The sequence below is a fragment of the Pithys albifrons genome, chromosome 15 (assembly GCF_047495875.1).
Source record: "Pithys albifrons albifrons isolate INPA30051 chromosome 15, PitAlb_v1, whole genome shotgun sequence".
Classification (NCBI taxonomy): domain Eukaryota; kingdom Metazoa; phylum Chordata; class Aves; order Passeriformes; family Thamnophilidae; genus Pithys; species Pithys albifrons.
In genome coordinates this window covers 17763227-17905400 of record NC_092472.1, presented here as the reverse complement: position 1 = coordinate 17905400, position 142174 = coordinate 17763227, and the positions used below count along the sequence as shown (strand labels likewise).

General features: G+C 49.5%; 2 protein-coding genes across 9 annotated transcripts; one reads left to right on the top strand and one right to left on the bottom strand.

The window, feature by feature from the left end:
* Positions 1-46018: 46018 nt before the first annotated feature.
* On the top strand, positions 46019-121485 carry TCF7 (transcription factor 7). 6 transcript variants are annotated; one of them, XM_071570655.1, is made up of 12 exons: positions 46020-46871; positions 46966-47032; positions 47426-47532; positions 97903-98035; positions 101106-101196; positions 105565-105651; positions 107282-107392; positions 107689-107851; positions 108089-108196; positions 110776-110824; positions 112817-112889; positions 117015-121485. In XM_071570655.1, the coding sequence occupies exons 1-12, from the start codon at positions 46674-46676 to the stop codon at positions 117367-117369; spliced, it is 1542 nt and encodes a 513-aa protein (XP_071426756.1). In that variant the 5' UTR covers positions 46020-46673; the 3' UTR covers positions 117370-121485. The 6 variants fall into 6 exon arrangements, with proteins under 6 accessions (XP_071426758.1, XP_071426756.1, XP_071426754.1 ...); XM_071570653.1 differs by having other exon boundaries at positions 47423-47532; XM_071570657.1 differs by lacking the exon at positions 105565-105651 and having other exon boundaries at positions 46019-46871.
* A 2195-nt stretch (positions 121486-123680) lies between these two features.
* On the bottom strand, positions 123681-134106 carry SKP1 (S-phase kinase associated protein 1). Of its 3 annotated transcripts, XM_071570395.1 has the most exons (7): positions 133998-134106; positions 129968-130064; positions 127915-127988; positions 126383-126526; positions 125664-125804; positions 124877-124938; positions 123681-124017 (listed from the first exon to the last, which is right to left on the bottom strand). In XM_071570395.1, exons 2-6 carry the CDS (start codon positions 130062-130064, stop codon positions 124903-124905), a joined length of 492 nt encoding a protein of 163 aa, XP_071426496.1. In that variant the 5' UTR covers positions 133998-134106; the 3' UTR covers positions 123681-124017; positions 124877-124902. The 3 variants fall into 3 exon arrangements, with proteins under 3 accessions (XP_071426496.1, XP_071426494.1, XP_071426495.1); XM_071570393.1 differs by having other exon boundaries at positions 123681-124938; XM_071570394.1 differs by lacking the exon at positions 133998-134106 and adding an exon at positions 133641-133722 and having other exon boundaries at positions 123681-124938.
* Positions 134107-142174: the final 8068 nt, after the last annotated feature.

The following is a 142174-nucleotide window of genomic DNA, read 5'->3' as shown; positions in this document are numbered from 1 at the left end:
TGGGCCAACTCCAGTCCCTTTACCAGATCATGGCACTCAGTGCCACGGCCAATCTGTGTTTAAAAACCTCCAGGGATGGGGAATCCACCCCCTCTCTGGGCAGCCCATTCCAATGCCTGAGCACTCTCTCTGCAAAGAATTTTTTTCTGATATCCAACTTAAATTTCCCCTGGCAGAGCTTAAGCCTGTGCCCCCTTGTCCTATTGTCCTATGTCATCGGGGTCGTGGTCAAGAGCACCAGGAGGTGTTGGGTTAGTGATAAACAGAAAAGGGAGAGAATTCACCTGTTTGGTGTCAGTGTGAAATGGGGGTTTGGTACATCATCATCAGAAGTGGATAAACTCTTTATCCTCCTTTCCCCCTGCCTGTTCCCTGCACCTCCAGTACCCCCAGGCTGGGATTAAGTGCAGTCTGGGCTGAGGGACTCACCTGTCACTCCCAATGGGCTGATCAGCTTCCATGGGGTGACTTCAGTGCCTTTGCCCCTTGTCCTGGCCCAGGAGGAGCCCAAGTGTAAGAGCTGCTGGTCACCTCCCTGGGCACTGCCCTGGTGCTGCTTTTCCAATGCATGTTCCTGTTCCAAGGTCTGGGTTTACAGCACATTCAAAGCAACAGCTTTCCAGTCCACTAAATAATCTTGAATTTGGCAAGAATGACTCATTACAGATAATCCATAAAATCTCTAAGTGCTGATAAGCAAGAGTTGGATTGTACCTGGTTGTCTTGGATTGTTTCCCGTGCAAACACTTGTGTAAGGGATGTTTTATGCCCCAAAATGATCCTCCACCACTTTCCTGAACTCAGAGTTGTGTGAGAATGAACAGGTTCACCCATTTCATCTACAAGTGTGACACATCATGAGATACTGGGTTTGTCTGCCCTTTTCTATTAATCCCCTAAATGATGCATTCAGGAAAACGTAATTCAATAAATGGGTGGCAGAGCAGAAACATTTTCCTGGCATTTAATTATCTTTGTCATCTCTGATGAAATGAAATCAAGAGCTCTTTTACATTTGGTTGGTTATCTTGTTACTGTAGCACTCTCATCCAAAACATCAGCTAAAACATGAGAAAGAGCCCAATGTGGAAAATCCTACAATATCCAGATTCTTAGAAAATTCATGTGCATGTTGTGACCTGCTGTTTGTTAGGCCTGGGCTGGCTCTGGACTTACTACAGAGCAGCACTGAGCAAAGCTAAACTGACCCCAGAGCAGACAACAAATTCACTGGCTTTCCTTCTGTTAAATAAATCCACAGCATGATGGGAAGAGAGGGATGTCTGAAAATAATGGAGAACTTCCAGAAAGAGTGACGAGATTTGCAAAATTATGGGGAAAATAATGTTTTTTTTCAAAGATGGAAGATAAAAAAACACACTGTGGGTAATTCTGGAAAACGAGGGCTATTGATATGTAATTAATTTCTGACTCTGGGCTTTGTTTAGCTCCTTGTTAATCTGGCAAAAAATGTTCTCCTCTGTCCCAAAGGGCTCTGCACTCCCAGAGGCAGGAGGGAATGTGGTGAGATGTGTTGAGGAAGGCTGGACATTGGTGCAAAGCAGAGCAAATCCCATCATTCAGACCATGGATATAACCCACACCCCTGTGCCCCTGGCAGAATGGGATGCAAAGGAAGCACAGCCAGCATTCCCACAGCAAGGGAGTGTGCCCAGAATCCCAGGATTGGGTAGGCTCAAAAGCCCTCTAAGATCATGGAGTCCAACCATTAACCCAGCACTGCCACATCTACCACTAAACCACATCCACAAGTACCAAATCTACACATCTTTTCAATCCCTGCAGGAATGGTGACTCCCCCACTGCCCTGGGCAGCTGTGCCAGGGCTGCACAACCCTTCCAGTGAAGGCATTTCCCCCAAGATCCAATTTAAATCTTCCCTTCACACAATTTGAGGCATTTCCTCTGGTCCTGTCACTTGTTCCCTGGGAGAAGAGACCAATCCCCACCTGGCTCCAACCTCCCTTCAGAGAGTTGTACAAACCAAGAAGGTCCCCCCTGAGCCTCCTTTTCTCCAGGCTGAGCCCCCTGAGCTGCTTCTCATCAGACTTGTGCTCCAGACCCTTCCCAAACTCTGTTGCCCCTCACTGGACAACCCAAATGTTGAACTTGATGATCTTAAAGGTCTTTTCCAACCTCAACAATTCTCTGATTCTTTGAATGTCTTTCTTGTAACGAGGGACCCGAGTACCACAAGAAAAAAACAGAAAAAAAAAACCATTTACAAAACTGCAATTTAAATGTGTAGAAAAAGAAAATACATCTTCTCTGACTTGGCAAACAGCTGGCAGGTGTGTGTGCAGAGCACCTGCACCATCCCTCCAGGAGTGATGCTCCAACAGCACAGCCCAGCCCTGACTGTGTTTTGTCAAGGCTCACATGGGAACATTCACATGTATGTCACAGCACAAACTGAGATATTCCCATTGCAAATCCCCTTTGCTTAATGGCAGGATCAATTTTACTCATTTATAAACAAAGCCTCCCCTCTTTATTCAAAAATCACTCATTTCTAAATGGAAAAAAAAAGGAGAGAAAAAAAGGCTAGTGAATTTTTTAAATCAGGTTTCAATTTTACAGTGAATGTGAAATACCCAGTCCTGACAGTTTTCACTTTTATGAGACTTTGCATTTATTTGCACAGCTCTTCCCTTAACTCAGCCCAGTCAGGGAGTGGAAAATCAAAGTTTCAGCTCTTCCAAGGCCATACAACCCCTGAGAGAAGACACACCAGTGTCCCAGTTTAGCACTGGGTTCCCTCCCTGGAATGAGGTGGATGCCCTGAACTCTCCCAAGGGGACACCTGACACAGGTGGATCCCTGTGCAGGGACAGAGGGTGGTCCAGGGGAGTCCCTGAGGATGGAGGATTTCCTCAGCTGCCAAGAGCTCCTCTGGTGGAACCACAGACAGGGCTGGGACAGGATGGCTATAGAAAAAACACTGTTTTAGAAGGCGCAAATAAAAAGTCTTCCTTCTCAAAGCAATGCTCTGGCTTTTTCCCAGCTGTTACAGGCATTTTGGGGAAAATCAGAGAGCAAAGGTCCACTCATGTATGGAGCCACCTTGGAACCAAAGACATTCAGACAGAAATAGGAATTGCTTTCTGTTCCCATCACGGGGCCTTGGTGGGAGAGGTGGGGGGTTCCCTGCTATGATATTTCTCTTTGGTGCCAGCCAGAGTGCCACAGGCTTGGAGCTGAGAGCCAACGTGATCCCAGACCATGGGATTCTCCAAATCACCCCTGATTCTTGCTGTGCTTCTTTTAGAACCCTGAGATAGCTCAGTTGGTTAAAACTTGGTTGTAATGCTGCCAAGGTCTTGGGTTCAATCCCCTGTGTGGGCCATTGACTTAAGGGTTGGACTCGATGATCCTTGTGGGTCCTTCCAACTCAGGACAGTCTGTGATTCTGTGTGATTCTGCAGCTCACAGACCTCAACAAAGCACCTGAGTGCTGGAGGTGACACCCAAGTTTGTCCCCTGTCACAGCAAACATGGCAGTGGTTTTAAAACCTGACGGGAAAATATCATTAGTACTAATTTACAGGTAGGAAGGAGCTGGTGTGCCCAGGAAAGGCAGCCAGGCTTGGGGCCAAGCAAACACCTCATGGAGGCAACCAGAGATTTGGGAAAAACACCCTGAGTCTTTCAAGACTAAAGGCAGGGTGTCAGCAAGAGCAAACACTCCAAAACTGCTCCAGGACCACCTTGGTGCTGAGCAGCTGCAGGAGGAGCCTTGTCCCCACATCAGGGAGTGCAAACACATCTCTGTTTTGGAGACAACTGCTCTCCACAGCTGCCCAAGCTCACCCATGACAACAAGAAAGGCTTCAGTACTGCAACCAGTGCCACTGAGATGACAAGACTTTTCCAGACTTATAAAAACCAAAAATTATTCAAATATTGCATCATATAAACAACCTGATTCGAAAGCGTGGGCTCATTTCTTCCATCCCAGACCAGATGTGTGGTGGGAGATGACAAAGCAAAGGAAAGAGACCACCAAACAAATGTTTTCTCCAGGCAGAGTCTATCTGGCCTTCATTGAAATAATCAGCTGCATCCCAGCAGCAAATGCTGCAAACTGGCAACGATTTCCATGTTTCCCCGACTTTCTGGCATGCATATGGAAACATGTTGCTGTAAAATATAATCAAGAATTTCAGACTAATTAAAGGGATTTTATCTGGTTAAAATCATATCTTTTTTTTTTTTAACAGACACCTCCTTTCCTGTGTGTTCTAAATAGCATCTTAGATTATTAAAGTTCTGCAGAGCTAATTTACATCAGGCTGGTTATTTTTGCATGTCTCCCCGTACAGTCTAGTCAGCCCTCCCTTTCTTCCCCAGCACCAGAAAGTGCAAATCAATGGCATTTTGAGACTCTCTCGCCCCAAAGCAGCAGACAGGACGGATCAGTGGGTAGGGCATTAGCCAGAAATGCGACTCCCCGCTGCCAACATCCCGTGGGATCGGGACAAGGCGCTCGCCCTCCCTTTGTCTCTGTAAAACACCCCATTTTCCCGGCTCGCAGGGCTGTCCCAAAGCACTCAGCGTTTCATTTGGGGCAGGTCGGGAGGTGCAGACATCGCTCGCAGCCGCCTCTGTGCCCGCCACCGCTTATCAAAAAAAAAAAAATAAACCCAGCTACAAAACACCTGATGGGAGCTGCCTGCTGTAATTGTAGGCAGGAATGAAGCTGTAGGTGAAACACATCTGACTTTGAAGAAAGGAGATACATGAAAGTGTGCAGTCCCCGGGGTGGAATGTAAATGCAGCTTTCCCGGCAAACACCCTGCTCCGAAATTGGAGGAACTTGATTCAGGCGTAAATGCCGTGCTTTAAATAGCACAGCAGCGCCTTATCTGCCTATCAAGGAGCCCTTTGTTTTTCAGCAGGCTGGCACTGGCCTGAGTGATGAGCTTGTGACTGCCTGGTGGGTATCAGCTGGACAGGGTTTGGCACAGCCCCCAGAGGTGCCAGTTTGTCCCGGGTGAAACCCTCGCACTCTGCAGATGGCCCGTCCAGGTGCAGCACATGCTCATCTCCAGTGAGGTGAACCACTGGTTTGCTAAAAGTTGTGCAGTGATCAGGTCTCTTATTTGTAACAGAGCCCTTAAAAAGCACCCAGTTACCAGTTTTCTCCCAGATACACAGGTTGGTAACGATGGTCCATCATTCCATCTCTAGGAAGATTTCATGGCCATAAAAACACACACACTGTGCACACGTTGGGAACAGAAATGCCTCCAATTACTGGGGAAAGCCCAGTTTGCCCTAAAACAGTAGCTGGCTGTAATTACTTCTATTTGCCTAATTGCAGCTCATCACTGCCCTGACTAAGCTGGGATCAGCAGCACTTTCATGAAGATCCCTCTGAACACGGAGGTGCACACGGAGCATTGAGGTGCCTTTGGGGAATGTGAGCTCTGAGAACCATCCACCGAGGCTGGAGCTGCCAGGGGTGAGCCCCTCTGTGCCACCCTGCAGCCAGGGAAGCCCAGCCAGCCATGTCTGCAGAGCCACCCTCATGCCCAGCACCCCCAGCCACGGCTCAGCCCCGGGGAAGCCCAGGCAGGAGGTGCAGAGCCCATGGGAGATGTGGGGCATCAGCCAGGGGGACACATACAGGTAGTTTGTGAAAGCAAATAATTAATGCTCTTAATACTCCTTTCTGACAGGAGCTGCTGATTTGAACCACAGGTGCTTATTTATTCAGCAGGATGTTTGTTACTGCATGAACTTGACCTTAGCCATGTACCTGTGGACTTGCTGCTTCTCTGAATCAGCCTTCTAAGTAGGCAATACCATTTTTGCTCTGAAGTTTCATGAAATATTAAGAGTTAGAAAGAAAATTAGAAAGCAAATATTTCCTTTACGGGATGCAAACTATTCCTTTCTTCTCCCCACTGGTCTACAAGCATTTAAGGCAGAGGTGGGTTGAGGGAGCAGGAGGTGAAGGTCTTTCCAGGCCTGAAGCTGCTCAGTGGGAGCACACACAGCATCAAATTGCACAAACAGGGTGACAGTGCCATTCTATACAGCAGATTTTATATGAAGAGCTTTGGCTCCCAAAACAGCTCCAGGAAACAAACACATGGAATCAAACTAATTCAGTCATTTGGGCAGAAATCCTACTAGAAATGCAGAAGAGCAAATAAAGCAAATTACTGGAGTGCTCTGTGTGAGTTCAAGGGTGGCTGGTGGTTCCCAAGGGCTGTTTTACCTGGTGTTCTGTAGGGGAACTCAGAGGTTCCCCCTGTCACACACTCACTGCCCCAGCTCATCACCAAGATATTCCATGACACCTCATTCCTCTTCACCTTGTCAGCCTGTAACCAGTTACTTGCCAGTCATACTATTACCAGCTGTTTGGTTTGGGGGGGTTGTTTTTTATAAAAAAAGAAGAGAACTACCATATTTAGCTCTATGGGCACTTCACCATAACAAGACTTTTCCAGATGTTTCCCCCTTGATGATGCAAGCCACAAGAGCATGTTTTATCATGACATAAATACAAAGCAAGATGAAAGTCCTGGAAATGCCTGTGTGTTCTTTTCTTAACACAGCTGCATTTGAGATGGGTTTGCATCTGTCAAGCATAAATCAAACAGGGGAAAACAATCCTAAGAAGTCAGGCAGAGTCAGTGTCTTCTGTCACAAGCATCAGTCTGTGTCAAGAATTGTTCTCCATTATAAACCTCCACATCCCACATTCACAGGGAGAAAGGAGTGAAATCAAGTGAAATAAGTTAAGGGAAATGGTATTAAAGGGAAATTAAAGCATTTTAGGGTTAAAGCAAATTAAAGGGTATTAAAGCATTTCCAGCCCTGGACTGCAAAGTTGTGAAAGTTGCTGCAGTTATTGATCAGCATTATGAAAGAGAATTAATAAAGGCCACTTAAGGGGGACTTATGCTAACTATAATTCCTAATTTCTACTCTCAGCTGTGCCAAAACAGTCAACAACAACTTTGCAACAGCCAAATCTCTGACCTGAGCATGAGGCTTTTTTCATGCTCTTTGCAGACATGATAAAATTAACAGTTGAGATGTTCGGATGAAAATTCCTTATCAGTAAATACGAATATTTCTTCGGTTCAAACTTTCCCCATGACATCACTGGGGCAGTGGCAGGCAGGATATCATAGAAATGACAAACAGGCTGAAGTGATAAAAAGTGCTACTGTGTAAGCACAAAATTTAGCAGCACCAGGAGAAAGAGCACCCAGGTTTTTCTGACGTCTGCCAGGCAGAGCACGGCTCGTGGCGAGCCCTCCCCTCCCTCCTGCATGAATGAATCCCTCTCTTGTGTGGTTGCTCAAAGCCAACGTGGCCGTTTCTACAGAAGCACCCACAGGATCACCGAAAACCACACACTCAGTTCTTGTTAATGTCACCAATGACGTCCCAGGGCAGGGACTTGTTTGTCCTGTAGAAATGCAGGACTTCCACCGCCCGAGTCGAACCTGCCGCCGAACGCCCGTTCAGAGGGAGAGAAAAAAGAAGAAAAGAAGTTGTTGACATGAGAGGAAAAACCAGGTTTCCTGTTTGAACTCTGCCAGGTACTGGAAGATATGAGTAACATCAAATCTTGGTCTGCTCTAAAGGCAGTCTGTGGTCAGGGGGTTCTCACATTTGTTTGTGTGGAACAGCTTTGAATTGTTTGCAGATACCGCGCACGAGAAACGCGGAGATCCTTATCGGGGCCAGGGCCTGTTATGAAATGTGTGCGTTTGTCAGAGGGTTACAGGAGATCAAAACGGCTCCAGATGATGCCTCTCATGCTGTAAGTGTGGTAGATGCTCCCAAGATACCTCTGAAAATTTCACATGTGGCTGTGTTGTCGAGTACAGGCAGTGGCCACGCTTATTTCCAACCCTCACTGAGGGCAAGTGAAAGGAGTTTGGGGGAGATTTTTTTTTCCAGATCATTCTTCCTTTTTTGATTGTTGAAATTAAAACCTTTTCTCAGTTATGATTTTCACTAACAGAAATAGCCAGTGATTTCTGTAGGGGAAACCTGCAGCCAGGGGAGCAGGAGGGGTCCTGTGTGAGCAGAGCAGAGTGTTCTGCAGGAGGAAGGGAAGGAACAGACTTGGATGGGGATGATGCAGCAGAGCCCTTGGTCAGTCAGTGGGACAGGACTGAGAGAGGCTGGGGAGAGTTGTACCATTTCTAAGAGACTCCCCAAAGTGCCCTGCCAGAGACATCAATCAAAATTGCAGCCAACCCCCCATGTCCTTCCCAGCACAGCCAAGGGCACGGTGCTTCCTCCCATCTCAAAGATCAACCCCTAAAATCCCTCTTTCTTCACATAAAGTCTAACCAGTTAAACCAAACCCTTTGCCAGGAGCTCAGCCACCCCTGGACCAGCAGCCTGCCCTCCAGCCCAGGTCTCCAGGTGTGAAGAGCTCCAAGGCTCTGTTTGATCCCATCCTTGAGACAGGCAGCTCTCCAAGGCCAGCACCCACCTCTGCACTCTGCTTGTGGTGCCTCCTCCTTCTGACCACCCCAAACACCACAGCACGGTGCCTTTGGACACAGAAAACTAAGCCTCGACCTCCCTTACATTCTGATGCAAAACATTCCTTTAGAAACTCTGCTAAAAGGCCTCCCAGAGCCCTGCTAAGCCCAGGTCCTGTCAGGGCATCCAACTCCATGTCACAGTTTAATGAGAACTTAGAGCTGCTTCAGCTCTTTCATCGAGGCAAAACTCTTCTCAAACTGTGGATCACAAATTCATGGCATCAGAGCTCTTACAGCCCAGACTGAGCCCACACAAGGAGCTTCCACCTCCACCAGAGGCAGTTCTACACTCCCAGTGAAGGGAACACCTTCCTCCAGGACTCCTCCTTGGAGAACATCAGCACCTTGATCCACTACCAGGAACCCACCATGTCCCTTCCAACCCAAACCACGCTGTGATTCTGTGATTTATATTTTAATTTTCCCAACACATGTGTGCCCACAGAAAGCAAGTTTTCATTTTGCAGACTGTACCACACAGGGAAGTAAATTGAGAATTAAAACCATTGGATCAAGGATGGAACAATTCCCTAGAACAGCACCAGCCAACTGCAGCTAAAGAGAAGCTGGGATTTTACATAAATTCACTCAGCTTGCAGAAGCCTCTCCTGAGCTACTTGTAGCAACCAGTAAGGTTGAAGGAGACAAAAAGCTGTGAGTTCCTGAGCCCCCTGATGCCCCACTCAGCCCCTCAGAGCTGGAGCCTCAGAAGCTCAGCAATAATTACCCCTAAACCACTGAGTAGTGTGTTTATCCTCATCTCCAGGCTAGAACTCGTTCAGATAAATTCATTATTTCCTATGGCAATTTTTGCAAACTCCCTGAAGTGGGTTTTCCCCCTGGATGGATTTTGCCAGTTGGGTTTTCACTCCTTGTTCTGGTGCAGGAGACACAAGAACAATATTAGCAATAAGTTCCCAATGGCCTCATGCTGAAATCCCCCTGAAATCTCAGTGGTAAACTCAATTAAGAGCTTTCATGAATCACAGCCACAAAATCATTGGTACCAAAATCCTTGACCATTCTCTATTTGTTTGAGGATATCAGGATTAAGCCATTCAGGTTTTTGCACTAATTCACACCAGTGTTATCCCAAATGGACTGAGATAATTAAAAAGTTCATAAGAGAAAACACAACAGTATCAAGAATAAAAAAGTTCCAGTGGAATCATAACAATAATAGTGAATTAATCAATATTACATGACAGTGAAAAAATATTCAGAAATAGGAACCCTGTTTGCACATCCACAGCCCTCCAGCTTTGTGAGTTTAGAAGAGTGAAGAGCTTGTTTTAAATGAATGCTGATCTATGGCAATTCTTTTAATGACTTTTGGAAGTGAGACTGTTTAAAATAACACATTAGGGATCTAAATTGCTTGGAGTCTCCACGTCCTGATGTGAATTGCTACATCCAAAGTGCTGTTCCCATCCACTCAGTCTTGTTTTAGCAAATTATAAGGCCAGGTGTGCTCATGATCTTTGTGTGATTTGAATATTACTGGGCAATCAGGAAGATAATCAAATTTTCCCAAGAGAGAAGATTAATTCAATTGTTAAATATTATTTCTGTTCATTATGTTCAGTTTCAATGAGGAATTTTCCCTTTTATTTAACTCTTTATGCTTAAGTGCTGCTACCATGTGTGTTCTTATTTGAATAAAATAATTACAAGAGTCCTCTTAATCTCATTTAAATTTCTTCTTTTCAACTTCTCATTTTAGTTTGGATTTTGAGACAGTGGATAAGATGCAAGAGGACTCTGTGCTCTGAGCAGAAGCTTTATTTGTTATATCCAGACTTTCTGGTAACAGACACAACCCAGCCCTGCTCTGGAAATCCCACGTGTCACTCAAACCCCAGCCATGAAGTGCCACACACTGTTCACTTTTGCAGCTCTAAATTAACATTCATTAGCAACTGTATCTGATTTTATGGTACAAATACAACACCCTGAGAAACGAAAAAGTTTGTTGGCTTCTTAAAACCTTAAAAAACAAAAAGCAAAAAGCGCATTTTTAACAAAGCAACTCTTCCAAAGCGCCGAAATCTTTTTGTCTTTTTTTCTCTGTTTTTTTTTTTTCTTTTTAAATTCTCCACTTTCAGAATATCTAACCACAAACATTTGAGCAAACTAGAGAAAAGAAACTGTTGGTAATGTTCTGTATGTTTCAAAAGGCAGCAGGATATACACACAGTTTATGTTTCTATCTATAGAGACCTGCAGGCAAAGGCTCAGTGGAACAAGATAGACAGTGAGATATATTTGTACCTGCCTCTCTGTGCCTGCATGGAGAGAGATCCTTCAAGAGATAAGCAAACAATGGAAACTTTTAAAATTCAGACTTTGAGTGTGCCCAGCTCTGTGTTTCTCTCCTTTCTCCTCAATAATAAATTTTTATGTTTTTTTCTGTGAGTTACAGCTGATCCAAACCTTGCTGGGACTGCCCTGGGGCTGGTTTGACCAGCACCAAAGCACAACCAAACACAGAACAGTGATATCATTTTATCACTATTATTATTTAGCACACAACTTTATTTTCTTTTAGCGGAAAAATAATTTCTGGAGCCCTGAGTGAGGCAATTGAACTGTGAAAGAGCAGAAGCAGAACTCCCTCAGAGCCCTCACACTGCACTGCTTGTCCCCATCCTCTGGGACCCCCTGTCCCCATTCCCTCCGGGACCCCCTGTCCCCGTCCCCTCCGGGACCCCCTGCCCCCGGTCCCCTCCGGGACCCCCTGCCCCCGGTCCCCTCCGGGACCCCCTGCCCCCGGTCCCCTCCGGGACCCCCTGCCCCCATCCACACAGCTCTGGGGACCCCCTGCCCCCATCCACACAGCTCTGGGGACCCCCTGCCCCCATCCACACAGCTCTGGGGACCCCCTGCCCCCGTTCCCTCCGGGACCCCCTGCCCCCGTTCCCTCCGGGACCCCCTGCCCCCGTTCCCTCCGGGACCCCCTACCCCCGTTCCCTCCGGGCCCCCCTGTCCCCGTTCCCTCCGGGCCCCCCTGTCCCCGTCCCCTCCGGGACCCCCTGTCCCCGTCCCCTCCGGGACCCCCTGTCCCCGTCCCCTCCGGGACCCCCTGTCCCCGTCCCCTCCGGGACCCCCTGTCCCCGTCCCCTCCGGGACCCCCTGTCCCCGTCCCCTCCGGGACCCCCTGTCCCCATCCTTTGGCTCTGTGTCCCACTCTGCCCAGGGACCAAACCCAGAGCCCAGGCTGAATCTGCTCCTCCAACACACCTGATGCCTCAGTATATAAAAAGCTGGGCACACATTTGGGGGAAAAGAGCCTCTGTCATCAGGCAGTGGGATCAGAAAAGCCCTGAGGCTCAGCAGGGCTGGGACAGATCCCACCAGATCCACAATCAGTGAGATCCACAGGCAGCTTTCCCAGCACTGCTGCTGGAGCCATTCAAATGTCCTCAAAAATCAACCCCTTCTAGCAAACTAAGAGCCATTTGCTTGGTTTGTTATCAAGGTTTTCTCTCCCCTTTACTGGCAAGGCTTTAAGGAAGCAAAAATACATGTAAAAAATAGAAATATTTAAGAGAACACACATGAATTTGTAATAGCTGTGACATTGTGCTCTTCAAAACCCCATCTCTGGGAATCCTGTGTTAAAAATTCATCCCAATATTTCAGCAGGTCCAAAGAGAACACACATTTCTTTGCAAACAACTTTAACAGTTAATGAAGTTAAATAAATAAATCCAATAAAATCCAGGTGATGACTCTGACTTTGCTTTCTTAAAGAAATCCAGTGACCTCAAGAGCCTCCTGCTTTCCTCAGGATTAACAGAGTTCAGTTGGACGCTGATGGTTTTCTTGGTCTTTGTAACAAATTACCCTTTCTGGGACATCTGAAACAGCCTCTGAGTCCAGGACTAAATCTAACAGGCAAGTAAAAATAGCAGAATTTTTAGTATAACAAATAGTTGTGCTTCATTTTACACAAAATCCATATTTTGAGGGTTCCCCAGAAGTGCAAGTTGACAGTTGGATGAGCCCAGCTCAGCATCCCCCATTTTATGTCTTGATTCAAACTTCACAGGAGCCATAAAAACTCAGAGACTTTGTGCAAATCCCTCACTTTGTTCCAAGAGAGAGGGACAATATAAAGCAAGAAGAAGGAAAATAAAGGTATGATTAATTTAAAAAACCCCTTGCTCTTAAAAACAAAATGTCACTTTCAGGTTGCAAATGTCATTTTTCAGTTGATGAATTTCTCATTCCTACTAAACATTTCTGTGATTGTTTTTCACTTTCAGGGTCTGTGTTGCGTAAATGTTTTATTTTTGGCCACACCAGTGACTGCTCAGAACTCTTTGCTGTGATCCTGAGGCTCCTTTTGATGCCCTTTCAGGATTCTCTAACCCATTTCTTGCTAATTTTCCCACTATCAGTTCTATCCAGCCTGTGTGTGGCACATAAATCTGAAATTACTGGGAAATAACCACGGGATTTACTTCCAGATTTCCACATCAGCTCTGGAAATCCAGCCCAAAAGCAACAATTCTGCCCCTGCAATACCACATAAATCTGTAAGTGGTTGTCAGCACCACTATTCTCAGCCAGGGCAAAGCTTCTGTTTCCCCAAAGCAAAAAGAAAGGGCATAAACTCCCAAGAATCGTTTGCAGAGTGGGAAACTCCTCCAAGTGTGTGTGTGCTCTCAGAGCTGTGCCAGGAGGATTCCAGCTTTGGGGTTAAAATCCACACCACCTTCACACTCCAGGGAGCTGCAGCCTCACTTTTTTAGCTCTCTGGTCATGATGCAGCTCCTGGCTGTGCTTCTTTCCTGGGATACAGATGTGGAATTTCTGCTTTCCATCCCAGCTCTCACCTGACCACAACCAAGTGCTCAAACCCAAACCTTACCCAAAAATTGTTCTCTCCAGCACAGCATTTCCCAGACAGAAACGGGCACGTGTATCAGGAAAAAAAAAAACCAACCTCCTCTGAACACAAACTTTCCTAAACACTTTGATGACAGCAATAGAAAGTGGGACTGCGAGTGCTGATGTGACTGACGCTCCTTCCTTGCGTTTCTCATGAGTGCAACGAGCAGTTCCAGGCTCTGCAAACCCAGCAGGGACTTCTCCAGTTGCTGCTGATAAAACGTTACGGCACAGACGAATTCTGCCCTCAGACTTTATACAAACACACAGACACACAATTGCAGGCTCAAAAAAGGCACCGACAGCACCGCTTTTAACGGCAATTAGAAGGACGAGGCAAAAGGCAGAGTAATTATCTGTCTGGGGGAAATGCCGCATCCAACCGGCAGCGTCACAGCGGCTTTCATTGATGTGAGCACAGGGGAACGGCAGGGACTGGCACGGCAATGGTCCCAAAGCCACCCAGAGCCCACGGGTCCATCATTCCCAGCTCCTGGAGCTGGTGCCCCTGCTCTGCAGGCAGCTGGGCAGCTTTCCCTGTGGCACCTGGGATGGGCTCAGCACCCAGACAGGAGAAAGTCGATTTGCCAAACAGAAACCCTGGAGGGTGGGCAGGGTGGCACACACCACCCGGGGTTTCACAAAGTGAGCAGCTTGGTTGGTTTGATTTTTTGAAATTTGCTGTATTTCTGGTTTGGTTTTATTCTGTTCCACCTCCTCTCTCTCTCAAGTCCTGTGTTATCATTGTTATTTAACTGGAAAGAGCTTTGTCTAAGTATTTCCAGGCAGCCTTTGGAAGGCTCACTTTGTACAGCCCTCAAAGTTTCTACAGAAATGCATTTTCCTCTCCTATCTTAACAATCTTTTTGCTTTAACAGAGCAGTTTTTCTCTCTGTGCTCCCCTTTACCAGCCCTCCCCATGGCCATGAGCCACACTCAGAGAGTTTCCATTGCCTTCACCCAGCTGGGGCTCACAGTGTGTTTGAAAGTTTTCTGCCCCTTCTTATCTCCAGCTCCCTTTACCACAAAGCTTCCCACCCACACAGAGGCTGGTGGGGACCAGCTGGAAATCTCCTGATCCTGTGGCTCTCAGGCTGCTCCCAGTTCCACGAGAAGGTGATGCTTTAGCCCTCAGGAGGGTTCAGAATTCCCCACCTGAATTGTCCACAAACAAAACTTTTCAGCCATAAAAAAGCTTCAGATTCAGTCCTAGTGAGATAAAACAGATGGGGGCACTTGACCACTTTTAACCCGATAAAGTTTGGGTGATTTTTCAGCTTGGTTGGCAAATCTGCTCCCCCCATTCCCAGGTCCCTGAAGATCCAGACACAGAGTCCACCAGCAGCTCATTTTCACTCTGATTCACCAAAGATCTGCAGGGAACTCTCAGATCCAGTTCTGTCCAATGTTTTCCCTAAAATACGGGGTGATACAACAGAAAGGGCACATTTAGATGTGCAGATGATGGGAACGTGGAAACCTTTGCAAACACATCAGAGAACAAGATGAAGTTCAAAGTGATCTTTGCAATAGAAATACAAATGGATGAATTCCAAGATGGACAAGTATCATAAATGAACCAAGTGAGTGCTAATCCACACCTACAGATACACCTTGTGAAAGTGCTACAGCAAAATAAATAATGAAATAAAGGAATATGCAGGATTTCCTCCAGGATACCCAACAAAATGCAACAGTGTGGTCTCAGCTGTCCCACCAAGCCATGTGGGGGATTCACCTTCAAGAAAGATCTGGAGCAGCTGGAGAGAGTGCAAGAGTACAAAAGTGAATAAAGATCAGACAACCTGAAGAGATGGCCCATAGGAAAGGACCAAAAAATTGAGGTTGCTGAGCTCAATGAATGGGCCACCAGTAAGTGAATGATGTGATCACAGTCCCTAAAAGGCATCCAGTCAAGAAAAAAGTTTGACACATCCACAGATGATTTAGTGAGGAGGACAGATGAACTTGGGTCAGGAAGATCCTGGTTGGACATCAAGGAAACCCTCCAGTGAGAGGAAAGCACTGGGCCAGGCTGGCTGGAGAGGCCATGGGGCTCCACATGGGAAGTTGTTAAGAGCAGATTAAAGAGATTTTCACTGAATGACAAAGGCAGTTTCTCCCGTAGAGGTGCAGGGGATGGGTGGAAAGACTGGAGAAGTCCTTTCCTTGCTCGTTAACCACTGGCTCTGGTTGGATTCTCTGGGCAGATCAAAGCACACCCTGAACCAGCACAACCAACTGCAGGTTCATGGATGTTGTAACGGTACAATTTGGTGGATTTTTAAACCCTCAACAACACTTAGTGGCCAACGTTGCCCAGAAGGTCCACAGAGATGATGCAACTCCACTTTGCTGAGAGAGACCTGTGGTGGGAACAGGAAAGAATTCACCTCAATTGCTTTTCACTTCCAGACCAACTGAGTTTTGCAGGAACAGGCTTGGCTTGAGTGAGGAGGAAGGAGCTCCAGCACCTGCCACAGAGGGAACTCCATGGCACACTTGGGCTTACATTTCCTTTGGTAGTCTTGGTCTAACAACAACAACACCATTATCAGAGTTCTCAGATCTTATCTCATCCTGTTCCCACTCTCACCCACCACCTTCTGAGCTTCTCCATCAATGTGGCAGCTCAGCATTGACAAGGACATCAGGGCTTTGCTAGAGAGGTCATTCCTGAGATCAGCCTTTCCAAACACTGGGAAACAAGTAGAAATTAAGGAGCAAAAAGATGAACAACAACCAGGCAGCAGAACTGGACATTATTGGAGCAAAGTCCCTGCTGTCCCAGGAGCTCCTCCCTCCCAGCCATATCCCTCCCTTATTTTCAGCACTGGTGAAGGCAAAAGTAAACACTCAACAGAACATCCTGCACTTCAACCAGGAGCAGGACATTGCAATCATAAACCCTGGGCCAAATCCACACATTACACTGATGATTTATCCCAAGGGAAGGTCATAGAATCATAGAATGGATTGGGTTGGAAAAGACCTCTAAGATCATCGAGTCCAACCCTTGGTCCAACTCCAGTCCCTTTACCAGATCATGGCACTCAGTGCCACAGCCAATCTGCATTTAAAAACCTCCAGGGATGGGGAATCCACCCCCTCTCTGGGCAGCCCATTCCAATGCCTGAGCACTCTCTCTGCAAAGAATTTTTTTCTGCTCTCCAACTTCAATTTCCCCTGGCACAGCTTGAGCCCATCGTGCCCCCTTGTCCTATTGCTGAGTGCCTGGGAGAAGAGACCAACCCCCACCTGGCCACAACTTCCCTTCAGGCAGTTCCAGACAGTGCTGAGGTCACCTCTGAGCCTCCTCTTCTCCAGGCTAAACACCCCCAGCTCCCTCAGCCTCTCCCCACAGCACTTGTGCTCCAGTCCCTTCTCCAGCCTCGTTGCTCTTCTCTTCTCAGTTGGGTTGGAAGAGACCTCTGAGATCACCAACCTTTGATCCAACCCCACTGTGATCACCAGCCCAGGGCACTCTGTGCCCTGGGCTGGTGATCACAGTGGGGTTGGATCAAGACATGGTGGATTCTGTGTCCCTGGAGGTGTTTCAGAGGACACTCAGAGCCACATCCAGTCCCTTCTCCAGCCTCGTTGCTCTTCTCTGGCCCCGCTCCAGCCCCTCAATCTCTTTCCTGACCTGAGGGGCCCAGAACTGAACACAACACTCAAGGTGTGGCCTCCCCAAGGCAGAGTCCAGGGGAAGGGTCACTGCCCTGGGCCTGCTGGCCACCCATTTCAGCCACAGCCTGACTTATTGTTCACACACACTGTGTGCACAAGGTTGATATTTACTTACACAATTATTTCATGCAGACTCACTGTTCAAGCCTTTCCTTTTGTTCTTGTAAAGATTAACTTCCTAGAAAGATGTTCAGTTGACAGAACACTTCAATATATAATTCTCTGGGGTCTATTTTCAGAACTGAAATACTTGGTGGTCTCTGTATTTTACTACCAGCATTTAGTGGTCTGAAACTTGATTTTTGTTCTACATACCAGCATAGTTTATTATAGAAAGACTCCTAAACAGATATTTCTCCAAACTTCCTTGCCCATTACAGAATGAAACTTGGCTGTTATACCAAAGAGGCAAGGCTGGGTCAAGTCTCAAAATGTTTGTGCCCAAAACCAGTTTCATTTGCAGACCCTGCTTATTTTCCAGGTAAGTCCTCAAAACAACAGCCCAGGCACGTGTGTCACACCCAGTCAGAAATCAGACTCATGGAAGAGTTTGGATGGGAAGGGACCTTGAAATCCATCCAGTGCCACCCCTGCCATGGGCAGAGACACCTCCCACTGTCCCAGGTTGCTCCAAGTTTATCCAACCTGGCCTTGGACACTCCCAGGGCTGGGGCAGCCACAGCTTCTCTGGGCACCTGTGCCAGGGCCTGCCCACCCTCACAGGGAAGGATTCCTTCCTAATATCCAATCTAAACCTACTTTCTTTCAGCTGGAAATCATTCCCCTTGTTCTGTCACTACATACTCTTGTAAAATGTCTCCCTCCAGCCCTGCATTCCATTTTTGTCACAAGGAATCCCATGATGGCAGGAACACCATCATGCAGGAGACACACACACTGCATGTACAGACTCTGGTCTTCTGCACTCAGCAGATGCTACTGATGGAAAATAAATAGTGATTTAAAAAGTTACATGACCTGTAGCTGTGTCTCAGTGACTGTCCTGCCTGCAAAAACACCCAGACAAGCCAAGATCTCAGACACCAGAGGAGTCCTCAGAAAATGAGTTTTAAGTCATCAGAAATAAAAGTCCTCTTCCCTCATCAGTCGAGCTTGTCATTAATGTTTTATTCTGGGTGGACATTTAACTGCAAGGATGTGCCACACTCCTGTTTACAGAGTACATGATTACATGTTGGGGCAGGGGATTCCCTGGCTGTGAAATCTTCCTCAGCTGAGAGTGGGGTCAGCCAGGTGTGTACCCAAACCACAACCTGGGTGGGTTGTGTGGACATGGGCAGGGGAGAAAATGATGGCAGGGTGAGCAGTTCCTGACCCATCATCACATAATATTGCTAAATGGGAAGCAGTTCAGAGCAGGGCTGGGGAGATAATGAAGAGCCTGAGGGAATGGATGGTAAAGGGAAGATTAGAGGAATTGCAAATGTATATCTTGGACCAAAGGAAACGGTCCAGGGATGTCTGACAGGGACCCAGTTCTCTGAGGGGAGGGCAGTGGTGGGGTGGGAGAGGATGGATACCAGGCAGCAATTACAGCAAACTGAAATTGGGGGGAAAAGGAATTTAGGCACAAGATGAGGAAAGAAAATCAAAGAAGAAAATTAGAATATGAAATAGTTTGGGGGTAAAAGGGTCATTTGTAGAAAGTTTTGCATGAAGATTTCAAAAGCCAGCACAATAAAACCTTAATAATTATTCTGCAGGGAGACTCATCCTGTGTGAAGGAGGGAAACTGTGTAGGTGACCCCCTAATGCTTTGCCAGCTCTAACCCCAGTGCTCTATTAACACCTGACCACATCATGGGATGCAGTGAGGTAAAGTCCAACACACCCCCTTTCCTTGATCTCTCTGCTTCCACACGAGCAGTGTTTGAGCAGCTCCTCAGACTGGAGCTTTTGTTGTGCTCCAGGACACTCAACCACTGCCAGCAGTGCCAGCAGGAGCCAAGGGTTACCCTGAGTGGCACCCAAAGGGCAGGGAGAGATGCCAGAGGCTGCCCCCTCCCTGGAAGGGAAAAACTCTGGAGCAATTCATGCCATGAGGTTGTTCTCCCTGTGCCAGAGTTCACATCTATGATACAAACAATAGTCTCAGCCTGACATTTATTTCAATACACACTGGGAGAGCTCCCAAAAGCCTCTCGTGGGCAGTTATGAAAACCAACCACTGAGCCATTACATAAATGATCTTCCAGGCTTTCATTATTACTGTTATTGTTAGAAAATAACAAGACTTTGAGGGGCTTCCACAATAGCAGAGTCTTGTTTGTGATCCCAGAGGCTTCTGGCTCCATCCCCTCTATTCAAGCACACCAGAACTAGTCTAAACTCTGACTGAATTGAGACAGTGTGGGGTTAAAACCAAACATTGCATCAAGATTAAATACATCTGTTATGAAAACCTCCTCTGCTTTGCATACATGATTCAATAAAGACTCTTAGAAGCATAATTGTTTTGCACAGGTTATTAAATAGAATTAATTTTTTTCTTTTTTTTATTACTCCTCAGAATAATGTTTAAGGTAAGCAACTCCTAATTGTGCAAGAATTGTGTTAAATGGAATGATCTACCCTGAGTGTCCATTCCTGGATATTCAATTACCAAAAGTCATCCTTGTATTGGGAGGTTAATTTTATATTTCAGTGAACTAAAGCTGACAGTGCATCCATGAAAAATAAAACAAAAAAATTTGAAATTAAGTTCACAGAATGCCAGAATATGCTGAGCTGGAAGGGACCCACAAGGATCATCCAAACCAACCCTCAGCCCTGCCCAGGAGTCACTCCCTGTGCCCCAGAGCATCAACCAAACCCTCCTGGAGCTCTGGCAGCCTTGAGGCTGTGCCCACTGCCCTGGGGAGCCTGGTCAGTGCCCACCACCCTCTGGGGGAAGAACCTTGTCCTGAGATCCAACCTGTCCCTGCCCTGGCACAGCACCAGCCATTCCCTGGGGGCTGTCCCTGCCCTGGCACAGCTCCAGCCATTCCCTGGGGGCTGTCCCTGCCCTGGCACAGCTCCAGCCATTCCCTGGGGGCTGTCCCTGCCCTGGCACAGCCCCAGCCATTCCCTGGGGGCTGTCCCTGCCCTGGCACGGCTCCAGCCCTTCCCTGGGGGCTGTCCCTGCCCTGGCACGGCTCCAGCCCTTCCCTGGGGGCTGTCCCTGCCCTGGCACGGCTCCAGCCCTTCCCTGGGGGCTGTCCCTGCCCTGGCACAGCTCCAGCCATTCCCTGGGGGCTGTCCCTGCCCTGGCACAGCTCCAGCCATTCCCTGGGGGCTGTCCCTGCCCTGGCACAGCTCCAGCCATTCCCTGGGGGCTGTCCCTGCCCTGGCACAGCTCCAGCCATTCCCTGGGGGCTGTCCCTGCCCTGAACACTAACAGCGGGAGACGGGCCGCGACAAGCGGCAGGATCGCTGCGAACGGAATCCCCGAGCAGCTTCATCCCCATCCCCATCCTCCTCATCCCGGCGGGACCGAGCGGCGCAGGCAGCGCCGCCACCGCCAGAGGGCCCCGGTGCCACCTACGGGGACACCGACCGACAAAGGGCTGCGCAGAAGCCCTGCTCCCTCCGGGTGCTTCTGCCCCGTAGGGAACATCCCCTGCTCCCTCCTGGTGCTTCTGCCCCGTAGGGAACATCCCCTGCTCCCTCCTGGTGCTTCTGCCCCGTAGGGAACATCCCCTGCTCCCTCCTGGTGAATCTGCCCCGTAGGGAACATCCCCTGCTCCCTCTTGGTGTCTCTGCCCCGTAGGGAACATCCCCTGCTCCCTCCTGGTGTCTCTGCCCTGTAGGGAACATCTCCTGATGGTTCATCCCTGAACGAAACATCTCCTGCTCCCTCCTAGTGTTTCTCCCCTGTATGGAACACCTCCTGCTCCCTCCTGCTGTTTCTTTTCTGTACAGAACACCTCCTGCTCCCTCCTGGTGCTTCTGCCCCTTTGCTGCTCCTTTCCTGATGGTTCTCCCCTGTATGGAACATTTCCTGCTCCTTTCCTGATGGTTCTCCCCTGTATGGAACATTTCCTGCTCCTTTCCTGATGGTTCTCCCCTGTATGGAACATTTCCTGCTCCTTTCCTGATGGTTCTCTCCTGTATGGAACATTTCCTGCTCCTTTCCTGATGGTTCTCCCCTGTATGGAACATTTCCTGCTCCTTTCCTGATGGTTCTCCCCTGTATGGAACATTTCCTGCTCCTTTCCTGATGGTTCTCCCCTGTATGGAACATTTCCTGCTCCTTTCCTGATGGTTTTCTCCACTATGGAACATTTCCTGCTCCTTTCCTGATGGTTTTCTCCACTATGGAACATTTCCTGCTCCTTTCCTGATGGTTTTCTCCACTATGGAACATTTCCTGCTCCTTTCCTGATGGTTTTCTCCACTATGGAACATTTCCTGCTCCTTTCCTGATGGTTTTCTCCACTATGGAACATTTCCTGCTCCTTTCCTGATGGTTTTCTCCACTATGGAACATTTCCTGCTCCTTTCCTGATGGTTCTCCCCTGTATGGAACATTTCCTGCTCCTTTCCTGATGGTTTTCTCCACTATGGAACATTTCCTGCTCCTTTCCTGATGGTTTTCTCCACTATGGAACATTTCCTGCTCCTTTCCTGATGGTTTTCTCCACTATGGAACATTTCCTGCTCCTTTCCTGATGGTTTTCTCCACTATGGAACATTTCCTGCTCCTTTCCTGATGGTTTTCTCCACTATGGAACATTTCCTGCTCCTTTCCTGATGGTTTTCTCCACTATGGAACATTTCCTGCTCCTTTCCTGATGGTTTTCTCCACTATGGAACATTTCCTGCTCCTTTCCTGATAGTTCTCCCCTGTATGGAACATTTCCTGCTCCTTTCCTGATGGTTCTCCCCTGTATGGAACATTTCCTGCTCCTTTCCTGATGGTTTTCTCCACTATGGAACATTTCCTGCTCCTTTCCTGATGGTTTTCTCCACTATGGAACATTTCCTGCTCCTTTCCTGATGGTTTTCTCCACTATGGAACATTTCCTGCTCCTTTCCTGATGGTTTTCTCCACTATGGAACATTTCCAGCCTGATTGGGCTGGAGAAAGGGAACAAACCTGGGATAAGACTCTTTCTTACTCCTGTTTATTCCTCTTGGAACTTTAGACAGAGAATAGTTGGGAGGTGATTTAACCTCTGAACGACTCTGAGCCCGAGGGCTCCAGGACCCTTCCCTGTGTGTAGGGAAAACTGCAATTCTGCATAAAGCCCAAGCGTTGCTGGAGAAGTCCTACGAGTTTCAGCCCTTCCACACAGCCAGGCAGAGCTTTGCCTACTCTGCAAATCCAGCCAGGGCAGAGGTGTTAAATAACCACCTTAAAAACCCCAATGTCGCAACACTCCGGTCCTTGCTCAACTGTCACCCGACCTTAGAGACTCCTGCAGCCTGCTGGTGCCTTTTTGCCAAATTTAGCCTGTGCCACAAGTTGTGTGACTAAAGGAAGTGTCGTGCAGTGCTCTCCAGAGTCCCATTTCTGCCTTTGGAGGGTCATTGTTTGAGTGGCCATAAGGGATGGATGAGGCAGATAACTGGGAATGCCAGTGGGAGCTCAGAGTGACCACCAGTCAGCATTCGACAGAAAACACGTCGGTTTCTGCTATGTGGACAAACAGGTTGGACTAATTACCACATATAATCATTATTATTTATGCTCTACAGACATCAGAGTTTTGCCTTTAAATGAATTTATAGAGGGGGGAAAAAAAAAAGAAATCACAAAGCTGAATAATCCCTATAATTATATGCTTAAAAATCCTGAATGGAAGAAATTAGGAGACACAAAGGAACAAACATAAACTAATTATTCCTTGTTTTGCAGCTAACATATTTCTATGGGAACCACTGTGGTCTTCGAAGAAATGCAAAGATTTTTTTTTTTAAATCAGTTCATCAGAAAAGTCACCCAGTAAAGCCACAAAACAAAACTCTCTCAAATAAGTCTAAAGATGAAGGAGGAAAGCATCTACTTCCCCAGCTGTTGATTATTAGAGCTACGAAACTGCATTTTTATTCAAACCACCAAGGAGATTCTGCCTGATGTGCTGTGTGGGGAGCTTGGTGGGGATGAGCACGGGCACACATGTGTGGGTACAGAAGGGAGGAGAGAACTTTCATGTCTCCTGTACACTATGGCCAGGGGAATAGAACACAAGAATGTTTTGGAATAGCTGCATTTTCTGATCACATCCAGGTTTTTCTGACATTGAAAGCTTCGACTCTCATCCTTACAGAACCTCAGTTTCCTCCACAACTTTTTACTAAGTATTAATTAAATGTGGAGTGTCCCAGCTCTGTCTCTCCCATACATGGATTAAAAAGGTGTACAACTTTGGTGATCCCCAACACGTGGAAAGCAGTGCAGTATTCAGCAAAGACCAAGTTTACACATTTCTGCTCTTGAAATGTAGCAAATTAATCAAAACCATGCACTTTAAACCTAAACCAGCCTGTCACCAGCTTTACATTATAAACTTCAGCTCAGGGGGTGCATTGCCAGAGGAATAATTCATGCAGAATGGCACACGAAGCAGCAGGCTCAGGCTCTGTGGGAGGTTCACTCCTTCAGGCTGTGCAGAGCCTGGAGCCAAGAACGATGCACACACATCTCACTCTTCTTCTGACCACACCACCAAACCCAGTGCCTTCCCCTATCACATCTGTGGCCATGCTGGCAGCTACAGATAAAGGAGTGAGCTGAGCAGGCTCCTGTGAAGGGATCCTCAGCCTTCAGTTAAGAGGAAAGTCCCTGCACTTGAAGCTGCAGAAAAGAGTTCAAGCTTTTTCACAGAATTCGGAATTCTTTTTTCATCCCTTTCAGCTTTGCTTGGCACTTTTAGTGTCACCTCTCAGATCCCTCCCTTCCCTCACTGCTGTGAGCAAAACAGGGACTTTACTGCAGAAAACTACACTGAAGGCTGTACAAAACCTGCCTCTGTCTGCTGGATAAGGTCTCACAAATAGAAGAAATACCAGGAAACTTCAGTGTCTCAGGCACCAAAAGGCTGCCCAGTTCCCTGCTGTGTCCCTTCCTATGGAACAGTCAGCAGCAGCTTCACCTTTTCTCTGGGAGGGTTTTTGCCACAGCTTTGCAAGGATGTAAAGACATGGCACAGATCCCAGGCAGAGTCCAGCAAGAGATTCATCCCTGCCTTTGGTTAACAGATTATTACTGTTCTTAATAACAGCAGTAACAGTTCCTATTAAAACATCCTGCTGGCTTCAGAGAACAGGTTTCTATTTTCCTCAGGTTCTAATTTTAGAAGCTTCTGGGGACTATATAAACATGTGAGCTGGAAAGAAACAAAAGAACCATAGAGATTATTTGCTGAAAGCTTGGGGTGGGTGGGCAGAGCCAAATTTCCCACTGTACTGGGGTCACTGCCCTGGATTTTACAGGAGTCCAGCACAGGAGGATCGTGGGTCTGGCTGAGAAGAGGAGCCTTCCCTTCTGCTTCCCTGGGAAATGGCAAATTTGGGACAGAGAGAGATACACTGAGAGCAACCAACACTGGGCAAACACACTGAGAGCAACCAACACTGGGCAAACACACTGAGAGCAACCAACACTGGGCAAACACTCTCAGGAGCGGAGAAAGGCAAAGAGAATATTCACAGCCCTGTCTGGAAGCTCATCCCAGCAAGAGAAACCCAACCTTTTTTTGAGCAAAGCTCCTCAGCTCTCTGTGCTGAGCTGGTTGCAGCCCATTCTGCATCTGCTCTGCCAAAGCTCTGTGCCCACTGCTGTGTTCAGAAAAACTGTAGTGGTGAAATTGTAGTAACAGTTCTTTTCAAAGTATAAAGCAGCATCTCATACACAAGTGAATCTCTAAATTCAAGCTTGTCCACATCCCATTCTTCTTTTTCATTACTCCAGAGGAAAAAAAAATCAAAAATAAACTACATGACAACTTGCATCACACTTCCAACAGAAAGAAAGGAGTGGAAAAATCTTCACAATTTAGGGGGGGTTTGGCTCTTGATTTTACAAAGCTCTTCAGCAGGAGCTTAACTGACTGTGTGTAAGTAGTATGTGGCTCCAGTGGGACTGTGTATCTGATTAGAGAATAAAAGTAATTGTCTCTGCAGATCAATGCCATAATTTATTCCTCATTGAGTATCAGATGCATCCTTATGGTTTCTTTGATAGACTCATGCAGTGCAAAACACTGAGTGTTGCAGCTTATGAAACCAAGCACACACTACTGGAAATCTATACCCAGATACATATTACCAATATTGTTTAAGTATTTAATTTCTATTACATTTCCTAGTTAAGTTCTTGCTTTTTTCAGAACTCTCTATAAAAAGCTCAAAAAAATCAAGCCCCCACCTTGTTCAACGATGTCTTAAATTTAAAACCAGAAAGAAACAATTAACAAAAATCCCCACTAATTGGATCAGACCCTACAACACTAACTGGGTCAGACCCTACAACACTAACTGGGTCAGAACCTACAACACTAACTGGGTCAGACCCTACAACACTAAGTGGATCAGACCCTACAACACTAAGTGGATCAGACCCTACAACACTAACTGGATCAGAACCTACAAGAGTTTTCAGGACCCCATAAAATAGTTTAAGTTATTTAAAAGAACACAAGAATTTCCTAAGCCAGCCATAGGGCATAAAATCAGATACTGGAGCTGATTCTGTTGGTGGCTGGTGCTTTGGACACGTGTTTCCTTCTCTGCACTGGAGGGACCCTCATTCCCTGACTCCCACATCCATCAGAGGGAGGATTTAACGCCTTCACAGCCACCCGTGCCCCTGCAGGAAGAAGCAATGAGTGTGTGTTGGTAGCTGAAGGCGAAGGCATGTTTTGCACACATGATGTCACTCTTGCAGCTCAGGAAGAACTAATTGCTCTGCTTGTTGTAAAGCCTCCTGCTCGTTGGGCTGCCTTGCAAATTATAGTTGTCTGGGGAGCTCGGGCATGTCATCAGCACCCAACAATGTTGTCTGAAGCGTAATTAATATCTGCCTTTCTTTTCAAGTTCCTTATTTACCCTCTTTCCCCCATGACAAATATGTTAATGGCCTCTCCAAAACCCACAAGTTGTCATTTTCAAAGAGCCCCCGTCTTTCTGCCTTGAGCTGAACCCTCGAGATTAAATCACGGGAGCCGGTTCTGGCCCCCATTAAAGCTGTTGAGGGTTTTGTCGGGGACTCCAGTGTAAGCAAACTCTCACAGTCTGCAGCAGCAGCAGGACCACAGACCTATTTTGCTTTGCACCTTCAGCTAGAGGAAAAAAAAAACCCCAACCAACAGGGCAAACAAACAAAAGGCTGGGATTGCCTCACAATTTTGCAGGATTTAGAGGGGAATCGTGTGCCCAGAGCAACAGAAGGAGCATCAGAGCAACCAGTCCCAAGGGTGGGAAGTGTCTGTTGGGTTGCAGGGTCCTAAAAGGCCACTTGTTCTGCCTTTCATGCTGATTTTGTGTCTCTGAGGTTGCTTTCAGCAATGTTATCTCCTGCCTGATTCTCTTCAAGGACTTACCTGCAAAGGGTAAAATGGTGCCCAGAGTTTAATACAGTTGCACATGAAAATAAATATACAGCAAAAAATGTGCTGGTGGCCCAGACCATCCCTGAGGAGATAACAGCTTATGAAGGGCTGCTCACACTCATACAGGACTTGGATAATCTGAATGTCTGCCCATTTTTGGTGTGTCTTTACAAATGGGTCAGGTTTGCAAATAAATGCATTTACACTAAAACCAGTAATAGGATCTCCTGGACTTAATTACCCACATCTGTATTCTACTTTTTTATTAAAAAAATGTATTAAATCATCCACCATGCAGCAGAAAACAACACAAAAAAAGGCCTATTTCCACTACTCCATAGCTGTTTGTTTCAGATGTGAATAAAGCATTTCCCTTTCCAAGATTTAAACCCATGGCAAGTCCCCATTCTGCATTTATCAAGTATTCACATGTTTCTATCCTTCCACAATTAGCAAGGTGGAACTTCTGGAATTCTTACTGTGTTACTAATATGAAGATATTCCAAGGTAGGAACTACAAGATGAGTTATAAATTTCTTCTTTTGCACACAGAGATGGAAAGTAGAGGTTTGGACACCCTTTTTTTTTTCAAAAACACCCAGATGTCTTCTAAGTATAAATACCCACAGAGCCCCTTATTCCTCAGGCTGTGATACAGTCTCAGTCCTGCTGACCAGAGGAGAGAAGCCCATGGCCTGTGAGCACTAAAACACAATATTTTACAAGCCTTCTGCCACTTAGATTTAAAAGAAAAATGACTTACATTTCATAGGTAGAGCAGCATGAAGGGATCACAGCATATAAACGTTGCTGAGTGACAGGCACAATCTGTTTCAGCAGAATTTTTTAATGACCTCTATTGATCCCCCATTCCATCATGGTTTAATGTGTTTCTCCAGCATTATGTTAAAACCCTCCTACATCCATCATTTAATAACGATAACCCCACGGCATTTAAAGGCCTGCATGAGTTTGTAGAGTCTGCCAGACAAGCCCAGTGGATTTTAATGATCTCCTCTCGGAGCAATAAATGGCCAGCTCGTAGAACAGGGGCTGTGATTCAGGATTCTTGGGTTCTGTCCTCATTTTGCAATAGCATTGCTGCCAAACTCCACTTGCCACCCTTGTGCCTCAGCTTGCCTCGTTCCTAAACAGCCCCAGCAACACCTGTCACATGGTGTTAAAGGGCTGAGTTAATTGCTGCTCATAAATCACACTGAGAGCCTGGAAACAGAGAAATACATATATATGCAAAGCAGGTGGGATGTTGTAATGGAATTGCATTGCTTTCAGATACACTGTTTGAAATTAAATTCTTGGAGATTCAGAGCTCTGGTATCGTTGGGCTCCCCATTAGCATCAGGAATTGCTTCCAGGACATCCCAAACCTGCCTACAGCATTTGTGCAATTCAAGCCAACGCTGTGACACTCACAGGGGAAGACACTGGAACAGGAACAACTTTCCCTACCCATCCCCTATGGAAGAGGAGCAAGTTATGGATTCATTTCAAGGGCTGTGGGACCCAAACCTGTTCACCATTTCCAATCAGCCTGGAAAAGCAACACTGCTGCTTCATAAGACACAAACCCTGCATTTAATATCTCTGCCACAAACAAATGCTTCTCCCTCCCCTTAACAAGCACACGGGGTTGGCTGAAGGGTTTAAAATTAGGCCCCCTCACTTTGGGAAGTGTTTTCCAACTGCCAAGTACAAAGTAGAGTGTTAAGATTACCACTTTCACTTTGGGAGGTTTTTTTCCCCTCTCCATGAATTACTTGCTACCAACTCCAGCTGCTTTGTGGCCAAGAAGCAGATCAGGGGGTTGGGAATGAGCACTGCAGCTCTCAGGGTGCCACACACAGAAATGGGGGTTGGAGCAGCAGAAATAGGATCAAGCTCTGAAATTCAGGTTAGATGAGAAATTCCCTATTTAGCCTTCAATGATTTTCAAAGCATCAGTTTTCCTTCTTCCCATTGGAAAGACAAGGGAACATCACAAACTTCCAATCCATGTCCAGAACCCTATGGAATCCAGTAGAGTTGTCTTTGCTTGGGTTTTTGGGTCAACAGCTCTGAGATAGAGCCAAAGTCAACAATTTCCGAGCCTTTTCCATGTTGCAGTGAAGTGGCACAAAGAGCAATAAAGGTTGAGGGATGGAGGTGCCCATGGGAACATGACTGCACTCCCACACACCCCTCCCACTGCTCCCATGGGATGAACACTCCCTGTGCCCCAGGCAGTGCTGTGACCACAAGTGGACCTTGGGAGGAGAGAGGACTTGAATCCCTGCTGAGCTGTTCCATCCTGGGCCGATTTCTAACCACACAACTATGACAAAACCCCAGACGATGAGACCTTGGAGACTCATCCCTCACCCCAGCTCAGGCCACCAGGGATCTCCAGCTCCACCCCCAGAGCAGCTCCTTCCCTCTGTCCTACAGGACACACATCCAGCAAGCAGGTTACAGATTAGTATTTTATTTAACCCTTTCCAATTGAACTGTTTCTAGTTCTTTCTTGCTTGACCAAGGAAATATGAGGTTTGTTGTGGTGTCCCAGCCCATGGCAGGGGGTTGGAAAAAAATGATCTTTAAGGTCCCTTCCAACCTAATCTGTGATTTTATGATTTTTTTTTCTTAAACCTTACATGTGAGAAAACAAAAAAAAAATCACTGACAAGCTGGAAATACTTAGTGTGCTTCCCAAAATGAACCTGATGTCTTGGTGCTAGTGTGGCATCTTGCCTCTGGTACTAAATTGCAGTTTAACAGAAAAATGCCAGTGAGAGCATCTGAACATTTTAGGAGCCACCCACCACCACATGAACAAATCAAGCTGCAAGAACTCACTGTGATTTATTTCTTGCTTGAAGTCAACAGGAGGGGCAGTTACTGGATTGCCCAAATTCTGACCCAAATCTGAAGCAACCAAATTCTACAAGAAGGGGCCTGAATGCTGGAAAAAGCCAGTAATGAGCTAGAGAATGTCAAGAGGGAGACAGGTAACATAAATAATCCCTGACTGGAGGATTCAGCCCTCGTTTGGGGGCAGAACACTGGAACTGTAATTGTTCTTGCAATGAATAGCTGATGAATGAAAACAATTAGTCATTTTATTTAAGCTGTTGTTAGTTCTGCCAACAGAAGTTTACAAAAGTCATTAGAGAGACTGTGCATAGAGAAATAGAGATTTGATTTTAAAAAAATCATGAGCTTAAAAAAATGCCCCTAACTGATAAAGATGTTCAGGCATTCTCTTCCTCTCTGGGTAAGACAACAGGGACCTTTTTTCCAAGATGAAAAATGGAATTTTTAGTATGATTTTTTAATGAGATCGAGAGCAAGCCAAGACTTGGGACTGCAGGAGCAAGGACCTTATGGACTCTCACAAGGATGGGGAGAAAATTTAGGATGTAGGAGCAGTGCAGGCCTGGGCAGAAGCTGCTGGGGAGCAAAGCACAACCCCTGCCAGGGCATGGCCACATGGAAATTGAGTGGCTGGCTGAGTGTGGAAGGAGGCCAAGCAGAGCACCACAGGGGCAGGAGGAGGAGAAGGGCCAGCTCAGCTCCCCCTGCAGCAGGACAGAGGGCAGGGCTGCCCCTGAGCCTCCTCTGCCAGCCCTGCAGGGACAGGTGGCTCCTCGGTGAGTGCCCACGGTCCTGCCAACCCCACAGCACCAAAACCACCTTGTTTCTGTGCATTTAACCATCTCAGGCCCTGGCAAGAATTCCCTCATCCACTAAGACACAGGTGCCAACTGCAAAGGCAAACAGACATTTTATGCCCCAAACGCTCAGTGGCTGAGAAGAGGAGAAGGAGTGGGGAGAAGGGCAAGGGCACAGGACAGGACTTGGCATTGCCTCCCCATTGCAAGAGGCTTTTGGCATCAGGGATGACAATCAGGTCAAGCAAACTTTGGGCTTCCTGATGTCTTTAAACAAAAAATATTTGTAAGACTTCTCCTGGGGAATTAAAGCAACAGTTCCAGGTTCACCTCACAACTGCTTGTGGCATCAGCAGCATCCTGGTGACATGGGACAGATGCAACAGGAACACCAGCTGGAGATCACCTGCCTCTTGCTTTGCAGTCTGTGATGCAGCATCAGTACTGAAGGAGAGGCTAAAAAGTTTAGTTTCTGCCTTTGTACAAGAAATATCTAAACTTCACTTTTCCAACATGTTAAATGAAAGTACTCACAGACCTTCCCTGGAAGCACCTGAAGAGCTGTGGGTGCAAAGATGTGGATGTGCAACCGAGGGAAAACCCCCAGGACTCAAACTGAAGCCTTACACACCACCTTGGCACCTGGGGAGGGTCATGTAGTTCATTATAAGAGGCAAAAACCCTGGGATCCAGTTGTTCATTCAGCAAATAAACTGCTGCTGAGGAAGAGGCATTTCTGCACAGCCATTTCAAATTAGCACCTGGATAGTCTGCATTTAATACACCATGAGATGTTCCTGAGCTCCTTGACCCCCATGTACACCTTCTCTTTGTGTTTCTGCTCAATGTGCCTCACACTCTCATAACATCCATATTTTTAATTCTTTTTAAGCAACAGTTATAGTTGAAGAGAGATTATTAGCATGAAAAGTTTGTGTTTAATGGTTGCAAAGAGAAGTCTTTGACTGTCTAAGGACTAATTAATAGATAAATGCAAGTCAAGGGTCTTTGCTTCAGCTAAAGCACCTCAGATACCACAACAAATACCTTCTTAAAGGTGCTTCACATTGTTCCACCACTTCCAAATGGTGTGCACTGCTCAGGAAAGTCACTCCACAGGTTATTCCCCTGTGCTTAGAAGCATAAAGGAGCATTTCTGCCATCCTGTTTGAGTAAATCCCTGTGAATCTCTTTTGTCTGCTTGGATTGCCAGGAAGAAGCGTTGAAGCTCCTCAGCAGTGTTTTAATTGGCACTGTGAGAACATGCTCTCATCACTCCCCTTCATTTTCTAAACTATCTTTCCAAAATCATAATGCCTCTTTCTCTAATTACTTTATTTGGCAGCCTGAAAATAAGGGTAATTAGACTGTTCACTATTAGCTTGTAAGGAGGACAGAGGAGTAAATCGTTGGGAGGAAGGAAAAATCAGACCAGTAGGTCCTGCTTAGACTCAGTGAGGGATCTCCAGAGGAAACGTGTGGTTGTCCATGAAGTGTTGCTGGCAGCTCTGAGAGCAATTTTCCTTTGAGCCAATACTGAACCAATACTCCAACATGACAAAGAGGCACAGAGACAATGCCATATTCCCAAAGGAGATGTTGAACAAGTGTCTTTGCCACGTGTGGTCATTAAAGATCAGATGTCAAGATGAAAGGTGTTAACCTTGGACACCCAGCCAGACTCCAGCAGGAGTAATTACATTCTGCCTCCCTCAGTTCTCTGGGGTTTCAGGTGGACATTTCAGATCTTGAACCGTTATGTAGCTTTGCCCTGAGTGGCTCAAGAAAAGAGCTGTGACAACTGAACAATATTCTGTGTCAACACTCACACCCTGGAGCTGCAAACCTGAAAGCAGCAACAAATCAAGGCACAGAAAAGCTGTCCAGGTTACTGTGCAAAACTACAACCCTTTTACACTCAAGGAGTCCCAGGAATGCTGTGAAACCTACTGTGGAGACAACTCTTGTGGGATGGACCTGTGGAAAAGCAGAAAAGGAAATGTTTCACCCTCACTCACAGTGTCTGCTGTAGAAGAGGCTCTTAGGTACAGAATAGGGTTGCTGTTCTACTGAAATTAACTGCTAAGGTTTGCATGGTGTCCCAGTTTCTCTTGGAAGCAGCCCTGCTTGGGGCTGTGAGTTATGGGAGAATTCTGCACCACTGTCAGGGGTGAGTGTGGCATCTGCAGCCTGGCCACTGGGTGGACCAGCACATGAAGTGCTGCAGCACCCAGAGCTGCTCTGCAAGCAGAGCATTTACACCACCAGACACTTTCATGGAGAGTTCCCTGCAGGAGGAATTTTCATGGCTGGGCTGATGCTCCCTGCAATCCCTGTCCCTGGGTACACACCTGTGCCTGCTCTGTCTCCAGTTCAGGAGGGACCTGCCTGCACAGCTCACCCCACAGGCACCAGTGCCCTCTGGAAGGATGCCAGGGCATGCCCGGGGGTGGGAGCTGAGCTGCACCCTGAGAGGTGCCCAGTGGGCTCAGCCTGGAAGCAGAGCAGTGACGAACAGGGAGCCACTGACAGCACCACTGCACTCAGAGGGGAAGCAGAAAGCAGCACTGAGGGGGTTGCACAGGTTTCCCCAGCATTAACAAGATGCTGTTATTGCCATCCTGGTTAATACCAGATGCAGCTTTTCCTTACAAAAGGGAATCATTTTAGCTCAAGCAGACATGATTCCTGAAAGATCCACCCCAAAAAACAGGCTCCATGCAAGATCCTGATCCAGAGACTCACCAGTCTTTTGCAGACTGACTGAAAAGCAAGTGACTTCAAGGACTGCAAACTCAGACATACCACAGGAAATTGTTGTAAAAGGGAAATTATTGACCATCTTACAAATGCAAGAGTAGAAATAAATCCTTAATTATGTAAAAAACCCTCAGCCTGTCTGATCTCATATTGATTGCCATTCCAGCTTAGATTCATTTCATGAGACCTTTAATAAAACTGTGCAAGAACCAGAGCCAGGGATGATGATCCTTTCAATGTTGAGTTTCTGACACCGCAAAGAACAACGTGGATCATATTCTGAGATTTTCCCAGTGCTCAACATGCCACTTATCAAATTCCCTTCAAGCATTCATCACACCCATGCAAATAATTTATTCTTCCCCACAGAAGCTTTGTGTTTGATCACAATGACAACTCGCTCTGTATCACACACGTTGTGGAGCTCCAACCCCCAGAGCAGGAGCCAAATCCCATCAAGGAGACCATTGGGGACCATCCTGCAGCCCTGGCCACAACCACACCTCGTGAACTCACAAAGACACAGTTATGTCAACAAGGGCTGCAGAACCTCGACCAGGCTTTTGAGAGATGAGTTGTTAATCCTGCAAAGGATTAACACGTTGGGAGATAAGCAAATGCCTCGCTCCAGATTATTATTACAAGCAAAGCACTTTGATTATAAACTACATTTTTATCATTTAGGAATCACCTGTCCTGCAAATACACACACACACTAATAATTTGTCTACAAAATCACTGGGAAACCACAAACAGGTTTTAGAATCTGCTGATCAGGGTAAGTAGCCTGTCAGAATAGCTTTAGCAAATAAAAGAAATGCAAAACACCGAACTGTACCTAGAGGAGAGAGTCTCCTGGCTGAGCAGGATTGCAGGCTGAGCCCCAAATAGGGGGTAATTTGGGCTGGAGCAGCTCTACAAATCAATCAGTACAGAAAGCCGACATCACACAAGCTATGCATTTACCAGGCAGTGTTTGACAGCAAGAAACAAGCTACAGCACAGAAAATTTCGGTGTATTTTAAGCCTCCATCCCAAACCGACTCCCCATACAATTCATCTGCAGGCTGTAATTTACTAAATCCATCTGTTGTTCCTACAGCTTTGCTCTCTGGAAATGCTGCATTTCAAGGGTCTGCTTGTTAGAGAAGGTCAAAGAGTAAAGCAGGCCCTTTCATTTTAAGTGACTTGAAAGAAAAGGGAAGGAAATTTATATTTAGAAATAGCAATGATTAACTAGGGGAAATATATTACAGTATTAAAATAAACGATGTAGAATAGCTCTTACTTCCAATTAGGCTGACTTTACTTCAAGAAAAATATTTATATACAAATATAAAAAGCTGGGGAATGCTAACCTATACTAAGATGAAAGCACCTCATAACATAATTCATGTTTAGCCATTAAAATGGGTGATCACATTTTTACATACTTTTTCTTCTTATCCTTCTAAAGTCTCTGCTTCTGTGCTTTCTTCTCTAATCACCAAAACTTTTCACAGCACCTCTTTGTCTGTTCCCAGACTGCCTATGGCAACTGCACCCCTTCCACATCTCCATAGCCTTCAGAAAGGCATCTGCTGCTGCATCATTCCGGATCAGAATGGATTCACCTCAGAATTAAGGACATGAATTCCCATACAGTTCAAACCTGAGGCTCTCAGGAGCTGAAGTCTGGACCAGAGTCTACCAAGGTGTGCCCTGGACTCCTGAGTGCATTCAGGGCTTCTGGTGTCAGCCCACAGATTGGACAAGACAAAACACCAAAACCACTTAAGAAGGAGAGAGGAGAGCTGTGTGTAACCCCTGAGTGTCCCCCACGGGCAGGGAGGTGCTGGTGGGACAGTGCAGAGCCACACAAGGCAGCCCCAGTCACCCCAAGGTGCATCTCCAGCCCCTGTGGACACAGACAGCATTGTTTAAACAAAAGAACTCACATACCACCGGTGCTGCAGCCATCCTGGAGGAAAAGGAGAGAGCTCTGAGCCCTGTGCTTAAATACTGCACAGCTGATGGAGCTGCCCAGGTGCTCACCTTCAACTGATGAGTTAAAGGTTCAGCACAATCAGCTCCAGAGACACTTCAGGGCTGTGCTATGGACAGTGGCCACAGCCTTAAAGAGGCAATAATTAACACCATACAAAGTGGATACAGGTGGAAAACACAATTAATACAACTGGACTTCAACCAGGAGACTAAAATCACCACCTGTGGGAGTTCAGGAGTCTGCAGGACCCTCACTGGGGTGAGCAGTCAGGCTATCAGTCTGAAACACATCCTAAGCTCAGGAGTGCTAATGTCAGGTGAGAGCAGTGGTTCAGTCCTGACTCTGAAGAACCCCTGTCACCTACTGAGTCACCCAAAGCATCCCTTGTAGGGTGGGTTTCCTTGGAATCCCCTTTGTAAGCCCTGCTCGGGCCTGACCCTGTTTTGCCCGTAAGATTCAACACGATGGGAGTCCAAAGCCATGTGATGCAATGAGCTGCAGTTTGTTTGTTTTCTTAGGGGCTCTTCCTCCCTCCCTCTGACTGCAACCCTACCAAAAGGCCTTTGTCTGAGGGGTAGAATGAGAAGCATAACACAGTGTTTGCAGTCATTTATGGAAGAGCTACCCCAGCAACTCTGAAGTCAGATCCAGAACAGTTACTTGGCCTAAGTTCATCCAAACTAAATGGGCTGACTTGGTTCAAACGTGTTGCACAACCAAATGATAAAACTGGAGGGGGGGAATGCCTGGTGATGACACATGTATTTAACACTGCTTGTCTCCTCTTTCCAGATTAGGAGGAGCTGGCAAGCTCCAGGCTGTCCACATGCCAGCAGCGGATGTCGGCACATATACAACACTTTTCAGAACAACATACTGTTGAAACATGTAGTTCAACTCCAAGGCACCCCTTCTGTTCAGCCAGCCCCAAACAGCTATTCCATTTGTCCTGCTTAATATGGTGGGATTTGTAATGCAGCTTTTAATGCAGCTTTAATCTGGTTTCTTTATAGCCACTTCAGAAGCACAGAGCAGTAGGAGCAGCCCTGCTGTGCTTTGCAGTTCCATCTGAACTGGGGGAAGGGATGAAACTGTTGGCAAGAGGGAAGCAGCAAGGATAGAGGGGATGGCATAAATGACACAGGAATACAATCCTCCCTTCCCCTTTTCATGCCCTCACTTTCCTTTCATTTTCCAGTCTGAAGCACAGAGGAGCAGGATGCTGACAAGCTCACCCTGCCTTCTTGTCAGTGTGTCTCAAGAAAGTCATCAGCAAAGATCTGAAAGAAATAATGTCTGCAAAATAAATCAAAATATATTCTGAGTAGCAAAGGAAGTGTTCTGCATTCATTAGCAGAAAGCCCTGCCTTGATGAATTCAGATTTTTATATAAGTTCTGTTCTCACCTCCTTTTTCTTTCAATAGTTTTAGTGTGAACAATTATAAATTCAGCATCCCCCCTCCAAACCCATATTCTTTCCTGAGCTTCATTTTCCCCCTCATTCCTTCAATCACTTTATTCTTTCTCACAACAGATAACAATCATTACAAAAAGACCCCAAAACAAGGCAGGAAGAACATCCCAAGTAAAAACTGCAGAGAAAAGTACCTTTTGAAAGGGTCTGCAGTGATGTTGGATGTATCAGGAATGATCAACACCCTCCACGTTACATGGGTGGCTTTCAGACATTGGAATCATTTTCCTTTGGCTTCTCTCTGGCCAGTCCATCCCACCACCACTATCCTGATAATTCCCCTTTAGTCTCACCTCCTACCAGTTGTTTGCATTTCATCCTCCCTTTCTCCCTGGATGGCTCAGGCACTGGGAAGGAGTTGATCCAACTGCAAAGAGTTGGGAAGGGTTTTCTGCCATGGACTCAGCTGGGTGTTGACGTGAGGCAGGAGCTGCCAAACCCCCCAGCTCTGCTCTGCAGGAGTTTGAGGTGCCATGTGGGGACCACAGAGAGAGATGCAGCCAAGGTTGTCTCTTCCCTTTCTCTCAGCACCACCAGTCCCTGCAGGTACCTCTCAGGGAAGCAGCCTCTGGTTTGGGTCTTGCTCCTTTCACTGCCCTCTCAAGCACCCAGGGACAGCAGTTCTGCATTCAGATGTCCCAGGACACCACAACTAAAAGCAATTCCACTTTCTTGACACTGTTCTCAGCAGTTTGTTGCTGCCACCCAGCCCCATTGGCAGCAGTGATCCACATTCCAATCTACATAACCCAGATTTTTCAAAATGAGTCTTAGAATCATAGAAACACAGAGTTTTCAAGGTTGGAAAAGACTTCCAAGATCATCAAGTACAACCTTCAACTGAGTGTCCCCATGCCCAGTAAATCCTATCACAACGTGCCACATTAACCTGGTTTTCTTTACACTTCCAGCAATGGCAACTCCACCACCTCCCTCCACCATCTTCTGGTTAATTCCCTTTTAACATGAGTGCTGTCCTTTGCAAACAAGCTCATTCAGACAGAGCAGGTTGTGTGAATTCTGCTGCCCTGTGTGATGGAACACGGACACCCTCAGTGGGAGACACACAAGGGAAGAGGCAGCTGGAGGCTGGGTCTGGGTCACCACCTCAACCCCAGGCTCAGCTGCAGGCTGGACAGCAGGTCTGAGCAGAGCCTGAGCTGAAAAGAACAATATTTGGATTTCTCCTGTACTTTGCTCCATCCAGTGTTCAAACAGGAATCCCAGGACAAAGTGTACTTTATGTGAATTGTACCAAATGCGCAGCAAGTGGCACTTCCATGGACTTGTAAGGATTTGGTTGAAACATAAAGGACACTGTCAGAGGGAAAAGGAACCCTGTGCTTTGGTTTGGTAAAAAATAAAGTTTTATAGACCTGAAAATCAACGTACTTTTCCCTATAGTTTATGTAAAAAACGTTTTTTGGGAGAAATGACTGTGATTCTTCAAATCCATCTTCAAGGACCCTTTTCATTCAGAGACCTGAGTCATCAGAGCAGGGACTCCTTGGGTGATTGTGGGACCACAGGATGCAGCCCTGGAAAAGTGTTCTTGTCAACAAATAAACATGCTCCTTCCTGTTTGAAACTCAGATCTTTCAGGGTTGGGAAAGTTCCTGAGAGCCTGACAGTGAGAGTAACAAGAAATATTAAATGTGATGCCAGTTGCTTGGCCCAGTTCCAACAGCAAGAGATGAACAAAACAGAGTGAAAAACATGTTAGGCTTTTAATGTCCTTTAAGAATCTGAAGTGTTATTGGTATCAGGAACAAAGAAAAGACTTGTTAGGTGAACATTGCCTGGAGAGATGGTCTTACAACCTGACAAAACCAAAACAGAGGGTAAAGAAACCCAGAACTGGGAGATTTGATGATGGCTCGTGCCACGTTGTGCTGCACACGCAGGGAGAGATCCCAAGATCACAGAGTCCAAATGGATTTCACACCATGGCTTTTGACATCTGATGGAGTCTTTTGAGAGACATTCTCCTGGTTTCCTGGAGGCAGCAGGATGCTGGTCCCAGCCAGCCAACAGCAGTGCTTTTGCTACTTGACTCCCCAAGGGGAAAAAAGGAGTCTCCAGTCCCAACAGCTGGAAACATTTCCAGAAAAACACGTAGATATTCGAAAGCAACCGAAATATTGCAATGTCAGGGAGTTGATTTTCTGCTGGTAGTTTAAAAGGAAACTTCTGGCAGCTGTCAGGGGATCCTCTAAGTACATTTAGATCAATGCATGAAGTCAAACAAACACTTAAAATCCTACAAGATTAAGACGGGCAGAGAGAACCCAGTCTGGAAATGGCTGAGGGGCTGCTCGACCCTTTTTCTGTTGCAGACTGACAAAAGTGGAGGATGCTCCAACCCAACCCAAAGTCCTGCTGCACCTGGACACACCCCAGGGAAGGAAAGGTGACCTGGAAAGGGGAACACGAGGCTTTGTCCCTGCCTTAGCCGGGCTGAGATGTTTCAGTTGCAAACGATAGTTCTATTTTACGTATTAGAGCTTGTCTAGACTAAGGAAATGTTCCTGCTATGACTGTGCTGAGGTAATTACACCAGTGTAAAGCCCTTTGGGCAAAACAGAGCTTTCAGTGGCCTGATTTACGCTGGTCACTTGCCAGGATTAGTTCAGCTGGTACCAGCCTGTCCTCCAGGAGCTCCTGCTCCCAGCAGGAATCCCGCACAGGAGGTTTCATCCATCTCATCTCAAACGTTGGCACTGCCAGTCTATCAATCAAACCATCCTTCTGGGAGGGTTCTGCAAATGTTTTTCTCCAAAAGAATGGCAGATATTTAGAAGACTCCTCTGTTAGTAGATAATTGATTAATGGGCAACAAAACCAGGCTGAAATAAATCTGGGTTTAACTGACAGCATATTTGGGGTTGTATCAGGGATATCAGGGAAATATATTTGCTGCAAATACAATGAAATAGGAAGGCTGATGTGGGATGTTCAGCCTGCCAGGGATAGACATGTCCCTTACCCACATTAAATGAACTTGTATGAGAGGAGAAAATATGTCCAGAGAGAGTAAACTGGGAGTTGCTCCAAATGGATTAATTCAAATGAACAAAAAAAAAAAACAGAGGAGAAAAACCTCAATTAAACAACTCCAAGGAAGCTGCTGTTAAAGCACAGGAGGTGGAACACTAGTCCAGGAGAAGTCAGTGGCAACATTTACACTGAATTTAAAGGAGATGCTCCACTTACAATAAGGTGTAAAGCCACAGAATGCTGCTGTGCAGAGCACGGTACAAAATACATGTGCTGAGTTTCACACCAGGCATTCAGGAACATGTTGATAAATGCAGGATGAGGTATGGGCTGACTAACAGGCAGACTGGGTTATATTTTAATCTGGTTTACTGTTACCTGCAGGTGTCACAGTTAAAATGTTCTAAAAAGTTACTATACACCTTTAGTTCTAAATAGTTACTGGAAGGGCAGCTAGAAACTCTAATAGCAAAGCAAACAGGCTTCTTTAAATGTTTCCTTATTAAAAAAAAAAAGAAAATTAAAAAGGAGGAGGGGGGGAAAGTGTGTCTGAAGCACAAAGATGACATCAGAAAAGCTCCTCAACTCACAGATGGCTGTACCTTTCAAAAAAAATTAAAACAGGAACCCGAGATTGATTTAATCACCCATACAAGCGAAAAAACGTAATGAAGATATTTAGTGCCAAATTGGTTTCTTGGGACCTTTTCCATGTAAATAATACAAATCAAACCTTGAAGTTCAGTGCAGATATGATCTGACAAGCAAGCCAGGCTTGTTGTTTTCCTTTGATCCAGCTCCAGAAATATTTTATCCAAGGTAAAGTTGTTTTTAAGTGTTTTCCATTTCAGTTTTTAATTTTGGATATTCATCATATAGGAAACTTGCTTATAATGCTTCAAACCTCAGTCTGGCTGCACTGACTCATGGCACCAAACATAAAGATTTCCTTGTATTTGCTCCTAAGAGTGGGAACATCAAGAGTTCCCAACGTGCCACGGGATCGATTTCCATTGCTGGGTTATTTTTAATGGTGCACAAGCACAACCCCAGCTGAATATTTGCAGACATCCAGACAACCCAGCTCCACTTCTCATAGGTGTGTTGGGGAATAATACTTTTGAAAATAAAAAGATAGATAGGCCTTTGCTCTCTAAGTGATTCCCCAAATTCCCCACACTATTCCATTCCCTTGGGATGCCCTCTGGGACAACAGTGCCTTCCCTTGGAAGAAAATCTCCAGGTTAGGATTACTTTGATGTTTTTAGTATTTTATTTTTTAAATTCTGTTAAAAATAAAATTTAATTTAAAAAAAAAATCTTTTCCTACTCCACTCTAAAACCAGGATGTAGATTCTGAAGTTCAGAAAAACCACATATATAAATATATAAATATATTAAAAAATATATATATATACACATATATATATACACACACACACACACACACACACACACATATATATATATAGTTGACTTTGTTAACAATTTTTATATTGTGTCTCTAAATACAGATTTAGGCACCTTGCTGTAGGCACCCAGTTTTCAAAAAATCCAGCTCTTGTGAATAATGTAAAATCCTCTGCATTCTCTTCCTTCCACAAATTGGTATGTAGTATATTTAGAATTAACAGGGCCCGTTTTCTCTTCTGACTTGGTGCAAGGTTAATGAAAATAAGATGGATCTTTTATTTTGGGTCTTAAATATAATATTATTAAATGTGCCCACCAGAAATGTAGGATAAAATATTTGCTCTGCTTGAAGATTATGTGATATTTGTATTCTAAGCCTCACCACAGTGGGTTTCTTTAAATAGAAGCTATACTTTACTCCTAAATTGCTTAAGGCAAAGGAAGCAGAGATGATGTTTTTATGAATGTTTAAATGCAAATGGCACTGAGAGTGAATGCTATGCTTGCTAACATCAAAGGCTCACCAAAGTCTCTGCATTAATGAGGCTCTTTGTTTCCTGGATCACAGATTACAACAGGTTTCCAACTCATTGCCAAGGCTTTATCTCCATTTGGGAGGGCTGTAAATCTCAGACGATTTTTTTCACATGCAAAACAAGAGGATCATCTGAAAGAAGAAGGGGGAAAAAAAAAATCTTAAAGTAGCAAATATTTCATTCAAATGATTATTCCTCAAAGTGGCTGCTTCTTGTTTTATTTTTGGGATGTTTAAAAGAATGGAAATTTGCAGACGGAGTTTCCTATGGGGCAGCTCATTCATTTGGAGGGGAAAACCGAGCAGGAAAACAGCGAAGAGCATCCTTCCCTCTCATCTCCTTCAGCGCTGCGCCAACCGTGCCCCCGAAATCAGAACAATAATTCTATGTCATGCAAAATCAGCAATTAGCAGAAAGACGGATTTTGCTTCATTTAAATATATTCGAGTACTTTTCAAAGTGGCTCCAACTAGTTCTTCTCCTCCCCCAAAAGTAATGAGATTATATCCCTGGTAATAATACCCTAATTAACAAGAAAAATAGGGACCGAGATTTTTAGCTTCCTATTCAAGGGCTGAATGTGACAATATGTTGTATATTGGGTCATAAAAAACAATTTACATGGCGTCATTACAGTCTGTAGCAAAGTCTCCAGGACCCAGGGCTATCTTATGCAATCTTAATTAAGGAAAATAAATATCGGTGTGTTGTTTTAAGCTACCGGAGACATGCACAGGACCTGTCGTATGTGATCAGAAGAGATGGGGAGTTTCCTTTTCCATGGGAACTGCTTAAAAACCCTCGGACGCCGACACACAAGTGTCTAGTGCCTTGGAAATTGGCTGCGAAGATGGTAATTTCGTGTTTCCTGACCCTCGGGGCCAGGCAGGAAAACTAATCATTTTCTGCAACCCCACGTCACGTCTGTGCTGCGGAGGGGCCGAGGGCGCGATGGACGGAGCGTCGTGTGTGATCTGTGTGTGTCTGTGTGTACCTGTGTGTGTGTCTGTGTGTGTGTCTGTGTGTGTGTCTGTGTGTCTGGGGGTACCTGTGTGTGTCTGTGTGTACCTGTGTGTGTCTGTGTGTCTGTGTGTCTGTGTGTACTTGTGTGTGTGTCTGTGTGTGTCTGTGTGATCTCTGTGTGTGTCTGTGTGTGTGTCTGTGTGTCTGTGTGATCTCTGTGTGTGATCTGTGTGTGTCTGTGTGTACCTGTGTGTACCTGTGTGTGTGTCTGTGTGTGTAGCTGTGTGTGTGTCTGTGTGTGTGTCTGTGTGTCTGTGTGTAGCTGTGTGTGTGTATGTGTGTCTGTGTGATCTCTGTGTGTGATCTGTGTGTGTCTGTGTGTACCTGTGTGTACCTGCGTGTGTGTCTGTGTGTGTAGCTGTGTGTGTGTCTGTGTGTCTGGGGGTACCTGTGTGTGTCTGTGTGTGTCTGTGTGTACCCGTGTGTCTCTGTGTGATCTCTGTGTGTGCGTGTGCGTGTCTGTGTGTGTCTGTGTGTCTGTGTGCATGTGTGTCTGTGTGTCTGCATGTCTGTGTCTGCACCCACAGCCTGGAAAGGACAGCTGTTGTGTGCACACGTGTGTGTGTGTCTGTGTCATACCTGCACATCCTGGTGCATCTCAGCGTGTGCACACACGTCCTGATGTCACAGTGCATGCACATATGTGCTCATGTGTGTCTATCTGGGCACACATACGTGTCCTGATGTCTCGGTGTGTGGGTGGGTGCATGCCCTGATGTGTCTCAGTGAACATACATACACACTGATGTGTGTCTGTGTGTGCAAAAGTACATGTGCTGGTGTAATAGCGTGCACACACATACATAATGTTGTGTCTGCGTGCACACATACATGAAGTTGTGTGTGTGTGCACACATACATGATGTGTCTGTGTGAACACATACATGAAGTTGTGTGTCTGCGTGCACACATACATGATGTTGTGTGTCTGCATGCACACATACATGATGTGTCTGTGTGCACACATACATGATGTTGTGTGTCTGTGTGAACACATACATGATGTTGTGTGTCTGTGCACACATACATGATGTTGTGTGTCTGTGTGCAAACATACATGATGTTGTGTGTCTGTGTGCACACATACGTGATGTTGTGTGTCTGTGCACACATACATGATGTTGTGTCTGTGTGAACACATACATGAAGTTGTGTGTCTGCGTGCACACATACATGATGTTGTGTGTCTGTGTGCACACATACATGATGTTGTGTGTCTGTGTGCACACATACGTGATGTTGTGTGTCTGCGTGCACACATACATGATGTTGTGTGTCTGCGTGCACACATACATGATGTTGTGTGTCTGTGCACACATACACATCCTGACGTGTGTCTGTGTATGCAAACATATATGATGAAGTGTGCCTGTGTGTGCACAACGATGTTAATGTGTGCATGTATGCACACATACAGGTGTTCACCTGTGTCTGTGTGCACATGTACATGTGTGTCTTACTGTGTACATATGTAACGTGTTCATATATGTATATCTGTACACACATACACATCCTGATGTCTCAGTGTGTGAACATGTACATGCCCTGTTGTGTCTGTGCACACACATGTTGGTATGTTCTTGTGTTTGCATACATGTATGTGCTGATGTGTGTCTGCACCTCCATGTATGGCCCTCTGTGCTTAGCTGTGTGCTGCTGATCTGTGCTTGTAGATTCCCAGGCAAACGTGAGGATGCAGATGTGTTTGTGTGTGCAGATGTGCGTGTGCCAGATGTGCAGCTGTGCATCCTGATGTGTACAGTTGTGTGCCCCTTTGTGCTGATGTGTTTGGGGCTGTGTGTGGATGCCACTGCTGGGTACACAAGTGTGTGAGTGCTCGTGTGTGCCAGATGTGGAGCTGTGCGTGCTGATGTGTGCACACAGACACCTGCAGAGACACGTGTGGGGCTGTACAGACTGACACCTGTGCAGGCTATGCACACATGGACGTGTGTACACAGACACGGGCGTGGATGTGTGTGAAGATGTGTGGGCACAGGTGCATGTACAGATCTGTGTACACAGAAGTTTGTGTGCAGGCTCGTGTGTTCAGGCACGTCTGTGTGCACAGATGTGAGCTCAGGCATGCTTGTGTGCAGATTTGTGTGCACGCACGTGCCTGTGCACAGATGTGTGAGCAGGCGTGTGTGTGCAGACTTGTGTGTACACAGTAGGCACAGGCATGTGTGCAGATGTGTGTGCACACCTGTGTGTGTAACAGATGTGCACACACACCCTCGGGCTGCACCAGGCCCGCAGTGCTGCCCACCTTGGGTCATCCTGCACCTCCAAACCCCCTCACTGGGGAGAGGTCACAGAGCCATAGCATCCCTTTAAGGCAGAGACTTGGCATTGGAGTGTGTGTGCGGTGTGTGCATGTGTGTGTGCCTGTGTATTTGTGTGTGTGTGTGTGTGTGTGTGTGTGTGTGTGTGTGTGTGCCCATGTCTGTATGTCTGTGTGTCTGTGTGTGTCCCCGTGTGTGTGACCATGTCCCTCTGTGAGTGCCGATGTGTGTGACCCCTTCTGTGTGTGTCCATGTCTGTATATCTGTGTGTCCCTATGTGTCCCCTTGTCTGTGTGTCCCTGTGTGTGTCTGTGTCTGTGTGTCTGTGTGTCCTCGAGTCTGTGTGTCCGTGTGTCCCCGCGTGTGTCTGTGTGTCCCCGCGTGTGTGTCTGTGTGTCCCCGCGTGTGTCTATGTGTCCCCATGAGTGTGTCTGTGTGTCCCGGTGTGTGTCTGTGTGTCCCGATGTGTGTGTCTGTGTGTCCCCGCGTGTGTGTCTGTGTGTCCCCGCGTGTGTCTGTGTGTCCCCGCGTGTGTCTGTGTGTCCCGGTGTGTGTGTCTGTGTGTCCCCGCGTGTGTCTGTGTGTCCCCGCGTGTGTCTGTGTGTCCCGGTGTGTGTCTGTGTGTCCCGGTGTGTGTGTCTGTGTGTCCTCGCGTGTGTCTGTGTGTCCCAGTGTGTGTCTGTGTGTCCCGGTGTGTGTCTGTGTGTCCCGGTGTGTGTGTCTGTGTGTCCCGGTGTGTGTCTGTGTGTCCCGGTGTGTGTCTGTGTGTCCCCATGAGTGTGTCTGTGTGTCCCCGCGTGTGTCTGTGTGTCCCGGTGTGTGTCTGTGTGTCCCGGTGTGTGTGTCTGTGTGTCCTCGCGTGTGTCTGTGTGTCCCAGTGTGTGTCTGTGTGTCCCGGTGTGTGTGTCTGTGTGTCCCCGCGTGTGTCTGTGTGTCCCGGTGTGTGTCTGTGTGTCCCCATGAGTGTGTCTGTGTGTCCCCATGAGTGTGTCTGTGTGTCCCGGTGTGTGTGTCTATGTGTCCCCGCGTGTGTGTCTGTGTGTCCCCGCGTGTGTCTGTGTGTCCCGGTGTGTGTCTGTGTGTCCCCGCGTGTGTCTGTGTGTCCTGGTGTGTGTGTCTGTGTGTCCCCATGAGTGTGTCTGTGTGTCCCAGTGTGTGTCTGTGTGTCCCGGTGTGTGTCTGTGTGTCCCGGTGTGTGTGTCTGTGTGTCCCGGTGTGTGTCTGTGTGTCCCGGTGTGTGTGTCTGTGTGTCCCCAGTGTGCCCGCCCCCGGCCCCTCCCCGGCGCTGCCAATCAGGCGGCGGCCGCTTTGATGTCGCAGCCTCTCCCTCCGCGCCGCCGCTCTCGCAGTCGGACCGGGCGCTCGGAGCTCCGCCAGCCGCCGGCGCCCGCTGCTCCAGCCGAACTTGCCGGGGCTGGGAGGGCGGGGGGCGGCGGCGGCACGGGGGGCCCCGGACCCGCATCCCGCGACGCCCGCCCGCCCGCAGCCTGCCGAGCCCCCGCGAGCCGCCGAGCGGGGAGGGAGCCAAACATCGGAGGGGGGGAAACCAATTCTAATTGTTTGTTGTTTGGGGTTTTTTTCCTAAAGAAAGGGTTTCGAGGGAATTCGGAAAAGGGGGAGCAAAATCAAAGGGAAAAGTTTAAAAGTTAAAAGGAAAGGAGGAAAAAACTTTTAAAAGAAAAAAGTCAAGAGGGAGCGATTTTTTAATTTTTTTTTTAAGAGGAGGAAAAAATAACTAAGAGGGGTTAAAAAAAATTAATAATTGCGAAGGGCTTGATCCGGGAGAACAATACTCGCCGGGAAAGTTGCTGCGCGGCGGGGCGGGAGCGGCGGGAGGAAAATGCCGCAGCTGGGCAGCGGCGGCGGGGACGACCTGGGCGCCACGGATGAGATGCTGGCCTTCAAGGACGAGGGCGAGCAGGAGGAGAAGATCCCCGAGAACGCCTTCACCGAGCGCGACCTGGCCGACCTCAAGTCCTCGCTGGTGAACGAGTCCGAGGGCAGCGGCAGCCCGGCCGCCGCCGCCGCCGACCCCGAGGTGAGAGCGCCCGGCCCGGCCCGCGCCCCCCGCCCGGCCCCGCACTGCCCTCCGCGCCGCCCCCGCACTGCCCCTCTCTCTCCTCCCCATGCAGGCCCTCCGGCGAGTGCAGGATCCGCAGAGAGTTTACCAGGAGAAGCTCCCGGACCACATGGATGATGGTTAGTCACGGCAATCCCCGCGTGTTTCCGTCGGTGCCCCTCTCCCCATTCCCGGTTCCTGCTGGTCTTCCCCAGTGCGCCCCGTCCAGTGCTCGCCCTCCCCAGGGTGGTGACCCCCCAGCCCATCACCCTGTGCCCCCCGGGAGTAAGGGATGTCAACCTGGCCACCGCAGCCCCCATGGGAAAGCTACTCCCGTCAGCACCGAGAATTCCCAGTGTTTCTACCGTGTGATCCGCACCCGTGGGGGACCCTGGCACACCCCAACACCTCCTCCGAGGAGCACAGGACAGCAAGACTCCCACAACACTCTGTAACCCCTCTGAGAACCCCCGCCAGGCAGGGGAACCACCTGTCGTAAGGTGAATTTTGACAGGGAACGTTGATTTCAGCAGGTATGAAACATCAGGACCCAGCGATGTATAAAGGATCTGCATATTCCGGCTACCCTTTCCTGATGCTCTCAGATCCGTATCTGCCAAATGGATCTATGTCACCTCTGGTGAGTTCTCCTCTCCTCATGGAGAAGTTTCCTGGCCTCCCTCACTGCTGAAGCCTGTTGTGGGTATTGTGCAGGCACCTCCGTGTGTATTTTTCCTGACAAATTGGAGCCGGTTTCTGCAATCCCTGGGCGCTGTTCTGTCCGAGCCCGAGGGAGAAGCCGTGGGAAGGGGGAGAGATGCTCGGCAGGAAGTGCCTGCTTTGCTCCACTCCGAATTGTGTGCTGGACAAGCTGCTTTCCCAGTCTCCTCATCCTCTAGATTGGCCTTTATTCTTCCAGCAATCAAACCCTAATATCTAATGGAAGAATGTCCTTTCGTTTTTCTGGGTCAGGAGCTTTGGAGGGAGCAGCTCCTGGTGTTTGTGTTCAGGGATATGTCCCACAGCTGAAGTTGAGCTTGATGTGTCTGCCTGTAAAACAGCCACGTTCTGGTGTGCTGTGGGTTAGGGCTCTGTTGTGGATGATGGCCCAGAAAGTGGATTTGTGCTTCCAAAATGGCAATAGAGGTTTTTAGAAAAGTCTTCATGCTGCTGGAGGACTATTCCCAGCTTCTTCCTGTGAAGTTTTTCCCTCTTGGTTTAAATCAGCTTTAGAAAATCTGTATGTTGTTATATTTCTAAGTTTGGCTTTGTGAATGATTGAACTAAAGGCTTCTCTACAAAAGCTGTCTTTTCCAATCACCATCCCTATCAGAACTTCAGAAAGTAATGCCCTGACCCTGCAGCAGCCTGTTGGTGCTCCTGGGGCTCCTGGGGAGCCGACACTGCTGAGTTTGTTTTAGACATTATTTTGCATCAGCCGTCAGCAAATGAGGACACAACATCATTTGCTTTATTTCAGGTTTAATTTTTAACCTTTAAAGGGATGAGGTTTAAAAAATAGATATAAAACCGTCCTTAATTCCAGTTATTTGTTGTCCAGAAGGGCAGGATGTTAAACTGGTGTTATGAAAAACTGATGGGTTGTGGGGTATAAAACTCGGTGTTATTTGTGGGCACCAGGGCTGTGCCCTCACGCCCGATCCAGCTGCCCTGGGCAGCAGGAGACAGGTCCCTGCCAGCCCTTCGTGTGCCCTGCACAGCTCTTCCCAGGGAATTCTCTTTCCCTGGCTGCACACTGCTGTGACTTTGCCAAAGTTTGTAAATATTGAGGGTTTGTCCCTAAATTCTGAAGTCTCCCTTCAGTTTACAACAAGCAAAGATGTGTTTACAAAGCAGGGCCACTGTTTGTTGTTGTAACCCAAACAAACATTTCTTCTGGTGCTTCCCACCTTGTGTCCCTTCATCCAGGTATTGGGTATCCCCCACCAGCCCCTAAAATACTTAGCTATTCACTTCCTGATAAATTTTAAATGGTACTAGATTGGTCTGATTTAAAACACATTTCATTTGCTCCCTGGGATAGAATGTGGGTAAGTTCAGAGTTATTTCGGTGACTATTTGCTGTACTGGAATATTTCTTTTAATCTTAAACTCTTCCTAGATGGGCAGCAAAGTGCAACAGCCTCTTTATTAGCAGTTAGGCTGAAAAGTAAATTGTGGTTTGGGAATTGCCTTTCCCCTTGATAATGGAATAAACTCCAAGTGGTTACTGTCAGAGCAGCAGACAGGAGTGAACAGACTGTGCAGAACTCAAAGAGGAGAAAACTTAAGTAGCAGAGAAAGAATGATCCCGTCCCCTTGAGAGCCACAGGAATCATCCAGTGCCTCAGTCAGCTTCCCTCAGGCCTGCTCAGATCCTGCCTGGCTGATGCTGTGACTTAAGAGCCGATTTGATGTTTTCAGCTAAAAATCTCTTACCTAACAGGCAGGGGAAGATTCCTTCCTCAGATGAAGGCTGCTATTGTGGTTTTTCAATTTATTGCAGTAGCTATTTCAGTGTATCATTCTGGGCAATTTTGTCTTGTATTTCTCTTGACTGTGCAAAGGTTATCAGGGTAAATTATGGATTGTTCTCATATGGATTTATTGCTGCTGTGTACATTCTATGAAGTGTGGGCTATAATCTGGTGGCTGCTTCCAATAATTGAGGAGGTCAGATCTGTGACCGAAGATTGCAGATACTTAACCATCCATAAAAGTATGTTTAATTAACACTTTAGCCCAAGTAGAGTTGGGGAGGAAGGTTGTGTGAGTGAATGGGATTGCATATCAAAGTCATGTGTGCACTTGATAGTGGAGATTGTATTTTGGTTAATGAGGCTTCCTGGAAATGATTGTCTGCAGCTAGGATTAACTTTAGAATCTTCAGGAAAAAAAATTAACAAATGAACCCAGGAGTACTTTGGCAAACTGTCAGGGCTTTATATTGGAGATAGTAATTTACCTGATTGAAAATAGAGTATAACTCCCTGAAGGATGAAGGGTGGCTGGCACCAAGGTTGGGGCTGAGCCCCTGCCCTGGAATGCTCTGGGAAACCACCCCTTCCTCGTGGGCTCCCTGTGAGCCCCACCAGGGCTCTGAGAGCGGTGCTGGACCAGCCCCAGTGCCTGCCTGGCTGGGTGTGCTGCTTTCCTTTCTGATTTTCTCAGCAGCATCACTTCTGCTTTGTTTCCCTCCAGGTGGTTGTAGCCACTAACAGGCTGCTCACCCCAGCATCCTGCTGGGCTCCCCACATCTCCCAGCCCAAATTGCCTCTTTTTACCAAAACACACCCACTCGTGTTATTTACTGCTCTGATGCTGCTCCAGAGTGGTGCTCTGAAGGTGTCTGGGTACCTGCCCTGGGCAGCAGGGCCCAGCCCAGCTGATGGTCCCTGGAGGGCCAGAGGCAGCAGGACATGCAGGAGGTCCCTGCTGCAGGGTGGCCCAGCTGGGCTGCAGGGGGCAAATGCCATGTAGGACAATTCAACTGGAGTGATGCTGGTTTGAGCAGGCACATGTTTCCTGGCCAAGCTGTTGCAGGGGTGTTTCTGGAACTGAGGACCAGGCAGTGGGTTGAACCCGTGTTTTTGGAGTGAGCTGGGAACCCCCATCAGCTGCCAGGCTGGGGAGGGCACACTCTCAGCCAGGGGTGTGCAGAGCCCCTTGGCATAGCCTGGGTGCCTCTGAAATCCAGACATTCTGCAGGGCCCCAGGAAAGCCTCTCCCCTGGCTCTCAGGTGCTCTGTTCGTGGTGGTTCACAGCTTTGCTTTCCCTCTCCTGTCTCATGCAAAGTCCATTTTTTCCTGGAGTGAAATATACGGGTTAAAAATCTGCAAGAAACTTCCAAAGAATATGAACAAGCTGAGGAACTGTTTTTTCTAAATTAAATATAAAATCATAAAACTATATCCTTTTTTAAATAGTACAAATGACTTTAAATCAAATTAAGGTACATCCTTAGTAAGAACATCAGCCTTTTAGGTGGTTACAAACATTAGAGGTCAGACATGGTCAAACATGTTAACACTTTGATCAGATTAAAATACTTTTCTTGCTACAGTTGTATAATTGAGTTTAGACCTGAGGGGGTTTTCTGAACATTGTTATATCTTGTACCATGTGGTAGTTAAATGGTAGAAGGAGCACTTATAAGTTCCTTTAAGTTCCTTTTGTAAATGGGTTTATAAAATAGGAGAATGAGCCATGCTGTCCTGTATGTGGGGCACAAGCTCTCCCCACTCCCACTGATGGGAGAGAGCCCAGGGGTGCTCCTCACACCTCCTGTGCACCCCATGTGTGTGTGGTGAGCATGGGAGGTGTGAGGAGCCCAGGGGTGCTCCTCACACCTCCTGTGCACCCCATGTGTGTGTGGTGAGCATGGGAGGTGTGTGAAGGCAGGATTAAAATGTTCTGGGTGTAAAGCTGAGGTGCTGGACTTGCTGTCTGGACGAGAAACAGAAATCCGAGAGCCTCTGTTTCTTTGGAAAACAGACACTACCTCATTTTCTTAATTATTAAGTTGTCTAACCAGAGCTTACGTGGGGGCAGAAGGGTGGGGGTACCTCCCCAAGCCCTGCACAGCTGAAGTCCCCAGTTTAGACATGAGGACTCACAAATAATGCTGCTGTTCAGAGCCTGGTCCCCGTGGTCTGCCGGGCTCCTTGAGCTTGTTCAGAGGGTTTGAAATGTCCCCTTGGGCAGGGCAAGATGAAAGTGCAGTTACTGCTGGCCTGGGGCCGCGGGGCCCAAATGTCTAACACGAGGTCAGAAAGCACAGAGCTGCAGTCTGGGACTGCTCTTTGCTGGACAGAAGCTGAAGCAGCAGCCCCCGAGCCCCAGGACACGGCGGCTCCCGCTGCATCCCCTTCCCCAGGGCTGCTCCATCCCTGCGCACGAGGAGACTGTGGCGGAAGGAAATCTGCAGCTCAGCTGCTTCTCTGTGAGGTCTGTCTGTCCTGACTTGCACTGCCAGGGCAATAGTTTAGTATTGCTTTTTCCTGTGTCGAGTTCTGATCTTGTTGAAACCAGTGGGAAAACTCCCTGGAGCCACCGTGTGACGGGGATTTGTGTCCCTCTCCAGATGCTGTGAGTGCAGGGAGGGAGGGAAGGCAGCTGGAAGCCCACAGTAGCTCCCTGTTCCCAGCAGTGCCTGTTGCTGTGGGAGAGCAGCAGCCCAGCCAGCTTCCCTGGCAGCAGGGTTGGCACTGCAGGACCTCACCGGGATGGGGCTCTGTCCCCATAAATTGTTCTATTCCCGGCAGAAAACTTTAGGAGTGCAGTGGCTGCTGATGGCCCTCCTGGCAGAGAGACAGATAAGTAATTTGTTCCCTCCTGACCAAAGCATATCCACTTCTTTCAGCTCCTCTACCTAGCTTGAAATAAGATAATGGTGAAAATAATTTTTTATGTTAAAGCATAATGTTGGATAGGTGGAGGTACCAAGGCACGGGGCTTCCAAGGTCATTTATTGCATGTCTGATTCAGTCTTGGTTCCCCCCAAGGAAAATTCTTGTGTTAATTTCTGAGTTCATATCACACCCTCAATTTTGAAGCAGAACTTCCCTTTGAAATAAATTAGAGAGTTCTGCTTAAGAAGCAGTGACATGATGCAGCACTGCCTGTGTGTGGTCTCATATAACCTTATTTTTAAAATTGTTTGGAATGAAAAAAAGAGAAAGAAAAATGTCACTGGGAAACAAAAGAAAGTTTTATGTAAATCTGTGTATGTGAATAAGTGTGCACGTGATTCAGACAGTTAAACAATATCTGCTCTCCCACTGGGATTCCTTCACAGGCTACCCTGGAACTGGCTTCCCAGGCACGGGATGCTTTGTTGGGGAGGAGTTGCTATGAGATATGTATGGTAAAGGCACCATTCCTCCAAACTTCCAACTGTTGCTGTTCATGAAATGTTATGCACTCAATCGGTTGAGAATTTGGAGAAAAAAGCAAAACCTTAACATGAACTGAAGTTCCCAAAGCTCATCTACGTTAATGATGAGTATTTTTGAAATTTTAAATGTGAAGAGCAAAGTGACTGGGTTTGAATGTCCACGATGAAAGTGCAGAGTTGGTCTAGTATCCAAAACAGAGAAGGGGAGCAGGAGGAGCTCTGCAATGCACCCACGTGTTGCAGAGTTCCTGCCATGGCTCTGCAGGCTCCACTGAATTCTGTGTTGGGGTGACACCCCGATCAATCCATAGAGTGGGGTGGGATGGCATTTGCTGTCTTGAGATACCCAGCAAAGTAACCTGTGTGTGTTTCTGTGTCTGAACAGACACTGCTGGCTCCATAGGGATGACTCTCCCACCTGCTGCCAAAGATCATCTGCAAAGGGCCAGATCCTAATCACAGGCTGAACCCTCTCTATCCATAGCGTGATCTGCAAGGGCAGCAGGATTTGGGGATATGGGTGGTGTGAGCTGCACACCTCAGATGGCAATCTGGTGTGGAGTGTGAGTGTCTGTGTGTGCATGGCATGGTGGTTGTTGGGAGAGCAAAGTCTAGTGCTGAGAAACATCAACAGTTGTGAGGAAGCATCTACAGCCTGCCATTAATTCCATGCCCACTCTTCTTTATCTGCCTTTTGGCTGTGATTCATCAAGACCAAATTTAGTCTTTGTTTCGTACGAGTTGGCCTTTGAGCCCCCTCAGCAGTTCATGGAGAGGGTGGGGAAGGACCCAAGCACCTGTGAGCATTGTGTCCACTCCCAGGGAGGCTGTGCTGGACAGGGTGGGGTTGGGTGGCTGGCAGTCAGGCACATGCTGCTCTTCAGCTACTAAAATCTCCTGCACCTTGTGTGAGTCACAAGAAAATCTCCTCAACAAATCCTTGAGGGTTGTCTTCTCCTGTCTGTTCTATTGATTTGAAGAAGGACTAGTTGGCAGACATCCCCACCATTGCCTTCTTGAAGGCATTGGCACTGTGGGAGTTTCCCTTCATCCCACCCCTCCAAGGTTTTGGGCTGGCCACAGCCACTGCAGCTCCCTTTCCTTTCATTTGCTGCTCAGTTCATAGAACCACAGACTGGGTTGGGTTGGAAGAGACCTTAAAGCTCACCCTGTTCCAACGCCCTGCCATGGGCAGGGATGCCACCCACTAGACCAGGTTGCTCAGGGCCCTTGGTTTCCCATGCCTTTGCCACTCCACCTCACTGCTCTGGGAGTCAGGGGATAGCTGAAGTCAGCATCTCTCCCAGCCTGATGTACACATGCTCTTACCTCATCATTTACCAATGGTGGGTGGAGGGCACAGCAATAGGAGAGGAGGTACAAGTTGCTTCCTGAACACTTTGCAGAGCCACTGTGGCAGGGAAAGCTTCTCAGCCTGATCAAATCCCAGGTTGGTGCTGAGCTGGGACATGTGAGTCCCCCCTCCAGGCCCTTTTATGTGCTATTCTTTAAGTTCCTCTTTGAGAAATAGGCTATAACACGATACTTGCTCATTAAACTCTGTCTGGAGGATGAAACAAAGGTTTGGTAGGAGGAGGGGTGACTCAGAGGGTTGGTAACAGGATGCAGAGCTGCTGCCTTCCTAGTTTCCAGTTTGAATCCAGCTGAATCAGTGAAGAGCGAGCGCCTGTTCCTCCTGCTGGCGTGTCCAGTGCCCTGTCCAGGAGGGCACAGCTCCCTCCAGCCCCAGGCACTGTGGGTGTCTCATGGTGTGAACAATGAGGTGTCCTAAGAACCTGCAAAGTCTGGGCCAAACCCTCTGTGAATGCCACCAGGGTCCTGTTCTCTCCCTGAGACTGCTGGTTCAGCACGAGCTGGTGCCTCACAAACCCACCGACTTGGCTTCTTAAAGGAGGGATGGCAACCTCATGCACCTCTGGGGCTTGATTACAGCAGGAACTTCATCTTGATTAATGATCTTGGACAAAGAGCTCTTACCTTCACCTCCTTATGGAGTAACTTAGCACTGCTGTCACTGGCTTTTGCCTTTGGGTCTGTAAGATTTAGGATCATAGAATCATTTGTACTGGAAAAGCCCTCTCAGCTCATTGAGTCCAGCCCTTAACCCAGCACTGCTAAGCCCACTACTGAGCCACGTCCCCAAGTGCCACATCTACATGTCTTTTGAATCCCTCCAGGGATAGTGACTTCTCAGGACAGCCTGTGCCAGGCTTGTCAACTTTTTCAGGGAAAAAAATTTCCCTGATATCCAATCTAAGCCTCTTCTGGTGCCATATGAGGCCATGTCCTCTTATCCTATAACCTGTTACTTCAGAGCAGAGCCCAATCCCCACAAGTCAGGGAGTTGTAGAGAGCAAGAAGGTCCCCCCTGAGCCTCCTGTTCTCCAGGCTGAGCCCCTCCAGCTTTCTCAGCTGCTCCTCCTCAGACTTGTGCTCCAGACCCTTCCCCTGCTTCATTGACCTTCTCTGGACATGCTATTTTTGACCATTCCCAAAGTTATAAAGGACTATTCCACCACCACTGCCTCTGCAAAGGGATTCCATGGAGAAGGTGGGACATGTGCCCAGTACTGAGGATGATGAGGGTGAGCCAAACCTGGCCAAATCAGCTGTCCCCATGCAGAGCATCCTGCTGGCTGGAAGTGCTGGGTAAGAGGTCACCAGAGTGGCTTTAACCACTGCTCCTGTCCCTTCCACCTCCTCTGTGCTAAACTCAGCTCAGCTGCCACGAAAAGAATCTGCTTCATTGTGTTCCACGGGGTCCCTAAATTAGTATTTTGTTAGAGAAAACAATAAACTCAACAATGCTGTGGTAAGTTTTTGAAACCAAAGTAAAACTGGATACTGGAATCTAGAGCCCTTTTCCCCTCTGGTTATAAAAACTTTGCATTTGATTAAACGATAGGCAGAAAACCCTCTCACAGAATCTCCTTTGTTACATTGAAGAATCTGCGACTGTAATACACAAAGTAAACGTCTGCCTCGAAGAGCTACACAGTAATCATGGACTGACCAAAAAAAGATTTTTTTTTTATTTTTTTTAGTGATTCAACTTGTCTGCTCTGTGTTGTTTTCTGCTGTGGTTTGCTCCGAGGAGTAGAGTACAGAGTAAACTGAGGTTCTGCTCTGGTGGGACTCACACAAAAGTAAAATGTGAAAGCTCAAGGTTATAAAGTGTGTTTGAATGGGCTCAAGGGGGGTGTGATGATAAAGGCACTTGTGGAAGAAGTGCTGGGGAGAGACACTTTGCAGCAAAACCCTCAGAAAGGATCAGAATCGTGGAATTTTTGTTCTGACACTGAGGAGGTGGCACTGCAGAGGTTGCTTTCATGTTTAGGAAATAAACCATCATGAGATCTACCACATGAAAATTTGTTGTTCTTAGCATGGGGAGGCTGATGAGGTTGCTCTCGTTATGTGCTGGTGCCCTGGAATTACTGGGGCAGGAGTGGAGATGATGAAGAGGAGTCTTTGGATTCTGATGTAGGAGACAGAGCACAGCCCTGACCCCACCATATCCCAGAGCTTTGACTTCCTCCTCTAACCTCCAGAGTGTGGCAGTGCCAGTTTTGGAATCTCACCATCCAAAGGGATATGAGGATTCAGAAACCCAAGTGATGTTTTGCAAGATCACATCATGCTATGCTGAGTATTCCTTGGGAGTGCTTGGATAAATTAAACAAATGATAAATTAAAATACACATATTAACCCCAAATCAAAACTAGAAGCAGTAATATAAAATAAGAAATAAAATTTAAAAAAATATAAATAAACACCCAAACCTTTTTGCTGGACTTTCTCTGATATAAAGCAATTTCTCCAGGACTGTGCACCATATGAAACACATTATAAATGCTCTTGTAAAATCCACATCATTGTACCACATGAAAGGCAGGGTCCTAAAAATAGCCATTGAGAGAGGATGCAGGGTAGTAGCAATTTCGGTGATCATGAAATAGTTGTGTTGACATCTCTATGCATGCACACCCACAGAAAGCTTTGACTTTTGAATATTCTTAGCAACATTTGTGCTTTATGGAATTTTCCATGTTCTTGTCCCATGAATAGCCCTGTACCCAATGGCATTCCTGTCTGATCTTCTCCCCAAGTTTCTAACCCTGGTTTTATTGAAAAAAATGCACAAATTACTTTTTTTTAAAAAACTTTTGCATGAAACTCTTTCCTTGCTATCAGTTTGGCAGTGATTGGCAGTATCAGTTGTATTTCCCTGTCTGCTAGCAGGGGAATATTTTCTTTTTTCTTCCCTAGGCACACACATCCCTGGTGTTGTGGGGAAATGTGAACCTGGGGCATTAGATGATAACACAAGAAGCTGCCACATCTACCCAGCCTTTGTATGTGCCGTGGTATTCAAAAGAAAGTAAATGAAATCTGCAGTAATTACACATGAATGTATCCACAACAAAAAAATGTCTTCCTCATCCCAGCCATCAGAACTTGGATTTTGTTTTGGAATATGAAAGGCTGCAGCCTCCTGGCTTCGGTGTGTTCTCAGCAAAGCCCTGGCTGGGCTCAGCTGCCGTAGCTCTGGGACAGACAACACAGCCCTGCCAGCTGATATCGCTGGGGATCTGTTTGAAGAGCTCATCAGATTTGATGGGATTGCTGTTGTGTTTCGGGTTTAGCTTGGTATTTGTTTGAAAGCATTACTTATAGGGATGGTTTTCTGGAAAACCTTGGGATCTTCGGTGCTGATCTCTTGTCTGCGTTTTTCTTGTGTAAGCAGCAAGGAGGATGATGATGATGATGGAGCTGTGCACCTTCATGTGAGGGTGGCTGAAGGCTGTGGTGTGGTTCAAGCCTCTCCTCGATTTTAAGTGTGTGGCCCTTCTAAAACCAGTTGGAAACAGTCTAAATCCTCAAAATAAATTTGCTTTTGGAACTGGAGCAAAATCTGCGGAGATGGCGAGAGAAATAACAGGGTGTTGAAGAAAATGGTACTGCTGCTTGAACAGCTGGCATGAAATTCATGAAGGCTGAGGTTTCATTCAAATCAGATGTAGCTCTCGTTGTGGGGCAGGACACAAACTCACCAGGGGAGACTCACAGTTGTTCCAGGTGGTTTTAACTTCAGGGCAGCTCTTTTTGCTTGTCCAGGTCTGGAGTCCTGTTCCAATTCAAATGGGCCCTCCAGTTTTTAGCTCAGTCAGTTGATTTCTTGCAGGCTGTTGGCAACTCTGAAGAACCAAATGCTGTAAAGTGACATCACAGAAGTGGGTTTGCTGCTGCTAATTTAGCTCCCTAGAACAGCCTGGACTGGGGGACATGGGGACACCTTGACAAGGCAGTAGTTTTATAGAGTAAGTGCATTAATCTCCACATTGTCAGTAATTTGAGGATTGATTTCCAACTAAGTGCTAAGACATTTTGCCTCCTATTGGCATCCTGCTCTGTGTGATGCAAGACAGTGGTGTTTAGAAGAAGCTAAAAAGTTTTTAATGCTTCTGGATTGAAAGTTGACATTGTGTCTGAGCCCTTTTCTCTTTTCCATAATTAATTTGGTGGCTGAACCTGGCAAGTTAAGTTTTTTACTGCTCTGGTGAAGGGGATTCCTGACACCACTAGGATTCAGGTAAAAGCAGCAAATGTCCCTGACTGGGGCTTCTGACAGCACTTGAATACAAGAGATGTTGTAGAGAAAATTTAATTTCTTGACTCAAGAGGACAGAAAATTACCTGGTATGTCAGTGCCAGCTGTTTGGTTAATGACATTTGCAGTATGTCACTACAAGCATATACTCAAACTTCACAAAATAAAATGTTTTCCAATTATAACATACCTTTTGTACTGAGATTAGCTCAGTTGGTTGGAGCATCATGCTGGTAATGCCAAGGTGATGAGTTTGGTCCCTGTACAGGCCATTCAGTTAAGAGTTGGACTCAATGATCCTTCTGGGTCCCTCCCAACTCAGAGTACTCTGTGATTCCTGATCCAGCACATGGATCTGCCTATAAATGTGTAGTGATGGATGAGGCAGGCTGCAAGATCAGTTCCCATATCACAAAGCACCACTACTCATCCAGATTTCCTTCTAACAGCAGAGGTAGATGCCTGGCTGCGGGAGGGCGCGTTGCTGTGCCCGTGGGTGGGAGCTGCCCCTCTCCTGCCTGCGCCCAGCAGTTCCTTTGATACGGGATCCTCCTCCCAGGGAGCACCAGGTGCTGTGGCAGACAGGGTAAACAGCCAGAGACACAGCCAGGAGTAGCACCAGTTGTTTATGTGTTAACACAGGATGTTCTCAAAATCAGGTAAGAAGTGAGGCTTGTTACCAAGTTTTATAGCAGAGGAACCGGATAGTCTTGTAACTGCAGTGCAGGGCAGAGGAAGCGCCGTGTTATCCCAGCTCTGCTCCCAGTCCCGCAGCAGCTGCTTCTTCCCTGACTCAGTTTCCTCCAGGACCACTGTGGAGCTTTATCCTTTCGTGTGTAAGGAATGCCTGGACAGCACTGCAGGGAATGCCACTGAAAAAACCATGAAATCCCACACCGGGGACAGTGAGAGGGGATGTTTTGGAAGTGATCAGAGAAGAACAAGCCAAAAATAGTTAAGCTGTGCTGCTTATTAGACCATTTACTTCAAGATATGAAACAAATTGCAACTTCATAATCTTTTAGGAAGTTGCAGGTGGCCCTAAGGCCACAACTCCTTCAAGGCAATTGGCATCTTTTCTTGCTTTAAAAACAAGTCACCTTTTCAACCTCAACAGTAATTTCATAGAGTGGCATTAGCTGGATGGGAGCAATGCTGGGGTGGTCCAACATGTTGTGTGAAATACACATGCTGCAAAAATCCTCCTTATTAAACCAGGGACAAAATGTCATTTATTCACCCCCTTGTAATATGGTGATGAGAACAACCTGCAGGATCACACGGCATAGCTTTTGGACACATGTACCAAACCTCTGGATGCATAATTCACATTCCTTGTCGTGAAGAATGAGTCTATTTATCTTGGAACCTTTTTTACTTAAACAGTAATCTCTAGGAAATCATTTGTTAACAGTAGTTCCCTGCCAGTTTGTCAGTTAATGGCTTGAGGCGAAGTCTGAAGTGGATGAAATCTTTTCCAGGGAGATGCTGCTGTCGCATGGGGTGCAGAAAGGTTTATAGCACAAAGCAACAGTGGAGGAGGCCAGATGAGTTCAGCCCAGCCTTTAGAATCCTGAGGAAACTTGGCACGATGGGGGAAAGATGAGTGTTCTACTAGTGCATCCTTTGTAAAATATTAAAGCCATCAACTGTGCTTGTGTCAACTTCCAAGCCTAAATTTTTCTTACTGGAGGCTCCAGGTGTGAGTGTGTAGAGGCCAAAACCACCCATGTTTGTGGTGGCTGAGGTTCTGCCTGCACTCCGTGCATCTCTGCATCCCAAGCATCTCTGCATCCCAGGCATTTCTGCATCTCTGTGTCCTGGACATCTCTGTACCCCAGGCATCTCCCCATCCTGGGCATCTCTTTCTCTGCATCCTGGCACCTCCCCATCCTGGGCATCTCCCTCTCTGCATCCTGGCATCTCCCCATCCTGGCCATCTCCCTTTCTGCTCTCCAGGCATCTCCCCATCCTGGACATCTCTTTCTCTGCATCCCGGCATCTCCCTGTCCTGGGCATCTCCCTCTCTGTACCCCAGGCATCTCCCCATCCTGGGCATCTCCCTCTCTGCATCCTGGCATCTCCCCATCCTGGGCATTCGTTTCTCTACATCCCAGACATCTCCCCATCCAGGGCATCTCTGCATCCCAGGAATCTCTGCATCTCTGTCCTGGACATCTCTGCATCCCAGCATCTCCATGTCCTGGGTATCTCCCTCTCTCCGTCCTGGCGTCTCCCCATCCCGAGGCTCTCCCCCTCCCAGGTGTGGAGGCAGCGAGGCAGTGGGGTGGGAGAGCCGGGGTGCAGCCCCCCCAGCTCAGCTGGGGTGCCGTAGGGTGTCTGCCAGGGCAGCAGAGTCCTCCTGCTCTCAGATGTTATCTCTTGTCTCCAGAAGTCTAGCAGCGAGTTTCAGTTAGGTAATGAGTTATCTGATTTCCCTTTAATCTGGGCAGCATCGCTGCAGCACGACAGCCTCGCATCGCTGTTTATCTCACACTCAGGGCTGCAGGGGGAAAACTGGCAAGAATGGGTGAAAATTCACTGGAAAAGGAGCTGAGGAAAAGTCACCCTGATCTGCAGCAAATCCCTCCTTTTGTGCAGCAGGAGCGGGTGAGAAAGAACTGCCCCGAGCCGAAACTCTCCCAAAAAGGCCACAAAATCCAGCTGAAGTAAATACCACTTCCCTGCAGCATTATCTCCCACTCGGTGCCGTCTGCCCACAGAGGATGGTAGGGTGTAGGAACTGGCAGGGGATTAATGGCAGCCTGGTTCATGAAAAAACTCCGCTGCCAGAAGGACGTGGGACCCAGACAGAAGTAAAGAGGGGCTGGTTCTCTCTGCAGATGCCCCCAAGTGCTATTTGTCTGAGAGCAGATTTTCCCACAGATCTTTGGCCTTCATATTATTTGAAGAACCCCCTCTGCAGCTGCAATCCTTCCCTCCCCCGAGGGAAAAACAGGGTGGTAACTTTGTGAACTGAATGGTGTGGAGGTTTAGGAGTACTGCCATGGGAGGGGAAGATTTGGCTCATTAGCGTGGAACATTGTGTTGCCAGGAACAGAGTTTTGGGGCAGAACTAATAACATGGAAGCAGATGCAGTCAGCTTTTATTAAACTGGTTTGTAGATGACTTTAAATAGGCAACAGTTGTATCTGGGGCTTTCCTTGAGAAAGGTAGACTGGCAGACCCCAGCAGCAGCAGAGCCTGGCTCAGATGCTGGATAAAGAGTGAAGAGAAGTGATCCAAATCCCTGGATGTAAGGAAAAAATTCTCCCAAATGTATTAAAAAACAAACAAACAAAAAAATAAAAACACAGAGAAGACTTTGTGGTATAGTCTTCAGAGTCCACAGCTCTCACTTTGAGCAAGGAGCAGCTGTAGAGCCATGGAATTCATAGTCTGAAGGACCCAACTTTGTATCATCTGTGCTTTATCATGGGGCATCATCTCCTCCAGGCCATGGACTCCTCAGTTTCACTCAGTTACCCCAATAGCTGGACATACATGAACTGCTTGACAGTGCATCACAGGTAGGGATGGATGAATTAATTTCCAAGCCAAGTTTTGAAGCATTTCTCCCTTGAACCACCCTTTCTGTAGCACCAATTAACTCCGTGGTGCTTATCAGCATCAGCGATGGTCGGGTGCCATTTCCTGACACATGGCATTCCACAGCCACCAGTAATGATGGGCTGAACTGGCTCTGTAATTGCCTTACCCAAGTACACAGGTTGGAATGACCACCAGCCACATACAAATTGCCCATCTCAGCCACCTCCCAGAGCTGAGGCCGTTGATACCTCCGAGGAGTCATCACAAAGACCATCCATCCTCTGCCAGATCCAGCAATATCTGATGCTCTGTGTCCTTGCAGTGTCCTGCTGGTCCTTCACCACCTCCAAACAGCCTGGTCTAACTGTGGCTTACATGAGAGTGTCAGGAATGGTCAGTCCCCATCAACACAGCCGAGCCTGCAAATCCTTGCAGAGATGCCCATTGGATTCCTGACATCTCTGTAGATGTCCAATAGCTGCCACCTCCTTCCATGCCAGCTCCAGCCAGCATTTCATAGAGCAGAGTGAACCATCCAGAAATCCTCTCCCTGCTCCACACATCCAAGAGCAGCCTGGCATACACACTGTGTGCTGTTCCTTGCTGTTCTCCTCACAGCCTCATCATCCCGGTCTGGCTGAACAAGGCAGGAAGAATCCCGTTCGGATGCTGAACTCCATCCTGCCTCGGTTGTGCAATACTTTTTTTTTCTCAGGCAGTTTCTAATCTGGAGATTTTCTGGGATCTGTGCATGGCATGAAGGGAAGTCTCCTCATCACCTCAGGTTCTGTCTTTCGGTACCAAGTGTTTAAGACATAATTCCAGGCGTCCAGGGCTTGCTTTCTCTTTGTGTCTCCTTTGCTGTTGCTTTCAGTTGCTAACATGTTGAACTTCAAAGTCTATTCTTTCTCCTTCCTAATTTTTATGGAAAAAAATGGTCTGAACCCCATTTGCATTTCCTCCCTGAGGATACTGGCAATCCTTAATCCTATATATTAAAGAATCTCAGTTTTCCCAGCAGCCTTTTATTCTGGGACTACTCTTCCACTCTGTTTTCTCCTTGAAATCCTCTCCTGTGGTTCAAAATTGCTCTTCACGGTGCCCCTGACCACTGTCACTTGCTGTTATGAACTATTTGCATGGATGTTTGATCACTTTTTAAGCCCTTTTCCCTTCCCAGCCTGTCCCTCGCAGGTAATTTGTGAAGGTTTCACGCCTGTGGCAGTAGGTGCCTGTTTGCCCTCGGAGGTTGCAGTGTGGGGCCATGTGCTGTGCAACAGCAACCTCCAGGACCTGCTGGGATAACTATTTATAGAGCCCAGAGATAGCAGGATGAAAGGGTGAATAACTGGGTGCTGTTTTATTCAGGGTGATTTTAATTTCACAGCGATGGTCTCCCTACTCCAGTCGAGGCTCCCAGTGCCCGCTGGCATTTCCCTGCTGGAGAGGCGATGGCCATCCATCCTTCCCCAGCTGCCAAGTGGGATGGCACAGGGACGCCTCTGCCTGTCAGTCCCTTGTCCCTCTTCCTGCCTGCACACAGGGACGTGGTGATTCCCTGTGCTCGCCAGCCCGTGGGAGCTGTGGGAAGCAGGAGGATGCCGCCTGGGCTGGCCGTGCGGATCCAGGGATTTAGCGCACGCAGAGCCAGAGTTCTCTCCTACAAGCCATTCTCAGCGATGTGCTCGGGTAATTAGCATGTGCATAAACACTTCGTAATCTTGTGATCATGGCTTGCAGATTAGCTCTTTTGCCAGCTTTGCGATTTCTTTGCCAGTTTTAGTTTTAATTGCAAATCCATTACTGCCAGCTCCCTTGCATATTGTAGCAATAGGCAAATTAAAACACTTGGACACAGTTGGGCGGGTTTCAGTTAAGAAATTAATTGTTACTGCCAACCAGTGCTTTTTAATGTGAGGGTGGCATTTGAGTTTGTTTTTGAGGGCATAATCTCCAAGACTTGCCGTTTTCCCTTCTCCTCCCCCTCCCCAGACTGCGTTGCCCTGTCGAGCAGCTCCCCAGATGGCACGAAGCAAATGCTGGGCTCTTTGATCTCCTAGTCAAGAAATTTGGAAGGCATTCTGAATTTATGAGAATCCTGTCTGAAATAAATCTGTCTGTGCACAGGGCCACACTGAGGCAACCCAGAGCTGCAGGCAGGGCTCACCTGAACCTCCCGGGGAAGCTCAGGATTCCATCCCACAGGAGCATCGTGTGATGCTGTAGCGATAAAGAGAAACTTCATGCATATTGTTGAACATGAAAAAGTCTAGACAATCTACAATTTACCAGTCGGGGTAATTGGCTAAAGGCTTAATCCGCCCTGATAATCCAGTAATGGTATTGTTGGCAGGACATTGATGTAAATATCACTCAGCAGCGCTGGCAGCCGCTGTCTCCTGTGATTGCTGCCGTTCCCAATTCCTTTTCCACAGTCGTTAGGGAATTTTCAGAGGTCTGCAAACTTCTTGTCTTTGGTCTTTTTCAAAAACTGTCTGTGCTCAGTGTTTGTTCTGCACTCCATTTGCTGATTAAGTAACACTTTTCACCAGGTCAGAATTTTCACAAAGCCATTCATCAAGAATATCTTTTTTCCCTTGATGTGCTTTTTTCCCCTGGTGTACTTTTCACATGCCCCCTCCAGCCTCCTGATGCTGCTGCTGCACAGTTTGCCCTCACCCTTTAATACAAACCACATCTGGTTCTGCAGCAGACCCGTGCCAGGCCTGTGAGGCACCTGCCACCTGTGTGTCCCACCAAAGCTGGTGGCATTCACTGAGACTTTGGTGGCATCACTTGGCTCAAGTCCAAGCCCTGACGTGCCAACCAGCTTGGCTGGGACTGGAAACATTGGTGGGGCACTTTGGAGGTCGATGAGCTGAGCAGGGGTTTAAAAGTGCATCAGCTTCCCCAGTTTGCAGGGGTGTGTTTAATGCATGTCCGTGTGCCCTGTGGGACAAAGGAGGGGTTTGTGACACCACACGGAATAATCTTCCCTCCGGACATGAGTCTCCCACCACTGCAGTGCTTGTCCCCACGTGCTGCCTGCCCTGGCCTGTTGATGTGTTAGAGCATGGCTGGGCTTAAAGAACACACTGAAATCACTGTCTGATTGTGCATGTTCCATTCTTGTTACTTTATTCTCTTCAACTCCCCTTCATTCTCATCATTCCCCTCACTTTGCCTTGGTAGACAGGGTTGTTTTCAGCTGCCCTTACAGCTGAAGGGCTCTGCTCCTGAAGTCTGCACAGCACCAGGCACGAGTGGATCCTGCTGGGTACTGGAGTCATTGAGTCTCAGAAATCACAGCATGGTTGGGGTCAGAAGGGACCTTGAAGACCACCTTGTTCCATCCTCTCTGCCAGGGACAGGGGTGCCACCCACTAGATCAAGTTGCTCAGGGCAGAACCCAACCTGGCCTTGAGTCCACAGGATTTAATTTGTAATAGAGTCATATTTGTTAGCTGAAAAGCTGCTTGATTGTTTCTGGGCACTGACCTTGCTTGTTCAGTCCAGGGACTAAAGCCAAGTTAGCTTTTTTCTTTCTGTGCATCACCACCAAATCACACCCTGAGTATTCTCTGTACAACTCCCCTGCCTCCAGAGAGGTTATGGATGTGCAATGGATTGGAGTTCAACACAAGATTTCCCTGATGACAGAAGCAGAACCACCCTGGGAATTCCTTCTCTTCAGCAGGGTTGACTCTGTGCTGCCAGACAAAGTATTAAAAACCTTATACTTAACAATATATAACCTTATTTTGGTCACTAAACCCAGCTGAGGTGGCTGTGAATCCTTGACAACATTTCTGAGGCTGCCTGCAATGGTTTTTTTGAAAACATTGCCCTTTTTTTCTGCTCAGAAAACAATAGAAGCAGCCCAGTTCCGCTGCAAACAAAACCTGAACATGCTCTGACTTACATGTGAAATATCAAAGAGCTCTCACTCAGTACACATCTCCGCCCTTCCGTTTCACAGCAAACACCTTGTCACGGCCCAGAGACTTTGGGAAAACTACATGTGGTGTATCTGGGCGAATGTCACCCTGCTAATTACCCCAGAGCTCTGGCTCCATGGTGTTGTGGCTAACAAATCCAGCTTTAATTGTTCGGGATCTCTATCGGAGCACACATCGGGTTTGAGTTCAGTCCGTACAGAGTGAGGAGAAATAAACACAAACCTACAGTAAGATCAAAGCAGCAGAGAGGTGCACATGTGCTAATAATAATAATGGCTTATGAAAGCTCATATTTTCCTTCAACAACATCCTGTCATTTGTGTATCAGCTTTGAAAAGGGTAAAAAAAATAAAAAAATTCAGTGTCATTTACTTCAGCAAAAAATGAGATAAGGCAGATATTTGATTGCAGCAGCTCGAGTGTGGTTTGCTGCCAGGGCTGTACATGCAGCGTGTCCTCCAGTGCATGTGCGAGGGGAGGCTGCAGAGCCTGAGCTGGCTGTGACCGAAGTACCACCGTTATCTGATCTTTTATACCCAGCTGGTGACACCGTGATGCAGGAGGGAGGATGAGGTAAACAGTCTCGAAGTCGGTAACCGCATCCACACCTGGTGCGCCTCGATACGATGTGTGTAAACAGTCTGCACGGCGGGTGAGGTTACGGCGAGGCTCAGGACGTCTAACGGCTCCCGGAGACGCGGGGAGAGGCACACGGAGGTTTGGGGATGCTGTTTTGGTCGGGGTGGAATTGCCCAGGGGATTAAGGCTGGGATTTTGCCCTGCCGTGGCCGCAGGCAGCTCCGCAGGTCGGCGTTCCCGGTGTCTGGTCGGGGTGACCGTGCCCGGAGGTTCCGTCGAGCGGGGTCAGCCAGCCGTGATTTCCCCTCCCCACGCTGCGACCTACTTAGGAAGGGCAGCCCTCAAAACTGGGCGCAGTGCTGACCATTTCCTCTGTCCTCTTACATCAAATTCTTGCTATCAGCGTTTTAATCTAGCACAGCGGTTTAAACTTCCGTCGGGGTTTTGCCCTGCCCGGCACCGGGATGCCCGGGGGGCACCGGGACCTGCGGGAGCAGCGCCGTGACGGGGGTGCTGCCACCGGGAAGGGGACAGCGCTGTTCGAATCCGTGTTTCACCTTGCTGTGGTTGTTGACTGTGCCTGCAGTTCTCTCTGCGAGCAGGAAAGAGTTTGGGGTTGTGGTGAAGGGGGGAAGGTTTGTGGGGGTGACAGTGTGTGTGTGGATCTCTTAAGGTCTGAGGTGATTGAATGCATCCTTAAGAGATCCACACACACACTGTCACCCCCACAAAGGCTGACAATAAGAGGTGACCAAGTGGCCCACTGAGTGCTGAAGAAGGGCTGGCTGAGGAGGGAGAAGGCTGTTTAGAAAGAAAACCGAGGAGAAGAGGACAAAGAGCAGCAGGTACAGGAACAGTCACACTTTCTGCTCTTTGTGCTCAGGGATCAGGTCTTTGGGTACCGCTGGCTCCTCGGGCAGGGGGTGACAGTGGCCGTGGGGGACAGTGACAGAGATCAGTCCCTGCTGGGAAGGTGTTTCTCAGGGCTGTGAGGCTGAGAGTCTATCCAGAGTCTGCAGCGGCTGAATCGCAGCAAACAGGGACTCGTTAAGAAAGTGGAGCAAATAATAATGATCCATATGTTTAATGCAGCTGAAAGGCGTACTTCAAAGATAGTGTTATCCTAAAAAAGCCCAAGTATAGAGGGGAATAGACTTGATCACAGCTTCCAAGTTTTGATGGTAGCGTTGTAAGTAGGTCAGCAAACGGTAATATTTAAATTAACTCCTCTTTCTGGTAACTAGATGGGAATGTAGGTCTGGAAATGGGTAGATGTAGATTCTCTTCCCAGCTCTGCCACTCTGACAAGTCACTTCATCTCCTCGTGCCTAAGGGAAAAATACACCTTTGGGCTCTGCCCAGTAATCATCAGCCAAATGCTTCCCCACCTATCTAAAGGGTTTTAGAATATGTGATTGAAAAGTGCAAAGTGTTATTAACATTGAATTAATGTCTGCCATTACAATATGTAATGGAGTATTTCTGCACACACCCCACTTCCTCCTGCTCCAGTGTTTTGTCAGACGAGTCCAAGTGTTTACTGGCTTTATAGCTGGCCTAGAAAGAGCCAGTGAGAGCTGGAGCTGCTGGTCACTGGTGGGGCTGCTGGTCACTGGTGCAGCTGCTGGTCATTGGTAGGGCTACTGGTCATTGGTAGGGCTGCTGGTCACTGATGGGGCTGCTGGGGCTGCTGGTCACTGGTGGGGCTGCTGGTCACTGGTTGGGCTCCTGGTCACTGATGGGGCTGCTGGTCATTGGTAGGGCTGCTGGTCACTGATAGGGCTGCTGGTCACTGGTGGAGCTGCTGGTCACTGATAGGGCTGCTGGTCACTGGTGGGGCTGCTGGTCACTGATGGGGCTGCTGGTCACTGGTGGAGCTGCTGGTCACTGATGGGGCTGCTGGTGACTGGTGGAGCTGCTGGTCACTGGTGGGGCTGCTGGTGGCTGGTGGAGCTGCTGGTCACTGATGGGGCTGCTGGTCACTGATGGGGCTGCTGGTCACTGGTGGAGCTGCTGGTCACTGGTGGGGCTGCTGGTCACTGGTGGAGCTGCTGGTCACTGGTGGAGCTGCTGGTCACTGGTGGGGCTGCTGGTCACTGGTGAGGCTGCTGGTCACTGGTGGGTCTGCTGGGATTGTTTGATGGAAGGACGATTGGAGTGCAGGAAGTGGCAGCAGACCTGAGCTGTCAGCACACAGCTGTGGCCCCAGATTTTGGCAGCAGGGTTGGGGTGGCCGGGGTGCCCCATCAGCAGCCACCCCAGAGCCATGGGCACTGTTCCTGTGAATCCTGCATGCCCATGGCACCATATGAAAGGCAAGGTGCCCTCTCCAGGGAGTTCACAGGGGGGTGCAGATGTGCCACACTTCCTGCCAGGGGTGCAAAGGGCCAGACTGGTCTGAAAGCAGTGGGAATGTGCTGCTGGAGCACCTCCCTTCTCTTGTTTTCTGGGAGCTGAGAGTCACAGCCTTCCCACTGCCTGCACCTCATGGACTGATGGCAGCATTCACACTCACCCAGGCAGCACTGATGGCTTCAACTTCTGCCTTCTCTGAATACATTGATTTTCTCTGTGCAAGTAACAGCTGCTTGTTTCTTGACCCAGAGCTGTATTTAAGGATTCCCATCCCTGGAAATGTCCAAGGATGAGGAACCTGGGACAGGGGAAGCTTTGAGGAACCTGAGACAGAGGAAGCTTTGAGAAACCTGGGACAGTGGAAGCTTTGAGGAACCTGGGACAGGGGAAGCTTTGAGGAACTTGGGACAGTGGAAGGTGTCCCTGTCCATAGCAGGGGGTGGGACTGGATGAGCTTTAAGTTCCCTTCCAACCCAAACCATTGTGTGATTCTGTGATATCAACCCAGACTTTTCAAAGCAGCATTCCTCCTTTTTGGTCATCTGCTCAACCCATCAGACAGAGCTTCCCTGCCTGCCTTGGGCTCACCCACCAGCACACACAACCCTGCCTTCTTTCTCACTATCACACCCTCCACAGACATTTGTCTTCTTTTCTAAAATATCCCAGCACATGGTGTGGGTTACTGTCTAGACTGCATCACTTGAACCAAATGTATTCACTAATATGATGTATTATTAGAACTCCCTAAGAGTAACTAACAAAGTACATTTCTTTGTTCACTCTTTAATTGTTTGTTCATTAGCTCGCTTGCTGATTCATAAAATATGAAAACCTCCAATAGTGTATCTAGTCACTAGTACAAATTAGATAGTTTCTAATGTACATAAATAAATTATAACCCTGCATTTACAGTTTGCCTTTGCTATAAGGGCTGTGCAGAAGTGCTTTATCTCTGCACACAACATGACAAGGGCAGAAGCTGGGAGTGCTGTATCCTACACTTGCAGAACGTGCTGGTGGCAAAAATTATCTGTTTGCTGGTGGTAATTTGCTTTCTTTAGCTCTGAAGGTGAATATGACATCCTTGGGTAGCTGCTTCTGTAGCTGGGGCTGGTGTGAGTTGGCAGGGGCATTCTCTGTGTGCTGTCAGCAGCTGGCAAAGCCCTGGAGCTTTTGTTATCCTGGGGTTCTGTGCTTTCCTTGGGTTTGTCTGATCCGCTGCTGGGCTCTCTCCAGCAGCAGCTGTTCCACGTTTTGGCTATTCTTGTTGATTGTGAATTATTCCAAGAGCATAACTATAGCCTCAGATTCCTAAGAAACTTCCTTCCAGGTAGGATCTGTCCATGCTCAAGGCTCCCAGAGGGTCTCAGATCACCTTTTTATGGTGTTTTTTCCTAGCCTACAGATTTGTGTGGCAAGGACTGTAATTCTCTAATAGAATTCAGAGATAGAATTCTTGATGCCTTTCCACACCATGGTCAACATGCTCATGACAAAGAAATCTCTAAAAGTTGTGTGGGTTTTTACATAAAACTGCAGGCAGCTGTTTCATGACTGCACATTATGTTGGTTTAATCCCTTTGCAGTTCTGTAATTCTCTTCAGTAATGAATCCAGGCTATCAGGGTCCCAAAGTCACAGAATCACAGAATGGTTTGAGTTGGAAAGGACCTTAAAGGTCATCCCATCCCACCCCCTTCCATGGGCAGGGCACCTCCCACCAGCCCAGGTTGCTCCAAGCCCTGTCCAACCTGGAATTGAACACTCCAGGGATGGGGCAGTCACAGTTTCTCTGCCCAACCTGTGCCAGGGCCAAGTCCAAGCAGCACAGCCAATGTATTAACTATTAAAAACTTGGATTTCATTGGATTTTTCTGGGCACCAAAGATAATGCCTCGTGTTGCCAAATTGGTGGTTCCTGCCTCTTCCATGGGCAGCATTCCCAGAGTGTTCCCTGGGTGTAGGGCTTGGACCTGCAGATGCTCACGTAGGGAAATGATTTCACATATTTGGATGGTCCTGTCGAAACCAGCCTCACAATTGGTGCATAAAATTATTTGTATGTATTTGTATTTGCAAGGGTTGGATTTACACAGGCAAGATCAAGGACTTGACTTGTAAATTATTTTGGTTTGCTGCATAAAAGCTTTGCTGACTGGGTACCCAGAGGTCTCTGCTGCTTAAGTTCTGTTGAATTTCAGTAACAACCACCCTTGTGCCTTTCTTGAGCAGACAGAGATATTCATAAAATTTTAGAATTTTTGATAAACTGAAGATATTCCAGCAGGTCAGTTCCCTGTAGGATGTAACATTTCCAATGATGTGTTGCAGCAGTCAGGACCCAAAAATGTCTGGTTTTGTCAGAATGAAATAGACCCTTTTTTTTCTCAGCCTCTTTCAGTGGCATTGATTAAACGGAGATTAGTGGATGTGGGATTTGTATCTTCAGTTATTTTACCTCAGTACTGTGCCAGTGCTTTAACTGACTTTACCACAAAGCCTCTCAAACTTCCTTTTCTTTGCTAAATGAGCTTGTGAATTCTCCACTTCCTCACAAGCCCAACACCTCCATCTCTGAAGAGGTGGGAAAAGCCTTTTATCATTGCATGTCCACAACATGTCCCGGCAGTGCCCCTGGTGCAGCCCATCACTGTGACAGGCCATGGCTTTTCCAGACACTGCAGCTTGGGAGGGGACCTCAGCCACAGACAGAGTGGTGAGAGCTGAATCCCAGTCCCAAGGACATTTCAGGACCTTTGTGGTATCAGAAGGGATGATTTGTCCTGCATGTTTTGAATTTGAGAATCCTAAGGCATGATTCATGTGGTCTGGGAGCTGGCAGGGCTTGTGGTGAGTTCTCCAGATGCACCAGGAGGCTGCAGTGAGCTGTGCCCCCAGTGTGGGCAGCTGGGGCATCACTCCATGGAATCTTGCTTTGGAAGCTCAGGGACACCTTTGCCCCCCCAGTTTGAGTCTGTGTGCCTTTCACACGAGGTTTTTCCTGCTTGATCAGTCACAGATTTCTGTCATTTTGTCAGTATTGAGCTTCAACAATGAAAGAGAATTAGTTCTACTTAATTAACCCACAAGTGTATAATCTCCAGTTTATGAAGGGAAAATACAGAAGTGGTAAAATCTCATGTCCTGCTGTTGGAGCCAACCAGGCCATGATGGTGTGAAGGCTGCAAGCAACTCCAAACAGCATCATTAGGAAATTCTCTTTCATCTTCCTCTCATTCTGCCTGAATTTCTTCATTTACTTGTTGGAATCATTGGCTGCACTTCTTGCATTTTTGGTTTGCCATGTGTGTGATGCTACCCAGGTCTCTTTGCAGATGACCAGATTAGGTGAAAGAAAATGAATTATGCTTATTTCTGTGCTTAGGTGTTTTTTTCATGTGCACTGCCCTATGCAAAACAAGGAATATGATTCTTTAATGTTTTCTTTAGATCCTGACTCTAATCCAGCCTCTCCAGCTCTACCTGAGTTCCATGTGAACGTTGCTTTCTTTGCTGTGCATTTTTTTTTTTACATTGTTGAAGCTAAAGGTTTTTGCTAAAGTAGAGAGCTCTAGATCAACATCTTTTTTGGGGCTGAAAACAGCAATACTTTTTCTGCCCATTCAGTTCTCTGCCTTCCCCTTGGTGTGAGGAGCAACTGTGGTGCTGAGATTTTCTGAGTCTCTTTGACCATCAGCATTTTATTCCAAAGGCCACCACACACTTCCTTGAAGAAGAGAATTTTCAGTCTCTGCTGGTCCTGTCTGGCTACAGGACAACAATTGTCAGGGAGAACATTTTACTGCAGATACTGGGAGTTTTAAGGTCCTGAAGCAAACGTGCATTTAAAAGGAAGAGTTGCTAAATTCAACGTGCATAATTGACGTATAATTTGAAGTAATAGCTCTGCAGGAGTGTCTGCATAGTCTGACCTATATATTCCTTAGAATTGGTGACCATGTGGAGGAAGGAGAGAGCTTGACCCAGCTTGACATTCAGATCCCAGAGAAGGGTTGCATGACTAACACTGGAAAAAACAGCCTTGGGATTGCATCATGAAATCACAGGCTGACAACCTTGGAACCCAAAATGGGCATTTTCCGGAGTCATTTCCTGATGCTCATCCACCTGAATTAAGACAAAATAGTTAATTACTTTCTTTTGGAAAGCAGCTGTAAATTCATCTCCTTTTAAGCACTTTGCTGTGTTAAGAGCTGCTCTTCTGCCATCGAGGAGGATTTCAGGTGTATCTTTGGCTCATGCTGCTGCCAGGTGGTGGTGATCCAGCCTTTTCAAAATGCCTCTACATAAAATTATCCCAATCCCACAAACCACTCGGTATTATTTCATTGATGTTCTGCTGGCAAAGAGGCCTCTAAGGCTTTGCAGACTTGAATGGAGGCAGGTGCCTTTTTTATCCTCCAGCCTTCCCAAAAAATCTAGTGATTCTGTGGGATTTCCCCAGTCCTCAAAGGAATTCCCTCCTCGGGGGAAGACAGAGGTTAGAGTGGCAGTGGGGGGATTACTGGCATCTTCCTGGGGCAGAGGACTGTGTGTCCAGTGCATCCTTCTCCTGAATGCCTGTGCCAGCTGGTGCTGAGCCCTCCCTCCCTGGGTCATCCCTGTGCCAGCTGGTGCTGAGCCCTCCCTCCCTGGGTCACCCCTGTGCCAGCTGGTGCTGAGCTCTCCCTCCCTGGGTCACCCCTGTGCCAGTTGGTGCTGAGCCCTCCCTCCCTGGGTCACCCCTGTGCCAGTTGGTGCTGAGCCCTCACTCCCTGGGTCACCCCTGTGCCACGTGGTGCTGAGCCCTCACTCCCTGGGTCACCCCTGTGCCAGTTGGTGCTGAGCCCTCACTCCCTGGGTCACCCCTGTGCCAGCTGGTGCTGAGCCCTCCCTCCCTGGGTTATCCCTGTGCCAGCTGGTGCTGAGCCCTCCCTCCCTGGGTCATCCCTGTGCCAGCTGGTGCTGAACCCTCCCTGGGTTATCCCTGTGCCAGCTGGTGCTGAGCCCTCCCTCCCTGGGTCACCCCTGTGCCAGTTGGTGCTGAGCCCTCCCTCCCTGGGTCACCCCTGTGCCAGCTGGTGCTGAGCTCTCCCTCCCTGGGTCACCCCTGTGCCAGCTGGTGCTGAGCCCTCACTCCCTGGGTCACCCCTGTGCCACGTGGTGCTGAGCCCTCACTCCCTGGGTCACCCCTGTGCCAGTTGGTGCTGAGCCCTCCCTCCCTGGGTCACCCCTGTGCCAGCTGGTGCTGAGCCCTCCCTCCCTGGGTCACCCCTGTGCCAGCTGGTGCTGAGCTCTCCCTCCCTGGGTCACCCCTGTGCCAGCTGGTGCTGAGCCCTCACTCCCTGGGTCACCCCTGTGCCACGTGGTGCTGAGCCCTCACTCCCTGGGTCACCCCTGTGCCAGCTGGTGCTGAGCCCTCCCTCCCTGGGTTATCCCGGTGCCAGCTGGTGCTGAGCCCTCCCTGGGCCACCCCTGTGCCAGCTGGTGCTGAGCCCGCCCTCCCTGGGCCACCCCTGTGCCAGCTGGTGCTGAGCCCTCCCTGGGCCACTCCTGTGCCAGCTGGTGCTGAGCCCTCCCTGGGCCACCCACCCCTGTGCCACTCTGCCCTCTCCATGTTCCCACCCTGTTGCTCTGACCGCAGACGGATCCCACATGAAGGAGGAGGTGCCGCAGCACAGGAGTGCCCGTGAAACAGGGAATTGGTCCGGTGGCACCGGTGTCGCAGGTGCCAAAGTGCCAGCTGGGGCTGGAGCCCGAGCGCAGCAGCATCCCTGGGTACCGCCCTGCGGTCCCGTTATTCCCGCAGCACCGCCCGCTGGGGCACAGCATTTTCTCGATCACCTTTATGGAAAGGACTGTTTGGTATCACCTGTGTCGATCTCTGTGTTTCACACGTGAGGAATGTCCCGACTGCCACACGCAGCACAAATCGCTGCCGGGTTTGTCACTGGGGCTGGAGGACAAAGGTGCTGTTTAGGGGGGGGGTGATTCACTGCGGTGCTTCGCGCTGCCCCCGGGGCGTTTGGTTCAGACACAGCACGTTCTGTGAGCTTTGGATCAGGAGAGCAGAACGGGAGCAGTGTTGCTACTCTGATACATTTTTTTTAAACTCAGCTTCTTAAATTATAAGCAGAGCGTGCTGAAAGCTGGAGTGCTGGTCTCTACTTTCCCTTAGCAGCAGGTTCCCAGAGATTTGGATTTTCCCTTGCAAAGAGGATGGGTGGGATCAGCTGAAAAGGAGGGAGTTGAATCTGCTGCCTGATGGAGACAGTGTGGGTGAAATGTTCTCCACCAGCTGTGGAGGTCCAAGCAGGTGCTGGGTCACCCAAAAAAGAACCCCAGAGAGAGGGAGAGGAGAAGCTTGAGCTGCTGTAATCACAGGTAGGAGTGGAAATACCTGGAAATGGTCCATCAGTGAGCACTCCTTGGAAACTCTGGGACTGAGTCCTGTGCCCTCCCAGCAAATGTGTGCTAACCTGGCCTCGCACAGTACTTTCCTTTTCAGTCTGGCTGATATTCTCAGCAGCACATTTAGACAGATATTTATATAAAAATCTCGCTTTATGTTTCATTTCCAAGCCACCACACACGGATTTACTGGTGAGTAATGGATGAGTCGACAGGGCATAATGCTGGTTACTCACCGGGAGCACGCAGGGAGGTGCTTGGAGCGGTGGTGAGGGCCGGGTGTATCCCAAATTCACCCTGTCCCCAAATGTGGGCATTGTTGCCTGGAGCTGCCACGCTGCTGATGCTGCAGGAGCTGGGACAAGGAATTCAGCTCATTTTTTCCCCATTTTTTAGTTCACTTCTGTCAGGGTAACGAAGCCTGTGCCGTGTCATAGAGTGCCAGCCAAGTGTAAAGTCTTAATTTCTGCTGTTTGTGGAAGGGAGGTAACAAGCGATGTTGGATGGCCACGGCTCTCTTTTAAATGAGGATTACATTACCTACAAAGAATGTAGGCAAGCCAGATTCAGTGGCGCAACTTTCTGAAGAAAAGCCTGTCAGCCAGTGCTAATGAGAGTATCTGGTCATTCACAACTAGATTAATCTTCTTTTCCCTCACTCAAATGTTTCTGTGTAAAGCACCTGCTAAAAAGGGAGGGATATAATGAAGTGTCTGGGTGGTAAAAAGTGTTTTTAGAGCCCTGGGTTTGCTTCCCATTCTTCAGGCAATGTATAGAGCAAAGAAAAGGCTCCCATAGCCTGGGAAGTCGGGAGCAGAAATGGGGAATTAGGATCTGGAGAGCCTGAAATACCCAGCCTGCCAAATCTCATGCTGCGGGCTGGGTGGAAAAGAAGAGCAGTAATTGAAGCAGAGAGACTGAATTTAGGAGCAGAGCAGAACAAATTAGTGTGTGGTCCTGGAGGGTGATTATTCCTGCTGCTGTGCCTGAGAACGCCTGGGCTCATCCCCTATCACAGGGATGCACAGGGGGAGGAGGTGAAGGATTAGCTTCTCCTTCTCTTCAGAATATAGTCTAGACCAACCCTAGCCAGACCAGAAAGACAACATGGCATGGAAATCAAAACACAGGCTCCTATTTCTCTAATGCTACACAGGATACAGTGGGGCCAGTGTGAAGTTTTTTTGCTTGTGGTCGAGAATTTAACTTTCTTTTTTCAACGTCAGACACTTTGGGGCTGAGGGTTTCAAACGAAACACGGTTGGGCACATGCAGAAGTTGCATGTTTGCAAATACAGTGATGTGAGTTTAAACCCTGTGTGGTTTACCATGGAAAATACAGACATGGTGTTTTTCACCTGAACTTGGCTACACGCAGACCAAAGGCAGAGGAGAGCCTGTGGCTCGAGCAGTGAAGAAGTTCAGACATGAAACTAAAATGAACTTCCTCGGTGTGTGCAGAGGCAAATACAGATAAACACCCACCCACCCAGGCTGCTGTGGGGTGATGGCCTCACACCATTCTGCTTTGCAGAGCTGTTGGGTTGTAGTGAGCAGCAGTTTGTGTCCACCCTGGAGCAAAGGGTGAGCAGAGCTCTGGCGCCCTGAGCTGTGAGAGGAGGTTCTACGTGGCAGCAGCCATGGTGGGAGGGACTCAGCACTCATGGAGGTGAACTCATTCCATACATACCTGGACACACTTTAACCTCTGTTAACCCCAGGGGGGCTCAGGCACTGCCACAGGTTGCCCAGAGAAGCTGTGGCTGCTCCATCTCTGGAAGTGTCCAAGACCAGGCTGGATGGAGCTTGAAGCAACCTGGGCTGGTGGGAGGTGTCCCTGCCCACGGCAGGGGGGTTGGAACAAGATGAGGATTAAGGTCCCTTCCAACCCAAAACATTCTGGGATCCTACAAATCCTCCAAGTCTTTCTAAGTTTTTAATTTGTAAGTGCATGAACATATTCCATGCTTTTGTTCTTCCAAGACCTATTCAGTTCAGCATCCCACATGGATGACACTATTTCAGCTTGGAGGGGACAGGGTATGGCCCTTCTGCAGGAGCTGAGGGGAGCAGGAGGAATTACTTGTGCACAGGAGTCATTTAAGCTGCCTCTGCTCTGCTTCCAAACACGCTGAGGATTGAGATCCAGGGAGTAACACCCAAAAATGCAACGAGGGTCAAGGATCCTTTCGTGCCTTGTCCTTTACCAGCACAGTTACAGTTGTGCCTGTGAAAAAAAGGCCAGGATGTGAATCTGAGTGGTGGTTTTATTTGTTTGTTACTCAAAAAGTCAGGGGTAAAAGTATGGTTGACCACATTTATGATACATCATCTGAAATGGAAAGTTTCCCCCTTGGGACTGGGGAGAAAAAGAGACCTCTCAGTACAGATCTGTGCAAAGGACACTTGTGTTTCTCATCATGCATTAATGGGGTGGGTGAAGGAGCTGCTTTCCCTCATAAGTGTTTTACTTTTGATTCCTGCTGCAGTGCTGAAGGTTCACAGTCTGTAACACAACACGTGTGGGTTTCACAGGTCACTCAGCCTGCCCCGGAGGAAACAGGTTCCCTGTGTAGTTTCTCACTCTCATTTACTCCTCATATTCTTCATTAGCACAAAGACCCACAATGAGCTGCCTACAGAACATCAGCTGGGAGAGCCAAGACATGACCACCTTTCACAGGGCAATAATTTTGTGAGGATTTGGCTTGAATGTACAATTTAGCAAAAAAATGAAACCTGGGTTTTTTTGAGTTAGGATAAGATGTGTTAGATAAAGGTTTAGCTGGTAGAGACCTAAAGCTGGAAGGGAGCTTGGGAACCAGGACAGAGCAATGACCTGTTGGGGATATGGACTGCTGGGAGATGCTGGATAGGAGGAGAAAATTTAAGGATTAAGATTTGGCTGAGAAAAGCCATGAGACAATGCAGGTGCTTCTGGATTCCCATGATACACTATTCAATTGGCACTTTCTCTCTGAGCTTTACCTGCTGCCTTGAGCCTTGGCCACCAGGGCCTCTCTGACTGTAGTTGGAAGGGTGGCCCAGGGGCACTCAGCAGCTCTCAGGGTGCTTTAGTGTTGCCTGTAGTACAATCTCTGTGGTTTCTTCTGATTCAAGCCCTAATCCTACACTCAGTGGCAGCCCTGGAAACCTCTCCCAGTTCCCAGAGATGGCTCCAGATGTGGCAGCACATTCAGAGTCCACCATGTAATCTGCTGGATTCAGACTCTAACCCTGACCTCAACCTCAACCTGTGCACTCCTCCAGTGACTCCTGGTGACCCCAGATTTCAAAGGAGTCACAGATTGACTCAGCATCAGCTTTCAATTTTGATGCTGTCTCCCCCAAATCTCTTTATTATCCCAGCCCATCATATCTTCTGGATCTTTCCAAACTCATGCAGCCACCACCAGTTCCAGAGGAAAATTATCTCAAAGAGCTCCATGTCCTCTCCTCATACTTTGCTCATCCTCCACTGAACCTTCTTCTAACCCAGTTTCATCTGTTCTTCCTGGCCTGGATTATCATCCTAACAACCTATTCCAGCCTCAACACAATTGCTTTCCCCTTGCCAAATACTAATCCTGACCAAAACTCTCAGCTTAGCCATAAAGGTGGAAGTTGTACACAGCCTGCCTCAAATCCTGGTGAATCCCAGGGGATCTGCTAGAATGCTTTATTTGGGTAGAAAACTGCACTAAGATCCACAGTGCCATGAGCTGGGGCTGGGGCTGGGGCTGGGGTTCATATCGTTCTCCAAATTAAGTTGAGGATTTAGTTTAGGCTTGTTTCACAGGAGCCCCAAGCCAGTCAGGAGTGGGGAGGTGCTGACAGAATGGCCCATCTCTGGTCACCAGTGCTGGTTTCCCAATGAGTGGGTTGTGAGTGTCCTGTCCCAGATTTCCCTGCCAGCTCTCACAGGGATGAAGTAAACCTTGGTACTGTAAGTGCACAGTCTGACAAAAGTCTTCCTTGGAAAAAACAGGCTTCAAGGAAGTATCTGATGTCATCTCTGTGAGATGACTGGGCTAGAACAGTTTCCTTAATTAACCTGTAAATAAGGTGTTTGATGGACTGCAGCTCTGCAGGGGTGCAAGGATCTATTTCTGAGGAAATTCTTCTGAATTCCAGAAGAGATAAAGATGCTTTCACTAAGAAGAGGCTGCATCCAATAATAGCTCTCAGGTTTGCAAATAAGTCTTTGATCTCTTCTGTTTCATGACTCCACATCGGTTTTGAAAGACAGCTGAGTCTTCAACCCCCACAGAAAATTTCAGCTTTTTTTTTGTTTCATCTGCTTGCAACAAACACAGGCAGGTGTCGGGTCCTGGTGGTGCAAAGAGTGTGAGGGAATGACCTTCCCTTCCCTGCAGCTCAGTGACAAATGCTCAAGAAATAGAAATAAGAAATAGGAATAGAAACAGGAATAGGAATGGAATACGAATTAGGAATAGGAATAGGAATAGGAATAGGAATAGGAATAGGAATAGGAATAGGAATAGGAATAGGAATAGGAATAGGAATAGGAATAGGAGTAGGAGTAGGGGTAGGGGTAGGGATAGGAATAGGAATAGGAATAGGAATAGGAATAGGAATAGGAATAGGAATAGGAATAGGAATAGGAATAGGAGTAGGAGTAGGGATAGGGATAGGAATAGGAATAGGAATAGGAATAGGAATAGGAATAGGAATAGGAATAGGAATAGGAATAGGAATAAGAATGGGAATGGGAATAGGAATTGAATAGAATAGAATGGAGTGGATGGAATAGGATAGGCATAGGAAGGGAATGGAATGGAATGGAATGGAATGGAATAGAATAGAATAGAATAGAATAGAATAGAATAGAATAGAATAGAATAGAATAGACTATTTCAGTTGGAAGGCATATGACAGCTACTTCTGTTTTACATATAAAAAGAGGGTTTGGGATTTATGTAACCAACAGTTCAAAAACTATCAGAAGAAGAGAAGCTCCAGGCTGTTTGCATGCTTGTTCCCAACTGCATGCAAAGCACCTTGAGGCCAAGATCCATCCCAAATGCACCCCATGTGCTGCAGAGCAGCCCCAGGAAAGCTGTGAGAGTCTGCAGTGATGGCAGTCACAGGCCATCTGCACACCTCTCCAGGGAGGAGCACACAGCTGTGAGCACATCCCTTCTCATTTGATGCCTCACATGTGAGAGGAGGAGGCTGCTGGTCCAACCTGGCCCTGCTGTGCCCGTGGCCATACCCAAGAGTTAGTTCAGCGAAGCGGTCACAGGTTTTTCCACTGATTTCCATTCAGGCTTCCAAAGGTACTTTTTCTGTTCTCTGTGTTTTATGAAGCGCTGCATACACCTCCTTTCAGCTATAAATAAGAAATAATCATGTGCATTTAACACTTATTAAAATTCTTTTTAAATTTGTATGCAAACGAGGAGCAGCCACAGGCTCCTGGCAGGGGGCCGGTGCAGCCCTTTGTTCTGCAAAGATTCTACACCACTGATGAGGCAGATAAATTTGTCTTCAGTGCCATAGCCTTGTCTTTGCTCTGAATCTTTCTTATAACTACTGGAAGGTGTAGGTTGAGAAATGCTGGTTTGATTAGCTGGGCTTGTGGTTGGTCCCTTTTCATGCCAAAATCATTTAAGTGTTCCAGACATGGCATCCACCCATGGAATCTACAAATATATCTCTCCCCAGTGCGTCATAATTCCTGGGGTAGTAAGTGATGAATCATCAGGATCTAATGTGAAGATAAGCTAATTAGCATTAATCAGAGCTCCTGCCCGAGGTGGGAAAATGCTAGGTGAGCAGTCTGTTGGGTGCCACCTGACTTATTTCATTATTTTATTTTCATTTCTGTCCATTTTCCAAATCGGGCTCTTCAAAGCCTCCAAGCTCACAGACTGGCAGTCTTCTGTGCCGTGGAAAATCTAACAATTTTGTCGTGTCCCTCACTCTCCATCCTGCCCTGCTCTCACTTCTTACATCACCTGGAAGTCCACAGACTGTGGTTGGGTCACGCTGTGGTGTGGGATGGCTGCTGGGCTTAGAGGTTTCTTCCTGCAAGGAATTTGCCTGCAGCCCCCTCCTGTTGAAAACGTGAAGTGATTATCTCCAGAACTTAAATTAACTCTTAACCTCACTGCAATGGGACAGAATTGAGAGGTCCCATCACCTGTAGTAGGGGGTGATGAGAATATTTCCTTATGTGGAGTAGTTGTGTTGCCAGGCTGTGCTCCCTTCTTTGTACTCTGTAGCTCTTTGAGAAATATTTAAAATTATATTACAGCTTTTTTTTCTTCTAGTAACATCCCTTCTGGCAAAACCTCCCATCAGCAGGGATGACTCTGTAAATGCTTCTTGCATGTCCTTAGCCTGGTTGGGGCAGGGCTGTTGCAATCAGCGTTCATGGTTCATGTCTGTGGAGCAGGAGCAAAGAAATTCAGTCTCAGCAGAAAAATGCCACCAAGCTCCACCTCCTGTGAGTGCTGGCCCGTTTAGAATCATAGAATGGATTGGGTTGGAAAAGACCTCCAAGATCATCAAGTCCAACCCTTGGTCCAACTCCAGTCCCTTTACCAGATCATGGCACTCAGTGCCACGGCCAAGCTCAGTTGAAAAACCTCCAGGGATGGAGAATCCACCCCCTCTCTGGGCAGCCCATTCCAATCCCTGAGCACTCTCTCTGCAAAGAATTTCTTTCTGCTCTCCAACTTCAATTTCCCCTGGCAGAGCTTGAGCCCATCGTGCCCCCTTGTCCTATTGCTGAGTGCCTGGGAGAAGAGACCAACCCTCACCTGTCCAGAACTTCCCTTCAGGCAGTTCCAGACAGTGCTGAGGTCACCTCTGAGCCTCCTCTTCTCCAGGCTGAACACCCCCAGCTCCCTCAGCCTCTCCCCACAGCACTTGTGCTCCAGTCCCTTCTCCAGCCTCGTTGCTCTTCTCTTCTCAGTTGGGTTGGAAGAGACCTCTGAGATCATCAACCCTTGATCCAACCCTACTGTGATCACCAGCCCAGGGCACTCTGTGCCCTGGGCTGGTGATCACAGTGGGGTTGGATCAAGACATGGTGGATTCTCTGTCCCTGGAGGTGTTTCAGAGGACACTCAGAGCCACATCCAGTCCCTTCTCCAGCCTCGTTGCTCTTCTCTGGCCCCGCTCCAGCCCCTCAATCTCTTGCCTCAACTGAGGGGCCCAGAACTGAACACAACACTCAAGGTGTGGCCTCCCCAAGGCAGAGTCCAGGGGAAGGGTCACTGCCCTGGGCCTGCTGGTCACGCTATTTTTTGGAGGATTGTTTGTCACAAATTCCTTTCCATATTGGCACCTGCAGCACAGCTCTGGATTTTGGACTGCCCTGACTTTGGTGGTGTGTCTCCTCACACCTCGGGTTTGGTGGTGGGAATCGCGGTACAAAGAGCACCAGGATTCACTCAGCCTTTAGCAAAAAGATAATTAGCTGCAGTGAGACCCAGATACTATGAGGAAATCTTTTTGTGGCTCCTCAGGGAAATGGGGACTGTCCTGTGGCACCACAGCCCTGGCAGCACATGGCCCATCCCAGTCATCAAATCACAGAATGATTTGGGTTGGAAGAGACCTTAAGGATCATCTTGTTCCAACCCCCTGCCATGGACAGGGACACCTTCTGCTGTCCCAGGGTGCCCCAAGCCCTGTCCAGCCTGGCCTTGGCACAGCCTCTCCCCATGGAACAGCTGGTGGGCTCTGCAGGAGCAGCCCCCAGCACAGTGGCAGCCTTGCTGGAAGGTGGGGAATGTGTGTCAGCAGATCCCCAGGGCAATAAGAAGGAAGATGTTTGCCAGTCTGTGGGCTCAGAGTCCTGCAGGACTCCAGCCCGTGTGGTCCTTTGCTGTGGTGTCCAACACGTGTCTGTGCCACCCAGACAGAACTGAGGTTATCTTTCCTTGAAGCTGCTGGAGATCTGCCACGGGAAATGCCTTCCTTTGCTCTGGATTTTGCCATGATCCTGTAACTTATAATTACATGAGCTCTTCCTTTCTGGTGAAACCCACCCCTTCCTTTTTTACCCATGGGATTTTTGGAGAAACCACGGAGACTGTTCAGAGCAACGTTATGCTCCATGAACTGCTGGGGTGGCTCGGGCAGTTTCACCTCCTGAGCTTGTTCAGATGTAGCAGAATTATTCCTTTTCACATAAATGCTGTTCCATAGCTCTGGATGGAGTTGGAGGGGAAAATACCACAACAAAACCAGAACTGCAGGAGCGCAGAGCTGTCTCTTTTATTAGGGTGAATAAAATCCCCTGGGCCAGCTGAGAAGCTGTGCAGCCACCAGCAGATGTCATTGCAGCCAGCACAGTGCAGTACAAGTCAGGTGAGAGCAGAGGCACTGCAGGTGTTCAGATAATACCCAGTGGAGAATGAAAATAAATAAATCATGTAATCGCTGATTGCCAGGTAGCTCATTCTTAGATCACTGGTAGCTCATTTGTAGTAGATAGAGTAGATATGAGGGATTAAATTCCACACTACAATTTGTTTTGTGCTGAATAATTAAGATTTATTAGTCCCAAGCACAAATTATAGTAATTTAAAATATTAATATTTTTTTACAAAAGGAACATACAAGTGGATTTTGTTTTGGGTCCTGATGGCCTAATTAACCCCAGGACTAATGAGGGGGGCTGGTGAGAGGCTCCCCCTCTGCTTTGCAGTGACTTTGGGCATAGTTTTGGGGTGCAGTGGGGTGAGTGCTGGGGGGTGCAGGGCACCTTTTGCTCCCTCCCTGCTGGGAGCTCTGAGATGTGATTCCATGATTCCTTGTTCCTGTGTGCCTGATACACTCCATGCTCCAGTGCTCCCTCCCACGCTGGGCCCTCTGGGATGGAGGCCAGTGGCACAGGGCCTGGGGGCAGTGCCAGGGCACGGGGTTGGTAGAGAAGTGACTCAGTGCCTGGTCTCTTGGCTTCCCTCCCGTTTGCTCTGCCGTGTCTCTGGGACCTGGTGGTTTCTGCACATTCCATGCTGTGTGATCTGGTGGGAGGCATCCCTGCCCATGGAATGGAGGTGGAACTGGATGAGCTCTGAGGTCCCTTCCTCAAACCACTCCATGCTCCTGATTCCATGACTCCTTGGTGCAGGAGGAGAGCCTTGACGTGCCTGTTTGTGCAGGCATTTGCCTTGGTGTTCGTGTGTGTGCACGTTTTTGTGCTCTTGGTAACCGGTTTCTAATCCTCACAGACTTTTATCCCAGTGGCTCTGGAGTGGCAGGGAACATTCCTCTTGGAATCAGTGGCAAAATTTACTGTCATAATGACAAACCAAGGAAAAATGCTCATTGGCCTTTGTTCTTGGGTAATCTCCCCACTGTTCTTATTTTTGTGGGGTCAGCAAGCAAACAGAGAGATGTCTCTGAGCTGCCTGTGAGACCTTGCTCAGTAACTGGTGGTTATTATTACACTGCTGTACCAAATGTGTAGAAATTTTCACATCAGATCTCCTGTTACAAGCCATATTTACTGTTTGCTTAGTGAGGATCACAGGCAGAAGTGAGTCTGCTGAGCTCCCTGTTGCTCAGATGCAGGAGATAACAAGTCTCCGCCCTAAAAACACACTTTACAGTTAAGAATTGCAATTTCTGTTAAACTCGTGGTTTGAATAGAGCCCCATACGCCTGAAAAACAGTCACACTGAGGCAGAGAGATGTGGTGATAAGGGGATGGACTAAAGGCAGTGCTTTACAGCCAGTCTCCCTGTGACACAACAAACAAGAGTTTCTCTGGTGGGAAACTGGCTCTGCAGTCACTGGTGAGGCTGCACCTCCAGGTCTGTGTGGAGTTTTGGGGCCCTCGCTCCAAGGAAGACAATGAGGTGCTGGAGCTTGTCCAGCAGAACTGGGGAAGAGTCTGGAGCACAAGAATCACAGAATCACAGGCTATTCTGAGTTGTAAGTTTGAGGAGAAGTGGCTGAGGGAGCCAGGCAGGCTCAGCCTGGAGGTCTAGAGGAGGCTCAGGGGGGACCTTGTCACTCCACAACTCCCTGACAGGAGGTTGTAGCCAGGTGGGTGTCATCCTCTTCCCAGGTAACAAGTGATGGTACAAGAGGGAACAGCCTCAAGCTGCACCAGGGGAGGTTTAGATTTAATATTAGGAAAAAACCTCCTCATCAGAAGGGTTTTCAAGCCCTGGCTTGACAGTGCAGTGGTGGAGTCACATGTGGCACTTGGGGACATGGGTTAGTGGTGGCCTGGGCAGTGCTGCATTAATGGTTGGACTTGATGACCTTTGAGGCTTTTCCAACCCAAATGATTCTGTGATTCATGACCTGAATGAACACAGAGCAGTGCTGGAAATAGTGGCATGTCCTTGGCCTTAGATGAGATGAATCAGTGGGAAAACTTTCCCTGACTTTGGCATGAGTTGTGTCTTATTTTCAGTTCTGTGCATCTCAGTTGTTACTTTCCTGCTAAAAGGGTTTGAAGATGCCCCAAACACTTCATGGAGTCACCTGCTCTGAGATGGGGTTTCCTTCTCAATCCCTTAGGTTTGGTTTTGGCTGAGTTTGGGGATTTATTTCTTCAGAAAGTCCCAGGTTGCTTTATGTCCTGAAATAGTGGAGAGAGCCAGCCAAAAAACGAAAGGGAATGTGTTTCAAGGAGAAATTGTTGTCTCTGTGTAGCACCTCACTTAAAACCCAAAGGTGTAAAAAAGGCATAATCCTTTGTAATCTGTATGGTTTTTACCTTTTGCATTCTAAGGAGCTTAGATGATGGCCAGAAGATAGCTGGGTTTATTTTTTAATTGCAAACTTCACTGGGAAGGATGTAAATCCTAACCCAATGGCAACAGTGTCTTGATTGGATTTTTCAGCAAATGTACAATCCATAGGTAATGAAGAGAACTTTTATTATAAAAAAAAGTTCTAATGTAGGATTTAGTCATGAAGCAAAGTTCTGAAAAAGGAATTTTTCTTTTTTTTGCCTGTGGATCATTGTCCTGGTGGCAAGATAAGTTTTTCATTCCCAGTTTTTCATGGGGCATGTGGACTTCCAGCTCAGGCCCTAAATAATACCTGAGCTAAAAATGCTGCTGTAGGCATGTGGAGGTTCTGTGTCTGCCTACAGGTGTGGTGGATGTCTGGGGGCTTTTTTAGTATAATCCATGTTCTGTGTAACCTCAGTTTCCTCATTCATACAGCTGGCAGTTATTGGGGTAGATCAGAGGCCATGGCAAGGAAGCTAAAAAAGAAAGAGTCTGTGCTAGAGTTAAATACCTGATCCCTGGTGGTGGGCTGAGGTAGGGAATTATCTGGTTAGGAAAAAATCTATGCCAGAAGCTTCATATTGTCATTTGTTCTTCTTTCTACTTAATTTTTTTCCCTTCTTTTCATCTAAGTGGGTGTAAATGCTGGGGCAGTTGTTGTGAATCAGTTTTTATTTCATGGGAGCAGCTGGCACAGAACAGGCCCCAAATCAGTGAGTTCCTCAAACTCCTCCATGAAAACCCCGAGTTTTTCTTGGGTCAGAGAGGGATGAAGCTCCCAAGCTCTCCTGCAATGACCCAGGAGCTGAGAAACCCCTTCCACTTCACAGCAAATCCCCCAGAATGAGCTGCCTGAAGGAGAAGAGTCTCCTGCCTCGGGGGCAGTGCTGGTGACACCGGTGCCCTACACGGTGGCATCACTGGGGACTCCTGGCATGGGCACATCTGGCAGAGGCTCCTGTGCCCCAGTGACGTGCTGGGATGTGCTGCTTGCACCTCAGCCACCCTGATCCTGCCTCCCATGGCACCAACTCCACACACACCCTTCTGTTTGCTCAGTTCTGCTTTGCTGAGCTTTTCTGGAGAACCTTTTCCATGCTGACCGCGGGGCAGGGCGAGCTCCCAGGGCAAGTTGGTTTGGAAAACAAGGCTGGCCTCAGCCAGAAAAGTTGGTATTTTAATATTTTCCCTTTCACTCCCTATGTAAAATGGTGATGTCTCAGCCTTGGGCTGATGGGAACAGCCAAGTGCCTCCAACCACCACGCTGGGGCTGCTGTCCCCAGTTGGGGTCTGGCCACTGGGACAGCCCAGCAGGAGATTGCTCTTGCAATTCTCATCAGAAATCAGCATCAGAGCATGAAAATACACAGAAAGGTTCAGGATGAATGTGGTTCATATCTGGCTCCTCAGCCTCCTGGGGAGGTGAGCACATCAACCAGGAGGTGGCTCAAACCACTGTCTGGGACCTGAACATCTCCCAGCAAAACTGTGGTGAAGTTTGATGCACCCTGTGAAGAGTTGTGGCTTCCATGACTTGTTTTTTCTGACAAAAATAAATAATGGTGCTTCAAATTCCTGACCCTGTGCAGTCCTGGGCCAGGTCATGAATCCCCCAGTAAGAACCAGACCATTAGAACTGTACCAAGATTTCATCCCTCGTGGGTTTGCCCCTGTTGCTTCTTGTATTCCGATGAACCCCAAACTCAAAGCAAAACCAAGTTGAATGAGCAAAGTTTCATCAATTATTTTTCTCATCAAAACCATATGAAATTGTGACTTTCTCATTTTTTCAGTGTGAAGCCTTTGATCAGTCCTGCCTTGTGAACTTTTGATTAGCCTGGGTTAAAACGAAATCCAAGACTGGGCACATTTTGTGTGTTCCCTGGTTTCGAGGTGAAAGGTTTTTGTATCTGTCCCAACCAGGTTGTTCCCAGACTCTTGTTCACAGTTACTTTCATAAAGCCACAGCCAAAAACTGATGGGAGCTCTTGGTAAAAACATGCTGAGAATGCAATTTAGCCATAGCAGGATTCATTTATTATTTAAGAGTTTGCTGCATTCATTACTAGGGCAAGGTATAATCCCCCGTTATGGCACCTCCTGGAACTGTGGAAAATGAGACTTTCATCCAGGCTCTGAAGTTTGGAAACCAGCTCTCTCCATCCTGCTTTCCATACTGAGACACAGAGATGAAAATAATCTCATGACCATCCACTCCCGTAGTAAAATCTTACGCAATTAAATCTATGAATCTCAGCACCTGAAAAACAGGATTTGATGACACATGACAAGAGCTGAGTTAAAATATGTATGACTTAATACCTGCACGGTGGGTAATCTTTATCATCAGGAGTGTGGAGGAGATGGGATCGAGGCATGGGGTGGGGATGCACAGCACTGGAGTTACCTTGGCTGTTCCTCCCTCTTTCCTGGAGTCCCGTGCTGGACATGAGCCCCTGAAGTATTGCTAGATAGAGAATATTGGACAAAAGCATGGAAAATGAGCTGGAAAGATGCTTTGTATGGAGTCAGGGGTTGCTGTGGCACTTGGTGCAGCCCATCTCTCCTGGTTTGCTGTCTCATCACCTGGTGCATCAGGAGCAATTAGGAGGCTGAGGCAGCAGAGCTGTGTTGCCCTTCAGTCCAAGTCCAGTTCACAGGATCAGACCTCTCCATCCTAAATCTCATCCAGGAGCCTTCACCCTGTGCTGCTGAGGCCACCAGGATGAGCTGCCGAGCCTTTAAACTGCTCCTTGTTTTACATCTCATAGGAGGTAACATTTAAGGAACTTCTAGAAGTCAAGTGGCAGGACAAGATTAATTAGGATTCCTTTCTAATCCTAATTACAATGATATTTGCTTCCCACGATAGGAGTTGTTCATTATCATATGTATAAGTTTGTTTCTTTAGTCTGTCTGCTTCCCTCCCCTCAACAAAATAAAAAGGTTAAATAATATTTAATACATTTTTACAGTCATTAAAAAAATCGACTCTTTTTAATCTGGTAAAAACATCAGATGGGCAGAGGAGAAACCCATTCAATTCCCTATTAATTTCCCTTGCTCTCTAATTATATGCAAATCCACCAAGCCCAGGTTTTAATTCAGCTGCTGGCATTAAGAGATCAGAGGAAGATTCAGAATGGGAAAGCAGAGAGTTTGACGTGTCGTTGGGGGCTCACAGAATCCGACTGCAAGATAAATTCCACATTTTAATTAAAATGTTTATTCCGCTCTGCACAATGATGCTTGCTTGCTTTCAGAGGGAAAAAAAGGGTATTAAGCATTAAAGGAACTAATTCCTCCTATCGAGAAAATTAGGATTTCTCCCAGGCAGACACAGGGTATCATCCAGGATTAGCAGCTGTAGCATTCTTTGTAAACATGTCACCCTTGAAAGTGAGCCCCAAGGAAAGCTGCTGTTGCCTGAGTGCTGTGGGGTATGCAGAGAGCACCCCTGGGCTCCCCAGGGAGCAGCCTCCCCTCCCTGGCCCCCAGGGAGCCACTTATCCTGGAAACTGGGAAATAAATGGGAGCCATGTTGGGATACCGAGGGGCTGGAGGTGGGCAGCTTGTCCCTCTCCATCCCAGGGGCCCCAGAGGGGTTTGGGTGTCCCCGTGGAGGGGATGCCCCTCACCACAGCCCTGATTGGTGGGCAAAGCCAGTGCCAGGGTGGGAGTGACATCTGCCCCCAGCCTGGACCTGCAGTGATGCTGGGGAGGCTCTGGGAGAGGCCCAGGGAAGGTTTGGAGCAGCCATGGATCATTCCTTCCTGCCCATCCACGTGGGAAGCACACCTGGTGTCTTTACAAATACCAGAGGATTTCACCATAGTAGGGCAATGTGTGCCCAGGGAGGACAGCAATGGTACAGATTATCAGCCCTGCTTGGTTTGGCTCATCTGTTACTGAGCTGGGGCAGGTACCTGGGCACAGCCACCCCCCGTGGGGTACAACACCCTGTCTGGGTGGCATCTGTGCCCTCAGCCATCAGATGCCTCTGGACAAGTCAGCAGCATTAGAGTATTGTTATTGTTATTATTACTGTTATTGCTATTATTTTTTCACAGCACAGTCACTGAGTTGGGGATTTACTTTCAGGTGGGGTGAGGTACTTGGGTTTGTTGTTTGCTTCTTTCAGCCAGTGATGTTGTCAGATAGTGGGATGTCCCATGAAGCTGAGCTTTGAGAGAATAGGATAGGATAGGATAGGATAGGATAGGATAGAATAGAATAGAATAGAATAGAATAGAATAGAATAGAATAGAATAAGATGAAAAGGAAAAAAGAAAAGGAAAGAAAAAAGAAAACAAAAGAGAGGAGAGGAGAGGAGAGGAGAGGAGAGGAGAGGAGAGGAGAGGAGAGGAGAGGAGAGGAGAGGAGAGGAGAGGAGAGGAGAGGAGAGGAGAGGAGAGGAGAGGAGAGGAGAGGAGAGGAGAGGAGAGGAGAGGAGAGGAGAGGAGAGGAGAGGAGAGGAGAGGAGAGGAGAGGAGAGGAGAGGAGAGGAGAGGAGAGGAGAGGAGGAGAGAAAAAAAAAGAGAAAAAAAGAGAAAAAAGAATTAAAGGAATTAAAAGAAAAATAGGCAGTAAAATGCCTACTAGAAGGGGCTGGCAACTGTCCCGCCCCAAGCTTAGAGACAGACAAAGGTCCTGTGATGGGTCTCATGGCCAGGGCCAGGTGTGACAGGGGTGACACCAGCAGGATGGTGCCACCCACAGTGGCCCTGCACTCTGGCACCACTGTGTTGTTTCACCCCCTCTGATGTTTGGTGAATCGAAACACCTTCAATCACACCGAAGTTTTTGGGGGGTTGTGTTTTGTAAACTCCCCCACGCTCTTTCAAGTGCATGGGCTGGTTTTGTTTTTGTTTTAAATGGAAAGAAAAAGCTCAGCCTGCAGCCTGGAACCCTCCCCTCTGCCCAGGGGTTCTGTAAGCAAACATTTGCCTCCAGAAAGCTGCACAACCCTGGCACCTGCAGGGTTCCTGCTGGGCTGATTGGCTGGCAGATGGACCCAGACATCTCACAGGTTTTTCCATCTGCTGCTGCAGCCCCTCCTGGGAGAGGAGGGATCTCAGAATCACCGAAGCGTTTGGGTTGGGAGGGGCCTTAAAGACTCTTTCATTCCAACCCCCTGCCATGGGCAGGGACACCTTCCACCAGACCAGGTTTCTCCATGCCCTGTCCCACATGGCCTGCAACACTTCCAGGTTGGGGCATCCACAATTTCTCTGTGCCTCACCACCCTTAGAGGGAAGAATTTCTTCCTAGTGCCTAAGCATGTGACAACCAGATGCCAAAGCCACCTCAGTTCAGATCCAGGGCCCAGCTAGGGCTGGAGTTTGCAAATGGCTTCTCAAAATGGGTGAAAATCCCCCAAACCAGCAGTGCCTGGGACCAGGAGATGGCTCTCAGTGCAGACCCTCAGCCTCTGCACCCTGAGGTTTGTCTGGTCCTGGCACGGGGCACACAAAGCAGAATGCCCCTGGTCCTTCAGCAAACCTTGTCTCCAGCCTGACCATGGGGCAAGCCTTGCCACTGTGACATACTTTTATTTTCCTTTCCTCCTTGCCCTCTTGGGCATGTTCCTGATTGATTCTGGGTATTGGTGCCTTTGAGAAGTGGAGTGAATTGAAGGAGATCAGATGCTGTCGGGCTCTGCAGGTCAGGTGAGAGCCTTCACCTTCCCAGTCTCAGTGGCAGCAGCAGCTCCAGGGTTTGCAGCTTTTCATCCAAATTCTCAGAGCCACAGAGCACGATGGGGACACAAATTGATTTTCTGCATCACCCAGAACATGAGAGAGTCAGTAACCAGGGATGGATGTTGCACAACAGGGGGAATAGCTGGGGGTGATGCAGCCCTGACATCATTGCCCTGTTTTTTGGGAGTAACTGGCAGGGGGTTGGTGCTGCAGGGCAGCCATGGGGTTGTATTGCCCCAGTGTTTTGTTTCCCTGAAGCCAAATGTCACCACTGCCCTTTGTGGCCGTGGCATGTTTGGACTGGGAGGTGTTTCTGTCCCCTCCTGAGCAGGTCCTTTGAGCATCCCAGTGAGGCAAACATTCCACCAGGGGACTTCCTGCAGGATTGAGGAAGCTTCTGGAGGGAGGTGGCTCTTCTGCTGAGCGGGACTGTAACCACTGGGTGGTGATGCCTAAGTTTTATTTTTCTGGAGGTGCCACCTCTCTGACATGGGGTGTAACTGCCCCCACATTTGCCCCTGTCACCCCAGAAGAGCAGCCTCTGGGAGGGACTTTGATCTTTATTTTTCCATGCCTTTTTTTTTTTTATTTTCACAAAGAACCACCTACATCTTTCTCTTAGGAGACAAATACTTGAGAAGTGAAACAGCTCTTCCTGTGCTCGTGAAAACTCAGCTGATTTCCCCTGCAGAGTTTAACTTTAAAATAATAACCATTATTTTTTAAAACCAGAAACCAGCAGCAGCACAGAAGGTCACTGAGAACTTCTTTCCCTGGAAATGTTCAAGCCCAGGTTGAATGGGGGCTTGGAGTAACCTGCTCTGGTGGAAGGTGTCCCTGCCCATGGCAGAGAGTTGGAATGACATGAACTTTAAGGTCTCTTCCAACCCAAACCATTCTATGGCTCTGTGATTTGTCCCCATCATGTCTGGATCTTGGTGCTGGGACATGGAAGGTGTGAAATGCCAGGGAATCCTTTCCCTGCACATCCCAGTCCCAGGGGATTCAGCACCAGGGGAGCTGAGTTTGGCTGCCAAGGTGGGCACAACCCCCTGAGTGTGCAAAGAAGGGCAGGGCTGCCCAGGTGCCTCGTCAGCATTTTCAAAGCAGAGCTGGATTTTAATGAAGCTGAAAGAAATTAGGGTGAAAGGGAAGAGTTGAGGGAATGAATGCTCCCATCAGCTACAAAATGTACAGGGCAGGAATAAAAACCTGAGTGAGTGAGGACAATATTTGGATAACAACCTGAGCAAAGTCAGTATTTGCCTGTATGTGCAATGTGTCTCTCAAACCAATCAGCTCCTGGCTGTAATTCATATGCAGAATTAATGCAAGAATTAATAGCTGCAAATTACTGCTTTCCTCTTTGTGTGGCTGCTGCTCACAGGCACTTCAGGGCCAGGCAGAGCTGGGGTGCACAGGGCAACAGGACATGGGCATGTGGGATGTGGTGCCTGGAGGAGCCCCTGGTGGTGCTGGGGGTAAGGACCAGATCCAGCCCTTCCCAGGCAGGGGCCGGGAGATGCCTTTGCTGCAGCTGCAGAGGGAGTTTGGCGTTGCTGGAGGGGTGCAGGGCTGGGTGAGGGCAGTGCCTGAGCGTAGGTGGCTGTAACTTTCCCTGCTTCCTCTGTGCTGCGGCAGCGGCCGGGACTGGGACTGCAGCAAAAGTGAGAAAAGAAAAGAGCGTGCTGAGACGAGAAATGAGTCGGCACTGCCATGGCCTGCGGTGCTGAGGGCTCTGGGCAGCACCACAGCCGGCCCGCAGTGGGTACCTGGGGGGGGTCTTTCATGGCAGCATCTCCTGCTGTAGCACCTCTGGAAGCGAGAGGTGAAGGAACCCTGAGATCAGCTCAGATGGTTAAAACTTGGCTGTAACAATGCCAAGGTCATGGGTTCAATCCCCTGTACTGGCCATTGACTTAAGAGCTGGACTCTCGATGATCCTTATGGGTCCCTCCCAACTCAGATTCTTCTGTGATCTACTCTAATGTGTCTGCTGGCACAGCCTGGGGCTTGAAGCTGGAGGTGTTATCAGAACTTGGAACACTGGAGCGCTGCAGAGCTGGGTGTAAGGCACAGGCTCTGGGTCCCTGAGTGCCCCAAATGGCAGAGTTCCCCTTGGAGTCCTTCTGGGAGCCCTCCTGGGATCCAGTGCTGCAGGATGGGCCCAATAATGTCCTTAATAATAGCAAAGAATCACAGAATGCTTTGGGTTGAAAGGAACCTTAGAGATAATAGAATCATAGAATAGAATCATAGAATCAGTTGGGTTGGAAGAGACCTCCGAGATCATCAAGTCCAACCCTTGGTCCAACTCCAGTCCCTTTACCAGATCATGGCACTCAGTGCCACAGCCAAGCTCACCTTAAAAACCATCCAGGGATGGGGAATCCACCCCCTCTCTGGGCAGCCCATTCCAATCCCTGAGCACTCTCTCTGCAAAGAATTTTTTTCTGCTCTCCAACTTCAATTTCCCCTGGCAGAGCTTGAGCCCCTCTTGTCCTACTATTGGTTGCCTGGGAGAAGAGACCAGTCCCCACCTGGGTACAACCTCCTTTCAGTGAGTTGTAGAGAATGATCATCCAATTCCTACTCTCTGCTGTGGGCAGAGACACCTTTCACTAGACCAGGTTGCCCAGGGCATGATCCAACCTGGTCTAATGTCCCTGATACATCCCTAATCATTTGCTAATTTGGATTGATTGGTGGATAAAGAGCACAAGGCACAGTCCCGCAGGTCACAGGTCCCTTCCCCACAGCAGTGCATGCTCCGTGCAGCCTGACCTTACACCTTTCTTTCTGTGGCACGATGACTAATTTTGCAGCAAAGAGGAATTAACTCCTCACTGAATCAGCAACAGCAAAACTCGGTAGGTTTTGTTTCTCGTAGCCGACACTTCGACTCATCTCACCCCCTCTGAGAAGTGACAGCAAAGCAAACACTTGTGGGGCAACTTGGGGCTGGAGTGCAGCTCATGTGCTGCATCCAGGCACAGGGATGTGCTCGGAGCTCATCCCATCCGTCTGCTGGCTCTGAGCTGGGAACAGCCCTGGGGGATGCTCCCAGCAGGGCTCACATGGCACAGCTGGTGGCACAGGGCCCTGGGACTGTCATGGTAGTGGTGGCCACCAGCACAGCACACATGACACAGCTGGTGGCACAGGGCCCTGGGACTGCCATGGTGGTGGCCACCAGCAGGGCACATATGGCACAGCTGGTGGCACAGGGCCCTGGGACTGCCATGGTGGTGGCCACCAGCAGGGCACATATGGCACAGCTGGTGGCACAGGGCCCTGGGACTGCCATGGTAGTGGTGGCCACCAGCACAGCATACATGGCACAGCTGGTGGCACAGGGCCCTGGGACTGCCATGGTGGTGGCCACCAGCACAGCACAGCTACCAGCCCAAGCTGCTGTCCTTCAGCCCAGCCCCTTGCCCCACACAGGGCACTGCCAGGCTGGCCCAGGGCTCTCTCATTTCACTGTTTTTGGGGCCAGCCATGTGGGGGAATTGGAAAGTGATGTGACTCATCTCACTGACTGCGGCTCAGCTCCCGGTGGGGCTGGAAACCACAGTGCTCACCCCGGCCACCACTCCTGCACCCGGGCACAGGGCATGGATCCTGCACCCCGGGCTCATCGCTCTGGGAGCTGCTCACAGTCATCAGGCAGCAAGGCTGGCTGGTGGCTGGGGCTGTGCTTTGGATCAGGCACGGGGCAAATGGGAAGGAAAGATCTGCCCTACTTTGAACAGCAGAAAAGCTTAAGTTGAGGTTTTCAAGACAGCCCATCACTGAGCTCGTTCTGCTCCAGTGGCATGTTAAAATGTACACGTAGAACAGCACATCCCTCATTTAGGCTTTGTGGCTCTTAAATAAACTAAGCCATAGCTAATTTTAGAAATATCACTGGAAAGCTATTCTTCATCTCATTTCATGGCTAAGAATAGAAAGAGCTCAGAGCCCCAAACATGTGTTTAAGTAGGCAGGAGCCAGCCCAGCACCGCTTTCGATGGGAAAACCACATAACCCCTGGCCCTGCTGCAGGACAGGAGTGCCTGTACCACACCAGTGTGTGCTGGGAGGGGGGGGTACATTCCCACTATCCCACTGTGTGCAGTAAATCTACACCTGTTAAGCATCAGGAATTAGGGTATTCATTCATTCTCAAATGCAAACTTGCATGCCTCTTGGTTTTTATTTACATGAGCAAACCTTTGTGGGAAAGACAGATGTAAAGTGGCTTCTCCATCAGTGTGTTTTCCTTTCCTCTCCATGGGTTTCCTCCTCAGAGCAGGGATGCAAAACACAGGGCTCGCCCAGGACTCTCAATCTGCTGTGCCAGCAGCTGAGAGAGATCCAGGACAAGTCAACCAGAGCCCTGTCTCCTTCTGTGTCACCTCCACCAAAGCCAACTGGAGGTTTGTGCTCATTCTGCCTGAGCAAAATCATCACCAAAGTGAAAGGCATTGAGTCCAGGGCTCCTAAATGGCTTGTCAAATTCACACAGCAAATCATCTGCAGTCCCTGGTGGGACCAAAGGGGTCTGTCTGGCAGTGCCCAGCTCCTGGCCCCTGGAGAGCTGTCTGACCTGCTGTGTTCCCATTTTCACCCCGTTTTGGGGTGCTGTCAGTCCTGTTTCTCTTTCTGGATGTATCTGGGACAAATCCTAACATTCCACCACTGAGGTGAAGCCAGTTTGGGTTTAAAGGCAACCACGGGCGAAACCAGGCATGTCGGGAGCAGCGGGAGACGCTCGAGGCGAGGAGGCTGCTGGAGGTGTCAGAGTGTGTGTGTGTGTGTGTGTCTGTGTGTGTGTGTGTGTGTGTGTGTCTGTGTCTGTGTGTGTGTGTGTGTCTGTGTGTGTCTGTGTGTGTGTGTCAGTCTGTGTGTGTGTGTGTGTCAGTGTGTGTCAGTGTCAGTGTGTGTGTGTATCTGTGTGTGTCTGTGTCTGTGTGTCTGTGTGTCTGTCTGTTTGTGTGTCTGTGTGTCTGTGTGTATGTCTGTGTGTGTCTGTGTGTGTGTCTGTGTGTGTCTGTGTGTGTGTGTCAGTCTGTGTGTGTGTGTGTCAGTGTGTGTCAGTGTCAGTGTGTGTGTGTATCTGTGTGTGTGTGTGTCTGTGTCTGTCTGTGTGTCTGTGTGTGTCTGTGTGTGTGTCTGTGTCTGTGTGTGTGTGTGTCAGTCTGTGTGTGTGTGTCAGTGTGTCTGTGTGTGTGTGTCTGTGTGTGTCAGTGTCTGTGTGTGTGTGTGTGTCTGTGTGTGTGTGTCAGTGTGTCTGTGTGTGTGTGTCTGTGTGTCAGTGTCTGTGTCTGTGTGTGTCAGTGTGTCCGTGTGTGTCAGTGTGTCTGTCTGTGTCTGTGTGTGTTCCTTACAGCTGTGCAGCTCTTTGCAATGGGTTCTCCTCTCTCTGCTCCAACCCACAGAAGTACCTCCCGTTGTGTTCCCCAGAAAGCCTTTCACAGGATGCTGTGCTCTGACAGCCACACTGTGTGTAACCAGGGGGAGCTGTGAGAGGAGACTGTGTTTCCTTGGCTTAGGGGTTTGGTGCATCCCCAGTGCTGCCTCAGCTGCCTCTGGTCCTTCTCCCAGTGCTGGACCCCAGTCCGAGGGGGATTTCAGCCCAAGGGCTCACTGGTGACCACGTCACATTTTCAAAGGCATTACCCTCAGTGTTAAGTGGTGGCCTTGGCAGAGCTGGGTTAATAATGGGACTTGATCTTTATAAGATCCAACCTGAATGATTCTGTGATTCTGGGTCTGTCCTTGCATGAGAGTCCTGGTTAGGAAAGCCCAAGTGTGGCTTTCAGAGTGAATGTGAAAGATGTGAGAGTCCAGATTTAGACCCTGTGGTAGCACAGGACAGAGAACAAGAGCACTGCATTGAGTAACATGCTCATAGCATTCATCCTGGAATAAAAGGTACTGGAAACGAATGAAAAAAGTTACAAATTTTGAAAATTTCATGGTGATTTGATCAGTATCCATGTAATCATATCCAGTCATTGTACTTACTTTGTTTATAGATTCTTTTTGCAGGTTGTCGTTTAGTTATTTGTTTAGTGTTTGCATAGTGTTTTTAGTCATTCCCAGCCTCACTGGCAACAACAGGACTGCAAAGGGCCCTGGCCCTCCTTGCTGGTGGATCCTGGTGATTTCTGAGTCCTCTCCCTCCTTGTGTCTTGCAGTCCAACAAAGTTCCTGTGGTGCAGCCGTCCCACGGTGTCCACCCACTCACCCCGCTCATCCCGTACAGCAACGACCATTTCAGCCACGGCTCCCACTCCCCCCACTTGCCTGCTGACATCAACCAGAAACAAGGTACTGGCAGCACTGGGGATCTGTGTGGTGGGAGGGGGACAGTGCTGGAGACCACTGAGATCAAGGCCATCACCCTCCTGAACCCAAATCCATGAGAAAAGTCAAGAGCTTTGGTCAACTGGGAGGCTGCTTGGCAGTAGGAGGTTATTTAGCTTATTGGCAGTGCTTTGTGATCCTGGGAAAGAGTGGTTTGATACCAAAAGTGCCAGCCCTGCTGATGGAGTGTGCTCAGGTCTCTGTATAAGCTGTCCCAAGACCAGACTGTGCAATGATGTGCAAGAGTCAACCAGAAAATGGAAAGTATCTTTCCTTTGACTCATACCCAAACTGTTGTCAGGTTGTCATTTTGAGAAAATAAATGCTTGAAACAGGAAATATTTTGACTAAACAGGATTGGTGTCTGAAAGCTGACTGGATTGTGACATGTGTGTCCCCGTAGCCACACGTTGTGTGGTTGTCGCACGGTTTGGTTCTTCGGGTTCCTGTGTGAGCCCAGGCCACGTCAATCAGCTCCTGAGGCTACAGAGGAAAGTACAGTAGGCAGAGGTTAAACCCTGAACTATACCCTGAACTGTAAAATACAGGTATGTGCAGAGAAATTCACCCCAGTCCCTCATTCTTCATGGGTTACTGACAAAATGAGTGTAAACCCAAACTTTTCTCAACCCCATATTAGTGCAGAACTTCTGTTTAGATTACCCAGGCTTTTACACAAACCTGGGCTTGATTGCTTGGAATCAAACTACATTCAGGAAGGAGTTCAGGGTCCATCAGAGCCCAGAAATCAGTGCCAAAACAGAGGCACAACACCAAGTGTTGTGATTTGGGCAAAGGCCTCCACCCAGGAGTGATCCACACGGTCCCGGAGGCATCAGCTTCACCAAGTGAACATTGTTGATAAAACAGTGGGTTATCAAGGATGCTCCTGGCTGGAGGACCTGCCACTGATCCCTGGTCTGAACCTAGAGGCCACGTTCTGGACTCATCAGGAATGCTGAAGGGTAGGATTTAGGTCTGGTGTAAGAGATGCCCAGGCACATCCTGGTTGTCTTCCAGCCAACAGTTTGCTTGTCAGCCACCTGAGCATAATAAACTCAGCAGAAAATCAGGAAGAGTCAACACAGTAAACCTATTAGAAGCTCAGCTAATGGCAGAGTTTGAGTCTCAAGAGGAAGTGTGCAGGTTTCTGAGTCTCACAGGAATGTGACCTGGCACACCTTCCTTCCTGCTGCCTTTGCAGTGCCTGGCAGAGCCCTGCCCCTCCAGGAGCCCCTCATGGGGAGCTGCCTCCTGGGACTCACTGCCAGCCTGGGGAGCCTTCAGCGATACAGGAACAGCTCCCCCAAGGGATGAGCTGGTTATTTCCCTCTGTGGAGACTACAGCTGGCACTGGAGCAGTCCCTGAGTGTTCATCTCAGGCTGGGTCAGTCATTCTGGGCAGCTGTCCCAGGGCTGCCCACCCACATGCTCCCTCAGTGCAGGCTCTGTCCAGTCTCCCCCTTCCCATTTATCCGGTGCATTTACAGCCACAGGGGGTCTGTCCCTCCCAGAGACCACCAGGTCTGGTTTGTGGAGAGGTTCAGATCGTCATCCTCAGCTGGCACCTGTCTCTGTGGTGCAGCTGTGATGATGCCCCATCCCTGTGCTGCTGGGTGAGGGTTTTCTTCCCTGTTCAGTCTGGATGTGTCCCATCTCTGTTTTCATCACTGGAATAGCTCCCATTATCACCCAGTGTAAGCACTGGAGAGTCACCATCATGCTCATTCTCCCAGCATGCCTTTAAAGCACCTCACAGTAGCCCAAGGACATGCAGACAAGGAAACACAAGCAGGAATTCTGAGTCAGTGGCTGGTGCCCCAACCACTGGGCCAGCAAGAATAACTTGTGCTCTGGCTTATGCAACTTGTATTGTTGAAGGTGCAAATCTCAGGACATTCCAGCAGCTGCCTGATGTGGGTGCTGGTTTTGTCTGACCCTCAGTGGGCTGCTGAGTCCCACTTGAGCCAAATCTCATACTAAGTTATATAATCCTTTTGGGTCAGCTCTATGTTTATTTTAGCCAACTCCTATAAGATACTTGAAATCTGTTGCTGTCATTACTAATTAGTAGTTTATCATTCATACATCTGGGAGAATAATCCAGACCTCTGAGTTTCCAACTGACAACTCACCACCAATTTATTCTGTGTATTTATCACCCAGGACAGCCAGTGGACAATCCCTGGCCCTGGGTTTTGTCTGAGGCTCTATGGCAGCATTACCCCTCTGTGCAGCAGAGCTCAGCCCCAGTGCCCTCCAGTTTCCCAGTCCAGGGACCAGCTGGAGGCTGGTTTTGCCAGCAGCTCTGTGGTTGTCTGAGTCCCACCCTCAGCCCCAGGCCCTGCAGGATGTTTTCAAGTCCAGGTGGAAAGGGAGTGATGTCCCCCTGGCCATGGTGCCCGTGCCAGCGACTTTGAAGAGCACACAGGGATTCCCCGTGCAAAGGGTGAATTCCCAGCTGGCACCATACCCACCTCCATGGCTCCTTGGCACCCACAGAGCCCACAGAATAATTGTTTTGAACTCAAATTGTTTAAAATGGAGATGTAAGTGATGTCTGCTGGAGCATCCCCTCTGCCTGCTCATGGGGGGTCCTGTGGGTGCCTCATGGGAAGGGGGCTTAGGAGTGGCTTTGACCATCCACTGAGCACCTGAGCAGCCTCTCTGGGAAGGGCAGAGGGATGTCTGGAGTCAACCAAATCCTTACCAAAGCAAGCTGCTGCTTGGCCTCAGGGTGGCATAGAGCAGGGACGATGCTTGTGCAAGAATGAGTTGCCTTCCCCACCACCTTCCATGAGTGTTTGTGATTCTGCAGCAACGTGGATGAGCCACCACATCCCCACTTAGAGAACCACAGCAAATAAAAGGGAATTACAATATCCTGCCACTTGCAGACAGCTATTTCACATATGTACCCTGCTGTCCAGAAGTGTCCTCAGAGGCAGCAGCCGGGACACTGGGTTGGGAGTGGTTGGTGTGAGATGGGAGATGCGGTCCTGGGTCCAACTCATCTCCTTCTCCCTTCTTCCAGGAGTGCACCGTCCTTCCCAGACCTCAGACATCCCTGGTTTCTACCCCCTTCCTCCCGGTGGAGTGGGACAGATCACGCCGTCGATGGGATGGTGAGTGAGGAGGGCTGTGCCCGCACAGTCCCTGCCCACGGGGCCGGGTCACTGAGCCAACCCTGGGCAGCCGCTGCCCGGAACCTCCGCGGTGCCTTCCCCTCGGCTTCATCCCCCCTGTGTGCGGTGTGAACAGGAGGAGAACTTAGCCCTGTGTCAGAGCTGGGCAGCAGATCTGTGGAGAGGCTGAAGGCTTCATCCTGGCATCCCTGGAGAGGTGTTACAGCCTGCCTGATTCCAAACTGTCCTCTGCCTTACACCTGACTGCCTGTGTGGATTAGGGAGCCCGGGGAGAGCTTCCTCCCCATCCCTCCTAATCACAGCAGAAGTCTCTCTTTTGAGCAGGAGGTAATGTTCTCCCTGGCTGGGGTTTGCAGCACAAGCAGTGCTTTTCCTCAGCGTGCCACCAGCACAGTGTAATCCTGTGGGATGATCCATCTGTCAGACCATGGTGTTTCTCAGGGTCTGACACACAGGGGAAAAATACACCGTGGTAGAGAGCAAACGACCCCAGTACCCATGGCCAGACCACAGCACAGCCAGCTCAGTGGTACTTGCTGCCCCAGTGGGGATGGGGAGGGAGGGACCAGGAGCTGAGCACTCCCAAAATGTCCCCCCTGCATGGGCTAGCCCTGAGGAGCATCCTACAAAGCAGAGCCTGTTGGGAAACCTGCCCCAGGGGCACAAGTTAAAAGCACACCAGTGTGTGCTCTGTGGTCAGTGCCCCTGCCTTTGTCCCTGTGACCGTGAGCACAGAGTGAGCAGGGCTGGCCGGGGCTGCCCTGTGGGCATCAGCACTCCCTGGATTAATTTTTAATCCTCCTTGAGGACACAGGGACATGGCAGGGGCTGACAGGGAGGCTGGTGGCTGCAGGTGGCAATTCAAGGTGGCCAGGACAGTGAGAGAGTGCAGGGAAGGTGATCGTGGGTGCAGGTGGCCAGATCCCCCCAGTGCCCATGGATAAAACCCCAGCAAAGCCCCACAGTGAGTTCCAGGTACAAGAACTTACTGCAGAATGGGAGAGGGGAGCTTTTTGCTTTGTTTTGTTCATGAACTTCATGTTCCAGATATTTAACCATAAGGAAACAGGCTGAGGCCTTTGGTACAGTTTGGCTTCAAAGAGATTACATTTTGCCTTCTGTGCTAAATCTGCTACTCTTGGGTGATGATTTAACTCCTCAGATGATGTGATTCATCCTCAGGGAAAACAAGGACTGGGGTGACTGTGCTGTAACAAGAAAATAGTTGGAGATGGAGAGAAACGAGCCTGTTTGTCCAATGGAAGGTCCACTCCTGGGGTGGGATGGTGCTGTTCAGGCAGACCTGGGCAAATGGAGTGAGAGCAGCCTGGCTTTCATGGAGGTTTTGTGGGACAGTTGGTGGTGGAGAGAGTTTGCATGGCTGAGAGTTTCTTCAGCATCCACAGGCTTTGGCATCCTCTCGCAGCCTCCTCAGATGCCTTCCTTCATTAGTGACTAATAGAGCAGATATGGCAAAGCAACAAACGGCCTGATGTGCAGAGAGCAGCACCTCGAGGCACGTGTGTCTAATAGAGCTTTTACTCCTTCTTCTCCCTGCACAAAATTTATGGAAGGAGCCCCAAACCCACTCCTGGAGTTCCCAGTCTTCAGCTGAGGCTCAGCACTCTGGTGTGGGTGGGTGCAGAAGTACCAAATCCCGGCAGGATCTTGGCAGCATCCCCCTTGTGCCACAGCAGCAGGGCCTGTGTGCTGGGGATGGTCATGCCAGGGATGCATCCCAGAGGAACTGTGGCTGCCCCATCCCTGGAAGTGTCCAAGGCCAGGTTGGAGGGGGCTTGGAGTAACCTGGGATAGAGGGAGGTGTCCCTGCCCCTGACAAGGGGCTGGAATTGGATGATTTCTAAGGTCCCATCCAAGCCAAAGCATTCCATGATTCTGTGCTTGTGCCAGTGCCACCAACTCAGCTGCTGAGCCAGAGTGGCCACACACAGGAAGCAACTTTTCCTCCACGAGCTGGCAGGCTGGAGCTGGGCAGAACCAGGGTTTGTTCTCACCAGGTGCTGCAGGAGGAGGAGCTGCAATCACTCTCTCTGTAATTAGCTGGGATGACAGTTGGATAAAAGCCTCCAGGAGTCCAGTCAAGTGAGTTTTGCTCATGGGAGCCTGGCAGTTGTCCTTGGCCAGGAACCTGCAAATGGTGTCACTCACCTGTGCCCTGGGCCAAGCACCTCCACTGCCATCCCACGGGGTTCTTCTGAGCTGCCCTCCCATCACCAGGTGATACTGTGGAGACACCGGGAGAGCTGGGGTTGTTCAGCCCAGAGAAGAGAAGACTCCTGGGAGACCTTAGAGCCCCTTCCTGTACACAAAAGGAGCTTATAAAAAAGGAGAGGGAATTTTTTTTATGAACAGATAGTGATGGGACAAGCAGAGAAAGTTTTAAGCTAAAAGAGGAGAGGATTACATTAGATATTAGGAAGAAATTCTTTACCTCAGAGGGTGGTGAGGCCCTGGCAGAGATTGCCCAGAGAAGCTGTGGCTGCCCCATCCCTGAAAGTGTCCAAGGTTGGACAGGGCTTGGATCAGCCTGGGCTGGTGGGAGGTGTCCCTGCCCATGGCAGGGGGTTGTAACAAGATGAGCTTTAAGGTCCCTTGCAGCCCAAGCCAGTGTGTGATGCCATGGCACAGGCTGCAGTTGTGCATTCCCAACCATCAGGGACTGATTAATTTGCAAGTCAGAAGGACTTTGGCTGAAGCTGTGAGTGCCCAGCTCCGTTCCTCTCCCAGTGTCCCAGCCCATGGAGCAGGGCAGGTCGCTCCTGGATGAGCTCTGAGTGTTTTCTCAGCCCTGGGGCAGTTGCCTTCAGCTTCAAAGGCTGATTGGGCTTCCCGGTTGGCTGTTTGTTGGTGTGTTTATACCCACCGACATCTAAGGGCTGGGAGAGGGTTCTGCCTGGCAGGGTGTAAACAGCCTTTCCTGCAGACAGATCCTGCAGATTTCGGTCAAGCTGAGGCACAGCAGCTCCCTGAGCAACAGGAACAGCAACCTCCATCCTGCCCAGCCTTGGCATTATTGCTCTTCAGGGCAGAAACTTGTCTTCAGCCCTGAAAAATCCCAGGCTTCAGGAGCTCAGTCCTTTGTAGGGCACCACACTTAATGATAACAGACTTTTTGGGGGTATTTTGGTTATTGGAGTAGAAAATAGCTGGTGCTGGTTTTAGGCACAGCTCTGTGCAGCCTGGTCAGAGGAGCACGAGCACCAGTGCAGGTGGAAGCACCCCATTGTCCCTCATCCCTGAAGTGTTCAAAGCCAGGTTGGATGGGGCTTGGAGCAACTTGGACTAGCAGAAGGTGTCCCTGGCCGTGGCAGGGGGATTGGAATGGCATGAGCTTTAAGGTCCCTTCCAACCCAAACCATTCTGTGATTTTTATGATCTCAGATTTCGTGTGCAGTTTTAGTCTGGAAGCATCTTTTGGTGGGTTTGCATAACAAGCCAAGGCATTTTTGAGCTATTTCCATATGAAAATGTGGGGGTTCCCTTGCTGGGAACAACAAGGAACTTCCTGCATAGTTATTTTACTATCTCAAAAATAATTCCCAGCTCCAGGTCTGGTACATGCCTATTCCCCAGGATGAAAACCCTTTCAAAAGGAATGAGCTTTTGGCTTGTTTTAAACTGACAGGTATCCTTAAAAAGATGTGCTGGGAAAATCAAAGTATTCCTAGAGCACATACAAGGGCAGAGTAGGCACTTTCTATCCAGAAATCAAGGATTTCCTCTGCTTGGACATCACAGAGTCACAGAATGAGTAGAGTTGAAGGGACCACAGAGGGTCATCTGGTCCAAGCTCCCTGCTCCAGCAGGGTCACCCCAGAGCACATGGCACAGAATTGCAGCCAGGCAGTACTTGAGTATCTCCAGTGGGGAAAGCCCCACACCCATTCTGAGCAATCTGTTCCTATGCTTGGTCACCCAGACAATAAAGAAGTTCCTCCTCATATTCATCCTCCTGGTGCAGCCTCTTGTGGACTGCACAGAGACCCTGACCAGGCAGGCTTTCATTTTTTGGTCAAGCTGTGCTCTTTTACACAATTTGGGGTTTTTTGTGCAGTAGCAACATCTTTCAGCTCACCTCTGCATTTTGCATTTTAACCAGATAAATGCAAAGCTGCAGGACAAAGGGAGTCATAGTTGGATCCAACCTTTGTAGAAAGGCCCAGGTTCTCTCAAAATAATGTCCAAATCCCTCACTGCCCCTCGAGCCCAGGGGACACCAAATGTCCTGCCAGCCAGGGGCACCTCTGAGTCCCCTTAGCAAAGGGTATCTTTAGGAAATGCCACGTAGCTGTGGATGCTTTATAGACTCTTTCTTCCCGATCCCAGGCAGAGCCAGTCTGTCTATCCGCTCCCGTCATGTGGATTTAGACAGCCCTACTCGTCCGCGCTCTCTGCCGGGGCCTCTTTCTCCAGGTGAGTACGAGCTGTGGCTCAGGGCAGCAGCTCGGCTGCTCTGGCAGCTTGCAGTCTGTGCAGCAGAGCTTGCAGCAGGCCACGGCCACCAGGCACAGCCACACACCCTCCCTGGGGCAGCCGGGCCAGGAGAAGGCGCTTCGAGGCAGCGGCTGCTCCAAAGGGTGCTCAGGGGAGTGTCGAGGAGGAAGGATGCACAGCACTTGGGGTTCAGTCAGCACAAGTCTCAACAGAGCCAGAAAGCCCAGCCTTCAGCTCAGCATGGGGAAAACAGGCTGGAACCCATTGCTCAGGATTTCTCTCCGTGTCACTGACCCTAATTGTGAGTGTGTCCCTGCTGCCACCACCACTGAGCTTTGCTCTGCTCAGACCTGCTTGACTCGGTCTCCGCTTTAAAAGCAGGACAGGACAGGCAGCGATTTGCTGCCCTCCCCTCAGGCACAGGTCAGTTCTGTGAGACATCAGCACAGCCTCTGCCTTCAGGTGAGCCCAATGCACCTCCTGGGGATGGGAATCACAGAGCCCAGCCCTCCCAGGTGTGCTGCTGGGCAAAGGCCCTGTGGCTCTGTAGGGATGTCCAGGCTCATGCACCAGCTTTCGCTTCTGCTTCATGTTATCCTGAAGAGCTGTTAGTGGAGATTTCCCACAGGAAAATCATGCAAACCCTTAGCCATGCAGAAACCTGGATCCATGCCATTCATCCCTCAGTTCATGGAGCCCCTTAGTCCTGCAGAGGAGGGGAGGGAGTGCTGCCAGCCCTCCTTGCTCACAGGGCATCACCCTTGCACAGCCTCAAAGGCAAGAGGAGCTAACGGTTCCCCATGGAGCCCCAGCAGCCTCCCCAAGCTCCTGCTTGCAGGATTTTGGGGGGGATTTTGCAGCCCTGCTGCAGCTGAGAAAGTACACCTGGTCAGATAAGGATCAGACTGTGCTGGTGGATTAAATTAAACAGCTTTTCTTTTCGTGCCAGCATATCTAATGAACAGTTCATCTCCCATGGGCAATTCTGCCATCTCAAGCTGCAGTCATAAAGTGGCAAGCTTGGCAAAGCTAAGCGTGCTGGCTTTACCCTCCAAAACTCCAGAGAGAGCTAATGAAGCCTGAGAGCTAGCAAGACCTCTCATGATCTCAGCCTGTGTTGTGGAGAGCATTGCTCAGGCAAGGTGCACCTCCTAGAGTTGCAGTCGGGTTCATGTTCAGACTTAACGCTGCTGCTGTTTAAAGAAAGGTGCAGGGTGGTCCTAATCTCTCCCATCCAACCCCCTGGTTGAGTTTGTTGTTTCTTTGTGCAGTGCTAATAAGATATTGCAGCAACAGAGTTGTGAGTGGCTGAAGCTGCTGGCTGGAAGTGCCCTGGCTCTTGGCCAGGCTGGCTCCTGCTGCAGGCGGATCCCTTACTGTGGCACTGGACCCTTTCCATCCACATGCCCACATACCCAACCTGAGATGGTGGGCACTGCCTGCTCCCCGCCAGCCTGGCAGCACCCACGTGCTTTCCATGTCCTCCGCTTTCCGTCTGCTTCTGCCAGTCCGAGTGCCACCCGTGAGACTCCGCTGCGGCCGCCCGGCGTCCCCTCAGCCCTGGCACGGCACAGCCCTCCCGGCATGGCTCACCCGCTCTCTGTTGCAGGTTCACCCACCCGCTGATGCTGGGCTCTGGCATGCACACCACCGGCATCCCTCACCCTGCCATCGTGCCCCACTCCGGCAAGCAGGACATGGAGCACTATGACCGAAACATGTGAGTTGGAAGCACTGGCAGGGCTCATGGACCAGCTTTCGCTTCTGCTTCAGGTTGTCCTGAAGAGCTGTTAGTGGAGATTTCCCATGCAAACCCTTAACACCCATTTCCTTTGTCACTCTTAATGCTCATTTTGGGGGAGGATGGATGAACACTGAGCTCTGTCTGCATCTGAGGTGCAGATCTCAGGCATCCCACCTGCTTGTGTTGTTGGGTTGTTTTGGGGTGGAACATTCTGCAGAGCCAGGCTGAAGAGTGGCTCTGATGCTGACAGCTCCTCCTTTGGTCCTACCAAGGAAACCTCAACCAGAACCAAAGAGAGAGAAGGAAGCCAAGAAGCCCACTATCAAGAAGCCCCTGAATGCTTTCATGTTGTATATGAAAGAAATGCGGGCGAAAGTGATCGCTGAGTGCACCCTGAAGGAGAGCGCTGCCATCAACCAGATCCTGGGAAGGAGGGTAAGAGCATCCCGGCACCCCCATCCCTTACGTGCTCTTCAGCCTGAAACAAGCACCTGCTTCAATATCAGGTGCTCTTATCCCTGAAACACACAGGGTAGGATGTGCCCTGGGCTGGGGTGGCCGTGGAGGGCTGGGCTGGGCTGGGCTGGGCTGGGCTGGGCTGGGCTGGGCTGGGCTGGGCTGGGAGGGCACAGCAGGGCCATGTCCCACTTGTCCCTGTGCTTGTCCCTGCAGTGGCACGCGCTGTCCCGGGAGGAACAGGCCAAGTACTACGAGCTGGCCCGCAAGGAACGGCAGCTCCACATGCAGCTCTACCCTGGCTGGTCTGCCAGAGACAACTATGTGAGTGCCCACCCTGCTCGGACCCCCTTCCCTTGGCATGGCCCAGAGTGACCCTGGGGGGTGACAGCTGGTGTTTGCCAAACAGCCCACCTGGCACTGGCAGTGCCATTCCTGGTGGCACAAGCACTACAGGAATTCACACCTCAGGAGTATTTGAACACCCTCCTGGCTTATCACTCATCCTGTAGGGTGATTGATATAGTCCCAGCTACCACAGGGGTTTGGTTCCTGATTTTCCAATCAAATACAGGCAATAAGGAAGGGGAGCTTTGAAGTGATATGGATGATCTTTGGAAATATAATTTTATGGAAATATCCTGCTTTGTGCATTTTGGGCAGCTGCTGAGATACCTGTGAGGGTGGGCAGGCCCTGGCACAGAGGGCCCAGAGAAGCTGTGGCTGTACCAACCCTGGGAGTGTCCAAGGCCAGGTTGGATGGGGCTTGGAGCAGCCTGGGCTGGTGGGAGGTGTCCCTGCCTTTCTAATGGAATATTTTTAAGGTCCCTTCCAACCAAACTGTTCCAAGATTCTTTGATTTTCAATTGTGGCTCTTTTTGAAGGGGGTCTTTTCTTGTGACTTTCTTGACTTTTCTGGTATTAAATGCCTAACGAGCTCATTAGAGACCTGAAGAAAAGCCCACATAAGTCTTCAGATATCTGTCCATGCACTCGAGAACTTTGTCCCTTTGATCTAAGACTCCATCATTTCCCTCACAGACACTTTCTTTCCCCTGGGAGCTGCCCAGTGGGTGCCCATCCATCCCACACTGACCACAGCCCTCCTTCCAGAAAGCCCAAACTCCACCAAGGGCAAGAAAACACCCTTAAAGAGACCAAATCACTCCAAAACCCCCTGAAAAATGGGGGTTAGAGATGATGCAGAAAAAGCAGAGGTGACAGGAATCCCCCAGCCCACATTTTGATGGGCACACATCTGGAGGGCATCAACACCTGGAGGGCACAGCACCAAGACCAGGTGCATCCTCCATGGAGATCTCAATCTGTATCATCATTCATGTGACTCCTTGAAGACTCAAGAGCTGGTTCCTTGCTCCAGAGGATGAACAGTGGGCTCCAAATGTACATATTGGTCCTCCCAGCATTGCAAACCAGCTGTTCTGGGTGTTGTGGTTGTTGGAGAGCTGCTTTTCTCTCTGGAGCCTGAGCAGGGAGGAGGAGGAGGAGAAGGGGGAGGAGGAATGTAGGTCACCTCTGCAGCACGGGATGCAGATACTGGGCAGGAAATACAGTTGCTCCCCCACTGAAGAAAGAGCTCACCACAGCTCAGAGCTTTCCACCTTCACTCAAACCACAAGAAGTCATATAAAAAGTCATGGGTCAAAGGCAGCCCTGGGAGCTGCTGCTCCTCACAGCCAGATTTCCTTCTGTGCCACTGTGCCCTCATTAATCAGCTCATTAGGGCATGAGGGGAGTTGCTGCATCTTGTGAATCAAGAGAAGCAGTTTGGGGATAAAACAGGGATTTCTTGTTAGTGAAGGAAGAGGGAGAGATGGGTCCAGAGTTGCAGAACCTCTGAAATAGTTCAGTGTTATCTGAAAATAAATTTCAGGGGATTTTCTAAAACTTCCTTCTGTGTTTAAATTCAGGGAATGTTAAGGAGCAATTCCTGTTTGGGTATAAGGCACCACATTAAAGCTTGTTTTTGAAATAGGGAAGGTGCTGAAATGGGCCAAGTGCTTTTTAGAGCCACAAAGAGGGAAGAGGAATAAGAATACAGCAGGAATATCAGCTGTTGATCATACTCTCCATTGCACGCAGCAACTCTTGTTTAATTCTATTAATCTCATTAAATTTCTTAGTTAAATTATCAATTAATTAAAGCACTAATGGTGAGATGTACCAGAGTGGGCTGAGTAGTTCTGTGGGAGCTGGCAGAGGTGCTGGGTTTATTCCAGCTGGTTTCCATCCACCAACACTTTCTCTGACACTTTCTGACCCAGCCTGCAGCATCAATCCAGGTCTCAGCCTGGCCCTGACTCCCCAAGCAGAGCAGGGAGAGCCTGTTGGGAAGGGGATGGAGCAGCCAAAGGCATGTGCACTGACACACACTTGGGTGGTTGCTTGGATTGCTCCTCCTGGGTTTCCTGTGAGGAGCATTGGAGTGGACAGTGAGACAAGGGAGGGGGTGCCCTCACAGATAAACCTGAGCAGTCCCTTTGCAGACAGTGAGGGAGGGGAGGGGGTGCCCTCACAGATAAACCTGAGCAGTCCCTTTGCAGACAGTGAGGGAGGGAAGGGGGTGCCCTCACAGATAAACCTGAGCAGTCCCTTTGCAGACAGTGAGGGAAGGGAGGGGGTGCCCTCACAGATAAACCTGAGCAGTCCCTTTGCAGACAGTGAGGGAGGGGAGGGGGTGCCCTCACAGATAAACCTGAGCAGTCCCTTTGCAGCCTTTCCCAGTTCAGGTCTCCCCAGAACGGGCTGAGCCAGCAGCACTGTGGCTCTTACCAGATCCAGTCCCCCAGAGGCAGCTGCCACCCCCAGCCCAGCCCCACAGCCCCTGCACAGCACCTGGGCCTCCTGGGGCACAGGTAACAGCCTTGCCTTTGCTTTTCCAGGGCAAAAAGAAGAGACGGACACGGGAAAAGCAGCAAGATTCCAACTCAGGTAAAGGCGTGGGCCGTGGCCGTCCCTTGTTTCTGCTCCCAGGGGAGAGCCCAGAGCAGTTGTTGTGTTTTACTGTGTGTTCTTTTATTCTCCTGAGCATAACTAAAGAAATACACATTAATGATCTTTTTAAGCCATGGCAAATTAACATTTCTGTGACTGTTTCACAGGCATGCTTGAATTAGAACATGGTAGTGTGTGAAAACTGCAGAGATTCAATTTTGGCAAGTGCATAACTTCATATAAACTATCACTAAACTTAATCTGTTGGAAACATCCAGGGTGAAGGTCCCCATCAGACCTACAGGTGTCACTAACTAAAGAAAACTCCTCTCAAATGCATCAGCATTGTGTGTGGGACAAAATGCAGTGACAGGATTGAAAATCCCCCATGGGGCTACTCCAGGTTTGGGTTTCATTTCAGAGTAACCTGGAGCTGAAGCAAAGCCATAAACCCAGTACCAGCCTCCTCCCTGCACCACCCTGCTGATGAGAAAAGGCCCTTTTGGCAGATTTCAGCTGGTCACACACACATCCTCACAATCCAAGGCTATTCCTGTGCTGATTTCTGAACCCATATCAGGAATAAATATATCTGTACCAATAAATATTCATTACAAGCCATCAAGTGACTGTCCTTGCCCAGAGTGGCATCACAAATACATGAAGTGAGACAGCCTGTTTTTTCCAGTGTGTCCATTCTGGGATTGCCTGTAGAGTCCCAGTGAGCTTTTCCCACTCTCCAGCTCACCAGTCCATTACTGCTCATCTCTCTTAGTTACTTCTGGATGAAACTGAGTCAGCCAGATGATGATATTGGCTTTCCAAGCAAAACACTGCTCCTGTCCCTCCAGAAATGCCCCCTGGGGACAGTGCCAGGTCAGCCTGTTGCTGTCCCAGCCTTGCACACCCACACAGAGGCCCATCCCACCTGAGCTGGGCACCCCAAGGGGCACATCTGGCTGCATCTGGGCAGTTCAGCTGTTGGGTAGGACATGGCAGTCCAGCTCTGGTGTTACTGCTGTGGATCTCACATCTGTGCAACCAGAATCCTCCAGCCTGCAGTAATTCAGAAAGTTCAGGTTGTCTCATTAATCTAATGAATCACCAGTGGATGACATCCTTGAATTGTCCATAAAAAGCAATTCCATGACTGTGTCCCAGTAATACCTTCAGTCTAATTAACACTATTGATCTGATTCAGTATTTAGACTGAAGGAGAATACAAGCCTTTAGGTTTATATGTAGTGTTTCTATATGTATTTGTATATCCCTATACATGTCCTGTCTGTGTGATAGAAAAATGATAATGGATTGGAACCAACAGGCTGAGAGAGGGAGGCTGAATCCAGCACAGAAATGTGCTGATCAAATCCCAGTTACAACACTGGAGAAAAACATGATGTGCCTGAGAGCAAATAGGGCTTCACCCTAATGAGCCCCATAATTAAACAGCAAAACTGCAGCATTTTAGCAAAGGCCACAGAGAACAGCTTTTTCATTAGAACTGGAAGGGGAACGATGGGGGGCAGAGTGGAACAACCTGGGCCTGGCTCTCCTTGGTGCTAACTCTGCTTTCAGCTGCTTCTGCATCGTTTCCTCCTCTTTCTTCCGTGCGCAGTCCGAGCTCGCTGGCAGCCCCTGCTGGAAAGGCAGGGAGCAGGTAAGGATGCACAGGAGCCAGGGAGTGCCTCTGGGATTTGGCAGCTTTTCCAAACTAAAGTTGGGAGAGCCGTGAATTTCCCCGTAGCTGCCCAGTTTCCCAGAGCTGTTTTCCAAACCTCCTCCAGCTGCCAGCAGTGCTCACTGATATTTGCCTAACGATCACTTTTTTCCAGGAGAGGTGGTGCCAGCAGAAAAAAAATGGGATTATAGTCTGTTAGTCGTGTGTTCAAGTGGCTAAAATGATGTTGCCTCTTTTCTTCCTCCTGCTCCTCCTCCTCTTTGTGCCTCTGCCTTGCCCACTCTGGCCGCGCATGCTTCTGTGTTCAGATCCTGCCTCTCCTAAGAAATGCAGAGCTCGCTTTGGCCTCAACCAACAAACGGACTGGTGCGGCCCGTGCAGGTGTGTATTGGCATCTCCCTCGGGGCAGAGGGGGCAGCTCCTCCCGCACCGGCGGGGCTGGGATGGTCTCTGAGCATCCTCAGAGCTGTTCTCTGAGCTGCCAGGGTCAGGCTGTGCCCCGGGTTTCTTACCCCCCTGGGCAATGCTGGTGTAATGCTGTACCTGTCCCTCAGCTGATGCACTTCCCTGGCTGTAAAATCTCATTTCCAGGGTGGACACCTCTGTGACCCTGACATGGGGCTTTTGTCCCCCTGTTAGTGATTTCCAATCGCATGAATAGCACCCCAGGGCCAGCAGTTAGTGGGTTTCTTTCTCTTACTTAAACTGAGCTAATGGTGTATTTCAAGAGCCAGCTCTTCCTGACCCTGACATTTTGCAGTTCCCCCCACGGGTGGGGTGGGACAGCCTCGAGCAGCACAACAGTGCAATGCCCTGACCCTCAGGCTCCCAGGGCATGGACTTGGCCAGGAGAAGGAAAGCTCAGTGACCAGCCAAGTGCTGCCTGGCTCAGGGGGGCTGCAAAGGCAGCCAGGCAGGGAAAGCTCCTGGGGATTCTGGCCCTGGGTGCTGGAGACAGAGGTCTGTGATTTGCACCACATTTTTATAGCAATGTCTTAAGGTCTGTATTGCTTGATGTCCTTACTGCAGCCTGAAGTGACTAAAATCATTTAGGGTGCCCAAATGTGGCCCAGACCTTGCTCTGGTCCCTGAGGCTGAACCCCAGGTGAGGTCCCTCCTGCACCTTGGGGTGCCACACCAGCAGAGCTCTCTGCTCAGCTTTTACACCCCAGACAGTGTCATCAAGCAGCATTTTTAAGTGATTAAGAATCTGGACAGAGCTCCCTTAGCATCTCATTAACACCTGAATGTCCGGAGGGGGCTGTTGGGGGCCCCCTCCATCCTGCAGCCTGTACCCTTCAGGCAGTTCCTTCGCCTTTGTTCTGCCTCTACTCCAGCTCTTAATTCAGCTTCTCTGCACAGCTTCCCGGTTAACACAGGCTGCTGGAGTGCTCGGAGCCCTTGGCATGCTCTGCTGTGTCCCCTGCGTCCCCACCCGCGGCAGCCAGAGCTGCTCTGCACTAACACTCTCCTGCCCTCCCTGCCCTGGTCACTGCCAACAGCAGCTCCCCCAGGAGGATTCCCACTCCACACCAGGGGTTAACTGGTTCTGAGTGGGTGCTGCTGCTCCAGAGCGCTCTCCCTCCTTCCCCACACCCTGGGCAAACACTCCAGGGTGCTGTAGTTCCTCCAGGGAGAGGGATAAGTTCCTGGAGGGAGGGAGATAAACCTCTTTAGCTGTGTGACATCCACCTCAGCACAACCCACGGCGGGTCCATTGTCAGCAACCTGCAGTGTCACTCCTGCTTTGTGTCCCCGTTACTTTAAATCAAATCAAGGAATTGAGAGGCAGATTCATGTCATCTTAAACAGGTCATTGAAACCCCATCCTGTGGCTGCTCCTGAGGTGTCTGTGGGAAACACAGCTCCTCCTCCGGCTTGTCTGCTCCAGGGAATCCCCACCCATGGAGAACACCCTCCGAGTTAAACCCTCCGTTCAGCGGGGCCATTGTGGTTCCTATCGCGTTAATTGGGTCACCACAGCTCACGATGGCACTGACAGCACCTGGCACTGCTCTCGTTCACATCCAGTGCAAGTCATGTTTAATACTGGACTAGTTAATACACATCCTCCCACTGCCTGGTTTTTCATTAGGAAGATCAAAGAAAGGTGTGTGCCCACATTAGTGAGTTCTCCATTTGATCTGTTTTCCTCAAATGAGGCAGCCAAGGCAGGGAGCTGGGTGGGGGGGAGATGTTCCTCTGCCTGTCTGAGCTGTAAAGTCATTACCACCATCTCCAGCAGAGGTATTATCTACCATTAATACCATCTCCCCTCACTACTATTAAGGTGACATCTTGAGAGCTCTTTTGTTTGAGGATCTGTACCGAGGTGCTGAAGGACCCACAGCAGGTGGCATGAGGGATGTGTCACACAGAGAGAAGGAAAATCAGCTCAACAAAGAGTGTGTGCAGACAAGACAGCGTGAGGGACTCTGGACAGCCAGGGGTGGTTAAAACAATCTGGGTGTACAAGATGACAGCTGGAGCTCAGGGCAAATATTGAGCAGAACTGGCAAGGGATGTGGAGGAGTTGTGCCCAAAACCAGACACAGCAAGAATGGTGTGATTTGTTTTTCTGAGACCCCCAAATTATAACATCCAAACAAATGGGAAAGCTGAATGTCTTCTCCAGGAGGGGTGCAGGGAGGTCCCTGCTCTCAAATGCTGTTTCTTCAGGACATTCCCATTCCCAGCAGGTTCCTTGCCAGAAGAACAGGGCTGGGGGAGGACAGCCCAGGGGGGTACTGTCCTGGAGAAACCCCCTTGGGTCAGTAAATCCTTCCCAGATGATGAGCTCTGTCTGTCACACTCCACAAAAGGGGAGTGTGGGCCTGGGTCTGTCACCATTGCAGGGCCATTCAGGTCCTGGCAAATCTTTCTGCCCAGTCAGGGGCTGTCCACATTGCATTTTGTACCTGTGCTCCACTTCTAAGGGAGAGGTCACATCCCAAGGGGAAGGTCACAGCAAACATTTCCTGCCCAGGAACCCCATGGGCTGAAGCAGGACTAGTAGCACTGTCAGGGCTGGTTTTCCCTCAGCTCAGTGAGCAGGTTAAAGCTGATCTGCCCTCTGAGGAGCAGTAAGTCCTCTGAAGGCCTTGGGGCTGCCCCAGCACCCAAAGCAGGACCTCAGACAGTCTCAGACCATCTCCAGCCAGTCCCAGGCCATTTCCTTCCCTCTTCCTGGATCTCTGTTGAGCACTTTCCACTCAGCTGCATCACTGAGTTGTCCTGGAGGTGGGAATGTACAGGACATACACTGAGATGCACAGAGAGCTGAGAGCAGGGGCTCCTGCTGCTGGAAGAAGAGCTGAGACCTGAGGTCAGGCTGGACAGGGCTTGGAGCAACCTGGTTTAGTGGGAGGTGTCCTTGCCCATGGCAGGGGGTGGGATGGGTTGAGCTTTAAGGTCCCTTCCAACTCAACCCATCTGTGGTTCTAAGTAGACGATTCTGTGCACAAGTCCAGGAAAGTGCTGGGAAATGGGCTCTTGGGACCTTCAGATTTTGAGGTGAGAAAAGCCAGGCCTGGTGTGAAGGGCAGTGTCCCAGCAGTGCCCCACCTGGCACTGCTGCCCACGGTGTGTGACACCTGTGGGTCCTTCATGGGCTCTGCAGGGAGGGGGCACCCCCAGGGGGCAGTGCTTTAGTCCTGAGCTTGTGAGACTGTCAGTCCCCACAGCCTCCCAGACCTCGAGGGGCTGCTGAGGAATGGCCTCCTGGCTGGATTTTTCTTCTTGTTTGAGGTTTTATTATTATTGTTGTGTTTAGTGTTAATATTTATATTATTAATTTATTTTATGTGGCTTCATTTTTATTATTTCCACTTTTGATTTTTATTATTTTGGGGTTTATTATTTTTCCTTTTTTTGCTATTTTCATTTTTTATTACTGCTTTTTTGATTTATTCCTGGTTTTATGACCTCCTCCTCCTCCTCTCCTGTCGTTGTGGGCAAACCCTTTCCCTTCACACCCCTTTCCCTACGAACCCCGTTCCCTGTGATCCCTTTCCCATCAATCCCATTCCCTGTGATCCCTTTCCCACAAATCGTTTCCTGAGATTTCTTTACCATCTGTTTCTTTCCCATCGAACCCTTTCGCTGTGATTCCTTTCCCACCGATCCTCTCCCTGTGATCCCTTTCCCATCGAACCCTTCCCATCGATCCCTTTCCCACCGATCCCTTTCCCATCGATCCCTTTCCCACCGATCCCTTTCCCATCGAACCCTTTCCCATCGATCCCTTTCCCGTCGAACCCTTTCCCATCGATCCCTTTCCCACCGATCCCTTTCCCATCGAACCCTGTCCCATCGATCCCTTTCCCACTGAACCCTTTCCCAACGATCCCTGTCCCATCGCTCCCTGTCCCACCGGGCGCTCCCCGCGGTCCCTGTCCCCGCCCAGCGGTGTCCCCGCAGCGCTGCAATCGCCGCCGGCCCGGCGGCTCCCGGGGCTGCCGGTGCCTCCCTCGCTGCTCACAGAGCGCTCTCTCCCCGCTCTTCCAGGAGGAAAAAGAAGTGCATTCGGTACCTACAAGGAGAAGGACGCTGTGCCAGCCCAGTTTCTTCCGATGGAAGTGCTATAGACTCCCCTCCATCCCCTCCGGACGCGCTCCGGTGCATCCCCTCCGCCGTCCCGGCAGAGCAGCTCGCAGCCCCCGCCGACCCCGCGCTCCGCGACCCGCCCGACCCCCGGCCCGTCTCCGCGCACCTCCCGCCCGCCTCCGGCCCCTCCAGAGCCGATCCCTCCAGACCCAGCCCCTCCAGAGCCGGCCCTTCCAGAGCCAGCCCCTCCAGAGCCAGCGCCCGGCGCTCCGCAGGCGCGGCCCCCGCGCACAGCCGCGCCCCCGCGGGGACATAGTCCCTGGGGACAGGCCCTGGGGACAACCCTGGGCACGCCGCTGGACAAGGACCAACCCCCTGCTCACGCAAAGCTTGGCAACAGGATCACTTAAGGATGATGGAAAACTCATCTGGTTGGGGTTTTTTATTTTGGAGGGTGCGGGTGATAAAGGTAAAAAAGCAATTTCAAAAAAGAAAAAAAAAAGTCAAAAATAAGTACTTGCCAAACTTTAAAGTGCTGATGAGTAAACAAGCCTTTTGTCCCTGCCCTGTGCTGCTTTTTTCTTTTTGGTTTGGGGTTTTGTTTTGTTTTGTTTTTCCTGCATTATCTCCAAGTGTGGCAGAGGGCAGAGCCGAGTCCCCAGCTTGCTGCTGCTGTAGGTGGTAAATGCTCCCGATCCAAGCCCGGCTTCCACTCCCTGCCCTCTGAGCTGCTTCAAAGTGTCCCAGATCTCTCCCAGCCACGACACCACGGAGCTGGAAAAGCTGGAATAGGAGCGTTTTTTAAAAGCCAATGTCTGAAAAGTAAACATAGCAATGCTGGTGCTCTGATCTGACCAGGTCGCAGGGAAATGAAATGGTCAAACCAGTGAGATGAATTTACTGAATTTCTTGTTTGAGAACAGGGAGATGTTGTTTACAGGCAGCAGGTCTGTGCAGACACGTCCCATCCCAAGGTCACGCAGCACCAGCCGGACACGGGCACGGACCGACTGCTGGAAGGGCTGGTGGTCACTCGGGACAGTGGGCAGGGGCTGCCCTGCTGTTTGGGGTGTGGAGTGTCACAGATCCCACCAGGCAGGCTGAGCAAAGCCTCAAAAAACTCTGTAGATTCTGTAAGCCCTGGCCTAACCCTGCCCCTCTGGGTGGGCAGCAGGCTGGGCCGAGGGCAAGGCCCATGCTGGCCCAGGGCTGAGTATGCTGAGCATCCTGCTGGCCCATGGGTAGGGACCATGCTGGCCCAGGGCTGAGGATTCTGAGCTCCTGAGCATCCTGCTGGCCCATGGGTAGGGACCATGCTGGCCCAGGGCTGAGGATTCTGAGATCCTGAGCATCCTGCTGGCCCATGGGTAGGGACCATGCTGGCCCAGGGCTGAGGATTCTGAGATCCTGAGCATCCTGCTGGCCCATGGGTAGGGACCATGCTGGCCCAGGGCTGAGGATTCTGAGATCCTGAGCATCCTGCTGGCCCATGGGTAGGGACCATGCTGGCCCAGGGCTGAGGATTCTGAGATCCTGAGCATCCTGCTGGCCCATGGGTAGGGACCATGCTGGCCCAGGGCTGAGGATTGTGCTGGCTCATGGGCAAGGACCATGCTGGTCAGGGCTGAGGATCCTGAGGATGCTGCTGGCCCAGGGCTGAGGATTCTGAGATCCTGAGCATCCTGCTTGGCCCATGGGTAGGGACCATGCTGGCCCAGGGCTGAGGATTCTGAGATCCTGAGCATCCTGCTGGCCCATGGGTAGGGACCATGCTGGCCCAGGGCTGAGGATTGTGCTGGCTCATGGGCAAGGACCATGCTGGTCAGGGCTGAGGATCCTGAGGATGCTGCTGGCCCAGGGCTGAGGATTCTGAGCTCCTGAGCATCCTGCTGGCCCATGGGTAGGGACCATGCTGGCCCAGGGCTGAGGATTCTGAGATCCTGAGCATCCTGCTGGCTCATGGCCAAGGACCATGTTGGTCAGGGCTGAGAATCCTGCTGGCCCATGGGCTGAGGATCCTGAGGATCCTGCTGGCCCAAGGGCAAGGCCCCTGCTGGCCCAGGGCTGAGGATCCTGCTGGCCCAAGGGCAAGGCCCCCGCTGGCCCAGCCACCCCCTGTGGTGAGCAGGGCAGTGGGGACAGGTGTGAGCAGGTGTCCCCAGGGCAGAGCAGCACTCCCCTGCAGGCATCCATCCCTCTGTGCCCACCCCTGTGAGATCAGAACCTTGTTTTTCATGACTCAGTGTGTAACTTTTTAAAAAAACCTTATTCTAGCTGTTTCTAAAGGATTCTCCCTCCACCCCCACGATGATGCCAAATGTTGATGTGTTCTCTCCACTTGAAAATGTCTGGTGGTGTATTTATATTTTGAGTTTGATAAACAAAAACACTGTGGACAGATTATGATCTCCCTGAACCAAAGTAAATCCCAAGTAATTCCAAGTTCTGGATTTACTTCAGCTTTACAGACTTCTCACAGAGACCACAATCTGGACCAGTGCAACTTTTTTCCTGCTTGAAAGAAATATATTCCAGATTGATGAAGAGAAAAATGATATCACACAGAGGGAGAGGGGGTCTATTTTTTTCCTATTTGATAGATGGGTTCTGGAGTACTGATTACAATTATGTGGTAATATTATTGTAAGAGTGGAAGAAATTTAAGATGACCTTTATAATGTACAAAATATTTTTATATTTTTTTCTTAATGCAAAAACACAAACCCTAATTTTTTACATTGGACTAAAAAACTTTTTAAACAAGTTTATGCCTCAAAGATTTAAAATTAAAAAAAAAAGCCAAACCTATTAGTCTGTAGAGCAGCTTTGGGTTTATTCCCTTTATTTAGGTAGTTTTGCTTATAGCAGTGTAGATTTTTTTTATTTCTGGTTTTAGGTTAAAAGATCTTATTGCTTTATTCCTCTCCTGTGTAAATGTAACTTCAGAAGCACTGACTGAAAGCCACGTGCACAAACCTGACAGGTTTGCAGAGAGTCATTTTAAAGCTGGAATCATTTTAACCCTTGGAGAAGTAGCATTACCTGATCCAATGCCAGCTGTGCACTCCTGTCCTGACTGCACTCGGAGGGTTAATTACTCAGCACTGGATCAACATGCAATTTGCTCATTTTAAATTATTTTAGCAAGCTTAGCCAACAGCATGTTCCAGTGCTGACCAGAGGAACTCAGCAGACTCTTGCCAGATCTGACATGGCCTCTTTAATCATTTGATTTAAAAAAAAAAATTAAAACACACACACAAAAAAAAGCTTAAAATAACCATGGCCATGTCTCAGCTCAGCAGCTGTCCCTGAGCCCCTCTGCTTTAAGGTGCTGTACAGGTGTCACCTCCTGGAGCACCCCAGGTGACAGAGCAGCCCCCGTGCCCTGCTGTGCCCCCAGCTGGGTGTGGGGCTGGGGTGGGATGGAGGAGGGAACTGCACAGCAGAGCAAGGGCAGGGATAAAGGAAGCAGCAGGTGTGAGGGGAGGGCCCTGATCACTGTCAGGCTGGCAGAGGAGCCCTCACCCATCTCACACCCTCTGGGACTTGCCCCACTTATCTCAAGGCTCCCCTGGCCCCCACACAGGGCTGTGGTCCCTGCCCCGAGCAGCAAAAGGCCCACCTGTGTTACAGCCTCCTTATTCCACCCTCTTCCTGCCAAATCTCCTTGGGGAAAGGCACCACTGCCCTCTCCAGGAGCCTTTCCTCTGCCCTCGTGGCATGGGAGCATTTCCAGGGCCCCAGAGCCAGAGCACTCACACCCACACCCTTCCTGCCCGTGCTCTGCTCTGCACACACAGGTTTGCAGCCAGACCTCGCCCACAGCATGAGCTCACAACAGCCACCTGTGAGACTGGAAGCAGTTTATACTGGGGCAGCAGAGACAACTCACTTATTTTTACTCCAAAACACAGCAAAGATATCTTTAAGCTGCCACTTTCCAAGACAAAACAGCAGGACAGATTTCTGTTCCATGCCCCAGGGCTGATAACTGATGCCAAAACAAAGTTACTTCCATTAATACCAAAAAAACCCTGTCTTTAGAACTGCTATATGAAGTGTTGCTATTTTGTGTTATTATTCTTTTTTAAGAGAAGGAAAACTTTGCCCTTACGTTTTTATCTCAACAAGAATTTTTTTTTAGTTATTTTACAGCAATTTTAACTCTTCCTGAAATAGGTATTTGAACTCCTGAAATCAATTGGAATGTGGAAGTCCTGGAAGTACCACTTCATTAAACCAAGTAAAACCACTGTGTGTATGTAGCAGGGATAAATGTTTTGCAGCTGTACTTTCATTTGTCCAATGACTATCCATCATTTGTTGTACTTTTTTTACTTCACTGAGTTTGTATTTTTTGGCTTTTATGTTCAAAATATGTTTATAGCTTTATAAATAAAGTAATTGCCAGACTGGCTGTTCAAAGGAGGCCACTGGAAGTTATAATCCTATCAAACTCTCAAATCACTTTCTTAGCATTGAAGAGAACTCCTGCTTGCCTTTTTTTTTGTTTCCCTTCAGCATTTGGATGTATAAGTAGTTTTTAGAATAACTACCACTAGTCTTCAATGGGTAAGACTGAAATAGTAAAGCAAGAGTAAGAAGAAATACCTTTTCTACAATCCCCACTGACACTCAGCCTTCCCTCTCCCTACCCCCAACACTTAATCCCTTCAGCCAAGCAGAGCCTGAGCCCTGATCATGCCATGGCTTTGGAAAAAACAACGTTAAGGAAGCACCAGACAAGTTAAACAGCAACTGAAAGTGTAACAGTGGGAAATCAATGTTTGTGTGTGTGTGTCCCCTTTGGGAATTTCAGCGTTCCCAGCTGGGGTGTGTTGGAGCAGGAAGGGCAGGCAGCAGCCACATGGCAGCCCAAGCTGTCTCAGCACCTCCCCAGTGTCCTTCTCTACAGCAGAGCAGTAATGGCACTGGAGAGAGAGAAAAAAACCCAAAACCCCAAGTTCTCCAGCTGCCATCCAGGCCAGGCAGCCACAGAATATGAGTCCGAGTCACTACTGGAGGGGAATTTCAATGAGAGAAAATAAGCAGTATGGAATCCTAAGTACACCAAGCCTCCTGAGAGCACTACAAATCTGTTGCCACAGAGCAGCCCATCCATCCTGCCCCTCTAGAGCTGCCTCAGTACCCACAGCCCCCTGGAGAGCTCAGCCGGGGCTCCCTGAGTGCCCACAGCCCCCTGGAGAGCCCGGCCGGGGCTCCCTGAGTGCCCACAGCCCCCTGGAGAGCCCGGCCGGGGCTCCCTGAGTGCCCACAGCCCCCTGGGGAGCCCGGCCAGGGCTCCTCCACTGCAGTGTTGGGCCACCATAGGCTGGGCCTCGGGCCAGTTGCTCTAAGAACTGGCAAGTTGTATCACAGCTGTGCTTATGGCATGAGCAGGAGCAATGCAATGGGGAAGACAAACTGCCTCTTCCTCACCCTCCAGCACGGTGAGGCCTCATGTGAGGCGGTGTCTGCTGCCAAACACGGACACAGGTCTTGTGACAAGCACCTGAAGGAATTTATACAGGTTTCTACTAAACAATTACAGGCTTCTGGATGAGCCACACAGCACCCTGAGGGTGATCCAGGATATTCTGGAACTCTACAGAACTACACACAGATTGATGCATTTCACAGAATCAGAATGGATTGGGTTGAAAAGCCCTCTGAGATCATGAAGTCCAACCCTTGATCCAACTCCAGTCCCTTTACCAGATCATGGCACTCAGTGCCACGGCCAAGCTTACCTTAAAAACCTCCAGGGATGGGGAATCCACCCCCTCTCTGGGCAGCCCATTCCAATCCCTGAGCACTCTCTCTGCAAAGAATTTCTTTCTGATCTCCAACTTCAATTTCCCCTGGCAGAGCTTGAGCCCATCGTGCCCCCTTGTCCTATTGCTGAGTGCCTGGGAGAAGAGACCAACCCCCACCTGGCCAGAACTTCCCTTCAGGCAGTTCCAGACAGTGCTGAGGTCACCTCTGAGCCTCCTCTTCTCCAGGCTAAACACCCCCAGCTCCCTCAGCCTCTCCCCACAGCACTTGTGCTCCAGTCCCTTCTCCAGCCTCACTGCTCTTTGGATGACCCTGGACCGTGGATTTCTTGTGAGAATCCAGAATGAACTGAACATTAACTACAAACGCAGCCCCAGAAGTGCCACCCAAAGGTTCTGCTCCAGCAGCAGTTTCCAACTGAGGTGCATTTCCTGCAGGAGAGGCTGCAGCACATCCAGCAACAGCAGGGCAGTATTTTCTGCCCACTGACAGAATCTAACCCACCTCTGTAACCTGCACAGCAGCAGCAAGGCAGGCACAGCCACCTCAGAGCAGGCAGGTGAGTAGCAGCTGCACACAAAGCACAGCCTTAAAGCTGCTTTGGAGAAAGTTATAACGCTGCCAAAATGGTTACAAAGACTACCCAACAGTTAGGAAGTACCAAAAATATATCCATCCATCTGGATGTTTAACCATCACTTGAAAGTTGCCCACTGTGTCTTGCATTACTCACTGAACACAATCTTTACATCTATTTCATTCCAATTAACCACTGTCTCATTACTGAGTATACAAACAACAGCACAGTAAGACTGTCTAGTTCCAAATAACTAGAACCATTTGCAAACAAAAGTTTAAAAGCCCTTTATTAATTCAGAAGTGAAACACCGATATTTAAAGTGAGATAAGTATGTTTATTAAGGTTCATTCTACTCTAAGGTTTATACAGAGAATGGAATGCAATACAAGCCAAGAGCACACCTCAAAGATCTACCACACAACCATCCCCTACTCCCTATAAGGGAACTGTAAAAAAAAAATAAAATAAAAATCAGAAAACCAGTTACTGTTTAACTAGTTGCAAGTGGCTTTGTCCAAAGAAGTTAAGCTTGATACTGCATTAGCTTGGTATGCAATAATTAGGTCTCTACAAGCTGAAGTATCACACACAGAGGCAGATGATTTCCTGTGGACACATGAAACCATGTTTTCAAGAGCTACATCACAAGGGTTCTTTAAAACTGCCTAAAAACCAGCCACTAATGGCATGCACAGGTCAATAATATTAACTTTGGTAATGTCAGTCATTTTTGGTCAGATCTGGGTTCCACTTTGAACAGTGACATGTATAAAAACACACCCATCCTGTGCATAAAGCCACACACTTTATTTGCTACCAGCTAGAGGCAGGTCTTCAAGACAGGGCTGGAGTAGTCAAATTAACTGCCAGGAGCTTGCTTAGTTCTGGATCACATTTTCACTAGTCTATAAGGCAAGACTAACAGGACAAGCAAGTGGTCAAATCTTTCATTATTATTTTTTTTAATGCAGGACAAGAACCACTTTGAAAATCATAGAGCTTTAAGTAACACTAATTTTTCCACAATGTTTTTGGAAGAAATTCAGCAATTTTTTTACATTACTTAGTTCCCCAAGACACATTCTAGTTCTTCTTCCTGAAACTATCAATACCCTGTAAATACAAGTGTTTTGCTCTTCTTGAGGAAGAAGTTATAGGTGTTGTTATTTACAACAGTCAATCCTTAGCACTGTAACTGGACTTGAACAGTTTAAAAGTGTAATAAAAATGGTAACCTTAAGTGCTACTTCCCATACAGAATCCACACTTAATTTTTATTCTTTGCAAAGTAAAAAGACATCCAATTACACTAGTAAAAACTCAAAGATTTAGATGGGTACTCAAAAAACCACTACACATGCAAAGGGAACAATATCCTGCTAACACAAGTTCATTTGCTGCTGCATTTGTCTAATATTAACAATTATGAACAGGGCAGTGCAACTAGTATTGGAACAATCCTTACAGTGTTCGAGTGTCAGGCACAAAACTTCACTTCTCTTCACACCACTGGTTCTCCTTACGTACCTGGAAGAGCAGTTCAACCATTAATAAGGTGCAATCAACTCCCAAGAGTTGGCTGTACATTCCCATAAGTATCCAGGGTTATTTCCTGCAGGGAGGCACAATCTTGGAGCAGCTGGAACTCCTCATGCAGGGTTTGCAGTTGGAAAGTCAGCCTTCTAAACTTTTTATCAATATAAGCCAAGAAACTTATTTCTCATGCCTAGATTTGAGTAAAACTGAATTTTTTTCACCAAGTAAAGCCAATGGATTAAATTAAGTGTAACTTGCTTGTTCATGACATAGCACTGAAGACAAACCCAAGTGTACAACTCGGTCCCTTCATACTCAACCAAGGCACCTTGTGCTGCTCTTTCTCAGCTCTGCCATTTTGCAGTTGGGTGGTTGTTCAACCTTTAAGGTCATTCTGTTCATTACTTAGAGATGAGAAACCAAACCCTTCCCTTTCCAGCCACATTTTCAGCATTTCTCCTACAGCAAACCAAGGCTGCCACAACCAGCCCCACCTGCCTTCTCACCACACACACCCTGGGGCCAGAAAATCAATGTGCTGGTTGGACCTTTCCAGCTAATGGGCTGCAAGTGCAGCAGACACCAAAAGGATTTTTACTCGTAGTAACCCAGTTATGAGGACCTGATGCATTAGTTTGTATTAATTAACAAGTCAGGTGCATCACACAGCACCACACAGTAACCCAGGTGAGTGATAATTAACCCCAGATAAGTACCTGTGCTTCTTCCTCCTCAGTGAAGTCATTCTTAATATTGAATGTCTTGCGAATTTCTTCCGGAGTTTTCCCCTTGATCATGTTTGCAACTGTCTTGCATGTGACATCAAGCAAACCTTTGATGTCCAAGTAATTTGCAGCCTGTGGAAGAGTTTGAAGATTTAAAGCCTCCATATCAATACTCTGCCTCTGTGGCTGTGCTGCCAAAGTTGTGCTCACACAAACTGGAGAATAACTGCAAACATCACCTGCACCCTGAGAAGCTTCCAGTCAGACCCTCCAGGTGACACCACCCAAAACTTGTATGCCAAACAGCAGGGAGGTCATTTGTACCCTGACAAACATCCCCCCCTGCTCCTGCTTGTGCACAGAGCTTTGAGAAGTCTGGAAGCACCCCAGAGCTCAGTGCTGCAGTGCTGTTACCCAGCCAGGGAAGGTGGTGTGGGCTCACAGGACCCTACACGGTACAACTTTAGCAGTCAAATTTGTTAATTTGTATGCAGATCTGCAGAGCTCCATTGCCAGAATAAGCCTCAAGAGGCACAAGAATATCCAGACTAGTAAACTGGCTGATAAGAGCACAGATTAATGCCAGAACCACTGGCCCTCCCTCCCCACATCCCCCTCCCAGTGACTCAAGAAGCACAAAGCTGTTTCTCAGGTGCACTGACAGAGCTCCCCTCACAGGCACAGCCTTTGCACTTTTCCACCATACCTACCAGGATAAGCTCAAAAAGGGTTCCTTGGTCGACTTTCAGAAACTCTTGATCCCACACAGGGATGTCATCTGTTCTTTTTTCTTTGTTCTCATCATCCTCAGGAGGAGGTGGATCATCCTTGTGATGGGTGCACCACTGAATCACCTAATTATGGGTTGGATATTAAAGTTTTATCCAAGTGATTCTCCCTTTGGGCCCCAACTATAACTTTACTTTGAAAGAAATGTATATTTTTCTCCAGATTAATGCTAGAATCATGTATGAACATGCTCAAATCCCCAGTATTTTCATTTTAGAACCACTGAGCCCCAAACTCAGACTGCAGCAGCCTTCAGGAATCCCAGCAGAGACAGCAGGACATTAATTATTTCATTACTAATGAAAAGCCAGCTGCTGGTGCTATGAAGTTATTACACCCTGTGCTAACACACGCAGGGCTGTGCAAAGCAAACCCAAACCTCACTTTGCAGTGTTTGATATGTTTGTAGAAATACAATTTTTATTAAGCAGAGCAGTAACAGCCACCAGCAGGTCACGCTCACCCCAGTGCAAAGTTCACCTGGCAAGTCTGCCTTGAAAAAACACCCAACAACACCAGCTTGGAAACAAGCAATCTCATCACCCAGCCAATTAAAGGAGCAGGGACCTACAGCAAACAAAAGCCTGGTCCATTTCACCAACCCCAGAGATGTCACACGTGTGAAGTTACTGCTGTGTGTGTTCACTGAGAGAGAATTCCTGACCCTGCATTTACCCCAGAGCAGCCACAACAGGCTGGGGCTTATTTTGGCACCACATTTTCTGTTCCAGAGGAAAAGCATCTTAGACACCAACACACTCCTCTCACCTGACCCTGTTACCACAGTCTGGCAGCGACTTCACCACCAGCAGGTGCACAAAGTGTCCCTTAAGCACCGTCACTGCCCCCCCCCGGCACCCTCACTGCCCCCCCCTGGCACCCTCACTGCCCCCCCCTGGCACCCTCACTGCCCCCCCCCTGGCACCCTCACTGCCCCCCCCCGGCACCATCACTGCCCCCCCCCTGGCACCATCACTGCCCCCCCCCTGGCACCATCACTGCCCCCCCCCTGGCACCCTCACTGCCCCCCCCCGGCACCCTCACTGCCCCCCCCCTGGCACCCTCACTGCCCCCCCCCCCCGGCACCCTCACTGCCAGCCTCAATCCTTCCCCTGCACCTCTGCATCCCATGGGCAGCCCCCTCAGCTCACAGAATGCAGCTCAGGTCGGTGCTTTAACACCAGGCAATGCCAGTGTGCACAGATGCCCAGCACCCCAGGAAGCCTGCCTGGCCTCCAGCTGTTCTTCCACAAGGTCACCCACTTGGATCCCTGCCATGACCTCCTGCCAGCCCTACCCACTTCCCAGATATCCCAGTTCATGCACCTGGATTTGGTTAAGCTTGTAGCTAGCACAGGAAAAGTATGTTTTATGTAACTTCCCAATACCCAACCCCCAGGATGAAGTTCCCCTCTCATTTCTGCCATCCAGCACAACCAGCATCTTATCTTACCTTCTTTAAGATTGCTGCATTAACATTTGGAAGAGGGACTGGGTCATCATCACCTTCATCATCCATTCCCAAGTCTAAAAATGAAAACATGACTCAGCAATTGGCACACAAAACCACTGACTGAACTGGGAAGCTTCACCAATCACTTTTAACAACACTGGGGCTGAGTGATTTGTAGCAAAGGACCTCCTAGATTTGTAGCAAAGGATCTCCCAGTTGTGGAGTCAGGAGATTTTAGAAAGCTTTGTGGGCTATGGCTGCATTTACACCTCCTGGGTTACACTGAGATTGAGCTGAGGGGCAAACAGAGCTGCCCCATCACAGGACAGCATCAACAAAGCATCACCTACAAGCAGTCAGATACTGTGAGAACAGAACCTGCTATTCAGTGTTCTGAGAACAGAGATGTTGAATAACCTGACAAATATTTATGTATTTTTACCACTTACACAGTTCAATCCACAAATTCCAACTCAGAGAATCATAGAATGGACTGGAAGAGACCTCAGAGATCATCAAATCCAACCCTTGATCCAACCCTACTGTGATCACCAGCCCAGGGCACAGAGTGCCCTGGGCTGGTGATCACAGTAGGGTTGGATCAAGACATGGTGGATTCTCTGTCCCTGGAGGTGTTTAAGAGGACACTCAGAGCCACATCCAGTCCCTTCTCCAGCCTCGTTGCTCTTCTCTGGCCCCGCTCCAGCCCCTCAATCTCTTTCCTCAACTGAGGGGCCCAGAACTGAACACAACACTCAAGGTGTGGCCTCCCCAAGGCAGAGTCCAGGGGAAGGGTCACTGCCCTGGGCCTGCTGGCCACGCTACTTTGGATCCAGGCCAGGATCCCATTGGCCTTCTTGGCCACCTGGGCACACTGGTGGCTCCTGTTGAGCTTCCTGTCCCTCAGTCCCCCCAGGTCCCTCTGCCTGGCTGCTCTCCAGCCACTCTGTGCCCAGCCTGGAGCACTGCAGGGGGTTGGGGTGGCCAAAGGGCAGGACCTGCACTTGGCCTTATTGAACTTCATCCTTTTGGTGGTCCCTGATGCTGAACACAGCCCAGCCCTCCAGCCCTGCCCCTCTGACTGCAGCCCCCAAAGCACAAACTGCTGTTCAACCACCTGCACTGCAAACACAGCTCAGTGTTTCAGTGCCTGGTTGTCCCCCAGGTTGGCACAGGCAGGTTTAAGGTGCCCACCTCACACACTCCCCATGTTTATCCTGCCCTCCATCACCCCCTGAGTGCCACTGAACACCAGCAGCCCCTGCAGGAGAAAACTGAGAGGAATTTGCTCCCTGCTGCACTCCATTTCCTGCTCATGCTGCCACTCATGTTCAACAGCATCCCACCACCAGAACAAAGGTGTTCAATGCCTGATGTACCTCACCCATCTTATTTTTACTGTTCTTACAAGGTGTCACAACCAAAGATTTGCACCCAAGAACACGTTTTTTAACTACACCTACAGAAATATTTTTTTCCTAAGTTAATTCATGAATACATCCAAAAACTTGGAAAGAACCCCGACCCAGTAAACAATGAGGATTTGCACCAGAGGGATTAGCCACAGCTTGCTCTGTGTCCCAGCCATCTGGCAGCCTTCCCCTCCCCCACCACCAGCCCTTTTGTTTCAAATTTATGTCAGCAGGAGATCAGAACTCAGTATTTATCCCAAATAATGTAACTGCATCCACAAGCTCACAATACACACTTCACTTCAGCTCTTTCTGGCATTATTTAGGGTCTCTCACTCCATTTAAATGATATTTACATTCTAAGACTGGTTACTGTGATTAAATAAGTCTTTAATATCATTAATGCTGTGTTTGCTTGGCAGGGCAGTGGGTGTGTTTTACTGGCACCCCCCTAAGTGCCTTTCACAGGAGCTCAGCACCCACAACAGCCTCAGCTACACCAGCAGCTGCTCCAGCTGCCCTGGCAGGACACAGAGAGCTGCTCCACAGGCCTGGGAATGCTTTTCCAGCACAATTCCTGTTCCAGAGGCTTTCTTGAACACACAGTCTGTGCCCACAGGGACCCTCAGGGTCTCACTCACCTTCCAGCATAGTCTTTATAGTCACAGACTGCTTTGCAATTTCAACATCCACCTCGAAGATTTCTCCATCTGAACTCTGCAGTTTAATTGAAGGCATCTGCAAGAGAATGGGACAGTTATTTCCACACAGGATTAGCAGATGTTACAAGTTCAGCTGACCCCAAGATGTACATCACACTTGCTGTCCATGTTGCTCCTTCCAACAGCAGAGCCCAGAGCCACTTAAAGCACACCTGGATTATTCACTGCTTGAATCAACTCATTAACCCTCATGATTAAGAAACAAGGATTGATCAAAGGATAACATTAATTTAGGTGTTTTTCTTAATTTGAAAGCATAAAATACACAGAATTTATCAGTCATAGTGCTTGTATTTTTTTACAGTGCAACACTAGAGCTGTTTTCTCTCAAATTAATCTTCAACACCTGCAAACACCACTTATCTCAAACCCAAACAACTGCTCCTCCCTTTGACTGCTCAGAGGATGTCAGATCTCCAAAGCAGTTCCACCTGACAGCCTCTGGAACAGAACCACAACATTGGGCTTGGAAGGAATTCCTCTGGACAGAGTCTAGGCCAGCCTCCCTTGCTCCAAACAGAGTTAAACAAACCAGGTTACTGGGGATCAAAGGATTTCCTTCAAAAGAGTGTTTGGTTTTCTCAGGAGACTGAACAGCAACACAGCCCTGGGAGGAAGGTTTTCAGCACTCCCTGCTGCTCTTGCAGAGCAGGAAGTTGGATCAGCACTTTGTCAGCATCTGATATGACCGTGCATTTTAACCAAGTCTCTCAAACAAACTGCAATAAAACCTACAATAAAAACAAATCAGAGAATCAGAGAATGGATTGGGTTGGAAAAGACCTCCAAGATCAGCAAGTCCAACCCTTGATCCAACCCCACTGTGATCACCAGCCCAGGGCACAGAGTGCCCTGGGCTGGTGATCACAGTGGGGTTGGATCAAGATGTGGTGGATTCTCACTCAGTGCCTCATCCAGAGAATCACAGAATCACAGAATCAATTGGGTTGAAAAGACCTCCGAGATCATCAAGTCCAACCCTTGGTCCAACTCCAGTCCCTTTGCCAGATCATGGCACTCAGTGCCACGGCCAAGCTCACCTTAAAAACCTCCAGGGATGGGGAATCCACCCCCTCTCTGGGCAGCCCATTCCAATGCCTGAACACTCTCTCTGCAAAGAATTTCTTTCTGATCTCCAACTTCAATTTCCCCTGGCAGAGCTTGAGCCCATCGTGCCCCCTTGTCCTGTTGCTGAGTGCCTGGGAGAAGAGACCAACCCCCACCTGGCCAGAACTTCCCTTCAGGCAGTTCCAGACAGTGCTAAGGTCACCTCTGAGCCTCCTCTTCTCCAGGCTGAACACCCCCAGCTCCCTCAGCCTCTCCCCACAGCACTTGTGCTCCAGTCCCTTCTCCAGCCTCATTGCTCTTCTCTGGACTCACTCCAGATGGCATAAGCAGAAACACAAACTCTACAAGGAAACATCTTTGCAGATCTTTAGCACCTCAAACTCAGAGGAACAGCACATGGCACAGCAGCCAGGAGGTCACAGCTCCTGCCTGACACTGCCCTGTGTGGGTATCGCTGCACCTGAACCAGCTGAAGGACTCAACAAACACAACCCTCTGGCCACAGGAATTTTGTAACCTGGTTTAGGATGTGTTGTAAGTTCCTTTACTTTGTTAGCAGCAAACCATTGCAACAGTTTTACTCTCCCAGGCACTCAGCAATAGGACAAGGGGGCACGATGGGCTCAAGCTCTGCCAGGGGAAATTGAAATTGGAGAGCAGAAAGAAATTCTTTGCAGAGAGAGTGCTCAGGCATTGGAATGGGCTGCCCAGAGAGGGGGTGGATTCACCATCTCTGGAAGTTTTTCAACTGAGCTTGGCTGTGGCACTGAGTGCCATGATCTGGTAAAGGGACTGGAGTTGGACCAAGGGTTGGACTTGATGATCTCAGAGGTCTTTTCCAACCCAATCCATTCTGTGATTCTGTGGATGTGGCACTGAGTGAGAATCCACCACATCTTGATCCAACCCTACTGAGGCAGTGAGTGAGAATCCACCACATCTTGATCCAACCCCACTGTGATCACAGTGGGGTTGGATCAAGGGTTGGACTTGCTGATCTTGGAGGTCTTTTCCAACCCAATCCATTCTATGATTTCTTTTTTTTCCTGGAGTTCCCTGCTCCAAGCTCCCTGAAGTGTTCGTACAGCCTGCAGGGCCCTGGGAACAGCTCTGGGAACAACCCAAACCAACCTCAATTCCTTTCCCAGTGCTCTCCCCTCACCAAACCCATGAGCTTTGCACACCATTTCCTGAACCACCAACAGTGGATGAGCTGGAGCTCCTGCAGCAAACTTGAAACAGCCCTTTTGGAAAGCTCAGCCTGCAAACCCCAGGCCAAGGCAGGCCCAGCCAACACACATTATTAAGCAGCTCCCACCAGGCTGGAGCCCTCACTGCTTTAATTTCCATTTGGCAGAGAGCAGCCAGTTAATGTTTACACAGCAACGAACCCCTACATGACAGAGCTACTTCTAATTAAGATGTGTGTGTGGTTGGAAAAGACCTCAGAGATCATCAATCCAACCCTTGATCCGACCCCACTGTGATCACCAGCCCAGGGCACTCTGTGCCCTGGGCTGGTGATCACAGTAGGGTCGGATCAAGACGTGGTGGATTCTCACGTTATTTTTATACCACAGAGCTCAGTCCCGTGGAAAACTAAAAAAATAGAGATATTTTTTCGGACTGGCAGCAGCGCTGGGGCGGCAGCACCGGTGACTAAGCAGCCGAGTCCGCGCGGCGTTCCTGGACAGCGGCAGAACCGGCTGGAGCAGCTGCGAGCGCGACACAAACGCGACGTTAATTCCCAGCCTGGAACGCCGCGCTCAGCGCCCTCCGGATGGATCCATCGCCTCTCCCGGGGTACCGGGAGGGGAGACACTCAAAGCTGGGGGGGACACACCGGGGGCTGCAGAGGCCTCTCCGCACCGACCCCGTGGGCTCCGATGCGGTCCCGAGCGCTGCGGAAACACCGGGGACTACAAAGGCCTCTCCGCACAGACCCGGCGGGCCCCAACGCGGCCCCGAGCGCTTCGGACACACCGGGGGCAGCACCAGAGACTGCAGAGGCCTCTTCCCACCGACCCCGTGGGCTCCAACTCGGCCCCGAGCGCTCCGGATACACCGGAGGCTGAAGAGGCCTCTCCGCACCGACCCCGTGGGCTCCAACTCGGCCCCGAGCGCTGCGGACACACTGGCGGCTCTAAAGGCCTCCCCGCACCGACCCCGCGGGCCCCAATGTGGTCCCGAGCGCTGCGGACACACCTGGGGGTGACACACCGGGGGCTGCAGAGGCCTCTCCTCACCGACCCCACGGGCCTCAATGCGGCTCCGAGCGCTCCGGACACACCGTGAGCAGCGCCGGGGGCTTCAGAGGCCTCTCCGCACAGACCCCGCGGGCTCCAATGCGGCCTCGAGAGCTGCGGACACACCTGGGGCTACAGAGGCCTCTCCGCACAGGCCCCGTGGGCTCCAATGCGGTCCCGAGCGCTGCGGACACACCGGGGGCAGCATCGGGGGCTGCAGAGGCCTCTCCGCACCGACCCCGCGGGCCCCAATGTGGTCCCGAGAGCTGCGGACACACCTGGGGCAGCACCGGGGACTGCAAAGGCCTCTCCGCACCGACCCCGCGGGCTCCAATGTGGTCCCAAGAGCTGCGGACACACCTGGGGGTGACACACCGGGGGCTGCAAAGGCCTCTCCGCACAGACCCCACGGGCCCCAAGCGCTGCGGACACACCGGGAGCAGCACCGGGGGCTGCAGAGGCCTCCCCGCACCGCACCGACCCCGCAGGTCCCAACGTGGCCCCGAGAGCTGCGGACAAGCAGGGCCCGGTCGGGGCAGCCCCCCGCAGGCCGCTCAGCACCCCCGTGCGCACCCTCACAATCCCCCGCGCTCCGCCGGCCCCGTTTCCCCCTCCCCGTGTCCCCCCGGTCTCACCGCGCTGGCGGCGGCGGCTCCGGTCGGACCTGCGGCGGTGGCGGCGCTCGGGCCTGACTGCGGCGGCGCCTTTATAGGGGGCGGTGAGGGGTGAGGACCCGCCCCCCGCCGCCTCGTACCGCCGGGCTGCCCGCCGCGAACGCCTGAGCGGAACGCCGCGCCGCCGGTGCCGAGCGGCGCCGAGCGCGGGCCGCGGTGCAGACGCGGACCGAACCGCCCCTTCCGCGGGGTGCGGGGCGCGGAGCGGAGCCCTGGGCAGTGCGCGGAGCGGCGCGGCCGCGTGGGTGTTTTCAGGCAGCGATGGGGCCGCACAGTGGGCGGTGCCGCGGGCCCTGAGGCGCGGCCTGGCCCGGCCGGTGAGGGAGCGCGGCCTGTGCGGGCCCGGCCGGGGCTGTCCCAGCGCTGCGGGGGCGGCGGGGCCGGGGCTGGAACGGGAGGGACATCGGCCCGTGGGCCAGCGGCGCTCGCCCCGAGGCGCCCACGGTGCGGGGTGTCCCTCCCGGGGAAGGGCCGAGGCCGCGGGGGCAGCGCAGCGTCAGGGCCGCGCCGGCGGCGCAAACCGTGTAACTAAAGAAACGCGCTGCAAACCCGCACGGGGTCCGTTCCAGCCCAAACCCGCCCGGCTGCGAGTCCCAGCCCGCCCGGGGGTTCCAGTCCAGACTCGTCTGGGTTCTGTTCCAGCCCAAACCCGCCTGGGATCCAGCGCGGACCCTCCCGTGTTCCAGCCCAAACCCGCCCCGGTTCCAGCCCGAACCCACCCGGGGTCCAGCCTGGACTCTTCCGGATTCCAGCCCAAACCCGCCCCGGTTCCAGCCCGAACCCGCCCGGGTTCCAGCCCGAACCCGCCCGGGTTCCAGCCCGAACCCACCCGGGGTCCAGCCCGAACCCACCCGGGGTCCAGCCCAAACCCTCCCCGGTTCCAGCCTGGACCCTCCCGTGTTCCAGTCCGAACCCGCCCCGGTTCCAGCCCGAACCCGCCCCGGGGTCCAGCCTGGACCCTCCCGTGTTCCAGTCCGAACCCGCCCCGGTTCCAGCCCGAACCCACCCGGGGTCAGTTCCAGCCCGAACCCGCCCGAGGTCCAGCCCGAACCCACCCGGGGTCCAGCCCAAACCCCGCCATGGTTCCAGTCCAGACCCGGCTGGGTTCTGTTCCAGCCCAAACCCGCCTGGGATCCAGCCCGGACCCTCCTGGGTTCCAGCCCGAACCCACCCGGGGTCCAGCCCGGACCCTCCCGGAGTCCAGCCCGAACCCACCCGGGTTCCGTTCCAGCCCAAACCCGCCCCGGTTCCAGTCCAGACCCGTCTGGGTTCTGTTCCAGCCCGAACCCGCCCCGGTTCCAGCCCTGCCGCAGCCCCCCCGAGGGCCGAGCCGTGAGCACACACACACACAGAGGGGCTCCCTCAACACTATCCTGGATCCCGGCAGGAATTCCAGGCGGCTCCGGCCCTGCCCCGAGTGCTTTAAAGCAGCTCCAGGCAGCGGCTGCGGCACCGAGCGCGGCCCAGGCCGGGTCAGCACAGCCCGAGAGGGCACAGAGTGCTGGACAGCGACAGGCACGGGGTGTGCGGGGAAAGAGGAACAGAGAGGGCACGGGCTCGAGCTCTGCCAGGGGAGGTTTAGGTTGGAAATCAGGAAGAAGTTCTTTACAGAGAGAGTGCTCAGGCATTGGAATGGGTGGATTCTCCATCCCTGGAGGTGTTGAGGATGAGACTGGATGTGGCACTGAGAATCCACCATGTCTTGATCCAACCCCACTGTGATCACCAGCCCAGGGCACTCCGTGCCCTGGGCTGGTGATCACAGTGGGGTTGGATCAAGAGTTGGGTTGATGATCTCTGAGGTCTCTTCCAACCCAACTGAGAAGAGCAACGAGGCTGGAGAAGGGACTGGAGCACAAGTGCTGTGGGGAGAGGCTGAGGGAGCTGGGGGTGTTCAGCCTGGAGAAGAGGAGGCTCAGAGGTGACCTCAGCACTGTCTGGAACTGCCTGAAGGGAAGTTCTGGCCAGGTGGGGGTTGGTCTCTTCTCCCAGACACTCAGCAATAGGACAAGGGGGCACGATGGGCTCAAGCTCTGCCAGGGGAAATTGAAGTTGGAGAGCAGAAAAAAATTCTTTGCAGAGAGAGTGCTCAGGGATTGGAATGGGCTGCCCAGAGAGGGGGTGGATTCCCCATCCCTGGAGGTTTTTAAATGCAGATTGGCCGTGGCACTGAGTGCCATGATCTGGTAAAGGGACTGGAGTTGGACCAAGGGTTGGACTTGATGATCTCGGAGGTCTTTTCAACCCAATTGATTCTGTGATTCTATGGACATGGCACTGAGTGAGAATCCACCACATCTTATCCAACCCTACTGTGATCACCAGCCCAGGGCACTCTGTGCCCTGGGCTGGTGATCACAGTAGGGTTGGATCAAGGGTTGACCTTGATGATCTCGGAGGTCTCTTCCAACCCAATCCATTCTATGTGAAGGGATGCTCTGTGGGAAAGCAGAGCCCCTGAATCTCCATGAGATGAAGTCCTGGGGGTGGTACCCGAGCAGGTGTGTCTGCCCAGCAGCGTGTCCCGGGGCCAGAGAGGGCATTGGCAGCAGGTCAGGGGGGATCCTGCCCCTCTGCCCAGCCCTGGGAGGCACATCTGCAGGGGTGGGTGCAGCTCTGGGGACAGGAGGGACATGGAGCTCCTGGAGAGGGTCCAGTGGAGGGCAATGATGGTGGAACTGGAGCATCTCCCGTGCAGGGATGGGCTGAGGGAGCTGGGGCTGTGCAGCCACCAGAGGAGGCTCTGAGAGGGGACCCCACTGATGTGTGTAAATATCTAAAGGGGATGGACCAGACTCTGCTCGGGGTTCCCAGCCATGGGACAAGAGGAATGAGCAGGAACTGATGCCCAGGAAGTACCACCTGGACATGAGGAAGAACTTCTTGGCTGTGCAATCACGGAATCCCAGACTATTCTGAGTTGGAAGGACCCACGAGGACCATCGAGTCCAACTCTTCAGTCAATGGCCCACACAGGGGATTGAACCCATGACCTTGGCATTGTTACAACCAAGTTTTAACCAACTGAATGACCCAGCACTGAACAGGCTGCCCAAAGAGAGTGTGGAGTCTCCTCTCGGGGGATATTCCAGACCCCTCTGGACACAACCCTGTGCCAGGAGCAGGAGGTGGCACCAGATGCCCCAGGTGGTCCCCCCCAGCCTGACCCACGCTGTGGGCTGTGAGGTGTGTTGTGTTGTGCTGTCACAGCACCCACTCCAGCTCTGCTGCTGAGCCCTCTGTGCCTCAGCTCTCCATGGCAAAGTGGCTTCTAAGTAGGGGAGAAAGTTGCCCAGTGACAGCCCTGTATCACACCTATGGAGGGTGAAGCCTCCAAACTGCTTCTCATGTGACTCTCTGATTGTGCCATCACCACATTTACCTCTTTCTCCCCCAGTCACTCCATCTCCAGTGCTGAGGACCACATTCATTGCACTAAAACCAACACTGCCTTCATTTTCCTTATTTTTTTTTTTAATTTATATTAATACTCTTTGGTTTAGAGGATCAGATAATGACAGAAGGTGCTCTGGAAAAACATCTGCACTTCCCAAATCCCCTTTCCCAGACCCAGGTTTCTGACTTGGCTCGTGCCCAGCGAGCTCTGACTGCAAATCAGGCTCAGCAAAGGGACTGGGGTTCGATCTCACCACGAGACAAACCCAGTGGAATCTGGGATCAGGCAGAGAGTTAAATTCCACACTTAATTATAGTTGTGGATGAATTTAATTCAAAATGATACTACTGATGAGCTCTGTACTTGATACAGCTCTGCAAAGGGGAAAATTCTGTCCTGGGGGGACTTGGAATTTTGCTGTTGAATTAGAAGTCTGGGAAAGTTAACCCAACACCAAGAGCCCACACCCCGGGCAGAGGCAGCCGGCTGTCACAGATAGCCCATAATCGCAGGATGCACCTCCCCCTGTGCCCTACATATGGCAGCAGGAGCCTCCCGTTATCTGCCGGGCCAGGCGGGGACAGCTCGATATCCTGCGGCTGAGTCAGAGGGAACGGCACAGAACCCCGGCCTTGGCTGAGCCTGCGAGGCAAAGAACGAGATTGTCCAAAAAAGGGGTGGCCCAGTTCAATTGTTCCGCACGTAGGTAACAGTTGTAATGCAAATAATCCCGGCCCCGAGCGCAGGGAATCACACCCTGTATCGGCCACCACCGAGCCTGAGCCTGAGCCTGAGCCTGAGCCTGAGTCTGAGCCTGAGTCTGAGCCTGAGCCTGAGTCTGAGCCTGAGCCTGAGCCTGAGCCTGAGCCTGAGCCTGAGCCTGAGCCTGAGCCTCCTACCGCCGACAGCGCAGAGCGGGAACGGGGGAGCTTAACAGAGCAAATACCTGAAAAGATCGGAGCAACTGAGCTTGGTTTAACGCTTAATCAGATCCAGAAGAGCTCTGACCTACATACTCGCAGCATCCCTGGGCTGCGCGGGGGAAGGGGCTTGGAATGCGCTGAGCGGGAGGAGCAGCCCCGGGACACAGCCCTGCTCAGTCCCTCCCTGGCTGTTCCTCTCCGGCAAAAATCGCCCCTCAGGACACCTCACGTTCCACTTCGACAGAGAAACTGCTCTCCTTTCTTGCTGCTGGTGCTGATTTAGAGACTATGGAGGTAACGCTGATTGCTTTTCAATACCAGAAGCATGAGATGTGGGAGTGTGAAAGTCTAATGACAATCAGGCTTGAAAGAGCTCAGCTTTGCTCCACTGACAAGTTGGGAAACTCCACAGCACTCAGCCTGGATTCCCTGAACCAGTGAGAGCAAGCCAGGTATGGCCACAGAATCTGACCAAAAACCTCATCCACATCTAGTGGAGAATGAGATTTGCTGCAAAAATCCTCCTTTTTTTCAGGAATACAAAAGATGAGGAACATTTTTTTAAAACAAGCAGCCACATCAAGTTTGAAAAGAACTGAAGTGGCTGGTTCAGTGTACAACAGAAAACATGAGAATTATCCATGTGAGAGAGAGGGCAGAGAGATCACTGAGCTCAAAGGCCTGTGCCACTGTTGTTTAAAGCAGTCTTGCACCACTGCAGTAGCAGAAGAGGAAAATTCTTGTTCTCAGCAGAAGTCTGAAGAGCTAATTATATAAGAAGCTAATTCTTGTATTTCCACATCATCAAAACTTGTATTGCAGCAGCATCCTTGAGAAGGTGCCACTTTTCATTCAAGATGTACCCCAGCAGCAACAGGAGGCAGTGGGTGGCAGAGCCCAGCACTTGGGGACAGTCCAGTTCACAGAATCAGAGAGTCATACAAAGCTTTGGGTTGGAAGGGACCATAAAGCCCATCCAGTGCCACCCCTGCCATGGGCAGGGACACCTCCCACCAGCCCAGGGTGCTCCAAGCCCTGTCCAACCTGGCCCTGGACACTCCCAGGGATGGGGCAGCCACAGCTCCTCTGGCCAACCTGTGCCAGGGGCTGCCCACCCTCACAGGGAAGAATTTCATCCCAAAATTCCACCCACCCCTGCCTTCTGTCAGTTTGAAGCCATCCCCTCTTGTCCCCAGTCCCTCTCCAGCTCTCCTGGAGCCCCTTCAGGCCCTGCCAGGGGCTCTCAGGGGTCCCTGGAGCCTTCTCTTCCCCAGGTGAGCCCCCCCAGCTCTCCCAGCCTGGCTCCTGCCCAGAGGGGCTCCAGCCCTGGGAGCATCTCCATGGTCTCCTCTGGACTCACTCCAGCAGCTCCATGTCCTGCTGTTGGGGGTCCCAGAGCTGGAGGCAGCACTGCAGGTGGGCTCTCAGCAGAGCAGAGCAGACAAAAATGGACTGACAAAACCCAATAACCAAATCCTGTCAAGCAGACACCAACTGGGGTTCTTTTCTTTATCAGCTTTTGTTTCTTCCTCTAACACCACTCACATCCCCCTTACATAACTGCAGGGATTCAAGAGTTTGAAAAACTACAGATGAAAGGGGGAAGGGGGAAAGACTAAAATAGAAACACCTACCTCAAACCTATTTGCAGCATCTACTTCCTAACCTCATCCTCTCTCCACCTCCACACAATTAAACAGTGATTTTTGTAGCAGCTGTGCCTTGGCATCCTCTGGAATCACCTGGATCGTTCCAGAGGAGCCAAGCCCGGACGCTTTGGCTGCCGGGGGTGAGGGTGCCCCACCTGCGGGCAGGTGAGGGGCAGTGAGTGTGTGACCCTGCCGGAGCAGAGCGGGTGCCCGGGCAGTGCCACACGGTGGCGCCGGGGCTCGACCGAGGGCGCTCAGCCCGGGCTGGTGCGCTCTGGGCATTCCCAGAGCGCCGGGACAGGCGCACAGTCGCTTAAGAACGACCTTAAGTGGTAACCCATAAAATTGTGAATATCCCTGGTACAAAGCACAGGCGGAAGGGCACGGGTTGGCCCCACAGGGCTGCCTGGCACTGTCTCCAACCCTGGGGCAGCTCAAAGTTCAAAAGGCAGATTCTGACGCCACAGATGATAACGAGATGTTGCTTTGAGGTTTCAAAGTCCATGGGAATAAATATAGAGCCTTTCAGAAGTCGAGCTAATTAAAAGCGTTTATAAAAGAGATTCCAGGGGGAAAGGGACAGTCCAGCAACATTCTGAGCCGGCTGAGCTGAGGCTGGATAAATTCATGAGCAGGCAGGCAGAGAATCCAATGCCAGCCCCTCTCTGTGTGTCCCAGGAGGCCGTGGCACTTCTCTCTCTCCAGCAGCAGCCGCCTGTGCTCCTCTCCCCGAGGACAAACGCGGCGCTGGAACAGCAGCAGAGCCGCCTGCAAAGTGGGTCAAGCATGGAATGAAACACCACGGGATCCTCCCAGACAGGGCTCCCCGGCCCCCCCTTTTCCTTATCCAACAGGAGAGGGATCAGCCGTCAGTGCCCACTCCTGCCCCGACTGCCCCGACAAAGGGATTTCCCAGCAAGGTTCATGGTTAGGCTGGGGGTGAGGGGTTGTTTTTTCCAGCTCCTGAAAAATAACGGCAGTTGGCAGCCAGGCTAAAGCCTTTCAGCCCAATCAATCACGCAATTAGCAGTGTAAACAGCACACTCCTCTTCGACAGTTCAGCGCGTTCGGGTTTAAATGTGTAATGCAGAAAATGGCTTATAGATTTAATGAAATAAAAACAAAACCAAAAACCAACCCCCCAGGCAGCTAAACTCCAAAAACCCAGATGGGGCTGGGGGAAATCTGAGCAGGAAGATGTTACACAAAGTCAACACAACCAAAGAGCAAAAGTTTAGTTTGATTTACACAACCTTGTGCAATGACAGGAGCTGCAAAATGGAGTTTTCTCCTCACAGTCACTCTCCTGCAAGTTTTCTTCCAGGATGCTCCATAACCACTCCCAGTACTATCAGCAACTGATGCTTTATACACCAGCAGAAAGCAGTTTAATCTCCATCCCAAAGCAGTTCTGTTCACCCGAGAGTAATTAAGAGATCAGTAGTTCAACTCATCTTAGAGAATAAAGCTTTTAAGCTGCAGCACAGGTTTTAAAAGGCTAAAACAGGCAGCGCTGCTTCATTTCCAACCAAAAGTGTTGTTTCAGCCCTTTTTTCCTGTCCACGTGCCAAAGCACTCTGGTCCCTTGCTCAAGAGAGCAGCCTGCCTTTATTCCCATCCAAAAGGAGCACAGCCAAGTGAATTAGAGCACCAAAATAACTTTTTGTAAAACCACAAAGGCTGACTCATGAACTGCTGACTCTGCAGGGCTTTGCTGGTGTGTTCACGGGTACTGAAAGATTTCTACACAGCCCAGTGTGATTTTTACTTGGCCCTTTACCTGTTCCCAACCTTCTCCTGGAACTTGCTCCAGTACTCCACGATGTGATTGCTGTAGCACACAGAAGGCACCCAATGCCTTCCACAGGCCTTCAAACATGTTTCCTTGCAGATATTTGGCCCCAAAATCCAGGCTCATGAAAACCATGCACGTGGTTACAGAAACACATGGAACACTAAAGAGCCATTTCTCTCATGTAAAATTTGCTTTATCCTACCCAAGGACCCCTAAAACACATCTCGAGTTTCCATTAGTGCTCAGCATCCAAACAGGCAGCCATGGAAGAGCCACAGGAGTGTGTGACTGCATAAGGAGGTGGTGAGTGGAGCCACACCTTCAACTCATTCACCTCGAGCAGTGTTTAATTTGAAATTCAAAGCTGTGATCAC

Excerpts from the sequence above, each read along its gene's own strand:
- TCF7 (XM_071570653.1), top strand. The coding sequence starts at position 46,674 with ATGCCGCAGCTGGGCAGCGGCGGCGGGGACGACCTGGGCGCCACGGAT. Across the intron at positions 98,036-101,105 it reads TGACATCAACCAGAAACAAG|GAGTGCACCGTCCTTCCCAG; the intron begins GTACTGGCAGCA and ends CCCTTCTTCCAG. Across the intron at positions 107,393-107,688 it reads GAGCACTATGACCGAAACAT|GAAACCTCAACCAGAACCAA; the intron begins GTGAGTTGGAAG and ends GGTCCTACCAAG.
- SKP1 (XM_071570393.1), bottom strand. The coding sequence starts at position 130,064 with ATGCCTTCAATTAAACTGCAGAGTTCAGATGGAGAAATCTTCGAGGTG. Across the intron at positions 126,527-127,914 it reads ATGCAGCAATCTTAAAGAAG|GTGATTCAGTGGTGCACCCA; the intron begins GTAAGATAAGAT and ends ACCCATAATTAG. Across the intron at positions 124,939-125,663 it reads CTGAGGAGGAAGAAGCACAG|GTACGTAAGGAGAACCAGTG; the intron begins GTACTTATCTGG and ends CTGCTCTTCCAG.